The sequence below is a fragment of the Homalodisca vitripennis genome, chromosome 8, assembly GCF_021130785.1.
Source record: "Homalodisca vitripennis isolate AUS2020 chromosome 8, UT_GWSS_2.1, whole genome shotgun sequence".
NCBI classification, from domain to species: Eukaryota; Metazoa; Arthropoda; class Insecta; order Hemiptera; family Cicadellidae; genus Homalodisca; species Homalodisca vitripennis.
The window spans coordinates 116,224,041-116,368,219 of record NC_060214.1 but is presented as its reverse complement, the minus strand read 5'-3'; the positions used below and the strand labels follow the sequence as shown (position 1 = coordinate 116,368,219).

The 144,179-nt window shown below is 34.8% G+C and overlaps 2 protein-coding genes across 2 annotated transcripts; one reads left to right on the top strand and one right to left on the bottom strand.

Moving 5' to 3' along the window:
• Positions 1–19,622: 19,622 nt before the first annotated feature.
• Positions 19,623–31,406, bottom strand: LOC124367965. The gene is made up of 3 exons (XM_046825200.1): positions 31,340–31,406; positions 22,581–26,426; positions 19,623–19,926 (listed from the first exon to the last, which is right to left on the bottom strand). Exon 2 carries the CDS (start codon positions 26,419–26,421, stop codon positions 22,723–22,725), a length of 3,699 nt encoding a protein of 1,232 aa, XP_046681156.1. The 5' UTR covers positions 26,422–26,426; positions 31,340–31,406; the 3' UTR covers positions 19,623–19,926; positions 22,581–22,722.
• Positions 31,407–63,991: 32,585 nt separating this feature from the next.
• On the top strand, positions 63,992–125,873 carry LOC124368339 (tectonin beta-propeller repeat-containing protein-like). Its single transcript, XM_046825615.1, has 24 exons — positions 63,992–64,221; positions 72,031–72,213; positions 73,749–73,901; positions 78,713–78,805; positions 79,925–80,105; positions 82,460–82,689; positions 84,288–84,455; positions 85,270–85,443; positions 87,443–87,693; positions 88,685–88,813; positions 91,050–91,206; positions 92,349–92,517; positions 93,953–94,056; positions 96,686–96,819; positions 98,824–99,025; positions 103,708–103,827; positions 106,633–106,783; positions 114,095–114,294; positions 115,699–115,908; positions 116,292–116,384; positions 117,394–117,529; positions 119,396–119,584; positions 123,228–123,358; positions 125,700–125,873. The coding sequence occupies exons 1-24, from the start codon at positions 63,997–63,999 to the stop codon at positions 125,736–125,738; spliced, it is 3,822 nt and encodes a 1,273-aa protein (XP_046681571.1). The 5' UTR covers positions 63,992–63,996; the 3' UTR covers positions 125,739–125,873.
• Positions 125,874–144,179: the final 18,306 nt, after the last annotated feature.

The window sequence follows — 144,179 nt, the reverse complement described above, 5'->3', positions numbered from 1 at the left end:
CAATCACTTTTCGTGCATTTCTAAACATATTGCTCATACTAGATTATGAATAATGTACTTCTGAATAAAATAACATTATTTATTTAATTTCTAATTGCAATATATTGTTGAAATTTGACTATATATTTTCTTTAATTGGAACAATTTATGCCTGTATGGTATTATTAATCATATAGTTTCCGTCATTTTTCTTGTTTAATTTGGCATATTGCACTATTTTAATTGATTGGTACTTCTAATGTTTAAAACTATTGTTATATAATTGTAACATTGTTTAGTGTTATTAGTTGTATTGATATATTCAAAGTTATGAATTTATTTCATAATCTTAACTTACATGCATTAAAAAAGTATTTAACACACAAACAGAAAATAGGCGGCCACCTTGTAACAGTCACCATTAAGTACGGAATTTAATTAAATAATAATTATACAGCTAAAGGGGCACTACACAAGGTGTGATCAAATATATGGAGAATAATACTTTATATAAAAAAAACAGTAGCAGTCGTGGGACTGCCGATAGAAGTGAAAACGGAACTATTAAGTTGAGAGTAATTAAAACTATATTCAAAAATTATATGAAATTTTTTTATGTTTTATTTATTAATTACATATGATGGGTTAAACAAATCATGAACAAAATATAAATACAAAGTGGTTGAAAAAATAATTAATATACAATTATCTTAACAATATCTTAATAAAAAGTTCAATGCAATCATTATACTTGTTGTAATTGCTCAATATTAATAGTTAGTTAAACATAGAATACAAGTGAGTAAACACCGAGTGAACAACAGTGAGTTGAACACCGTTGTAAATAATACAGTTATTGCTACGGATAAAGTATATAATTGCAATAACAATTAAACCCACAATATTTTTAAAACTAATAAATTAGTTAAATTAACTTGGTTCTTTCGTAAAGGTATTTTTATTGCACAATAAACTAATTTATTGAGTTAATACGGTATCAGTGAGCCAATGCGCCAACTACAGTTCCGGCAGAAACGTTCACTCATCACTTCGTACGCTACTACAGGATAAACTAAACTTCCAATAAAAAAATGATAAATTACAAAAAAAATATTCATCTATTTTCACACAACTTTCTCGCTGACAAATTTTGTCTGACCAAAAAATAAAAAAAAATCCTCGCTTACTACTTTTTTCTTGTCATTGTAAACGCTATGTAAAATGTAAACAATAATCAAAATTATTTCGAAATTTTTTTAATATTTAAAAATATAACCAATAGATTGCCAATATTAAGAGCTTTAATTTGACGCATCTTACAGAATTGTAACACATTGGCTTCACTTTTAAATCGCGAGAGGAAGCCGTAAAGGTCACTGATTTTCGCAGTCTGTTTTCATACTCCGCCGGGACAGTTTTAACACAGCGAGACTGACTTTTTCATGCAGGTTAGTAGTCCGCGGCCAAGTCTACGGTTAAAAAACACAGCGAGACTGACGTTTTCATGCAGGTTAGTATCATTAGCATGTCGGTGACGCGAACCGAGGATTTTACCCTCTACCAAAACGCTCAACGCGCGAGAAGTTTTCACTTCAATAATAAACTTACATCGAATTCGATTTAATTTCATTCCAAGTACTGTCCTTGGCTGGTAATGCAATTATTCCAACGTTGAATCCATAACTGGAATCATTTGTGGAAGGCTTCTTTCGGAAGGGCTTTTAGCTGCTCGGTCGTGGCCCTCTCAATGTCAGGAATAGTGTCAAAACGTTTTCGTTAATGCCCTCTTTTCTTGAACGCTGTGATACGGTGCGTTGTAAAAAATAATTTGGAGAGTATGTTTGGGACAAGTTTCCCCATTACCCATTTTTCAAAAGTGTTACTACACATCCGGCAATGATAACCACCAGTAGTAGGTTCAGCCTTGTTGACAAGAAGAACGTTATCAACAAATCGGGAAGTACCAACGGCATGAACAACGTTGATCCTGTTAGACGAATTTGTGTTTGTTAATATACCAATTACATCATTACTTTACGAGCATTTAAAAAATTTTAAATTTTTATCAACCCAAGTCTCGTCCAAGTATATAATATTGTGGTTTTGATTTCTGTAGCGTTTTATTGTTTGCAAATGTTTACAACGCCAGTTGTACAATATCTGGTCGCTCTATAAGAAGTTTTCTGTATGATGCTTCTCCATTTCTCCTTTTAATTCCCATAATTTTTAGTGTACTTAAGACGTTGAGTATGCACACCTCAAGGCAAATATTTGTTTTTTTTTAATCACAGCGAGTAATTTTGGGCCAGTGGGGCCGTGTGGACCCGTTTCTGAACATTTTGTACCGCATCTCTTATAATGCGTTGCTCAATTATAGCCTATAATCTAATTGTGCATTTCTTGCGCCCAGACGCTTTCTTTTATTACCAGGTGTCGGTAATCTCTCTTCTGCTTTTTTTATTCTTTTCTGATGGACGAACTCGTTTTTATGGACTGCCCCGACACGTAATTATGATTTAAATCCAGAAAAAACTCAATTTCTCCACCATGTCCATATTAACTACCGAAATTCTTCCGATAGTGATGATTCCTCCTTTTTCCCAATAGATTTCAACTTAGTACAAGCAAAAACATTTCTAGGAATCATAATATACTCATGTTTAACTTGCCACCACCACATTAATGAGTTACTGACAAAACTTAGTAAAGCGTTCTTTGCCCTTCTCACTTTTTCACGTGTTGTTGACAAACCCTCTCAAACAGGTTTGCTTTGCCTGTGCTCATTCTCATCTTCCGTATGGAACGATCTTCTGGGGAAATTCCCCTGCCTATGAAAAATTGTTTTTTATCCAAAAGAAAATGGTAAGACTGATCAACTCGGCTTCTTTTCGTGACCCATGCAGGAAGCACTTTAGAGATGTGTAAATACTTCCTCTACCTTCTCTTGTCATTCTTCAGAGGCTTCTTTACGTCACAGCGGACCCAGCAAAGTCTTTTAATAACAATCACCACCACTCTCATTCCACAAGAAACTCTCAATTTCTCCAGTTTCCTATTCGCAATACAAGCTGTCTGGAATGGTCACCGCTTTATACATGTATACAAATTTACAACCGTATGCCACTTTCAATAAAGAAAGAAAAGTCGCTTCCAAGATTCAACATACTTTCAAAAGACTATCTACTTTCTCACTGTCTCTACAGTGTAGCTGAGTACTTGGATTCTCCGTCAAGACTTTGAGGCATCCGACTTGCTGTAAGAAAAAATTGAACAATTTGTATTGGTAAATTAGAAATTTATTTTAATTAGTTTAGTATACAATTTGTAATAATTGATGAGTCTTTACCAAAGCATTGTGCTTGTAAGGCGTCTGTGACAATTATAATACATAATAAATTGTTTCAACTGATGCGTTAACTTACCTTTTCTGGCTTCTTCATTACACTTCTAAATTACTCGCGAAGGTATCTCTCGTTTGTCACCTGGATAGTCTTATTACTGCTCCTTCCCATTGCCATTACAACTATTCCACAAAAACTGCACAACCTCTGTTTCCTAAATTCTGAGTACTGATTAAATAATGCATTACGTTAACTAACTACAAAGGTAAAAACCGATAAATGACACTATAAAGTTGAATAAGACAGAAGAACACAGTTTGGACACTGGGGTAGGTTGGCCCTACAGTAAATAGATAGCGGCATGGTTTTGAAATGGCTAGTTCGAAGAATTCCCTCGAATCTACCCCGCGCGCCCCTTCACCACGCTACTTCAAACAATTGGTTCGCACAATATATATTCATACTGGGGGGTATATATTTCATGGTGTTTTTGCCCATAACTTTTGCTAGGAACGTCGTAGAGATGTTTTGTTCATGCCATTGTGTTTCTATGGAATAGACCTTTAAAATGGCATGTCACAAGATAGGGGTTGCAATTTGAAATTAAAAAATTACCTCCTTCTACCTTCCTTTGAAAAGGGGGGGGGGGGGTGAAATTTTTGTTATCCTCAAAAAAATCAAAAAAAGTAATTTAATAAGTGTGGTGAAGGTTGTTCATTGATATCTCAATCCGTTTGGAATATATCCGAGCATATCAGGACTTACCTTACACCCATAAATGTAAGGAATTGTTTGCCCATAACTTTTGCTAGGAATGTTGTAGAGAGGTTTTGTTCGTGTAATTGTGTTTCTTTTGAATTTACCTTTCAAATAAAATGCCACAAGATAGGGGTTGCAATTTGAAAATTTAAAGTGACCCTCCTTTTAAAGTTTACAATCCCTTTCATAATTTATTTTAGTTTAAATAATTATACAAGTTGGCTATTTTATAAACTATAGCTTATAAATCTAACATTGTAAAATTAAGAACAACCCACATTAATTTTATTAGAATAATGCTTAGTTTTCGGAAAAGAGTAAGTTCTTTTCCTTTGCTCTGTGCGTTGAAAAATCATCCCCAAAAACATTTATGTGTTTTTTTAAATCTTAAAACCATTCTTCATTCGGAGTGGAAACACAAGTGATCCTTATTATAAAACAAGAAATGTTGATCATAAGATTTTCAGATTACCGAAAGAAAACAAAGTACTGTTCAAACAATCTTATCAAAATATCGGGCCTAATTATTTTAATCGACTACCCCATAATGTAAAATGAGCAAAAACATAATTTTATTTTTTGACTAAATTTCGGACATGGTTATTTACATTTCCTTTCCAAATAAATTCCTTCAGAAAATCGGTCACTCCTCCTTACCTAAAAATGTTCCCAACTTTTATTGTTATAATTATATTGTGGTTTTGACTTAAGGATAAAAGTGTTACAATAGTCTTGCAGGGTTTAAAATTACGTACGGTGGTTTCCTGTAATTAAACTGCATATAACTTTGTGTCATGTTTTGTAGCTTTGAGTTTTATATACACTGCAAATGTATTTCGTATTTAGTTGTCAGACCCCACAGAGTGAAGTTTGTATTGACTCTGTTGGACTCTACAGGTCATGTTCATTTTTTATTTTCTGTATTTTTGACAGTTGGCAGCACTTACTACTAAAAGCGTTTAACTTATATTCCAATTTCATTGAAAATTGTGTAAATATGTTACACATTTGTAATAACACTTCATTCATATACGGACCCTTAAATTGGTGTCTTTCAGTTTTAGTGGTCTAATGAAGATGTAACAATCATTTATGTGTTTGATGTTTGACGGACGGTTTTAAGGTTATGTATGACACTAGGAAAAATGTTATGTTTAACCTTTTTAACATCTTCCCTTTTCAACTTCCCCTAATACTAGATGGTTGACAGTTTGATTTCTACTTTAGGGAAACTACTCTATCGATTTAATTATCTACACAAGCCATTACATTTAGCGCAGATAACAAAAAGATTATTCTTACAAAAAAATCGACAAGTAGCACAAAACCGACAAGTACGTGGCTATCAAGAAAATCCAGGTTGCATTCCAGGAAACGCTAATCTAATCGGTACGTGCTGTAAGCGCTGACTAAAGGTTGGGACACACATAACCGCACCGCGCCCGACACGTGAGTCGGCCGATTGTTGGCCGTCACACGGTGAAACAATTGCTGCGCAGTATTTAACCTGCAAGTTCAGACACGTACCGCACCGACACCAGACCGTCGTGGCCGCACCGTGGCCGCACCGTCAACCGATAGTTCAGGTTTGAATTTTGACGGGCACGGTGCGGTCTGAGAGATCTCTTTTGAGCGGCATCAGCCATGGATGTGGAGAAACTTATTGAAGAAATAAGGAAGTTTCCTGTAGTTTATGACCAGTCGAATGACAAATATCGGAATACAGAATACAAGGAGAAAGTGTGGAAGAAAATTGCTGACAATTTGGAGCTTGGAGAGGGTAATTATAAATTTAAAAAGAGTTGGTCCACATTTGCGTTCTTCTTTGTAAAAATATTTCAGCAAACGTTTTTATTTAATTGAATTATTTAGTATACTAACCCTACATCGGTGCGCTGACATTTTGTACGTTTTTATTATTTTAACTGCAATATACTTAAAATTAAAATAATTAATTTACAATATAGTTTTTCAAGTACGGGAAAATAAACATGTACTCTAGTACTGCTATACAATTGTACTCTTTGTCTCCGCAATAAATACTTGACTATTGACTATATTATATATTTTACTAATATTTACTATGTTTTAACCCATTATTATAAAAACTATCTGCAACATGGCAAACTATGGCCTCACACTAAACGTTCTTGTGTTAAGTAATACAAAATATACTGTTTGTAGTGTATTTTATTGAAATTCAAAATCAAATTTATTGATAAAAGTATTGGAAATATTTTTTAGAGTAAACTGGTCATATTTTCTTATTGTGCTAATAAAATACATCAGTTGGTATTTTATATTGTTCTAATAATAAGTAATTATAAAACTATGTTGTATATTAAGTAATTTTAAATAACTAAATTAGAATTATGTAATGTATTGGATTTATTTGGTAAAATTTATCCCGGTATTTCGCATGGGCAAATTTACAATGTTTCTATGAAATTTTGTACGTTTTATTATTTTAACAGCATTAAAGGTCAAATAAAAATAATTTATTTACAATAAAGTTTCTTAGTACGAAAATAGTAGCGAGTATACATTTTAATTCGCCGCTTTTCATTAACACCGTTGGATTATACAGTTAGAGTTGGGATAAAAACTTGAAATTTCACAATTTTGTAGTCAATAACTATGGCAATGACGATGTAGTAGATAAATATTTTTAAAAGTTTATTACAAGTGCTATAAAAATAAATATTAATTAATTAAAACCAAATTGAGCTTTGGCGATGAACATGAAATAATGAGTCGGCTGCTACTTTTTTTATTTATTGGTCAGGCGAGTTTCGTCTGCGAGAAAGTTTGAGATAATAAACCAAATTTTTACCGTAGTATTTTTTATAAATTTTTGGAGTAAACAGTTTGTCGAGAAACGAGGTATAAAGCAGATACAAATTTCATGCGGCGCAAACCACGTGCCCGCTGCTTCGCCTCCATACGCTGCAATAGGTTAAATGTTTAAATGCTCAACCTCTTTTATACTCAAATCTATAAACATTAGTAACTTATTATGGGAATATATCTAAATTTGATTAAATCAACTAATCGTTGTAGTGGGTTTCAAAAACAAGAAGTACATAATAAAATGAAATATGATATGTATTTAAAGCAATAGCCTCTAAATTAAACCTTTTACAATACGGAATAACTTGAATGTCTAACTTAAATAGTAAGTTAACTTTTTATGTAATGTTACAGTTTACAATGTTACTGTTTATTTGGTGTTACAGTATATATCAATGAATGAATTTCTAACATTCTATACAGGTTACAGTATAGTTTTTACAGTATCTTTATGGTATTTAGTTTATATTCCTTACTTACAAGGAAATAAAATGTACACCCATTCCATCGAAGTATATTTTAGTTGATCATTCCTTAAAAAAACTTCCAATAATACACATTATATAATCCACCACGTATATATATATATATATATATATATATATATACTATATATATATATATATATATATATGAGTTATTACTTGTATGATATCTTTTTTTATTTGTGAAAATAAAACTGAAGAACAAGACTGACAGAATATGAAGTCCTACTACCCAAGGAATATCACAGCTTTCGTTAAATGATTACGAACTCTCTGTTTATGTAATTTTTCGTTTATACAATTTCGAAAAAATGGTGAGCCTGACTTTAAAATATTTTTTTAAAATTCATAAATTGCACAAATATTATCCGTCACTCTCCGAAATACAAAAGACATACGCTCTATTTACAAGCAGTGAGATCGTTACGCTCGGACAGCGTACGGACAAGTGTGGCCTCGCGGTAACCGAGCCGAGCCCGCACCGAAACTCGGCCGACTCACGTGTCGGGCGCGGTGCGGTTATGTGTGTCCCAACCTTAAGAGAGGTATCGGGCTACGCCTGTTTCTACGCCAGCAATAAAACACAACCTCGGTCACTGAACGAACCCTACAACCAGTTTCATTGTTTTGTCTGAGTTGCGGTGGAAATAAACCTAACCTAATCATAGTTCCGACCATTTAGCGCAGATTTTATACACCCAGTTAATAAGTTCTTTGCTAGAACTAACTCTATAAGTTTCACCGTAATATAAAGAGTGTTCACAAAAGGATGTCACAAACTTCTGTGGGAGTAGTATTAATCATTTCAAGCAAAAACCGTCCTTAAATATAAGCCGAGAAATGTGTCGTTTAGCCGGTAACCGCCATTTTGTATTTTTTATAAAAAAATTAATATCTATAGAACTATTTAAACTAAGGAAAGCAAATTTGGCAAATAGGTTTGAATTGATAGGAGAAAAATTGTATTGTTTTCTTTAATATTAACAGAATGGCGTCTGCTTAAAATATTTAAAGTAAGATAAAAAAAAAACACATATATTCAACAACGGTACTTCGAAATCCGTCAATGCATAAGCGAGCACGACTACTTTAAAAGTATGCTTGCACATCCGAGAGCAACAAACATTTTGTCTTTTCATACGTTTCTACTGTTTTACATAATAAATAAACGAAAAATTTTCAAGATACCAACTATATTTTAACTATATTACAAATCCAACGGGTTTTTTCTAACAAAATCCGTCAAGGCATAAGCGAGCACGACCACTTTAAAGATACGCTTACACAAGCCAGGAGTGCCAATTATGTTACAGTTGAAAGGTATCAGTTGTTATCTAATAAATCTTGTTTAAATATACAGTTCTTTCTTATTTGACTTTAATATTTTTAAAGATTTTTAAATATAATAGACGCCATTTTGTTAATATTAAAGAAAATAACATAATTATGTTTTTTTTTTTTTTTCCACTTATCAATTTAGACTATGTGCCAAATTTGGTTTCCTTAGCTTAAATAGTTCTTGAGGTATTAATTTCTTTATAAAAAAATACAAAAATGGCAGCGAGCGGCTAAATGACAAAATTCTTGACCCACATTTATAGGACTTTTTCGCTTGAAATGATTATTAATATCACCCACAGAAGTTTGTAAAATACTTTTGTGAACACCCTGTATATAAATAATATTGACAAACTAAATTTAACATTTTCGACTTGCAGATGACTCGGTAATTATATTGAGAGTTAATAACTGGAAAGAAGTTCTTCAAGTTGAATCAAGACATTTAACATTAATTCATAAATGGTTTAATGGTAATTAGCTAACCATGAACTTAGGTAAAACCATGTAAATGTTAAACAATTGCCCTGCGTGCCATGGGTAGACCACCCGGTGATCTGATTGGTGCTCCTCCACTCTTGTTATGACGCAGTCAATGAGTCATGCATGCATCGTGACTCAGTGATAACTACTGAGGTTACATACCAACATCTCACCAGACCTGCACAATACGTTTACATGCAGGCCCCCATAGTTGTAACATCTGCTAATCACACGGATTCTTTCTGTGTCGCACATTTTTGTCGTAGAAAAAAAAATATAAGAGGTCTGCAGGTTTCACTTACTTTATTAAAAAATAATAATAAAAAAGCTGATCACCGCCTGGCTGGAGGAGGTAGGAGCTGCTAATCTGCCCTGAGTAGCGTACGTTTGGATGTGTCAAATTGATGACACTACCCACACAAGCAATGTGTTAGAGCTGGTCCTCCCTAGTTTATACGAGTATTGAAATATGTTCACAGCTAAACCTTCACTCCATAAACTATTGTAAGAAATTTAAGTTCAATATATAGTATTTTGAATTAATATTTTTAAGCTTTTTAAAATTAATTTAAATCCAGAGTTATATATATATATATATATTTTATATATGTAATATATAAAATTTCAATAAATATTGAATCACATAAAGTAGAGACCTACTTGCTCCGCCGGGACTCGAACCCGGATCTCTCACTTGCCGGGTGAATGTGCTACCATTACACCACAGAGCGCTCACTTTTTCCTAGTCAATTATTTTGTATTTGGCCGTATCTGTCACAAATGCGTTTAGATAAGCAAACTAACATATGATCGGAAGACCAAATACCTGTCAAATGACTTATTTACGTTCATTAAATTTGTATAAGTGGCAATAGCCTAATTTAATTTCAATAAACATTGAATCACAAAAAGTACTTGCTCCGCCGGGACTAAAAAAGTGAGGGCTTTCACATATATATGAAATTATGTGAATATGTTATATTTTCATATATATATATATATATATATATATATATATATATGTATAGTGTTTCTGTTGTACTTGTCAATTACGGCAGCTGATGTAATTAAGAGTTTTTTGGTTTAAATTTGTTTTTTTCGATGAGAGGATCGTGAAGGAAACAGGATTTTTCGGACATTTGCCATCGTTCGGTTATACAAAAAATCAGTAACACTGCGTTTCGAGATCTGCAATCTGATCTCTTCTTCAGGTGAACAACTAATTTAACACGCAATTACAAACTAGGTTAAATACAAAAATTATACCAGACGTTGTGACACGCGAAGTCAGGAATCACAATCGCCATGTTGTGTGTCAACTTCAGTAACTCTAAAACATGCACTTAATAAAAACAAAACACAACGCTAATAATTAAAACCGAACTACAGAAGTTTGGTGTGGTAACAACTATACCGTAGCAGTCTTAGCATAAACTTATTTATGTTAACAAATATTTTACATGTATTTATAAGTTTATTTTAATTTTCGGTGCTTTGACGTTTATATTTTCTACCTCTTTATGTAGTATGTAGTAAGGCATTTTTGTGTTATTTGCTTTTTTCAACACCAAATCTAATTATATGTCGGACTTTTCTTACTGACTGACTCCCAATTCACGCATCTCATCATATTTCTTCCTCTCTTTGTCTAATTGTTTGATGAGAACCTATATGTTTTGTGCCTGCCTGTCTTTTTCACTTTCAGATAAGCATTTCTCAAGGATATCCGCTTAACGCTCATGTCATTTAAATTTCCTAGACGTTCTGTTACCAAGGGTACTACATCTTCAATTACATTAGAACCAAAATTTGTAATCATTTGGTAAGTGATATGGACAAAATGTAATACTATAGTTTTAACATTCATATGCATAACTATAAAGATGAATTAGTGAATCAAAGTCCCTGGTTACATCATTTGGTTTTTATAATAGTTTTACCATGGCAATAACAAGGAGCCGGCTAGTTAATAATAAATATTTTAGTACAAATAATCACACTAATAATAAATATGACTAATAAAAATGTGTATAGAGTCGTTAATACGACCAAAAAGTTAAATAATTTATCAGGAATTAAAATTCAAAACAAGGATTCATGTAAAATTACAATACATTGAGTGTAAAATAATAAATAATAAAATTTATACTCTACGGTAGATAAATAACAACAATTAAAATATGGGTTTAAAACGATAAAACAAATACTAAAACTACCAAACTTAAATTTAAAATTATATATACAACAAAAATAAAAATGTAATTAAATAAGCAATAAAATAGAAGACATCATTAAAATCCTTGTGGTCCATTCATACTAAGAACCGATCAGAACTGCAACATTCTGTAAAGCGCCCTGAAAATGCAGGTGGCAATGTGTACAACAATTGTGGCTAGAAATTGCTGACTTAAAATTGCAGGCGTCTTTGAATTAGCCGGTTGAGCTGTACGTTGCTGGAGAGAATAAGCCGCTGGACAGTTTTTTTAGTCACAGAAACCGCACACCCACAGTGCACTTACAGTCAGCTATTAAAATCGAATTAAAGCAATAAATTAAAAACTCTAGTATAGTCTACTGAACAAGTAAAATACAATATTCATACAATAAGTTAAAATTTAAGAGGACAGTAGTTTCGTGCAGTTGCGTAGCCAAACAGGCTACCTCAAGTGATGATAGTCACTTTTACAGGGCTTGCCACTAATATCATTATACTTAGTAGCAAAACCGATTAACTCAAATGGTTGGGAAACACTACACATAAACATGAATAAAGAAAAACTCATAAACAATGAAGAAGGTTCTATTGAAAATTCCAGTTTTCTTTTTTTTCTCAATTTATTCAAAAGTAGTCATATCTAATTTTTTACACTGCATGAAATATTTCCAAATTTTGTATTTGAATATTTACACCATATGGAATTATAACATTAATTGTAATAAAAATAAAGTAAATATTTATTTATGGAGTCGCCAAATGATAAAACCTTTGGTTTTGAAAGGCCTCGTCCAAAAAATAAACTACTCGTATATTGGGAAATTATTGTTTTAATAACATTTAAGACTATTTTATATCGATACCTTGTTCGTTTCTCTCTGCTGATCAAGGAGGAGGTTCCGCATAACTTAAGGAAAATTACCTTTTCGACTTATCTTCTGCAAAAAATTATTTTCTAATCCTTTTTCTCTCATCATTAGTTCTGTTCAATTCACTTAAAGAGGAGAAGCGAGAAACCCCCTCATTGCTCTTAGACCCTCTCAAAAGGAGCTTACCGCTGCTTCCAGATTGATCGGATACTCAGGATGGGCGACATTAGTGTTGAGGTCGCCTCCTGGTGAGGTCCTATGAAGGAGGATAGTGAGCACTATTCCATGTTAACTTGGAAGGAAATGCTTCTTAGCTCTATTAACCCCTCCTTCGGTTAAAGCGGAAAGGGGACAGTACTTCCTCATGTTAAGGTTTGCAAAAACAGCAGATCAAAGACAATCTTTCAAAGGAGTTTTGAACCAACCAACTAGGCTACATTTCACAAGCAGCGTCTCCAGGATTCTGAGGTTGGGCAGCGGATTTGCAACCCACGTAAACTTCTTTGGGATAGCGACAGCAGCGTACAAAAGTGCCTAAGGAGAGTAAATTTATAAGCCTGCAGATATTTAAAATTATTCTTAATGCCACCCGTCCTGTTTTCTTTCTTTTGCGCTGTTTACTCCTGGTCTTATTATATCTTTTCGTTACGCCTCCTTTATTGCCATATTCATTATTGTCTTTGTTAACTTTTAATTTGTATGTTCCTCTAAACTGCTCTGAATTTTATTCTTCTTCTTCAATAATATTTGTTGCATAAATGGTGATGCTAATTCTTTTCGAAAGTGGTAGAGCAACGTTGGTAATAAATAAATAAAACCTTCAACGCAATTGAAGCCACTTCACCTTCAACAATCATCCTTCCCAGTAAACTATCGACCGATCCTTTTACCCTAAAATCTCCCACTGGGTTGTTTGTGCTATGTTCAGTGATAACGACTGGGTTCTTTTTCTCCTGTCTGGAGTTCAAGTTGTTGTAGGGTATATTACCAAGTATTTTACACCTGAGGAAGAGGGTGGATTTCAATTTTCGAAACGTTAAGGCATGCATTTTGTAACATGTAACTATCGTAAATGTCCGAAATACTGTTGTCCTTTCAAACCTTCCATAGTCAATAATAAGCTTTAAATAAAGAGTAAACTAATCCTTGGAAGATTTTACAAAAACAATCAACCACATTGGGAATGTAAACATTATTATAAAGGTAATAAAACATTCTTATTATAAACGTAAAAAGCTTTATTTCTTAAAAACAAAATCGAAGTCTTATCAGGTGGGTCAAGTATGAACTGTGTAGGCTGTGGAAAATGCACTGTGTGGAGTCTGAACTTTATGGAGTTCCGTGTATGAACTGTATGGGATGTGAACAGAGTGGAACAAAGAAAAGATTATGGTATAGAGTATAGGTTATATGGATATGTAATTTGGCAAATTAATTAGGTATTTTTACCTACGTTAAAACCAAAATCAACGAAGAGGGGTTTTTCACTCGTTACGTGTTTTGGAGGTACACTCCATTCCATCATCAGAGTAGAGTATAAAATTGAATTCGGCGAATGACTTCGTTATTTTAGTAAAAACTGAACACAAATAATGACGACTCTCAGACACAGACTCATAAAATTTTTTAAATGTTATAAAAAATCAATGCCGCGGTTTTATGTTTTATTGTATAGTTGGAAAAAGTTTTATATTTTAAGTTTTGTGATTTTTTAGTGGTTTTGGTGAGCAATACGAAAATAACGAAGCCATTCGGTGAGTTTAAGTTTATACCGTAGTCTGAAGAATGAGTGTATGTCCGAAACATGTAGTGAACAATAAAACTTCTTTAGTTTATTTTGGATTTGACGGGATTAAGCATACATAACTAGTTTGCCAATTGAATCCAAAAGTCCATTATGAAGTAATAATTGGTTGAAAACTAAACAGCACAAGTATATCACAACACGTACAACACTCAGATGACAAACTCCTAATTGACAAACTCATTATACAACATCTATACAACCGTAATCATATGAATTACATTATGGTGTGGTATAATAATTATTTAATACAGGGTTTGCTTTGAATGCATTGGTTGGACCCTGTCTGTCTTCCTAGTGAGTTTTATTTTATCACAAAGTAACGTCTTCTTACAACTTAGAACAGTTTAAAGCATATTAAATGAAATTTTCGTTTCTCCAAAATAATATTTGTTTTAATAAATTTTGAAAATTTAGATAATTCTAAATTGTACCATGCTGCTTTGTTACAAAAATAATACGTTAGGTAGCGAAGTAGAAAACATCGATTGTCATAAAAGAATCGGAATAAAAATCCGATTGTTCTGTTTCGGACCGATAGTTGGTAATCGATTGTTTCAAATATCGTAGTTGCAATATTACTCCACAGATAGCGTTCTTTTCCATGTCAGATAGCACTTGAGTAGACAATAATTTTGTCTAGTCAATAATTTTCAATAATTGTGCTAGTTGAAACTAGCGAATATTCATTGCTATCTATAGTTTGTGGTAATCGTCTATGTAAAATCAAAATACAGTGGAACTTTCATCATTCTAAGTGCAATTATAAAAAATTCAAACTATCCAAAATGTTGAACTAAAGTGATTAAACTATTCAAGTTCGGCTGTAATAATAATAGTACCGATTATAGCCTCTGCAACACGTGAGATCAAAACTCTGTATATTTGGGCATGCGTGTGCACGCAAGAAACTTACCAGCCGGAATTTTCCAAATTTTTATCAAATTTGGAAAAAAACAAAATAATCTACATTGTTTTGGAAGAACAGATTTGTTTAATGAAATATTTCTTTGTGCAACGTTTCTTTAATGGCATATTGTTCTAGAAAAATATAAGACATTAAAAAAATTTTAAACCCTTAAGCGTATTGTAGCTGAAACAATTTTCGATACAATTTAATACAAAAAAAAATGAGTCGGTACGTAATAGTATACGTCTCCTAAATCAAGTACACAAACTGATGCTGTAGTAATAAAAAAGTTGTATTCAACTATAACAATTTACACTTCAACAAAACTTAGGAGCAAGTATTACCCGTTGAGCCACAAAGGAAACCACTCCTACCTAGTCAGAGATACTGACTCTTAAGTTGAATCACTATAGTTTTCTATTCAATAGTTTATTAATTAAGTCCTTATTATTAATTAAATTAGTGACTCTGGCACACTACACTAGTAGAGAGCCTGTAAATGCTGGTATTTACAAAAACGGTATAAAGGAACATGGTAAATCTCTATATTGCGGCATTACGCGTTTTGACCATGTAATACGAGTTACACTCTTAAGTTGCACCTTTATGATAAACAATAGTTTGAAACTAGTGACAATCAAACAGTCACAGTTATGTACAGATAGTATCTCACCTAGTGGAACTGTAATCCTTAGAACAGTCGTAAAAATTATTACCAGCATATTAAATAATTTGTTTTAAATTTTAATTCACCAGAAATTCTAGTAAAAGCAGATGGTGCTTTTCAAAATCTACCTTTTTGTTAAGATTGTGGATGCTTTCTTGACCACATGGAAACGTATCAAGTACACTTGGTGACTCAACCTTAGAAACTAAAATCCAGTTCAAAACATTCTTAAAATAAATCTTAATCTAATATTGTGTATAATCATCTCACTATTTTAAATTCCATATAGCACATGGTTTAAAAGTCCAATATTAATATATTTCATAGAAAAAAACAGCTAACGTTTTCTGATTAAATATTACTATTTTACTTTTAACGTTACTAATTTTATTTAGAGCTAATACAAAATAACTAAATAATTAATTTAAAAATAATCAGCCTTGAGTCACATAAGAGAAATGTATTGGTCTTGAATTTCTATTTCATGATGCTGTCGTACAAGAACATATTTTGAGCAAAATGAATATATCATAAATTTGCAATATACAACAAAACGTAATTCATACTTTTCTATGTTCCAAGAACGACACAACAATTTCTGAATACACAGATACATATATTACCAACCATAGGCGTATCCAGGAAGGGGTTTTGGGGGTTATAATCCTCCCCCCACACCGTTGATAAAAATATTCAAGGTATATTTTAACTTGCGCGAAATCTTAAAGTATACTCGTAGCCAAACCATGTATAATAGTTCAGTTTTGTGTTTGTTTATTTTTTGTATTTTAACTACAAACAGCTGACATCTAGTAAAAAAAATTAAACTCGCGCTTAGTAATTTTTAGAAATTACGAGTTCCTCTGCAACCGATTGGGTTTGACAAATATAATACGCCACTATAATTGTGTCCACACTTCTCACGGTTCGAGCGAGAGAGAGAGCGAGCAAAGGCTGGGAACAGAGAACTGACCATCTCACTGCACGGCAAATGAGTAATAGTCATCGCTTTCGTTGTTGGCGCTAATCGTGTATTAGTGACTTGTATTAATAAGAATACCAATGGCGGTAGTAGTAAAATAAAAGTAAAAGTTCAAACTTTAGATTACTGATTTTACTATTTTAAAATATTTAATTTCTTAAAACTCTTAACGGTACATATTACTTGCCGTTACTGTTACACTTCTTCGTATTATTTCAATCAATTGTCTAAGACATATACATAATTAGATGTTCATCAAAACGTGTTTTTAGGCCTATACTTGACCCACCTATACAAAGTTATGTAATAATCAGTTTAATTTATTTTATAGTAAATTTCAATCCTAACGTTCACAAAACCTGCAAGTCCACAATTTGGAAATTTGTAAATTGTAAAAGTAAATTGGTCTTTTAAATGATATCTGACTTGAATTCGCATTTTTGTAACGTTTTATTTTACACACTTATAACGCGTTTTGTTTACATCTATTACACGAATACAATATAAATAAAAAAAAAGAGTAAATAATATGACTAGAAAGTAGTCTTACTGTTAGGCTCAAATAAACTTGAGAAATTCATGCAAACAGTCAAATCCTTTCCGACCGAATAACGTCCTAATTTAGAAAAGTTACATAATTTAGGACCAACGTCAAGAATTGAAATTTTACAAATGTGTAACTTTGCCTTCTTTATTTTGAACTAATTTGAGTCTCTATTACTGGAGGTTTATTCTGGAATTTTAATCAAACTGTTGTTATTTAAAACAAAATAAACGCAAAGATAATTAATGAAGAGGGGTGTGTTAAGATGCTATCTGGCGGGAACTATTCTCAGAAACTCTTGCGGTCCCAGAAACTAAGACCCCAGACGACCAACTAGTCCATGGGGCAAAAACTATATTAAAATTCTAAAGAAAACAAAATCTTCAGAACCTCGACCTCCTAGACACAAATATTCCACCTTAAGCCACCCTCAGAGTCTCGTGGGTGACAACCTCAAAAACCCTAATTAAACAAGGAATTGATAAAAAACATATTGTTTAATTAGTGAAAGAAGACAAAAAATCAGTCGAAATACATTTCTTTAAAGACCCGTATGTTGGGTGCCAGAGATTCAATAACTGGATTTTGTGGAAGCAAAATTGGAATTAACGAATTAAATATATTATAATAACGGGAATTTAAAGATTTTGATTGAACAGTGGTAAGACTGGCCTACAATTTTACTGGAATAAAACTATTTATATTTTAATGCAGCAGAGTTACCGTTAAAGCTTTTATTGCAAACTAAAGGAGTTTCTTGGAGATCATGTGTGATAATCCCGTTGAGTTTTAATTCACCCATCTCACGTTTATATGACGAAGGATATAAATTAAAATTCGTGATAGCGTTCCAGGTTGCCCTCAAAGGGTTACCACCGGCAACAATATACCATTTGGCATGATCGAATTTTACTCTAGCAATGTGTTTCATGTTCAAAATTCTTTAATTTATAATAAATATTTAATATGGTGGGCCATTGGTGTGTAAAATATAAGCAAATTGAAGTTCATGTCTATTATTTCTAATGTTATGAATAAACAACTGTGGCTTCTTATAAACTAATATTGTTTCGTAAATTAAAATAAATGCACTGTTTCAATTGTCTCTAACAATTAATGAATTATCATTCAATATATCTTTTATTGAGAACTTTATTCAAATATTCATGCTAAAATATTTTGCTATAGCTTCCTAAATAAAAACTAGCAGTTTTATTTTTTTCAGGTTCAGCGTACTTGCTTCTGAAAAAATTACTTAATAAAATGCTAGTTTGGTATGTGAAAAATAAACATTTTATCTACATCGTGCCTCTCCTGTCAGGTTGATGTCTGTAATAGCTTTTCCTGAATTGTAACTAAAAAGAAAAAAAAAAATATAGCATTAGAGTCTTTGTTCTAACTAGTGGAGTACCATTAAAATCGCCAACAAACAAAATACATTTATGTTTCGTCGAATTACTCGTATATTCGTGTACGTACATTAATCATTACGATAGTAATTTACCGATAATTACAACGTATTTCAGTCATACTTTGTATAAGAAAAAAATATAGATAACTAAAGTAACGAAATATCTTGCTTTGGAAATAATATTTAACTTGAAGTTCATATTTTCTTTGTCTATGTTTGTTCATCGCCGAGCGTCTGCCGCGTCTACGCGAAATGCATGTAAAGGATGTTAACTACAGTTCAGCGGCGGTAAACTAGACAAATTAATAATTTCATGTCTCAAATCTGTGTTGTTGTATATACAGTAAATATATTCTCTATAAAAATATATGTAAATTTATATCCCAATATTTTTATCAAGTATGGCGTGGTTTGAAATTAAAAAAAAACATTAAATTTAACATACATATTATATAAGAAATACATATAGACGCTTATATTTTTAAGTAAAATGTATGTATTCTATGAATCCCATTTTAGATTGTATAAATTCTAAGTAAAATATGGAGGATTTGTCCATTTTTTACGGGCCTCTGTTATTTTCTTTAATACAGCATCGTTTTCCTGAACATATTTTGTGTTATTGGGCGGTCTCCAAAAGGTAAAATGTGTGCTTAAGTTATATTTGTAGAGCATAAAATAAGTATATCAATAATACTCTAAGACGACTGTCAAACTTACAGCTTAATAATTTTTAATATTATTAGCAATTAACATATTCCGGGGGAGTGCTCGCGTACCCCAGGAAAACTGGGAGGTACGGAAAATTTGTAGTTATAAACCCCCCCCCCCCCATAAATCATCCTAGATACGCCTATGTTACCAACACATTTACATTAAAGAATACACATATACACATATTAACAACAACACATATACATCAAATATGCACCACGATCGTTTCAAACAACATTATAAGTGATTGTAACAAACTAAAAAAAACTGCAACAATAAAAAAAGTTGTTAATACACATATCACATCAAATTTACAACATTTTAAAGATCGGATCAGTTGTTTGGGAAAACATAACCCCATACAACACAACTCTCTAAAATGATTTTAACTACCACATTAAACGTTGACACGATGATCACAATAACTCCAATTCTCCTACATACTAACAACGACTTAAACCTAATTGAAATTAAAACCAGAGAGCAAATTAAAGTTAAAACCAGATAGATCCAACAATGTGAAAAGAATTGCTAACGACTGCCTGTCTTCATCTGGAAAACTCAAAGGTGTAAATCTGGAACAAATAAATGCCATTGATTAACACCCAACTTATCCCTGGAGATGTAACCAACAAAATTAGTCTCTAGGTAGAGAAATCTTTGAAACCGTAATCAATGTCATTAAAACAAGAGAGACAGTTAGTTACTTTAATTGATTTTAAAAGTAACTACTATCTTAAGTAAGTTTAAATATTTCTAATAGTTACTACTTCCTTTCTTAAATGTATTAACGAAGTCAGCAGACAGACATGTAAAGTTGATGTTTTGGCTGTGAGGTGAGTGAGAAAACTAAAGATTGACATTACATATACATATCGATTAGAATACGTCAAGGAGCTAAAGATGGTTTAAGCTAAGAATGGCTTATATAGCCCATTCACTGAGCGATGGATTGACGAAGAAACTTGTTAACTTGTGAAGAAATTTAATTTGGAATTGAAATGAATTTGTGTAAAGAACTTGCGTGTGACTGGAGATCGCCGGCTTGCGCTTTCCCACCCTTGGATTGGCCATTGAATCAAATGTTTGATCGTTAATTAAAGCTTGTATTAATTACGAAATTGTAACGTAAAAAATTTAGTTTTTTTAATATATTTATAATCATATTTGTTTCTTTATTTGTTCATTACTGGATTCTGTATTGTTTTTTTGGGGAATCCCCCGACCAAAAATATATTCTATTCGCTTGTTATTTGTTAATATATTGATTGGCATGTAAAAGTTTTTACTTTTTTAAAAAGCTCCGCTACTAACTCGACTTTGTCTGTTGGGGCGGCTGGAAATAATACGTGAATATAAAACGTTCTCATTTAATTTGAAAATATAATGAATCTAAGTTTTGTGAACACGTGATGCGTGTATGTCAGCAAATCGACTTAAGATTTTTGAAGCGCTGTTTTAAACCAATAAATCAGTGGCTTAAGTGCTTATAAAAGAAGAAAGTGGGTGATTTATTTTCCCAGCAAGTGAAGTCAGTAATTAGAATTGTAACTGGGTATAATGAAATCAATTTAATTTATAAAACAGTAATATTGCAAAAGTTAAAGAAGGACGGGTGAGTCATAAATACATAGTATAAAATAGTGTATCACACTACTTAAATATTGAACATAATCATATGGCTCAAACTAGGTGGGACTAAATACTGTTGAAATTTTATCAACACACACATAGTCTTCATCAACATGACATTCAACTTCTGAGCATCATCATAATGACAAACAACGTGGGCTATAATAGTTTATATAAATTGAACATCTTTCATCATGTGATGCAACAACGTGGGACCTCAATAATTGACTAAAAGTTATCTACTTTTAAAACACAAAATCCACATATGATCAACATTTCGCGCACCAACTTACGGGATACGACAACACTACGGTTGAGAGATAACTTATGGACTACCTTATATCACAACTGACTTTTAAAAGCAGAATAACCCAATATTGTACTGTTGATTTTTATGTGTGCGTTTGTTTACAGTTACTTGTTTGTTGCTATTGGTAGGTAAGTAATATTTTAGTATAAGCTAATATTTACGGATCTAAGTCGTGAATATAGATATATCTTGAATTCTTAATAATTTGGACTGGGTTAGTGGAATGGCGTTAAAAAGCTGCTGAACAGATATAACAGATTCTTGTTAAATGGGACAAATCAAAGACCTAAATTAAAATAGCTAAAAATAGGCTATTGAATTAAAAATAAATAGGCTACAACATTTATTTACATTTATTGAATTAAAGTTGGGTAAAAATTAAGAATTTCTCTTAATATAAAATTAAAATGGGAAATCAGGAGAATGAAATGGATCAGTTTTTTGTACCACCAGAGCTCGACTTGCATAGCATTTTTAGGGTGGTCGTCCCCCATAACTAGTAAAACACAGAATGAGGAATAAGAAGTATCTTTGACAGATGCTATAGGGGTTGTCAGAGAGGGATAGTGAAATAATTGATAGAAGTGAGATAAAAGTGTCAATTAGTCCTCGTATTAATGAAAGAAATAGGGATGAAGATCTCGTGCAATTGATGAGAGTTATGATGAAAAGCCTAAATAAAGACTAAATAGTGAGGAATTAAAGAAGGAATAAATTATATTTTAAAATGTAAAACATAATGAGGAAATAAAAGAGATGAAGAAACAAATAGAGTGAAGAATAAAAACTATTGTTATAATAAAATGGGTAGATAAAAGTTGACCTAAAAAGGAAATGCAAAAAGGCAATGAGCAATTGGAGCAAAAGCTGGCTCAAATAAGACAGGAGTGTTATACTAAGATAACAGAGGTTGAAAAGGAAATAAGAGAGGACTTGATTAAAGGTTTAGATAATTTAAATGATGACTTAAAAAAGTTGGAGGAGGGGGTCAAAGCTGAGGTAGCTGAAAATATAATAGGGGTAAGATCACAACAGAGATCAGGAAAATATATTCTTGTGAAGAGATCAAAAAGAATTCGACGGCGCAGAAGCTCAAAGCGAACAATTTGCATAGTTTCCTCATCAGAGACACCTAGACTACAAAATATAAAATCTATTCTAACCCAGGCAAATTGGCATTCTCATTGTCTCATCAGGTGCACAATTTATATTAAATCAACCCTTCCCACCATGGCTCCATTGAGTAAGATGTGAAATCACAAAACATACTCTGAATATTGTACTTACCTTTGTTGACACAGAAAATGGCCTCTTCTTTCCCAACTGTACTGAGTTAATCATTGCAACTCATACGTAAGTCAGTCTTGCATTTCAAAAAAACATCAGGTACGAACAGCACCAAAAACAAATGTTACCATCCCAAAATTAATTACTTTTTTATCCGATTAAGTGGACCATACTTCTCAACCATGAGGTTGTAGTTAAACTGATGTGTGTAACGTGAAGGCATGAAAGCGTTATGGTTGTTTATGGTGGCTGATCTTGTAATATCCTTTGAAGATTTAAGTGGTACTTCAAATTCGGGTGGAGTTTCAACACTGTTTAGTCGACCATCAATATTGTATTTCGGTAACTTTGGTCTTTGTTCACTACAATGTTCCTTGAGTGCTGATGGTGCTGAGTGCGAAGTAGCAAAGGGAAATGCTCCAGGTGCTCGTTTTTTCAAAATGTTCTCCCTACGGGCATGAAGGAGAGGACCAGTTAAACTATTAGAGTTCACGTTTTGTTCGAGAATTCGAGGAGGCTGTGGGTTTGGTGCGTTATAAACAGCTGGATTAACATTCCGGTAACGCTGCTGATAGTATGGCCATCTCTCGGGTGGTACAAATCTGTCCTGACGAGTTCCTGGATAAGGAGGAGGGTCGCCCCTAGGGGCCATGTTAGGGCCCATATAACTTCCTCTATTGGTATTTACTAGTGTTGGGTACCGTGGCGGGTTACGCTGCTGTATTCGATTAGGTACAAATGGATACTGATTTGGATTCTGAGGATTACTTATTGAATGGGCAACCTCCTCACTACCTGAATTGAGCATATGTCTTAAAATAGACTGCTTAGCTTGGTAATACAACATATCTTCGTATTGGCAAGGCTGAGTCGATGTTCCAACTACGGCTCGTTTCTCAGAAAGCGTGCAGCTGTCACCCATGCGTTGCTTTGTAGACATTCCATTTCCGGTATGTGGATATCCACTCATTTGGAACACAGATGATTGTTGATTTTGCTGTCCTTGATTATAGTGCATCGTCGCATGCTCAGTTCTTTGGGTTTTCCGTATATTATTCTCAAAACCAGGATGTCGCTTTCTCCCTGCGTATGCGCTGAACCTCGCATTTTCCTCTTGTACGGTGAGCCGCTCGTTTACAGTACTTCTGTTGGAGGGGTAAGACATTGCATAACTATTAGATGGATCAACAATAACACTCTGTTGAGGTATCTTCGTGGGTGAATAAGAACTTGTTGATATACCAGTAGCGTTGGAGGATTGAACAGGGTGAGTTTGTGGTATATAACGGTCTTCAAGTCTCGCACAGAAATTCTTATCTGGGAACTTGTTGGTAGATGGATTTTGTATGGTGGAGTAGTATTCGGGTCCATTGAAACCGCTTTGCACTGGGTCACTTGGAGGTAATACTGAGTCCCTCTGTGTATTATCAACAGAGGTCTTGTGGGGTGACAAAATACTACTTGTATCCCCGAAAATATCTAAAGTCGATGCATCGGGCTGTGGTAATGTATTTGCTTCTTCCAAATTGTTTTTGGTGGATGAATCGTGTATAACGGACTGATATTGGGATCTGTTTAAACCGCTGTTTACAGGATTATTTGTATGAATTGCTGTGGTCACATTGTTGGTTGAGGTTTTATTGGGTGATTCGGCACTGCTATGCTCTATTAATTGATTTGAAGGAGATACAGGTTTTTCCAAATTGCCACTGTTCAAATTGATTTTGTCTGCTGGAACAGTGTCTTTATTCTTGTGACTTATTGATTTATCACTATTCTGTCCACTGTCAGGTTCGAAGCACCCTTGCATGAAGTCTAATACCAACCAACAGTCGCTTTCAAATTCAGTTTCATTCCTGACGAACACGCTTCCCACGAAATGCGCTTTCAGAGCTTCTACTGACAACAATGAAATCACATTGAGCTTAGCATCATGAAGATAGTCGAAAAATTCAGGAGACAGCGATGACACTCTGAGAAAAAGCTTCAGAAACCAGGCAATCAATAATGCTCTATGCTGAACAGGAGAAGATTCTGTCTCACCACGCAAAACTCTCAAAAATTTGTTGAATGGATCTGCAAAGCCATCTCTGTACTGGATTAGACTCTTTCGGTAACATGTCATTGCAATACTAACTTCCTCCTCTTTCAGGCGATCACACGTGAATTTGTTGGCCTTCATCAAACGGTCTTTACAATTAGATGATTCTGTCATAGCTAATAAAAGTAAGTCACCCATGGTCATACATAAGTATTCAACCTCGTCATTAAACACGATGTGGTAAAGCTTGACAAAATCTTTCTTCATCTTATCTTTATGATAACAATCGGTGTTGGACAAGGTATTAGGGTAACATTCTTGAATGCCATCAGCAATATTATTTTCTGCAAGATCTACTGTTCTTTCTTTCTCTACACTCAAGAATATTTCTTTATTACCCACTTCTGTTGATTTATCAGACACTTCTTGACACCCTTCGTTCAAATCACTTTTGCTCTGTACTATGGATGATGTATTACGCATGATTGGAGTGTCAACCGTTTTATTGTTGATTTCTTTGTCAACACTGACTTCTATATTGTTACCCACTGACTGTGTTACTTTATCTAAACATACTTTCTCGATACATTCCCTTTGCTTTCCCAAATTTGTATTATTACCAAGCATCTCATTTAGGGTGGATTTAACAATGCTTTGAATGTAATCAGTCATGTCACTGTTTATAAAATATCGGTCTAAGACGTTATAAGATATAGCTTTTGCGGCTATAGCTTTACAAGAATCACTTTCAGAAGTGGTTTTATTTACTGATGACTTCATATTCTGTTTCTTCTGAGGCCTGCCATTGTTTGGAACATTAGCGACAACACCGTTCTCTGTATGAATAGGTTTGATCTTAGTCGTTTTCGGACGGACACGTTTTCGTCCCAGTATCTTCTTCTTAGAATCCGTTTCTGTATCATTCGCTATGGACTGTTTTTTAATGTTAGTTAAACGGCTTTGACATGGTTCATTCCTCGTGTCTTGGTTATTCTCGGATTCATTGTTTTGGTTCACACCATCAGATCCTCCAATATCGTATTTTGTAAACGAATTACGCTCAACATTAGGCGGTTGTTTGTGATCTGTTAAAGGTTGTTTCATGCCAAGTTTTTTTGTTTTATTGGAGGTAACATTTTTGTCACAAGCCTTCTTCGAACTGACCTTCTCTAATCGGGACCCAGATTTCCATCCGCTATTTTTGTGTTTTCTATTTTGGTTGCCAATTTCGCTATTTGGCAACGGTATTGATTTTTCAGTTAAAGAGACATTACTACTGTTTTTAAGTGTTTTGTGCTTAGAGGCAGTTGCATTTTCAGTATCCCGCAATAGAGCAGATAATGTTTCGGCAATAAATTTCAATTTCTTTCTTTTCGCATCTTCTCCTACTTCTTTGACACGGTCACATGACGAAACATTGTTGCAGATTACAACGTTTACGTCAATCTGTGTCAAAGCATCAGGACACTTTTCGTGACAATGTGTTTCTTTTGAGGAACAGTCATTATTGCCTTGCAGACGTTTAGTTGAAGACCCCTCTGCATTTCCATGTGCTAACTCAGATTCAAAGGGGTCGAAATCAACTTTATCATCTGGTCCATAGTAAATAATAGTGTTAGCGATTTGATCGCTAAAGGCTTCTATATCATCAACGTCTGCTTGTTCAGGAACTCTCTCGAAGTCATCAGGGTTGCACTCAGGGACAAATACTTGATGAAGGGCTGCAGGAGTCTCTCCCTCTTCCTTTTCTATGATGAAACAATCGTCTTCATCTTCACTCGACAAAACGATCACTGACATCTCTCCTGAAACAAAAAAAGGTGTATTGTAGTATTACTGCAAACTACGATGTTCAATTATTTCAATTAAAGTCTCAAAATATATATTTCAGTACGTATATATTCTTGAAGCCTTGTCTTATTGGAAATGATATATTAATTTAAACAAACTCTCCAATAACATAAAGTTTTTTTTATTTTTGTGAGGCCTTTCGTACTCAATGAGTACATCTTCGGACTCACACAACTGAATGAAAGTAATAAAAACAATAGTAACATAAACAATTTTGCACTAAATAAAAACATATGTCATTAAAAATACAAAGAGGTAATATTCTATGACAGCACAGTATGTTATATGTATATATAAAAATAAAGTTTATATTTAGTTAAATCAAATAAAGTAACGGTGAATTTTGGACCCACTTTCTCCATTAAAGATAGGTATGATTTTATAAACTCCACACGAGATTTAAAGATCGAAGAAGATGAATATCTTGTATCGTTTGATATTGAATCATTATATCCAAACGTACCAATTAAAGATACTATCAAAATCATAGAGGACTGGCTGATTTCCTTACATTTAGAAACAACTATTGTTAACGAATACATTAATTTAGTAAATCTTAGTATGTCCCAAAATGTGTTTCAATTTCAAGAAAAATATTACAAACAGTTTGATGGTACTGCCATGGGAAATCCACTTTCGTGTTTTATTGCAAACATATTTTTAAGTAAATTTAAAACTCATGCAAAGGAAACAATGGATTATTTTCCTAGAATCTGGAAGCGATATGTTGACGATATTTTTGCTGTTTTCGACAAGAAACAAAATCTTCAAAATTGTATCGATTCTCTCAACTCCTTTTATCCTTCTATCAAATTCACTTGTGAAATAGAAAATGAAAATGAACTCCCATTTCTCGATTTATTAATTATGAAAAATACGAATGGCCATTTCGAATTCGATATATACAGAAAACCAACACAACATGACAGATTCATTCCAGTTGATTCATTTCATCCCCCTTCACAAAAAAGAGCAGCTTTTCACAATTTAATCCATCGGCTTTTACATACTCCGTTATCAACAGAAAATTATAAAAAAGAAGTTAGGAAAATAAAGGAAATGGCTACAAAACTAACATGATTGACAATATGATAAAAAAGAAAAAGAAAATTATTGAAAGAAATTCTAGAACAACCTTATATCAAATGAAAAGTAAAGAACCTGAAAAATGGATATCTGTTTCCTACAACAATCTATCTACAGATATTACTAAAAGTTTTAAGAAACATGCCAATATTAATGTATCTACAAATTCCAAAATTAAATTAAAGAATATATTAGGAATTCCCAAGAATAAAATTAATGAAGAAGAAAAGTCTGGAATTTATCAAATTAATTGTGACAATTGCGATTTAAAATACATTGGCCAAACAAATAGAAAGTTAAAACAGAGAGCTAAGGAACTTAGGGCATGTTTAAAATACCAACAGGAAGAAAGATCAGCCTTGGCAAAACATGCACTTCAAACTGGATACTCTTTTTCAAATGCAAAATTATTAAAAGAAGTACAAAATAAAAAATTCCTTGATGCATATGAAAAAATTTTTATAAAAAAGAACCAAAATAATCTGGTAAACAACGAACCTGGACCTTTTCAAAATTCACCGTTACTTTATTTGATTTAACTAAATATAAACTTTATTTTTATATATACATATAACATACTGTGCTGTCATAGAATATTACCTCTTTGTATTTTTAATGACATACGTTTTTATTTAGTACAAAATTGTTTATGTTACTATTGTTATTATTACTTTCATTCAGTTGTGTGAGTCCAAAGATGTACTCATTGAGTACGAAAGGCCTCACAAAAATAAAAAAACTTTATGTTATTGGAGAGTTTGTTTAAATTAATGTATTCAGTACGTATGTTTCTGTTACCGTAAGTACATGTTGGAGACCACCTTCACTTAAGAAGCAGTCTTGGCCTGACCCTGAATACGGTTAATGTATGGTAATGGTTGTCTCTCTATTAACGCATCGCAACATAGCTGGTTCCGCTACCAACATTACCAAGTCAAATTACTCACTGTTTCCGACACCCAGTATTCAGCGCCTTCTGTTATTTAGCCGCAACCAACAATCGCTTCTGCGTTGCTGTCATAGATAACGCTATGCAGGCGTCGCCAACATGTTTAAACTTGGCTACTACTTTAATAAATCTACTATTAGTGTACCACTTTCGCCTGTACTGGTATGACGTGTGATTGTGCTCTTGACTTCTCGTGCTCTTGACATACATTCTGTGTAGTAAGAAAGCGTGGGTTCATTTTTTCCTGTCTGGACTCCCAGCAGCTTCCATTTGTATTTCATCCCTTCTTCTTTTCTACCTTCTTATGCTACATATTAATTTCCTTCCCACCTGATGAAGAGGGTAGATTTCAGCCCTCGAAACGTTGTGTTATACATTTTGTAACACATACCGATGGCAAATGTCCGAAATCTAATTATCATTTCAAAAACCTCTATCGTCAATAACAAACTTTAGCAAGATACCAATAGCAGATTCAATAGCAGATACCAACTGAAAAAACCAATTGTGAGTTAAATTACATTGAACTAGCTATAAGTATGGATATATAAAGGCTCTCCGCTGAACAAGGAAAACTATATAAAAAAAGTTAGCAGAAGCAATGAATACTACACTAGCAACGAATACACTTTTTACTAGCAGAAGCAAAGCTTCCTGCAGAGAGAAGAAATTAGCAAAACATCAATAATTCGTACGGAATACTGGACATAAAGAAGCAATAAAACTGGAATGCCTACAGATCAGTATGGAGAAAATTAAATAGATTGATGTGGAAAGCAAAGAAACCCCCTTGAAACCTACCCTCGGCAGAGAATTTCAAAGAGTATCGGTCTTGCGTATACAAGAGAAAGTTTACCTGAATGATAAAATGATGTATAAGAAGTACTCAAGTTCATAATCAATGATGTTAAACACTTTGAGGAAATAATGGAATGTAAAAAGTAAAACCGTGATGTTTGTTAAACACTTTTGTAATTTATAACAAGTCTAAAAAACGAAAGTGTGTTTGAATGGATTTAGTTCAGAGAATCTTATTAAAATAAAATGAATATGTTTTTTTTTAATTTGTGAGATTTGATTACATATTTAACAACCAAGACTCTGTTAACTTGTTACCAGTTCTTTGTTTGAAGGTTAGTTTTGACGATGAAAGGATTGTGAAGGAAACAGAATTTTTCCGGACATTTGCCATCGTTCAGTGAACCAATAAATCAGTAACACTACGTTTCGAGATCTGCAATCTGATCTCTTCTTCAGGTAAAGAACTAACCTAATACATAATATTACAAACTAGGTTAAAATCGAAACGTAGTGTTACTGATTTATTGTTTCACTGAACGATGGCAAATGTCCAGAAAATCCTGTTTCCTTCATTGTTACCAGTAGTAAATATGTACAGGGTACTTTCGAGTGGCATGATCAACAGAATTTTTTCCCTCAAGACAACTGAAATGTTTATTTCAGTAAGATTTAGGCAATCCACGGAATTTCTAAATAATATATCTTTTTTTACCAATAGTCGGTCTAAGCCAGAACGTAACCAGGAAAAAGATTTGGGGGGGTCCAGTTAACTAATATTTTACCCTTAGTGGATTGATTTAAGGCTTCATTTTGTTCCTTAAAAATATCTTAACCCGTTTCTTTGTTGAGAATGATCTTTCAGCAGTACATGTCAGTAATACTGAATTATTAAAAAATAATAATCGTTTACAAAAAAGTAATTGAAAAAAAAAACTTTAATTTGGGGGGTCTGGGCCCCCTTGAACCCCCTTGCTGGATACGTCCTTAGATCTAAGTAATCTGTAATTTTTATACGAATCTGATACGCATATCATATTCAAGGTGGTAACGATACAACAATCTGTTTCGGAATTAAAAAAAAAAACTACAAAGACTGGAAACAAAATCATTTCTTGTGTTGAATACAATGCACATAAACATAAGTAATGTGCATTAAATTAAAATTAGCTACGGATCCTCCTAAAATCGTTACTAAAACTAAGAGTGCGCTAATTCTAAGGGAGAAAAATTATTATATTAATAAGCATTAAGGGTACGTTACCTAAAATAACTAATGTGCATTAAACTAAACTTAACTACGGACCATCCTAAAATAGTTACTAAAACTGGGAGTGCGTTAATTCTAAGGGAGAAAAATTATTATATTAATAAGCATTAAGGGAACGTTACCTAAAATAACTAATGTGCATTAAACTAAAATTAACTACGGACCTTCCTAAAATAATTACTAAAACTAGGAGTGCGTTAATTCTAAGGGAGAAAAATTATTATATTAATAAGCATTAAGGGTACGTTACCTAAAATAACTAATGTGCATTAAACTAAACTTAACTACGGACCTTCATAAAATAGTTACTAAAAATAGGAGTGCGTTAATTCTAAGGGAGAAAAATTATTATATTAATAAGCATTAAGGGTACGTTACCCAAAATAACTAATGTGCATTAAACTAAAATTAACTACGGACCTTCCTAAAATAATTACTAAAACTAGGAGTGCGTTAATTCTAAGGGAGAAAAAAATTATTATATTAATAAGCATTAAGGGTACGTTACCCAAAATAACTAATGTGCATTAAACTAAAATTAACTACGGACCTTCCTAAAATAATTACTAAAACTAGGAGTGCGTTAATTCTAAGGGAGAAAAATTATTATATTAATAAACATTAAGGGTACGTTACCCAAAATAACTAATGTGCATTAAACTAAACTTAACTACGGACCTTCCTAAAATAGTTACTAAAACTAGGAGTGTGTTAATTCTAAGGGAGAAAAATTATTATATTAATAAACATTAAGGGTACGTTACCTTCCCTATATCTCTTTGGTGTTCAGGAAATGATGTTTTTCTCTGTTCTGAAAAAAAACCATACACTGAGTTAACAACAGTTATACTAAGTACTGTTAGCACATGATTTCAAGAATTAATACTTTTTCCGGACTCACCATTCACAAATTATTATAATAAGAGGTGTTCAAAATTTAGGGATATGTTTCGATAGGCAAAATTGAAAAAAATCTTACGCTATAGTATAATTCGCTACTATAGTATAAGTCGCTTAACATCTGTCTGTAATTTATCGCGTTTGTTCCGTCGTTTGTCATCCGTTCTTCACAAATAAGGTGTATTTTTTCCTTTCGCTACTTATATTGGATGTGTCTTCACAATTTTTCATTTATCATCGGGTTTATTAACTTTTATCATTTTCAAAAGGGTATAATTTTAAAACTATTAATAACAGATTTAGTTTCTTTCAGCAGAAAGTAACTTTATATTAGAAATTTACAACGCTGTAACGTTAACAGTTTCTAAAAAGTCAACTTTTTTTGTTTAATTTCATCTACTGAACCAAATCCCAAACTTTTTAAACACCCTGTAGAAGTTTTATAAAATTAACTTTCTTTTTGCTTTTAAAATAGTACTTTCGTAAGTGTCTCATTAACTAGCTCAGAAGGTACAAGCAACTACAATTTGAGACTGTATCAGGGCGTCAGAACAATAGAGTATACCTCTAGTCACTAGTTGTAAAAACTCTTTTGTACTGAATACATAAACCACACAATCGAATCACGAGTTGATTAATATTAGTTTACGTTCCGGAAAATCGTCAGTGTCACCGCGGTGATCTATCGACCGCGGTGGATGCCATGGCAACATTAACTTTGCCACAGCCTGTTTCCTACTTTGTGACAAGATAACTGCATCATAGATCGGCGGTAGCTTGGCAACGCGGCTGTCACTTCTAAGAAGGCCTATTTATCTCCTTACCTGTTCTTTCCATATTTATGATCTCCTGTTACTTTGCGATTAGTTGAGTTCCAGTTGCTAAGTCGACGTAATGGAATAAAAGTGGTTCATCAGTGTATATAAATACATTCAACAATGATTTATGAAGTACGTCACTCCAAATTGGGAGTAATTTTATACTGAACTGCGAAACCTCTTAATACCTCTTTTGGGGGGAAATTCCTTATTCGGGGTAAATTCGTGAGAAATGAAATTTATACATAACTAGTTGTTTCTCGCGGCTTCGTAAGTTTTGCCGGTGCATAAGCACTTCTGGTTCAAGTGAATCATATTTCCAACGTCGATGTAGAGTTTACCTTGTTTCCACGATCAAGAAAATCTCAAACGTGTACACATAACCATTGTACACGAAAAATTAATTTATTATAAAGTGGGCTAACTTTAAGTTCATCTATACATTTATTTTAAAGGCAGATATATATTAAACCTAGTGCCTTCAAATAGTGTTTGGCAATTTAATTTACGTTCCTGTCTCGTAATTGCAGTTTTTATGTGCAGGCGCTTTAATAACTTCTATAATTAGTAGCGCCGCCTGGTGGCGAGTTAAAGCAAAACACACACGCACACGCGCACGCGCACACGCGCGCGCACACGCACGCACGCGCGCGCGCACACGCACGCACACACACACACACACACACACACACACACACACACACACACACACACTAGTATTGATATATTATGTATTATGTACATGTATTAATACATATATATTAAATTGTATAAATGGCAATAGCCTTATTTAATTTCAATAAACATTGAATCACAAAAAGTACTTGCTGTACTTTTTTAAAAAGTACTATAATTTATATATATATATATATATATATAGATATATATATATATATATATATATATATATATATATATATATATATATATAAATGATATATATATAATTTATATATATATATAAATGATATATATATAATTTATATATATATATATATTATATATATATATATATATATATATATATATATATATATATATATATATATATATACTAGCGGGCCCGGCGCGCTTTGCTGCGCATTTCAATAATTTTTTGCAAAAGTTGCCCGCGGCTTCGCACGCAATTTCCCGTTGAAAACAGTACACTATATTCACTTATTCTTTTTCTATCACATTCTAAACATTGCTGAGATAATTGATAGTCGTTCCATCGTGAGCCTCTTGGGCGTATTATGAAGGTATGTACCATATTCCTGCCTCTATCTAGCTGTTACCCACGGCTTCGCACGCAAATCTTAAGAACCGAAGTCCTTATATTACTTAGTAAATTTTTTTTTTACTATAATAAATTTTAGATTAAATTAGTTATATCTCCGATGCCACGATTGAGCTTGCTTTGTTGTCTCGATCGAGAGAATATGTACACACGGAGTTTTGAGAACCATACTTCTGTCAAAAAAAACAACTAAGGTTGATTTTATAACATTCTTTATATTTGTAGCCAACGTAAGATAGTAATTATGATATCTGCATTACTCTTCTGATCAAGCATGAGCATGGTTTATATTAAATAAATATTGCAGTTAAAGGTGAATTTTTACGTCAAATTTGAATTGTATTATCTGGATAGTAAAGTCTATGTTTAACAGTGATTGCAAAAACAGTTTAAACAAAATTTGTCGTTTCTCTTAAGCTTACTCTATGCTTTAAAACTATAAGTGTAATATATGTTTACAAAGAACAGCTGATTAAAAATTTGAAAAGACGTTAACATATGTTTGCTGCAATGCATTTCTTATGGGTATTTCTGTAACCAGTGGGGCGGAATCCTGAATCGGGAAAGGGATGGGCATAGCTTATAAACCTTCTCCGTGGAAAAATACATATACGTACAAATTTTCATCATGATCGGTCCAATAGTTCACGATTCCATAAAGGACAAACATACAAACATTCATTTTTATATATATAGATATATATATATATATAAATTAATATATATATTTTATATTATATTTTATATATATATATAAATTAATATATATATTTTATATATATATATATATATATATAAATTAATGTTAAAGGGAGAGGGGGAAAGGGACAGGGAGGGAGAGAAAGATGGAGGAGATGGGATGAGAGGGGGAGAGGGAGAGAGACAGATCACAATTTTTAACATTACGATATACGGAAGTAATGTAAGGTACAGAATTGAGAAAGGAAGATAGCCGCCTTTGTAATCAGATTTGATTTTTATTGCGTAAAAATACTTATTTCGGTATTAGAATAATGGAAGATGACTTATTTCAAATTCCCGTAAATTGTACAATTTGTGAGTGTTTAAACGATAAAGTTAAAAGTTTGAGATTTTTTTAATAAGCAATCAATACAAATATCCTAAAATCTCACAGACATTGCGATATATTAATTAATCATAAATTTAAAATTTCATACCTCATACAATTCTGCGAAAAAAACCGTAAAGTTAGTTCAAGTCTAACATTGTTCTTATGCTAAAAATGACGATGGTCACCAGTAGAGGTCTTAATTTTAGTGCTAGGACTAATGGATATATTTTCCCCTGTCCGTTATGACCGTAAGAGTTCTGGCAGAGGTAGTCTCTCTTTTCTCAAGGTGATATTGCAGATATAATATCCACTCCTCCTCAGCTGATCAATGGTTGCCTCCACTTCTCCATTTGTTTAACGGACTATGCAGTCGAGAACCATCCACGATTAAATCAGCCGTGCAGTTCTGTAAAGGGCAGTAAACAAATTGCAATCTATTGGTCCCAAATAAATGCTTTGTGGTATACCCGTGTCATGGAAATGTTGAGTTTAGCTCCAGTTAACCCTAGTCTTAGGAGGGTCTGAAATTTGACGGTGCCACAGACTTTGACTCCTGGAATTTGGAGTCATTTCCGTCTGAAGATATCCAAAAAAAGTCGGTGGCTCACTTCATTATCGTATCGACATCAGAGACACCCAGACTACAAAGTATAGTGTAATCTAGGTGAAGTGGTATTCTTGTTGTCTCATCAGGTGCTCAGTTGGGTTTAGACACGATCTGTAACCGCGGTGGAGCAACCGTTTTCTACCCATAACGTAGCTATGGTGAGTAGGTGCTCGCTGTACATTAGTGGAGGGTGAACTGAAGCTAAACTTAACATTGCCATTCATGTTTCCGAGTGTAGTAACCTGTATCCTATCACTCAAGTGGGTGGTAACTGTTATCTAATGACGCATATTATGGCGGTGGGCTTCATTATAATATGTAAATTGCCGGCTGGGGTAACGTGGTCCAGTGACGGGAACGTTACATAGAAGTTGTCCAGCCGGTTTGTGAACGACATGATTCCAGTTGGTTTTAACGCAGCTATTAAATCCCGTCAAAGCCAGATTCCAGTTGAAGTGACCCGGTTTTTATAACAAAATCAAGGCGAGATTTGGAATCTCTGTACTTTGAAAAATAAACTATACAATATTTAAAAAAAATTTCTCTAGAAGATCCTTTAGCGTAAATTTCACAATCCTTTAATTTTTAATCTTGGTACTTCCAGGTAGGTACCGATAATTATTGTAGAGGATAAAATAATTATTAAATCATTCAAGAATATTCCCTAAAAAGATTATTTTATTTGAGCATTTCACCTAACCTACTGTTTCTAGCCCTTTAATTCATTTCTTTATCTATTAACAAGCCCGCACCACTCTACATTTTACTACGTTTAATATGTATCAAGCATACATACGTGTTTTGTGTTATATCACATAGGCTAACTTACTTTTGTAGTGTTGTTTGGATCGTTGCTTAATTCATATATTATATCGACCTTTATATATATTCTCCCCATGCCTTTTGTGGTGTGGTGTCACGGAAGCTCGAAGGAAGACGATTTACATAACCATTGAAAAATAAACATTGAATCGCAAAAAGTACTTGCTCCGCTGGGACAAGTATATATATATATATATATATATATATATATATATATATATATATATGTATATTTGAAATATATATATATATATATTTGAGAGCTACAGATTTGACATTTGAAGTAGACTCCCTATTGTAATAGCCCTCATAGGGGTACTTTATATTTTTTTTTTATCAAAATAATGCCCTATATAAAGCGGCTTATGGAAACGCCAACTGTCCAAATAAACACCAAACAAGTAGAAACCACACAAAATTTGATTCTATAATTATCTCGGCTAAGTTTGTTGGGCACTTTGGTACGTTATTTTGTTTCAACATGGCGGTCGTTATATTTAAAAAAAAATTAACAACTCCGTTATTTATGAACCTAGATAAAAAAAGTGTTCTAGAATGCTTATATCATTTTGAACCGACATCGTTTTTGAATCTTGAGCAGTTTTAGAGGCATCGGTTACATAATTATGTATTCCACAGGAATATTTCTAAAAACCGACGATAGGAATGCCACAACAAGTTTAACATTGGTACAAAACTGATGTTATAAACATCTTGAATGTTTGTTTGCAAGGCTTGGTACTTCATGTCGTCTTATTAACGAAGCTGTTCAAACTTTACAATCTACAATCCCGTTATTTGTGAAGGCCCGAGAAAAATAGTGTTTTGGAATCTTATAACATTTCCAAAACTCTTTGTTATGTACAGTTATGTTGTATTTTAAAAGGGTTTTTAATATATTAAGCAGACGCAAGTTCCATGAGAATAAATTAGTAATATTTAAGTAGTCACAGGATCTACCTACTTCTGGTAATCAAATCAAATTTTATATCGTTAGATGCGACAAAGTATTCCAACTCCACCACCACTGCCAGGAGGTAAAACAGCGGCTGTCGCAAAAATGTTTATATATATATATATGAATGTTTGTGTGTTTTTCCTTTATGGAATCGTAAACTATTTGACCGATCATTACGAAAATTTGTATGTATACGTATTTTTCCACGAAGAAGGTTTCTATGCTATGTCTATTGATGTAACTCGCCTCCAGGTTGCGTTGCCAAGGATAATAGTTTTCAAAGCGCCTGTACATTATAAACTGCAATTACGAGACAGTTACGAATACTTAATAGTAGACCTAGCGCAGAATGAGCGCTAACATGGGCTCTTATGGAGTTATTTTAACATGGGCTCTTATGGCGATATTTTAACATTGTCTCTTATGGGAGATACATTTCGGTGTTTCCTAACCACAGGCTTCCTGTTTTCCGACGACTTATCTCAACCTAGACTTCCTGTTTGTCACACACCTATTTATCTCTGACTTTCTGTACTGCTTAACCACCCGTCCACAGGTTCCGTGTCGACGTCTATTGACACTCACCTTTTTGAGTACCTGAGAGTCTTAACACTCGCACCCGCGTATCTGATGGCTCCTACCGGAGTCCGACACTGTCCTACTACCTCCCATACTCCGAGCCAGACGTAACGCCCATACCCGGTTTTTGACCGCCTAACCTTTACCGGCCATGCACGACATATTCCGTCACCCATCTTTTCGAGTACCGGAGCGCATGAAAAAACACACCCACATTTCTAACGGCCCCTGCCCAAACATTTCGATTGCCTCCAATACTTAGGGCTCTTAACCACATATATTGCCCACACTGTTATTTATAACACTCCACTCCAGGACCTAGCCGCCCATCTATACCCCCGTCTCTTGCAGACCTACACCTGAACAGTCCCTCACAGGGTTCCAACTTATACCCAAATCGGTACTCTGACCGCCTACCTTTTATCGGATGAATGATGAACTTTTAAACGTGTGCTTTCACCCTGCCGAGACCCTACACTTTTCGATTGCCTCCAGTACTCCTAGCCGAGCGTATCGCTCTTACCCGAATTTTGACCAATTTACAGTCCAATGTACCACATAGGCCTGCAATAGCCCGTCTCCCGGACTTGCTAAGACCTGCACCTGTATTTTTAATGGTCGCTACAGAAACCTCACACTATCCTATTACCTCTCATACCTCGGCTCTTAACCACGGATATTGCACATACTACGATTTCTAACTCCCCGACCTTTACGTGTGTATACGCCTACAGCCTCCAACCTCTCTCTTGTGTACCCAAGCGTCTTCAGGCCCTCACCCTCACACTGACAGGACAACAACACTTTCCAACTGCCTCCCGTAGTACCCAGGGGTATCATCCATACCCAATTGTAGACCACCTACACATTACCGACTAGTATCCACAAAGTCCAACAGGCATCCATATATGTCGTTCACCACGTCTCTTAGCCCTTACACATACTCCACGACTCCACACTCTAAAGTGTTTACTACGCGTAGCGTCACATTCGAAAATTGTCTTCCCACCATTAATACCCTGTACTGGTTCCCACGCATTTAGTTAACACCTTTACCGTATTAATCTCCATATACGAGTATTTACCGAGCACATCGCACAATATTAGTTAGCCTTACCTTTGTGGGGAGGTTCAACATATTCCTCCCGAGATCCCCATTAAAAAAAACAGGGCCTAACACGGCACTCTCATTTTACTGACAAATATTCATACATTACCTGAACGTGTAATGCTAATATTTACCGAGTACTTTCCCAACAGGATGTTCTCATCCCGAGGTCCTAGTCTCAAGCTAACAGCTTATAACACGAGGCGTACATTCTGAGCGATTACTATTTGCCGATCAGTGCCGGTGCATATGTTTCAATACCTGGACATCTAATGTCTACGAAGTACTTCATATACTCTTATTCCACGCAGCCCATCACGGAACCCTAATTTCTGTTACCTTTCACTTGGATGTCTATCACTTCACCTCGGGACCCCACTCTCAAGCAGACGTAACCGGCAATTAAAAGAACCGTATTTCGTTATTAACAAAGCACCATACATTTATTTCAACTACTGCTTGGACATTTAGTTTCCATATTAATCAAGTATTTTGTTTTCACTTAACCCACGCCTCCCTTTACGGCACCCCAACTTTTTATCCACATTAAATCCACCATCACTTTCTAACGGCCAGGCTCTCATTTTCATAATATCAAGCGAACGTAGCTTAATACGGAGTACCATCCCATACAATTTAAGCTTTACCGTGTGTACGTATATCTGTCGCTTATACTTGAACATCTAAAGGCCCATCATACCTCACTATGGTTTCCTAGCTGTTCCCTTACTTTCATTTATTTATAAAGAGACGCATACAGAGGTATTAGTCCAATCGTCTCGAGACCCCGAGTTTACATAAAATCAATATTATACAGCGATATACTAATGTTTATATTATAATCTATGCTAGCACTTTATGAAATCTCGACCACAGTGACTTACGGTACTCATTGCACCGGCTCAAGACACTGATCGCGACCGACAGTTTGCGGTTGGCGGTTACCTGTATCCTCGGACTCTGATCATTCATTTTCTACAACAATATTAAAACTAATAACTATTATAATACCTTCAGTACAGCACGGGATATCTGCCATCCTGAATACAGCCGGAATAATACATAGGTACTGCATTCGGTGAGTAATAAGTTTTAATTTTTCTCCCGAGTGTAATGTAAAGAGCTTTAACTTATTTATAGTCTATTTTTCAAAAACGTATCACGCTTCGTATACTTTGAATGTAGTTAATCATACCGGATGCGATGATTGAGGTTTGCGGTTACCTGTAAAAACCCAGACGAGTAACGGTACAGCTGCAACCGCAATTTTAAGAGACCTCATTGGTCGGAATAAGCGCGTCCCTGATTGGTCTAAATTAGTGTCCCAGAGCTCCCATTGGTCGGCTCCCTATAAAAGCGGCAACATTCTTCTCTCTCGTCAGTTTTTCAGTGGACGTCAAAGAGGCAGGACGTGTGTTGAGTGCTCTGCTCAGTGTTATTTTAGTGTTATCGAGTGGTTGTATTTTTAAAGCTATAGTGACGCTTTCTTAGAGTGAGTCAGCGGTGTTAGTGTGTTTTATATTTATTAAGTGCTTTTTTACTATCATAGTAATTTTATAAAAGTAAATTAGCTTATAGGAGTTTTATTACATTTTCAGTTTATTAAGTGCTTGTGCTTTATTTAGCGATCACAGACATTAAACTCCTTTACACTGTGTGTGTTCTTAAAGTGTTTATACTATTGTTCCTTTGTTATTAAATCTAATACAGTGTTATTGTGTTTTTCTGAAAGTGAACAAGTTAATTCGTTGTGTTACTGTGTTTGTATCGTAGTGACAAACCCAACATTGATTTCGTTCATTTATTTATGTGTCGTATTTATAATCAAGTTTTGTGTAATTTATTTCGGTTATTACATCATACCATAGTGCACTGTAAAAAAGTTTACTGCGCATGCGCAGCTCCTACACTTACTTAAGCGCGTAACGTGGTCTTCTTGTCATTCTTAGACGTGACGTTGAACAGTCAACACCCATTCCAAAAGCTTGTATCAAAGCTGCTTGCTGTATTATTTTAGAGCTAATTACATACAATATGGATCCCGTAAAAGTTTTGCATACCAATGAAACCTACTGTAGAAGGTTTAGAACATATGGGTCAGAAACAGTTTTCAAGTTTAACCCAGTACCCCAAGGAGTGTCCGAACTTGATTGGATTAAAAAGGGTTTCGGGAGTATTGTCGAAAAGGCGAAAGCCGGTACTACCGAAAATGACTACCTAGGCTTCACTTTAGATTCTCTGAATTTCAGAACGAAAGATTCCGGATATATCGCTTATAGACCTGCAAATCAAGTTCACGGGGATATAATTTGGGATATATTTGGAAAACTTATCCAAAGTAATACGGATTCGATAAAGTCCATGGACACATTTAGAGTTAAGTGCATCCGCACCAATATTCCAGTAGGCAGTGGTAGCCTCAGAAGACCTGGTTTGTATAATAACTTTGAAGAAGAATGTAAAGCACGTAGAGGTATCGTAGTCATTAAGAATAGCGATAGTCTGTGTCTGCCCCGAGCTATAGTCGTAGCAAAAGCCTATGCCAAAAAAGATCCTCAATTCAAGGCTATACGTGAAGACAAGGGTAAGCGACAAACTCTTAGAGCCCAAAAATTGATGACCAAAGCCGGGGTCCAAATTTCAGAACGGGGAGCTGGGACCCCCGAACTTTCAAAATTTCAAGACCACCTCAAAAAATATAATATTACAGTTTATAATTACGATAATAAGGGTCGAGATGTGTATTTTTCAGGTAGTAACGATGATGCTTTGTACAAAATTAACTTGTTGTATCACGAAGGCCATTATAATGTAATCACATCCCTCACTGCAGCCTTTTCATGCCATTTTTTCTGCGAAGCATGCCATGTCCCTTACGACCACAAAGGTTTACACAGGTGTTCAAATATCTGTCCTGCGTGTCAGACCCTATCTCCACCGTGTAAAGAGGAGCATGGGGGAATTTTGTGCCCTGATTGTAACATGACCATGAAAAATCAGAACTGTTTTGCGGCTCATAAGAGTGAACGTTGTAAGTCGGTAAAAAAATGCTTACGGTGCCAAAGACTTGTGTTTTTGAACAGTCGTAAAACTAAACATGTATGCGGTGAAGTCTTTTGCAAAATCTGTAACGAATTCATGCCCCCAAACCATCAATGTTACATGCGGGTCGACACAAACAAACCAAAAACCAAAGACTTTCTTTTCATTTTCTTTGATTTAGAAACTCGCCAAGACGAAATTTTAGCCGAAAACTCAAAAATTCATAAAGTTAACCTTTGTGTTTCTCAACAATTTTGTTGGAAATGTATTAATGGTAAATCTTGTGAAATGTGCAAAGACCGAACAAAGATCTTTGATAGTGATCCTGTGAATCAATTTATGAATTACGTAATGGAGGAGAGAAAAAAATTCAAAAACGTATGTGTAATGGCTCATAACGGTCAGGGTTTTGATTTTCAATTTCTGTTAAAGTATGTTCTCGAACAAACAAAATTCACTCCAGAGCTAATCATGCGTGGCACTAAAGTCATTCTCATGGAACTGGATAACGTCAGATTTATCGATTCGCTAAATTATTTCCCCATGGCCCTCTCTGCATTACCCAAAGCCTTTGACCTCCCCCCGGAGAAGAAGAAGGGTTACTTCCCTCATCTTTTCAACACTTTGGCAAACCAAAATTATGTAGGCCCTATACCAGCCAAGGAGTACTATTGCCCTGAATCCATGTTTGAGAAGTCTTACAAAGATTTTGAAAATTGGCACAACGACCAACTTAACCAAAATGTAGTTTTTTACTTTCAAAAAGAGTTGGTCGAGTACTGTATCTCCGATGTGGAGATACTGGCGCAAGCGTGTATTAAGTTTAGAAACATGTTTTTGAAAGAATGTAATGTAGATCCGTTCATGGAAGCCGTCACCATTGCCAGCGCCTGTAATCTGGTGTTTAGACGGAATTTCTTAAAACCCAACACTATTGGCCTGGTTCCTAAAAACGGATACCGTATGGTTGATAACCAATCGCCTATTGCTTTACAATGGCTGAGCTGGGAGGAAGAACAGCGTAGTGTCCGCATTCAGCATGCGGGGAGGGACAGAGAAGTTAAAATCGAGGGATTAAAAGTAGACGGTTTTGACGGAGAACGAATCTATGAATTTCAGGGCTGTTATTTCCATGGGTGCCCAAAATGTTTTCCATTTAATAGAGAAGAACCACTCAAAGAGGACCCTTCCGACTCCCTGCACTTAAGGTTCGAGAGAACCAAAGCTAAAATGGCTCGTCTCCGAGCATCTGACTATGAAGTAATTGAAATGTGGGAGTGTAAATTCAATCATTTAAAGAAAGAACAACAATTGGATTATCTAAATTTTCTCCCCATTCTAAGCACAATCCCACTCAATCCCAGAGATGCCTTCTTCGGGGGAAGGACAGGCAATGCAAAATCTTATCACAAGTGCGAGGACGGGGAAACAATTCAGTATGTAGACGTTTGCTCCTTGTACCCGTTTGTCAATAAGTTTTCTCCTTATGTTTTATCCCATCCAAAAATATATGTAGGGGACAAGGAGTGTAGAGAAAGAGGCATGGAGGCCGAAGGTCTCATGAAATGTAAAGTATTGCCTCCACTAAATTTGTACCATCCCGTCCTTCCAGCACGCATGAACAATAAATTAATGTTTGTTTTATGCCGTACATGTGGTCTAGAAATGCTAAACACAGACTGTAACCATAACATCGAAGAAAGAGCATTGACAGGGACATGGACAATGCAGGAAATACGAAAGGCTGTAGAAAAAGGATACAAAATTTTAAAAATGTACGAGCTTTGGGATTATAAAATGATTACTTACGAAGACGGTGGTCTTTTTACGGATTTTATTAACAAATTTCTCAAGATTAAACAGGAGGCATCGGGCTACCCCTCTTGGTGCCTCACTGAAGAGGACAAGGCTAAGTACGTTCAAAATTATTATGAACACGAAGGTGTCAGACTTGACCCTTTCAAAATTGAAAAGAACGGAGGTCTTCGCTCCCTTGCTAAATTGATGTTAAATTCTTTCTGGGGTAAATTTGGTCAAAGGGAAAATCAGACAAAAACATCAATCATAAGAGACCCTTTTGAATACTTTCAGTTGCTGTCCAACCCTGAAATAGATGTAAATACTACTCAAATTATTAACGATACTGTACTAATTGTCAACTGGCAGCATATTGAAGAAGCCGCAGAGGCCCTAAGGACAGTGAATGTTGTGGTTGCAGCATTTACAACGTCACATGCTCGATTAAAATTGTATGAACACTTAGAAAAGTTAGGGAGGCAAGTTCTTTACTATGATACAGACAGTGTCCTTTACGTACACAGGGAGAGTATGCACAAGGTCCCCACAGGGGACTACTTGGGCGAAATGACCGACGAGTTGGCTGACTATGGTCCAGGGTCATACATAGTAGAATTTGTTTCCGGAGGCCCCAAGACCTACGCCTATCTTGTCTGGTCAACAAATAAAAACGCACTAGTTGAAGTTTGTAAAATAAAAGGCCTTACTCTAAATTTAAAAACTAGTGAAAAATTAAATTTCGAAACATTGAAAGCATTAGTTCTGAGTAATTCATTTGACTCAGTGGACATCGAAGAGAACAGAATAAGACGAACCAAGGACAAAGACATTGTTACAGTCAAAGAAACGAAGTCTTTTAAAATTACAGGACCCAAAAGGAGACTCGAAGGGCCCTACGATACTGTACCGTTTGGATTTAAGAAACAAAAATTAATACTCTAACATGTTTAAAAAACTACATTTTCACCAATCACAACGTTAAAAATTCCATTACAAATCCTGAGACATACATAGAGAGAAAATAAATGTAATTATAACCCACCACATCCGTGGGTTGTGGCCGAACGTTCGTTGTAACGCTTCCTTCAGATGTGTACTACTATTGAATTATGTTATGAGAGCTGACCACGAGTAAAAATTTGAGATTATTTTATTATACAGGTATTTCAATTACGTACAAAAGAACTTTTTAAATACTAGATAATTGTACTGTATTATTACAGCCATTACATATAATTTTGCACTCCAGACCCTTCTTTGGGTGGTTGGCCGAAAGTGCAAAATACAAGTGTTTTGAGTGTATATCTGCCCCCATCATCTTTACCTTCAAATGTCACGTAAGTGTGAATGTTTGATCACCCTCGCGTCAAGGGAACGTCTGCTTCTAAGGCCGGCGTAAAACCCGTAAGTCCTGGAGCAGTTCGACCTCTTTCACGGCCGGCTTAAAACCCGTAAGCCCGGGAGAGGTTGACCCTTGGACAGTGTAGAGGGTGAGACTGATTCGAAGGAGCGAATGTGGGAACTCAGTAGGATGCGTGGACTTGGGCATGGAGATGAACAAGTCTATGCTCCGAACGGCTCAGTATGAATGAGGTCTCTAAGGCAAGCCTAAACCCTGTAAGTCCTGGGACCGTGATTGTGTAATATAGTGACCACATTGAATGTGTACTGATGAAGGAGCCGATAAACGCTGATTTCCCTCTTCTTAAGCCCTCTGATGCAGCAAACTGTTAGATACGTCATTACATAGTTATTTGCTCGAATGTTAGCATTTTATATTTGTTTATTGTTTTTAATAACATAAATACCTTCCAGTGTATGGATAAAGTCAATTATCACAAACATTTTACTATACCGATTTTTCTACGTCACTTAAATATGCTCTTATGTGTGATCTCAGGTCCACTTCAATACATACACGCTGACATATCCATCAAACACTATTCACTCTGTAATTTCACCGCAAAATCAGAATGTCTATGAGCTTTAAATAATTATGCCCCTCAAACACTCACATGCACTACACAGGCTTACAGGTGGATACCAACAGTTTTATTTATAAATTTGTAGTTGACTCGTCTCATGTTCATTCGCAAATGAGCACTCAGAGCGTTAACATGGCAACCTTCCTTAAGCTTGAATCTAGAAATACGGTTAACAGAAGTGAGAGGTTTCGTACCACACGTGAAGAACTAACGTTTATACTGACCTCTCCCATTGACTCAATAGATTGGCCCCTAGCATTTTCAGAGTACATTGTCGATCATATAAAAGATGGAGCCTCACCTACTGATCACTTTGTAATTACAATAGGGATTATACCTTTCATGGCAGCATCTAAATTAACCTCTTACGTGTTTGATGATGCGCTTGAGAAGACATTCGTTAATGTGGAAACATTGATAGGGCCTTTAATTGTGACAGCAACTATAGTAAAAGTACCTGAGCAGTTTCTTCAGTAATAGGCATTTAGTATATCTCCTTGTATTATTAGTAAAGAGACAGAGAGAGAGGTTCTGCATTGAGTTGAGGATCACACTGTGTTTGCTTTGAATAGGTACACGGAGGAGGAATCAAAATAAGTACAAAGACCCTTTTTACGTTTTTTAGTAGAGTGAATTGAAAGACTTCTCCGAGTATAGTGACCTGATGAACTTGCAATGGATTTAAAAAAGACAATAAAAAATTACTCTCACTGAGAGAGGGCTTTGGCATTGATTGAGTTGAGAAGTCCTCTCGTCGGGGGGTACAAAAAAAATATGTTGGGAGGTAGCAGATTTGTCATGGAATGGCTACCACCGTAAAGAGCGATGGTTGGGGCTCTTTACACACGTGGATAGGCCTACTGGGGAAGGAGCCACGTAAAAAATCTCCTAACGCGCCATGGTCCTACGCCCTGGTCACGCGGCAAGCACGTGTGTACCTAGCGTGGTGGGGAAATGTGACCACTCGCCACAACACGGCTGTTAAAACATATAGACCTCACCGAAACATACGAGTATTTCTAGGACGTCAGATGAACATATATAACGACACCATTTAATCTACATGCCAACAGCATGTCTTGACTGGTTCATCAGAACCCTCATCTACACCCTACGCCTAACACTGTTGCCAGTTTTACTTGTAGTGAAAATTATTGGTTTCTCTCAAAATATGTTGCAATAAACAAACATTATCAGCTGTTACCGTAAACAAATAAATCTACATTTGATTTCACTCATCTAGTTTACATTCATATACATCAAGCAGAGCCAGTATGTGACCATATCCAGGCCATAACGGGATCAGCTGGTGATCAGCGTCGATATGGCAACAACACTGCCTCAAATGTCATTGGACTAGTATCCTGATAGCCCTAACATTCCTACTCCCTTCTATCCTAGGTAGTCCTTAATCCACCTTAAACCCTATGCTCCAACTTAACCTAAACCAACCGGAGTAAAATTTCCTTTTTATAAAGTTGTTTTCATTGATTTTAAGTTAAAAATACACATTTAACATTACAGCAAATCCGACTGTCTATGAACACGTTCAAGCCTGTGGAGAGTACACTCCAGGAACTGCACATGAACAACTGCACCGTCTCGCTGGATGCCTTCTACCGCCTCACTAACCTGCGGGTAAAGGACCTCTTAATAAGGAAATTTTAATGTAAAATGAGAGTGCCGTGTTAGGCCCCGTTTTTTTTAATGGGGATCTCGGGAGGAATATGTTGAACCTCCCCACAAAGGTAAGGCTAACTAATATTGTGCGATGTGCTCGGTAAATACTCGTATATGGAGATTAATACGGTAAAGGTGTTAACTAAATGTGTGGGAACCAGTACAGGGTATTAATGGTGGGAAGACAATTTTCGAATGTGACGCTACGCGTAGTAAACACTTTAGAGTGTGGAGTCGTGGAGTATGTGTAAGGGCTAAGAGACGTGGTGAACGACATATATGGATGCCTGTTGGACTTTGTGGATACTAGTCGGTAATGTGTAGGTGGTCTAAAATTGGGTATGGGTGATACCCCTGGGTACTACGGGAGGCAGTTGGAAAGTGTTGTTGTCCTGTCAGTGTGAGGGTGAGGGCCTGAAGACGCTTGGGTACACAAGAGAGAGGTTGGAGGCTGTAGGCGTATACACACGTAAAGGTCGGGGAGTTAGAAATCATAGTATGTGCAATATCCGTGGTTAAGAGCCGAGGTATGAGAGGTAATAGGATAGTGTGAGGTTTCTGTAGCGACCATTAGAAATACAGGTGCAGGTCTTAGCAAGTCCGGGAGACGGGCTATTGCAGGCCTATGTGGTACATTGGACTGTAAATTGGTCAAAATTCGGGTAAGAGCGATACGCTCAGCTAGGAGTACTGGAGGCAATCGAAAAGTGTAGGGTCTCGGCAGGGTGAAAGCACACGTTTAAAAGTTCATCATTCATCCGATAAAAGGTAGGCGGTCAGAGTACCGATTTGGGTATAAGTTGGAACCCTGTGAGGGACTGTTCAGGTGTAGGTCTGCAAGAGACGGGGGTATAGATGGGCGGCTAGGTCCTGGAGTGGAGTGTTATAAATAACAGTGTGGGTAATACATGTGGTTAAGAGCCCTAAGTATTGGAGGAAATCGAAATGTTTGGGCAGGGGCCGTTAGAAATGTGGGTGTGTTTTTTCATGCGCTCCGGTACTCGAAAAGATGGGTGACGGAATATGTCGTGCATGGCCGGTAAAGGTTAGGCGGTCAAAAACCGGGTAGGGGCGTTACGTCTGGCTCGGAGTATGGGAGGTAGTAGGACAGTGTCGGACTCCGGTAGGAGCCATCAGATACGCGGGTGCGAGTGTTAAGACTCTCAGGTACTCAAAAAGGTGAGTGTCAATAGACGTCGACACGGAACCTGTGGACGGGTGGTTAAGCAGTACAGAAAGTCAGAGAGAGATAAATAGGTGTGTGACAAACGGGAAGTCTAGGTTGAGATAAGTCGTCGGAAAACAGGAAGTCTGTGGTTAGGAAACACCGAAATGTATCTCCCATAAGAGACAATGTTAAAATATCGCCATAAGAGCCCATGTTAAAATAACTCCATAAGAGCCCATGTTAGCGCTCATTCTGCGCTAGGTCTACTCTTAATAGCCAAACACTATTTGAAGGCGCTAAGTTATGATGTATATTTGTCTTGAAGATAAATTTCTTGTTGAACTTAAAGCTTGAGTGTTAGACCACTTTATAATAAAACACATGTACGTGTACAATGGCTATAAACATATACAGATTTTCTTGATCGTGGCAACAAAGCAAACTCTACATCGGCGTTGGAAATATAATTTACTTGAGCCAGAAGTGCACATACACGGGTAACGCTTACGAAAAGCGTGCGAAGCCGCGGGAAACAGCTAGTTAAATATAAATACTATCAGCGTATAAATAAGCTCCTAAAAACAAACAATTATAGTCAGGAAATAACTTTTACAGTGAAACCCTTTGAGTCCCATAGCATATTTTCCCAAGTTATACGCATAAATTGCCGGAGCATTTCCTTCTGTTTTGCAAGCGTGTGGGAAAAAAACTATATTAAAAAACGATATGAATAATTTTTTTTAGTTTGTGTGTTATAAAACAAGGTATTTTTTCCATATAATATTATAATTTTATTTTTATTTACACAAAAAGAATATAGATTATAACAAAAAAACTAAAAAATGAAAAAATAAATTTCAAGTTTGAACTAAAATTTTATATATACAATATTTTTTAATTTTTTTTAGCTATACCATATGAAAGAGCATGAAAAATTGAACAAAAATCATGCATAATATGGTGTGTTACAGTAATATTTAACCAGATACTGCAATATATACAAAATACAACAACAAGCAATATACATCACTAAACAAATAAACACGAAAAAAGAAGTTTATAAATGCATTGTAAGTTTTACTGAACACAATTGCAGAATAGTAATAACAACAACAGTTTTCAGCATAAACACACGAAACTAGCGCAATGTAAACACCCAACGAACCAAACTGTGTAGTTAATGGCAACAAGTAGCAGCTGACCAACTATTGCGTCATCTGTTTTTTTTCTGATGGCAAATAACTACAAGGGGGCGGTGAACAATAAAAATCAATCACAATCGATGGTTCAAAACTTGTAGATTACCGTGAAATAAGTTATTTGTGAAAACAAAAATGAATTATATGTCATATTAATTAAATACAAATCGTCTACTGGGTAGATGCCGGCAATTTATGCACATTTCACAACATCTACTATGTAGACGCTGCGGCACTCAAAGGGTTTTAAATGACATGTTTACAATAAATGTGCTATTTTCTGTTAATTTTCAGTCCAAGAATAGATATGTTATGACGGCGACATGTTAAATCACGAATAATGTTGCTTTGAACGTGTGGTGATCATTCCAATAACGTGTGGAAACAGAGCAGACTGCAATGTAAACTAATATAATAAAACGGTCAGTTTCCTATAACGCTCATTTAAACGAAGCCACGTACATTGATTTTACAGACGGTAGTATTTAGTTAAGCTTTTAATTGGAATATTCCATTTAATAGCGATATTCCCAAATCAAATTTCAATTGTTAAGGTATTTGCAATATGCTGCTTGTTAATATGCTGCATATCATTAAATAAGGCTAATTCTAAAGGTAGGAAAATGAACAGGTTAATTTTATAATTTTGACCAATTAGTGTAATTATAATCAAATTAGTGTTAGATACATTTTTTTTAGGAATAGGGTGACGCGTGATGAAAAGTAAACTCTCGATTATCCGTGGATGCCTTATCCGGTTTGGGGATTATCCGTAGTGTCCACAATAAAAAATTAGGTTCAATAACAACATAAAAATACACAATTTCCAAATCAGATTTGAATTTGAGAATATATTTGCAATATATGTACTGCATGTTAATATTTAATATTAATTAAATAAGGCTAATAGGAAATTAATAGGTTTATTTTATAATTTTAGTCCTGTTAGTGTTACATAACATTTTTGAGGAATAGGGTGACGCGTGATGAACAGTAAACTCTCGATTATCCGTTGGTGCCTTATCCGGTTTGGGGATTATCCGTAGTGTCCACAATAAAAAATTAGGTTCAATAACAAAATAAAAATACACAATTTCCAAATCAGATTTGAATTTGAGAAAATATTTGCAATTTACTACATGTTAATATTTAATATTAATTAAATACTGCTAATACTAAACCTAAGGAAATTAATAGGTTTATTTTATAATTTTAGTCCATTAGTGCTACATAACATTTTTGAGAAATAGGGTGACGCGTGATGAACTCTCGATTATCCGTTGGTGCCTTATCCGGTTTGGGCATTATCCGTAGTATCCGTCATAAAACTTCTAGGTTAAATTCAAACATTATAAAAACTGAAAAGAATTAGAGGATAATGAACTACAATACTACCGTATAAGGTAGGTAACTACACTGTTACCTTGTGTCTCATAATAGGCTTCGCTGGGGTTTCATACAAGATTTTAAGTCTGTAAGGCATTTCATTCTCGAAATGTCTTTCAAACAAATAGTCAGACGGGCGATATAAAAAGAGAAATTCTGCCCTTTTCCAGCATACAGAAGAGAAATTTTACCAATCTACTGGGTGATAGATTTCAATGAATCTGAGCCACACAGTCTCTCCATGGTTGGAGATACACGATTAAAAAACTCATTCTTGTTTATGTAGAAATGGTCTCATGCAAAACTCAAAATATCCTTTATCTTTCTCGAGACATCTTGTCACATAGTACATTCATATTTTTTCGGTAACAGTGCTTTATATAAGTATTCAAATAATAAGGTCCTGTAAGTTAGGGAGGGTACTGCAGTGCAAGAGTACGCTGAAATTTGTCACCAAATTATAAATATGACTGTTCACTCTTTTGTTTTTATTCTTACTCTATGAGTAAAAATGGCACATTTAAAATCTCCAATTGTCTAAAAATGTATTTACTTTGCTATATTTCATGTATCCATCATGATTACCAATATTGTAAATATACTTGCCAATGCTCAGCCAAATTCCATGGGGAAACATGTACCATCATCAAACCCAGTGCCGCCTATTTCGAAATACAGTTTCATACAAACTTTCAATTCTATAGTTCATTTTCTAGATATCGTTTGGACAGAGAGTGAAATTACATTTTCAAGCCCGCCCGATAGGCTTTGCTGACGCTCATCCATTATGGCTATGCATTTGCTGTTTGAGAAAACTTTATGACAACCGACAGCAGCTGTGCTTTAAAAAATTTATCGCCATTTTAGCCATTAGCGCCTATTTTAATCATCATAGAATTCCTTGTTCAATCTATCCTTTGATAAAACCAGTTGTACGCAGTTAGAATGATCTTAGCCGAATATGGATTTATTATTACTCAATCTTCAAATGAAAATAGCCACATCCCTGACGATGTGGCCTGCTTGCCGGAATCATTAGAATTTCTAGGGTACCGAATTCTCAATTTTTCGAACCAGTTGGTTTCTGCTGACTCAACTATGTTACTGAAAGTTACTTTAAACGGCCGGAAATTGACGATTTTTGGCCCAAGTGGGTTTCCGATACTTTTATGTGTATATATTGAATAAATGAATTTATTCAAACAAATTTTTAAAAAATTTTAAAAATTGTTAGCTTCGGAACTACGCGACCCCTTTTACAAGTAGAGTGACCAGGATTACAAACGAAAGTAAAAAACAGTCGTTATCCTGTGAAAGTCGTCAAACAGGTTTCTCATCAGCTGAGCTGCTCTCTGTGGCATCCGCGTCAAACAGAGCTGCTAGGTTTATCCTTAAATTGAAGTGCGCTGAAATAACTTGTCAAGGTCCATCCTCGGGAATTTGGAAATCGAAAGAATGTATAAATGTGATGCTACTATTTTGAACATTTGAGCATTCGCTAAAAAGCCGGACATATACATAACTTCCAAAAGCCGGGAGGACAGGACAAACATTAAAAAAGAGAACATGTCTTTCTAAAGCCGGATTACCATTTGTACCATATCATTTATAATTTCTAAATAAGTAAGAAACACCATGGAAAGTGTAGTCATAAATTTGCTTAGTTTAATTACATATGTCTGTTTTAATAGAATAAACATAATAGCTGTGATTCGAATAAAGGAAACCATTTGAAATCTAGCAAACTTATTCAGTATAATTTTTTAAAAGACCTGTTTTTAAAGAAGTTTCAGAAATATATCCAAGGTTAAATTGGTAGCCATACAAAATGTTCAAACTGTAATAAGTTAAACACGGAAAATTGTATGAAACGTGTATACGAGTTGTACAATATGCGTTACTTTTTTTTAGATAAAAATTTGAATACAATGTTTGTTTGCTAGGAACAAAAATGATAATGAAGTAATAAATATGTATTAATATTTAGCGCCATCCCCACAAATACACTGATCGAATAATTAATGTTGTTTTACTGCTGTTTAACAATAAGCTTGTCATTAAATTACTCCTAAAGATGATCCATATTTTACTATCGTATTACATTTTTCAGAAAATCTCCCTTTATTTAGGTATTACTTTGAAACCTGAAATGAAAGTTTTCTGACACATAGAACAGTTTTATAAGGACTAATTGCTACAATAATTTTGGAACCAACGGTGACTGCCAAGCCACCAGGATTTCTTAAGAACAGGATCGCTCAACGGTCACTCATCCAAGCAACAGCCACGCTCGACGATGCTTGACTATACGAGGGTCTTATATAACGAGGTTGTATAAGACTGGAGACCCTTGTTTATCGAGGCGGGTCAAAGCTTGTTAGATATGTTATTGTGGGTATGATCACCGTTAAACAATGAATATTGATTCTCATTATTTTTTCCATCTGTCCTAAAGACCCTGACTCAATCATTCTTGCCTAAGCGTGTCTCTATATGCACCTCGTACTTACTGGAGAGTGGTAGTTGCCCATTTGATGGAAAGTTGAACCTGATCGTAGCGTTGTTTTCCTTTGTGATTGGAGGTAGCGCAAATTGGCGAACAATTTTAGAACACTGATTCTTAAATCATGTTCTATTGCGATGGATACAGGAAATACTGAAGACATTAAGAATAGCTGACCTCCTGGGGAACCTAAACACCTTGAAAGGTCTGCAGAATTGAACGTACCATTGTCAATAGATGCGTATATACAGTAAATCTGGGTGTAGATTTAGAAAAGGCTTCTCCAGATTCGAGCCCTCTGTATGAATAAGTGACGAGTAAGGTCTAGCTACATATTCTGGACATACCGAACACTGTAAACAAGTGAACATGTTGTATATCAGTCACAACAATATGTTATGTCGTCTGTATAACCAAGACTACAACTATAATTGTTTAGCGTTACAAACAGGCGCTATTTGAAGGAAGTATATCACGCTAAATTGATAGCGTTATTCTTCAGATTGAGGAACACTGGAGGAAGTACATAAAACTAGACTAACAACTTTATTCTTCAGCGTGATAAACTCTGGAGGAAGTAATCTTTCTAGACTAAAAGTGTTCTTCAGCTTGAGGAACACTGGAAGAAGTAAGCATGCTAGATTGACAACGTTATTCTTCGGCGTGAAAAAACACTGGAAGAAGTAGATCATCATAGATTAATTGCGTTATTCTTAAACTTGAGGAATAATGGACGAAGTAGATCATGCTAGACTGATAGCGTTAGTCTTTAGCTTAAGAACACTGGAAGATCTATATCGTGCTATTCTTCAGCTTGAGGAACAATTGAGGAAGTAGATTATTCTAGACTGAAAGGGTTGTGCTTTTGCTTGAAGAAGAAAAGAACAATTCCTTTTGTCCTATCCTGAGGTGGCACAAATAACTCTGGTTGATGTGCTAACGTCTAGTTGAACTTTGACCTCTCTCACACAGCAGCTGACGTACTGTCCAATGCAATAAACGAGTGAAGGATGCAGAGCAAGCTCTTGCTGATGTTGCTGTTAATAACACTCCTCAAGCGGAAGCACTCTTACGCTGCCAGTACAAGTGCGAGAATATTCACTTCTTGCTAGAAAAAGACATTTCTAACATTTGTTTCTTGTAAGCCGTCTCAAATTAATCACAGAAAATGTGTAAATGAACTTATTCTATTTCTAACTAGCACCACGAACACATTGCATGTTTAACATCACAGTTTAAGTTTTCCAGTTGTTACCGCATAGAAAAATTGCTGACACGGTAAAACCTTGAAATATGTTGGCCTTAGTGGGGAAAGGCATCTCCAGTCAAGAAGTTGACACGAAAATGACGCACCACAGAACTCATCCTTGGACAAGTGAACTTTAAAACAAAATTTAAAGTCTATATATGACATCTTGTTCGATATATCTTACCACATAATACATGACTTTTGTTACCAATGTGGGTTTCATTTCAGCGTTTAAATAATACAATTCTACTAACAGAGTCACTATAAAAAGACGTTGAATGTGTTGGGCTAGTTAGGCCACATATATCACATGTTAAAAAAAAGAATGTCTTATTTTACCAGGCGAAGTTAAGAGTGTATTGAGTTTCTTAACAAATACATTTATTCTTCTACTTTCTCGTTGCTCATGTTTCAATACGTACTGTATTAATTTTAACCCTCCGAGCGTCATTATATTTGTGCAATGCACACCTGTTTTGTGAGGTTTTACAAGTTCTCCTTATTCCATCCGAATTAAAACTGGTAATTCGTCTAAAAAGTAACTTATATATGCACATTTTTGCAAAGGACTGTGCTTCCAGACTGTGTAACTATGAAGTTTGATATACAAATTTCTTAATATTTATAAAACATTAACAAAACATAAGCACTTCTTAGATTAAAAAAACCTTTTTATATTACAATAACACTCAAATTCTATTATGCATAAGGTTGTGGTGCGATTTGCGGTATTAGCGTCGAGAGAATGAATTTAAAGAGATGAATGTTTATCGTCAAAGTTTTTGATTTGATGGTGTTTTAATAAACACAAGAGCAATATAAAAATATTTGCTAACGCTCAGCCAAATCTCATGCACTGATATGCACCATCATCGAACTCGGTGTTCCTCATATAGAAATGAATCTTCGTGCGCAATTTCAAGTCTACAGGTCAATTCGTCTTCGAGATATTTTGCTGAAGACAGACAGACAGAAAATATATTTTTCCAGTCCGACGAGTAATAGGCATTTTATGGCAATGTATACAAGACAACTCAACCCTAGCTGTACTGCCAATGTACATTTACTTCGTAGATCATCTGATTCTTAAGTTTTTCCTGTGTAGGTTTAACCGTAATATTCGGCACGTCAAAGCGCGAGCACGGGATTTGAAATGGAAAAACTAATTGGTTAAGCTTTAATTTAATTCAATAACAATAACATTTTAATTCAATATCAATAAGAAAGTATTTAATCAGTTATATTGCTAAGTAGCTTAATAAGGTACTGTATATTGCTAGCTATAATTCTTTATCCGGCAATATGTATCCGGTTTCAGACCACCCATCTCCAAAACGTCTAACGGCCAAACGGCTTCCTGCAGAGATTTAGTTTATACTGACTCCCCACTATATTAATACTACAGAACTTTTGAAGTGACTACTTCTTTTGCGGGCTATGGATGTATGTTTTGTGTGAAGAAAAAACTTTCGTTTCGCGTCACGGTACGTCACTCATGTTGTTCGCTCTGCAGCCACTAGGGGCGTGGCTATCACGGCCATTTTGGTGTCAAGGCGTTTCTCCTTTCAGTGGCTATCCAGACGTGCTGGTGAGAGGTTACTGTCAGTCCTTGTTGAAGTGACTACTTCTCTTCGCAGGCTATGGACGTATGTTTGCACGGGAAAATCTTTCGTTTCGCTTCACGTATGTTTACGTTTCCACATGCTTTCAAAATAAAATGGCAGCTTTACCGGAACGTAGACAAACCGTTATATAAACATCTGATCTGAACTAACAAAAGGTTACCAAAGAAAAATCTGTTAGAGAGATTCAAAGGGCAATATAAACCACAATAACAAACAACATTATATATGCAAAGGAAAATATCGAAACGCTAGTAGTGTTTAACAATGATTTGATGCTGTCCGAAATATCGCATCGTCTGGATTTATCCTTGCTTCTACAGACTTTCCTTGGTTGTGGAATTTTTCAGGTTAGGTTACTAGCTCCAAATTAAACGTTGTCATGATTTACAAAATAAATTCATACTCTGTTATTAGTAGCTATGTTGACTTTAAAACACTAAAAAACTTCTAAGGCCAAACAAACGTTTGAAACAGACAAAATGTATGGTAAAATATTGGTTTAAATAAATCTAAGAACTACTAATTTATTTATTATTGATTAACTTTCTGTATCATTTAATAGCAGTATTTAAAGCTCATCGGATTCAAAATTAAATTTCAGCACTAAAGTAGTTTCATCCTGATGGGTTTAAAAATAGGATTAAAAATAAATGTACTATACCCAACAAAGCCGTAGTGTAATTTATTCTTGGAAGGCAATTAGTCTTTATGTTGTTTATAATTATAATCTCTACTCAATTACATTGGACCTTACCTTACATACACTTAATTAAATAAAAACAGATTGTAACACAAATATTACTAAAGGAACGTCAAAACCATTAACAAACATTATATAAATAAAATTTAACAATGTCAAACGATAAAACACGAATACAACAGATATGTAATAATAGATGCTGTGTTTACAAGATATTTAGCAAAATTTTATTCCAGAATTTTTATTTCTTATTCTAGGTATCATAAAGCCGTAATTTCATTTTTATATTATAATGACAATGAAAATGAAGTAATTATTTCGGAAATGCAAAATTATTGTGAAAATGATACTAACCAAATTATAGAATTAACATAAACTATAGTTGTATACGGAGCTTATATTGGTACTGATAACTTACTTACATTAAAACACAAAACCAATATTTAATACTTTTATTATTTTGTGAGGCCTTTCGATATCAAGGATATCTTCTTCAGACACATCACAAAAACGATAGTAATGAAAATGTATAAATATTCATTACGGTCTACCTGCAGAGATTTAGTTTACACGGATTCCCAACTAAATAAACCCTAAAGAATATTATTTTTAATAATTTCAACTTGTAAAAATACAAGGTGTCCTAAAAACAGATTGCCCCACGTTCGAATATCAAAACTTTAGAAGTGCAAACACACGTTATGTTGTACATTTGTAAATGTCTTTGCATCCTAAACATTTTGGCGAAGAAAACTTTATGTCTTCCAAACCAGATAACGGAGAAAACCACGCATTTCGCTCTGGCACGAAGAGGAGGTTAGCACGGCACAGTAGCCAGCATGTCGAAAAATCCATCCGCGGCGGTAAGAACCTCAGTACACTTACCTTCTTGTTATGCCTTAAGCTATATTTTCTATGCTCACAAAAGTATACATAATTTAATAGGCATCAATACATTTTCTATTAAACAGTGCCTCACTCCGAAACTAAATGCCTTGCTGAAAATTAAAGCCAGTAATTCGGTAGTCAACACGCATGTGTAATTCTAGACAGTCTTTCCGGCTCAGTCGGAAGAAGTATCTGGATTTTGTGACAACTGAAAGATTCACATGGATTGTAGATGCCTAGGTTTATAACCATTGTGCAAAAGAATTTCACAAGGTCGGTTGTAAACTCTTTTAAATACTTAAAATTCTTTTGGTGTACCAGACTTATACGAGATGTGTACAAGACGAGCTTTTGTACTGGTTCCAACATGTTTGGGCTTCTTGGAAAACGATTATCGGTTTGTGTTTATCTGATACACCTGCAGAGTATGAATGTTGAACCACAATCACCAATACAATTATATCCCTGACTATTTTTGTGGCAGCGATAAGCTATAGACAAAAGTACATTAAAGTGGACATCGTTCCCAAAGGTTATCTAGTAGGTTATCATAATAACCGTTCACCGAAGGGTCACTATCACTAACAGGGTCAAAAGGTCAAAATCGTCCTCACAACAGAAGTTGATTATTGCCACAAGACTAAAAGGTAGGAGTATGCCCAGTGTGGTGACGTCACATTTTGGTCACGTGGCATGTTTCGCTGTGGTTGCATGCAAAATGTCAAGTTTATTGTTCCCTTTAATCTTGAAATGTCCTACGAATAGACAGACAGACAGGTAATACGAACAAATATTTACACCCATCGGGATACAAAAGGGAAATTGAGTAAGCTTTAGTATAGATAGACAATCTATACAGTAGTTTGATCTCGAGATATCGTGCGGACATATAGACAGACAGACAGGTAATACGAACAAATATTTACACCCATCGGGATACAAAAGGGAAATTGAGTAAGCTTTAGTATAGATAGACAATCTATACAGTAGTTTGATCTCGAGATATCGTGCGGACATATAGACAGACAGACAGGTAATACGAACAAATATTTACACCCATCGGGATACAAAAGGGAAATTGAGTAAGCTTTAGTATAGATAGACAATCTATACAGTAGTTTGATCTCGAGATATCGTGCGGACATATAGACAGACAGACAGGTAATACGAACAAATATTTACACCCATCGGGATACAAAAGGGAAATTGAGTAAGCTTTAGTATAGATAGACAATCTATACAGTAGTTTTGATCTCGAGATATCGTGCGGACATATAGACAGACAGACATTATTTTTGTCACAGCCTCAAGCAGGGTAACCAAACGCAAATCCCCAAAAGGAGGACCTTTTTGGTTAAAAATAAGTACATTAAAGCAAAAAGGAGGACAGTATTACATATTCTAATAAACTTAGCGAAAATATTTATCTATACATTATTTTTAAAAACGCACATTTAAATGAGTACCGTACTGTATTAGAGCATATTATAACGTAAAAAAACTCAAACTGTTTTGACATATAATCACAAAAATTAAATATTATTAAAGAATACATAGCTGGATAAAAGTATCACATGAAGTTATTATTTTGTATGTGGCATAAGATTGAATTATTTATTGTTAGAAGCTTTCTTTAACGTATCATAAAAAATTGACCTATCATTCATAATACATAAATATAAAATCAAGAGGTAGTAGCGCCAGTGCAGCTGAGTGGATAGAAACAACAGTGAGTCAGTGACACTATAGACAACACTCAACATACACTGAATCTAACAGCAGTTCACATGCCATGGCATTACGTGTGCGCTGCAATAACCTTTCATGGTCCATCCTCGGGACTTCGGAAATCGAAAGAATGTTTTACTGTGATGCTACTATTTTTGAACATTTTAGAATCCGCCAAAAAGCCGGACATTTACATAATTTTCAAAAGCCTGAAGGACAGGAGGACAAACATTAAAACATAGGACATGTCCTCCTAAAGCCGGACGTCTGGTCATCCTGTCCTTAAGTGACAGCTTTAGCTAACGATCAGCCAACTAACTGAATTACGTTGAGTACTTTGTAACATCTGAACATTTGAACTGGTCACGGCTTACAACAGTGTAGATTAGACCTTTATTACAATTACTTACAAATACCGTATTTATTATAATTTCGAAAAAGCTGTGACGACTGTTACAAGGGATCGAGGGAGGGGGAGGGTTGGCGGGACATGACGTGGCCTGACCGAATATGTTTTTCCGATTGTAGGACTGTAGGTCCACGCCTAATTTTGACGGGGGTAGCTGACGTCCTAATATTTTTACAAGGTGGGACAGTGAGTCCACGTCGACACCCGTGGACTGCAGATCCTACTTTCCAAAACTGACCTGGCCGTACATTAGTGTTTCTACCTGGACCCTCTTCTCTCTAGTGATGCATCCATTGCACTTGTACATCGTATTGCTAAGGTAGCAAATATTATCAACCGTTTACTCAAACTGCAATTAAAGATAATTAAACCAATGTTCGTCTGTGTCAACGATTTAGAAAATATAAAATCCGAAAATGTATGGATGTAGTTATAAGTTTGGAACATTAAGAGCAGCAAATTGATACCAAAATATGTTTTACAGCAAAATTGTGTCATGGCTATTTAGAATTCCATGAAGTAAACATTAGAAACAATTGCTTAATAATAGTATTTCTGTAAACAAGAACTCGCATTGTATTGAAACTGTTGTTATTAACAACAAATATTGGCACAATAAGTCATAAATTGTAGCACGAAATTGTTTAATTAACGCAGTTGCAATATTTACTCACTTGAAACATATTCGTTTGCTTAACAGGATTGTTGATAAATGATTGTACTTAGATTGTACTGTATTCACATCAAAGGGTCAAGCGCGTAGTTCAGTGGAAATAATTAAATCTACAATTCGGTGTAATCACGAGCTATAAAATATATTATATTACGCAGATATTGAATCAGCAGTGAGGATTTTATTAACACAAACACTATGAATACAAAGATCGTTGTATGAATAAAAGTTACAAAATTCAGTTATGTTTAACCAAACTATTTTTAATTGGATTCAAATTGCAATCAGAGAATTATATATTGCACTAAAATTAATTTCTATAAATGTATTGCGTCACATACTCTAGATCCTCCAGTTCACGTTAAAGCGCCAAGATTAGTTCGTGTCAAAGATCATAGTAACGGTAAACACAAAATGTTCCCCTGCTAGGAAGAAAGGTAGGAAGCAATAAAATATAATAATGATAAAAGCTCTTATTTTAACTAATATAATTGATTGTATCAAGATAAAATAGTTTTGTACTAATTTGTTTATTTTTAATTGGTTTATCGGATGATATGATCGAGCAGACGGAGTGAGTGACGTCAGCGATCTGAATGATATGAAAATCCGGCTCATGAACCGGTTCATTTCGGTGATCTGATCCGAATAAGCCGGATCATTCCAAAGAACCGTTCTTCCCATCACTAGTTAGTGGTGGAAGGACGACTAAAAGACGGACGTCTCTCCACTGCCTTCTGAGATAAGCAAGCAGCGTCTAGACAGGCTGGCAGTGGCAGTACAGTAAGGAAGAACGCGGCCTTGACCTTGGACCTTGACCCTGTCGCGCCCAGTTTATTTACCCACTGTGAATAAACCTTTTAACTTAAAATAGTCCTTATGGATCCACATATAATAAGGACTACATGAAAGTTATATTTTAATAGTCAAAACAGGTTTTACTACGATTCCTTGTTTATTTATTATGTCTAGATTATTTCTCTAAAACGAATCCAATAATCCAGTATTTGATCATTTGACCGTGCCGGATTAACGAAAGTTTACTGTACAACCATATGATATTTAAACGTGTTGCATTTTTCCTACCTATCCGCAATATATCTTCTAGAAATATTTCAAAAAAATAAATAAATAAAAATTTCCTTTTAAATTTTCTTTTTTATTAAAAGTAATTAAATACAAACAAAAATATTAAGTAGATTAAATATTATTAATTTCAAATGGACGCGTTTTTATATTCTTAGTAGTTTTTGTATGATGAACTAACTGTATTATCTTTGAGCTCTGTTTAGATCAATATTGCTTAATAACAACAAGACTATAATCGACTGATACTGATTAATTAATTTACACAATATTAACTGATTTAAATCATCTGGATTGGTGTGAACACATTGTCATGTTGTATAATAAAAATTTAATTTTTAAATGATTTGATATAACCTAAATAGAGGCTGTAGTATAATAAGCAGCCACCACCACAATCAGATAATCGATATTCATGATTGTCTAAATTACTGAATACACAAATTGAATTACGTTTTATATATTATATTTCAAATTAAAGTAACGTTCAGCTGTTTATATCTAAACATTATTAATTTAATGATGAATAAAAAACCTATCTTAGAAGCTTTGGGTATTTATTAAATTTAACAGGTAGAGTTCGATATGCGGATCCGGTTTATATATCGACCAGTATAATTAACGATATGAGTCTATCAACCATATCAACATATCTATAGTCATAATAACAATCATATTTGAAATTAATATAATACACATAGTGAAAATCTCATAAATAATAAAGGAGCTATAGTGATCGAACAAAGAATTAGAACTGGAAATAGGAAAAACTCATAAGTAATAACAAAATTACAAAAACATAATAAACATTTATAGCAATAAATATGAAAGATGCATTACCATTTTATGTTTCCCCCTGGGTAGCAATGATAAACCGCTTTCAAGAAGTGGTTGGAAAGCATCCTCTTTAGAAAACATTACTTCTCTTCTGTACACATTCTCACATAGAGGTCCTGCAAGCAGGTCGGCTGAAACGCTACATTTTAAACTTCGTTTCACAGTCCTCCCCAAATTTTACTGTGTTATTGTCTATACAAAAATTTGCTTATATGAAAGTGTTTAAAATTGATACAATTTAGTTATTGTTTAAAAAATTCATTATTGGTTCATTATATTGATAGTTTTAATTAAAAGTAAGATCATTTTACAATATCGATGTGGAAAACCGGGTCCTCTTATCGTACTCTACCCAATGTAACGAACAAAACAGTGTTACATTTAGTTAGTTTTAACTACTTTGAAGGATGAACATGGCTGACAGCTTGTTGTGACATAAATAACACATTTACATCAACATTGTATTTGTGGCTAATTACTCAGTTAGCATACAATGTTTGTTTTTTTTACCTTCGAAAGGAACTGTTCATCATGTTTCATTTTCTCATAAAAGCCTAAACACAACGTGTTTGAATTTATTTACATTTAACAGTTCTCTGACTACGGAAATTGAAAGCCTTCCTCAGTCCATCAACCATTTAGGATATTCCCCATAATGGAGAAAACAAGCTCTGCTGGTGCAGATGATTCTGAAAGGAACATTGCAAATTCTACAATTTTCGAAAGATTATTTGTGAATGTTCCATTGCTTTTCCTTAATGTACGTAGCCTAATTGTTCAATTTACAGACTCCACAGTATTTTTTTTTTTTTTTTTAAGGAAAATGCTTAAAAATTAAATTAAAAAACAACCAATTTTATTAAAGTTGGGAAAGACTGAAACTTTTTTAAATCTCATAAAAGGCTCTGGTGGTTGAACGGTCTAACAGTAATGGTCCTTGGGCATTATCTGGAGGCCACTATTTTGGAAGAGTTTCTTACTGGGGACCTAAAAAAACTGTTACTTATCTTATTTTCATTTTTAAAAAATGCTTAATTTTAATAATCATAATATATAATCAGTAATACTCATCAATGTATTTCTTTTCGCCATATATTTTTATATCAAATCTGAACCAGGTGAAATTTGTTGAATATAACTTGTACAGCATGCTAAACTAACTTTCATTAGATTGTTTTATTTTATGTAGAATATCTAACATTGACGCCATTCTTTGTATATGAAAATGCAACATATGAATAAAGATTATTTTCATTTCATTTCCCAGTTTGTGTAATATTTTTAATTACACTAGTATACGGATGTTTCCATTTAATTTCCAGAATGCCGAGTTCCATGCTGTTTGCGGTCAACAATGAGGGGAAGATATTTGGTCTGTCGACAAACGGAACTAAGTGGAGGGAGTTCCAGTACTTGGGCCTGGAGTTCAAGCAGGTGTCGGCGGTCCCGAACTTCCTGTGGGCGGTGGGCAGTGATCGACAGATCTATGTCCATGCCCACGGACTGGATATCCCCATCCGGATCAAAGAAGAGACGTATGAGAACCAGGTGACATCCATTTTTGAGATTAGGCCTTCATGATGATGTTCAGATCAACGATGAGTAAATACTATTTCTTGTTGAAGATTCTTGGAGTATTTGAAATATTTTAATTTAATACCACTACTGAATTACAACACATATTCTAATAATGAATTTACTTTTGCAAGGCCTTTCAGAATCAAGGATTTTATCGTCAGGCAACTTCACAAATGAATAAATATTTACATTTTTCTAAACAATGAGTTCAAAAATAACCTATGGTAAGGATTTGGAAAAATGGTTAGCCAGTATAAATTTATTTTCTAACTTTTGTTGTTTCTTTTTATATTTTAAACTCAATACTTTCAAGAATATTAAGATAAGTTTCTTGAAAAAATTCATGATTGATACATTTTTTTTATCAATAAGTTGGCAAATTTTTAGTTATTTCCAAGTGTAATTATAAAGCTTGCAATGATAAGTTTTCTTGCTTAGAGTAAACGTTTTATTTATTTTAAGATTGAACCAATTTAGTATTTAATGTAGAATTCTCTAGGTCTTTATCTATAGTTTTATATCTGATTGGTATGTTAACTTAAATAAATTTTGGAAAAGTGTTGTTTTTCTTGTATTTTCTTAAAAACTAAATGTCTAATTCTAATAACATTACTTTCTGTTTATATTTGTGAAGTCTGTTTATATCACTGGGCTTGAGGGTCATGTTAAAGAAGAAAAAACATTAATTATTGGAATGTGTGTTAAAATTCACTAGTGGTATTGAATTGCTAATAGTTTAAAGTTTCAAATTTTTTTGGCACTGACTTATTTTTAGTAATATTTTGACAACAAACAAAAGAACAAAACCTCTAAGGCATATTCTTTAGAACATTCATTTCTAACTATTCACACATCAACTGTACGATAAGAGTAAAAATAATAGTTTACTGATAGGTAGAAAAAAATAAAAATAATATCATCAAGTTTTAAAACAGCAGATTGAATTTACCGTTAAAAAAATATAAAAGTAGTTAACAACATTAAAATTTTAAATTGATAAGAAGAGTTATAAGTTTAATAATTAAGGTGAGAGTATCCCATACCTCGTCTTTTGTATGTGACTATTGAAGTGTTTTGTAGGAAGAGCTCTTCTCAATTCAATTTCAATTTCGACTTTAGGTTGAAAGTTACGTGTTTATCAGTAATAACTTTATAGCTACTAGTTTATACTACTAGCTTGATTATACTAACTTAGGTGTATGGTAGAATGACATTCAAAACAAAAAAAAACAGAGTTTGCCACTCCAACCTTTCAAGTTTTTGTGCATACAAACTCATCTTTAAGAATTCTTTGCAAAATGCAAGCATTAAAATTCACATAAATTTTAATTCTGGGTCTTTCTGTGAAAGCAGCGTAGTAGCAGTTCTGCTGTGTCATTTAAATCTTTGTACACAGACTTAGGTGCTAGGAGAACTGGCTCGGTAATTATTTTTATACCTGTGTATCCGGACATCTCTTTACAAAATTGTTTAGTGAAGACTGTAATCACATTTGGTGTTTGGTTCTATAAGGAAAGTTTCATGTAAAACTTTTTAAGGTAGGATGACAAAGTCGGTTACACCAATTCACTTAAGTGAATCATTTATTGTTAAAAAACAAATAAAAAACTTGATTATAACAGAGATGACCATGAGAATGTAAATAAATTAATAGACCTATCAATGATATGGCCTTACTATTAAGTAAGACTCAACATACTGTGTGAGGCCTAACTTAAACTAGCTGTCTACTGAAACAATGACTTCTATTGAAGACTTGGACAAGAACCTGAACAAGAATAAGAACTTAAGAACTCTGTTGAGGAGGCGGAGTCTCCCGTACCATGTCACACCCCGGGTGATTCTAGGTCTCTCATTGGCTAGACGTCTCAGCCCATAGGTCTCTCATTGGCTAGACGTCTCAGCCCATGTGAGGTCCCCTCTGACCAATATTTGGTTTTCTGGTAATAATTTTGGTTCACCACTCAGGGTGGAACTGGTTTCCCATGGGATTATTGGCTACTTCGTCAACAACTTTTTTTGGATCCCTTCAGACGAACACGACACCAGATTCTACGGGTCGTCTGTAACAGTGTTAGATCCCAGATGCTGTACTAAAAGGAAAGTAAACTGGATAAAAAATTTTAAAATCTTTTTGCAAAATCAAGAACAGACAAAAACTAAGTAAAATAGAACTACGCTCAATTTTCAATATATAAGGTATTTTTAATACAACTTAGTATGTACAACCTTTATCAAGTCCTTCCAAAAATTTCGTTTATAGAGTTGCAATATTATTGTCATATAAAAGTGAACTTATGATCCATAACACGAACAAAAGTATTCTTGGCAATAAAAAGATTATTGTTTGCTGTGAAATTGGCATTGAATAAACTATTCATTTTTCCAAAATCTTTGCTCAATTTCAGACAACAACAATACACTTAACATTGTTTTAAGCTTCTCATTAATAGTAATAACAAGGACAGTTTGTGTTTCCATGGATTGCGTTGGAAATAATTGCATTATCAACAGCACTGCTGCTGATAAATACTTCTTATCAATGATAGTGCTGTACTACTGAGTAATACAAGTAACTAATTCCACTTGTGATTTTTTTTGTATTGACAGACAACTGTTTGACTTTCACTGATTCTATTTTAACCCTTTCCAATTGAATTTTCTGGACCCTGTTGTCCCTTTGTACTTGTATTTATTTTCAGAGACTTAATACTAATAGCCAACAAAAACGTGACATGGCATTCATGATTCATAAAACTTAATACAAATAACCAACAAAACATGACATGGCATTTATAATTTCATAAAAACTAATAATTATCACCAAAAAAACATGACATGACATTCACAATTCATAAAAACTAATACTAATTACCAACAAAAACGTCACATGGCATTCACAATTTGTAAAAAACTAATACTTATCACCAAAAAAACATGACATGACATTCACAATTCATAAAAACTAATACTAATTACTATAAAAAATGTAACATGGCATGCACGTTTCATAAAATAAAAAACTATGTTAATAGCATCAGCTACTCATAGAAAATATTTATTCTATCCTTTTTTTTAAATACAAAAAAGGGTTAAAATTCATTGGATCTTTTACCATTGCATTTCTATGAATAATAAAGCCTCATTGAGGCTCCTGTGCTAGTACCTCATTTGAGGCAAATTTTTAGTTTTGCGTAAAGCTGTCATTTACTACCGAAAGTTCAATCAAAATCCAACTTATAAATAACTACTGATTTCTATATTTTCAAAGTATTCTCTGTGCCCCCTGTAACTGGGTACGGCAGTAGCAAATGCAGAATTGTTGAAAGTTTTGAGTATTAAAGCTAAAAGACTATTAATATGCTTACTTAAATGATTGTTTTTTTTTTTTTTTTTTTTTTATTATCTCAGGACAAGTAGCTTAGAAAATTGCACCTAGTCCTAAAAGGACCTTAGCGCTGCCTTCCCTTCTTATCGAGATCCATTCTGAAGAACTTAGGGCATTAATCTCAGTCATGTCCCTTCGGAAGAAGGGGTAGCCAGCTCTGAACCAGCCTCTCCAGTCAAAGCATGCAGGGGGTAGCCTGCCCTTATGTTTAGGCTGGCAAGAACCTTTGACTCTTAGGGAACCCCATCAATTCCAACAGTCATTTCCCACAGTAGACTGGACCTATCGATCTACCCTTGCATCCCAGAATCTCAACATTTGCGGTTAACGATGTGCCGCTCATGGACATCCATAAGGTTGCCCAGATTTAAGTGACACCTCAGTTTTGCTGTACCCAGTGTGGGTTCAACTGGAAGGTTTAAACCAACCAGAAGTGAACCGTCCTGGGGAGAATGATTATCTTTACAACCAATGTTCTGTGTGGAGTAGACCTATGCCACTGGAGCTATGGTGCTATCAAAGAAAACAGTAGAATCACATGCTCTTTAATAATGGTTAAAGATGTACAATCTTTCTCTTCCTCATTTTTAATGTTCTAAATTCTAATCTGCCAAACTGAAATTTCTGTTGTAATTATGTATTATAATTAGTATATTCTATTCATTTAAATTAAAAAGTGTCAAGGTATTACATACATCCACAGAGAATTATTATAAATCAATAATTTTGTGTAAAATCAAATAATACCAGAAAGAGCCAATCTTACATGCAAAATTTTTAAATTTTACTAGTAAATTTTGTACTTCAATTACATGATTGACAGGATTCTGGAAATTTACCGCTGTAATGTGTTAACATTATGTTTGAGGATTGGAAATTATCTTCTTATTCAGGTGTCAACAAACTGAATAAGGTTAAGCAAGCACAAATCAATATGGCAATAACCCCACCAAAGTAAAAAATAAAACTGAAAAAATTTTACTTCAAAAAGTCCATCATATATTACAGGCAGTCAGAAGAACCAAAAACCATAATATGGCACAACATACAGGTGCATACCTGAGGTTGATGGCAATCAGAAGAACACAAACTATAACATGGCACAACATACAGGTGCATATCTGAGGTTGAGAGCAGTCAGAAGAACACAAACTATAGCAATGCACAATATACAGGTGCATACCTGAGGTTGAGAGCAGTCAGAAGAACCACAAACTATAGCAATGCACAACATACAGGTGCATACCTGAGGTTGAGAGCAGTCAGAAGAACACAAACTATAGCAATGCACAACATACAGGTGCATACCTGAGGTTGAGAGCAGTCAGAAGAACACAAACTATAGCAATGCACAACATACAGGTGCATACCTGAGGTTGAGAGCAGTCAGAAGAACACAAACTACGAGGGGGTACCCAAAAGTAACCGGAATTGTATTGCTGGCAGCCGGCAGCGTGTAGTACACATTCCTGCCGCTAGGCGTGTGTCGCGCAACCCATTGCGAGCTCAGTGACCCCAGTTCCGTTGTCCTAGTGCATTCTGTTCGTTCGTAGAGACTGTTTTCGCTAACCCTGTTTTGTTCTTGTTTCGTTTTTTGTCATGGCAAGTTTAAGTGAACAACGTGCAGCTGTGAAATTTTGTTTTTTTACTTGGTAAAAATGCTGCAGAAACTATTTTAATGTTGAATACAGCTTACAAACATGATGCTATGGGGAAAACTCAGGTCTACGAGTGGTTCGCTCGATTTAAAAATGGCGACATGTCGATTGAAGACAAACCTCGTTCTGGACGTCCATCAACCTCTCGAACGGACGAAAATGTTGAGAAAATTCGTGAACTTGTGCTCACCGACCGTCGACAGACAATTGAGGAACTATCAGAGAGTAGTGGGTTAACTTGGAGCTCGGTTCAGCGAATTTGAACAGGAGATTTAGGACTGAAAAGGGCTGCTGCCAAATTTGTTCCTCGACTTCTGACTGACCATCAAAAGGCACATCGAGTTGAAACTTGCCGCCTTCTGAAAGAACATCTCGAAAATGATCCCGATTTTCTGGAAAAGGTAATTACTGGTGATGAGTCATGGTGCTATGGTTATGACCCAGAAACGAAGCAACAGTCAAGCCGATGGAAGTCGCCATCTTCACCTCGTCCAAAAAAATGTCGGCAAGTCAAATCAAACATCAAAACCATGTTGATTTGCTTTTTTGATGCGAAAGGCATTGTTCATTCTGAGTTTGTTCCTCCAGGTCAGACTGTCAACCAAACATTTTATTTGGAGATTTTAAGAAGATTGCGCAACAGTGTTCGCCAGAAAAGACCCGATTTGTGGCAGACTGGAGACTGGTTCTTCCACCACGACAACGCACCGGCACACACAGCCATCTCAGTTAGGCAGTTTTTAGCCAAAAACGGCATGGTTCCGCTGCCCCACGCACCTTACTCGCCTGACCTCGCTCCATGCGACTTTTTTTTATTTCCACACATGAAAAGAGGCTTGAAAGGTCAACGATTTGACAGCGTTGAAGAGGTTAAGAAAAAAACGAAGCTCGAGCTTGCAGCCATTTTTAAAGATGACTACAAAAAATGTTTTGATCAATGGAAATACCGTTGGGACAAGTGTATTAGTTGTAATGGAGATTATTTTGAAGGAGATAAGGTCGTATTGTAAAAAATTTGATAATATATAATTTTTATAAAATAATTCCGGTTTTTTTTTGGTACCCCCTCGTATAGCAATGCACAATATACAGGTGCATACCTGAGGTTGATGGCAGTCAGAAGAACCACAAACCATAACATGGCACAACATACAGGTGCATACCTGAGGTTGATGGCAGTCAGAAGAACACAAACTATAACATGGCACAACATACAGGTGCATATCTGAGGTTGAGAGCAGTCAGAAGAACACAAACTATAACATGGCACAACATACAGGTGTATATCTGAGGTTGAGAGCAGTCAGAAGAACACAAACTATAGCAATGCACAATATACAGGTGCATATCTGAGGTTGATGGCAGTCAGAAGAACCACAAACTATAGCAATGCACAATATACAGGTGCATACCTGAGGTTGATTGGTAGCACTCAGAAGAACTACAAACCATAACATGGCACAACATACAGGTGCATATCTGAGGTTGATGGCAGTCAGAAGAACCACAAACTATAGCAATGCACAATATACAGGTGCATATCTGAGGTTGATTGGTAGCACTCAGAAGAACTACAATCCATAACATGGCACAACATACAGGTGCATATCTGAGGTTGATGGCAGTCAGAAGAACCACAAACTATAGCAATGCACAATATACAGGTGCATATCTGAGGTTGATTGGTAGCACTCAGAAGAACCACAAACCATAACATGGCACAACATTCATGTATATACCTGAACAAAATACACTGTAAAAACAGAAAATACCAGTTTCTCTCACTTGTCAACAATTCAAATATTCAAGATTTGTCAGATTGTGGTAGCACTGGGGTGCTATCTTAACTTCAGAATCATGGAGTCAAATCGCCTAAAATATTCATGTACTGCGTAGTTTGAACTAAATTAAAACATTTCACAATACAGCACAGCTATAAAACAGTTACACTACTCTTGTATGAGTAGTTGACATTTTCAAACAACCAAACATACAATACAATAAAACACAAAACAGCAATAAAACACATACAATAAAATAAGGCATTAATTTACTTAACATACAAAAGCAACAATTATGTTAACTTACAGACCTACTTAAAAATACAAAAATCCACATTAATAAACAGTAATACAGTGCATACAATTTTAAAAACTTCATTTAAAACTCACTTGTATTATAATATGGTTTTTTTAAATAACATTTCCTAAATGCTATCTCTTAAATGCACCTGAATACAATAATTCCTTAAACGTTAAAGGTAGTTTGTTGAAAAGTGTTTTCTCCATGTATGATGGTGTCTTCTCCACCACTTTCAGATGATGCCTGGGATATTGAAAATTAGTTTTGTAACTAGTATTATGATTGTGTTTATGGTTTTCATTACAAAGATTGTCATAATTAAACTGCACTGTTAATAGGGTTTTGAAAGTTATTAGGCTTAGTACATTCAAATCTTTTTATTCATTAAAGATAGCCTTACAAGTAGCCTTCCAAGATAAAAATGTCATTATTCTTAAAAATTTCTTCTGAAATTAAAAAATGTTATCACTTTTTTTTTAACCCCCAGAACTCAATCCCATACTAAAGAGTTGAATAAAAATAAGCATAAATATGATTAAACGTGTTTTGAAATCTATGGTATGTCTCAAAATAAGCATTTGAAAGCATGCTGAGTTTAATTTTTCTTAACCTATCATTAAGATTAAGATGGAGTGTGTTTTTTGTGGTCAGAGATGGTCACCAATCCATGGATTCGGGAAGCACATGCTGCCGACGGATCGGTTCCGCTGGTCCACCAAGGATGGGCTGACGGAGCGACGCCTGGACCAGATCCGGTTGCCATCCATGGCATGGCAGTGGGAGGGTGACTGGCACATAGAGACTACTCTGGATGGACAACAGTTGGATGATGATGTACGTATTGACTTTGCCTGTAAAGTGGTTACAGTGACATTACTATCAATGTAAGGTATAGGATTTTCACTTATTGCTTATGTAAGCCAAGCAGCATTGAAAACGTTGGGTTGCTATCAAGTCGTTTCTTCCCTTGCCAGAATCAACAATGTGGCTGTTGGGTTCCTGGTCATGAGGGGATCTCAGGGAATGTAAGAGCTGATGTACTGACTAACTTTACTCAGTGTCCAATATGATGGGACCTCAGCCGTTTTGTAGCATTTTTAGGTGTGAATCCTTTGGGGCTGTCTCGGAATGGGCTCACACTGAACATGAGAGAAGGTGGAGGCTGCATTCGGGTCTGAGAATGAACAGAATGGTTCTACGGTTGCCTTCCTCCAGGGTGGCGTCTGACCTTCTCTCACTAAGTAGATCGGTGTCTTTTCAGGATGTGGGTCAGATTACGGGACATGGTCACCTAAGGAAGTATCTTCACAGAGTCGGTATCCTTCGGGAGGATCCGCTCTGTAGAATGTGTGACAAGCAGGAGGAAACTGCTGAACACTTGCATTTTGACTGCTCTGTAATAGAAAGGGATTTTGGTAGTTTGGACAAGGGTAATGAATTTCCCCAGGAGGACTTGATCGATTGTTTTTGGCATAGATTGTCTTCGGGGTGCACAAAAGGCCCTTGAGGCTTAAGTGCATAGCAATAGGCCACCCCTAGAAGAAGAATGTAAGATTTTTATCTTCCGACTATTCAAACCTTTTTAAGGAGAGGCCAATCCCATTTTAAGCCTTTTTCTGCCCATACTTATGGGCCACTGGTCTGTGTTAGGATTTTATGAAACATAATAAGCGTGAGAGTCGATACAGTATAAAGTCAATGGTACTGATAAAGTGTTGTGATCGCAGACGAGATTTGAACCTCTGCTGTCTCTATAACTCAGGTCCAAAGTTTGACGTCTTGGACCTCTCGAAGGTTACCATGTTAGAAGGTTTTACATGTCAGAAAATATATTTTTAAATTAGTATTAATATTTTCAAAATGGCGGCCATTTAATTTTTGTTTGATAAAATATCTAATAAAGCACTAATTTTATCAAAACTTTATAAGACACAACACAGTTTTTAAATAACTTTTTTCTTTTCAGGGATACCGCTCTTGTAAATTTTTTTAAGAAATAACTATTTAGTGGAAGGTTTTGTATTATACATGCACAATAAATGGCTCATAATGTCACAGTATTTGAGCAGCTGTTATTGTAATTAAAATCCAACACTGAAACTGACTATTAAACCTTTAACATCTAATGTAAAAATAACCAAATGATCTTAAAAACACGTTTTTAAGATCAATTACAAATTATTGATAAATAAACTTATTTGAACTGTGAACTAAGGGTCAAAAGACCAAAGGGCAGTTTTCAGCTATGGCAGAAATGAAGCTATACTCAACATTTGTAACAATGGGCAGTCCGCCCGTCTGTGCAGTACCTCTTAGTTATATTCTGTTGGGTCCTCGTTTATCGTTGTTTTGGTTTGTTTTGTTGTTAGGGTTGGACGTATGCAGTAGACTTCCCCGCAACATACCACAGCCAGAAACAGTGGTCGTCGTGTGTGCGCCGCCGCAAGTGGGTACGTTACCGCCGATATGCTGCTATCAACTCTTGGTGTGCCATCGCGCCTCTTCACAAGGATCCCACACAGGTTCGCCACATATACATGTTAATCCTTTGTCAATTTGTATATGTTGTTGCTTTTATTGTTCTTTGTTTTAATGTTATTTTGAATATTAAAGATGACGTAAAACAAGGTTGAGATTATTTCTTTTAACACTTCACACGTCACTAATAAATTCATTGATTTCCCTATAACGCCAAGACATCTATAAAATATATTTTTCTTAAAGTTCAAAGATAATTTTGATTATAAATATGCTATAAGAGGTAAACGCAAAAAAATATTAAACAAGGAATTTTAGTTAAAATTAGCGTATCTATTGTTCAAAATCTAAAAATAACAGTTTACCATACTATAAATTTTATCTAAACTCAGATTCTTGGTGCAAGTTATAAAACTGATAAATTATATAAACTACTAGTTATTAGAGCATTTCCTTTTCTAAGGTTTCACAGATAAGGTCTGTCATCTTATCTTATCATTTGGGCAAACAAGGGATGTATTTGGTTATGGCTCTGTAGGACACATAAAACAGATGAGCAGGTGGATGGCACTAGACAAAGGGCACCCCCTTCCCCCTGCCACGGAGTTAATGTCATCTATAAATACTTCCTTATCAATTGCGATAGGCATGGAGCGTGCACCGGGCATTTCAAAGGTCTTTGGTGAACTAAAAAGCTCACTAAGAGACACAATGTGTAATATCAGATATACTCGTGTTTGGCGTTTTGGCCAAAGTGTACCATTCTGATATATCCGTCTACGGCGTGTGGGAATTGTTAATATACATCATCAGTACGGGCCTATAATAGTCATGAATTGAGGTCACACAATAGCATTATTACTATTTGGAAATGGTTAATTTCCCAATCTTCCAATTTCAGATAAAGAAAATAATTTGTTTTCAACATTGTGTTTTCAAATTACAAAATAAAGCAATTCCCATTATCGCTAGTTTTTAACTTCAGAGAGTCGTGCATGACAGCGTTTAATAATTTGCATCTGTTGATTGTCATGTCTCTACATCTTGGAAACAACTGTATATTGTTTGTCAAAATGTGCTTTAACCTGAGTACGAGACATACATGAATATGAGGAAAGAAGCACAAAGAGATAACTTTCGTTCGGGAATGCACAGAACGGTAGTTTATGAACATTTATCTTCACAGGCAGGCTGTTCATTTTATAAACAGATTGCCAAACTCAATTAAAAAGGCCTTAACGCCCAAGGTGTTAAAAACCCATATCAAACTCTGCCTGGCTTTAAATGCTTTTTACAGTGTTGATGAGTTTCTGGCATTCGACTGGGAGACCACGCGATGATGAAGAGAAGGAGAAACAAACATCTTCGGATAGGCTCTCTAGTGTCAGTGATGTCAATCAAACCAACCCTTTAAACCTAAATGTTTGGCCCCCTTTAAAACAAAAATGAGGAGTAGCGATAGTAATAAAATTATTTTAAATAGTATTACAGAGTTGAAGTTGGTTTTAGACTAAATGTACAATGTAGATGATTATGAGAATTATATTGATAACTTAGACATATTAGAAAATACTTTTGTTAATAGAAATAACTGGTTACTTCATTACAATGTTCAAGGTCTTCTGTCCTTTACAAAGTTAACAGAATTACAAATGTTTGTAAATAAATTTCCCATTAAAGTCATTAGTCTCAATGAGCACTGGTTGAACAGCTCTCAGCTATCAAATTTGAATACTTTTGAATGTTTTGTATTGGCTTCTCACTATATTAGGGTAAGTAGTACTAGAGGAGGTTCCTGTATTTTAGTTAAAAAAGGTACACGGTTTATTGAAAGAAATGATTTGATTGTTTCTCTCAAAGAAGATTTCGTTTTTGAGAGTTGTTGTATAGCAATCCCTAATGAGAGCCAACTTGTTATTTCAATTTATCATAACACAAATAAGTCCAATGTAGATGGCTTTTTGATTAAACTTGAAAAACTATTTAAGGCACTAAAAAGAGAATCTAAGAGAAACCAGGTTTATATAACATCAGACTTTAATATTGATATTTTGGAGTCATGCAGAGATTACAATTTACAAAATAAGTTTTTAAATTTACTGATTTCATATGGGTATACTTACAATTTTAAAATGCCAACTAGAGTAACTAAAGAAACTATGTCATGTATAGACAACATTATTACCAATAATAGAGTTAAGCAAAGTAAACTATTAAATATTGAGCTAGGTTTATCTGACCATAGAGCCTTATTAATATCAGTTGATTGTAAGAATGATTTTACAGCACAAAAAGGTTCCACTAGAAAAAGGATATTTACAGCTCAGAATATTGCTGGTATGGTTGACTGTATTAGCAATACATCATGGAATGTTTGTCAATTAAGCACTGTGCAGGAGAATTTCAATAGTTTTCTTAGCAGTTTTAAGACATGTTTTGAATCTTCTTTCCTTTATAAATCTGTCAAAGCTAAATGTGGATCTAAAAATATTTTAAAAAACAAGAGATGGATTACAAATGGTATAATCGAGTCAAGTAAGAAAAAAAGGGAACTACATAAAATAGCAAAATCTAGCAATGATGTAAATTTTATTCAGTATGTAAAAGATTACAAACACATTTTTAAAAAAGTTTGTACTGCTGCTAAAAGAATGTATAACTGTAAATATATCAGTGATTCCAAAAACAAAAGTAAAGCTGTGTGGCATGTAGTGAAGTCAGAGTTAGGTGTTAGTACGACTAAAAAACAAGACTGTACAAGTCTCAAAATAAAAGATGAAATTTGTGTAGACACTAAGCACATTGCTCATCACCTCAATATTATGTTTGTAAATACTACTTATAAAATTAGTGCAAACCCACAGATCAACTCTGCGATTCAACTTTTAAGTAACTTTAATTGTAATAAGCAAGCCTCATTTGTCTTTAAAAATGTTAGTGCACAAGAAGTCCATAGAGTAATAATGAGTCTGAGGAACACAAAATCCGTTGCGTGGGATGAGATCCCAGTGCAAGTGCTGAAGGCTTCTGCGTTTTACATCTCACAACCTCTGGCTTTAATTATTAACCACTCTTTCATGTGCGGTCAATTTCCCTCGCAACTTAAATATGCAGATGTAATACCAGTTTTTAAAAAAGGGGAAAGGCAAGACCCTAACAACTACAGGCCAGTGTCAATATTACCTAGCATATCGAAGGTCTTTGAAAAGATAGCCCACAAGCAATTATGTACATATTTAGAAAACAATGGTTTCCTCTGTAAAAATCAGTATGGCTTTCGCTCTGGCCACAGCACTATTGAGGCAGCATCTGAAATGATTGAGCAAATTCTAGAGGCCTTGGATGGGTCGCAGGATACTGCTGGTATTTTCTGTGACCTATCCAAGGCCTTTGACTTTGTAAATCACTCATTACTTGTAAGTAAACTTAAATTTTATGGAATCTTAGGTAAGCCTTTGGAATGGTTCCAATCATTCCTTACTGATAGGAAGCAAAGAATATTACTCAACAATAATGGCATAAAACATACATCATCATGGGCAAACATATGTAGTGGTGTACCACAAGGATCTATTTTGGGTCCTTTATTGTTTATTGTTTTTATAAAATGATCTGCCTTATAATGTTAAAAATAATTTGATATTGTAATGCAGACGATACTACATCCCTAGTAAAATGTAACCGAGGACAACATATTAAATCAGAAATTGTTAATTCGCTCATAGATTTAGAAAAATGGTTTACATATAATGGGCTTGTACTAAATAGTGATAAAACTCAAATTGTAAAATTCCAAACATTGCAAAGCAAGACCCTGTCAAATTTTCAGATAAATTTCAAGAATACAACTCTGACTGCTGTAGATTTTAGTAAATTTTTGGGGCTCCTTATTGATAAAAATTTGTCCTGGAGACCATACATAGATGTCTTAAACAAAAAACTGAGTTCAGCTTGCTACCAAATGTTTACATTAAGGGAGTTGGTAGACATTAAGACTAGGCTTATAGTTTATTATTCTTGCTTTTATTCACTAGCACAGTATGGAATACAAATATGGGGCAGCTGCTCTGGCATTATCTCTGTTCTCAAAATTCAAAAGAGATACATAAGAACCATGCTATTTTTGGATATAAGAACCTCATGTAAAAAAATATTTACAGATTTAGAAATATTGACAATTCCATCATTGTATATTTATAGTTGTTTAATTTTTATTCATAATCGTCTAAATTCAGGAAATATAAAGCAACATGAGCACCAGTATAACACCCGTTTTAAAGATAGACTGCAATTTCCTGTACACAAATTAACATTATTTGAAAGTTCACCAAGTTATATGGGAACTAAATTTTATAATAAGCTTCCTCCTCATTCAAAACAGCTTAAAATGTCTTGTTTTAAGAACTCAGTTAAAAGTCTACTAATTAGTAAAGCTTACTATAGCATAACTGAGTTTTTACATGACAGTCTTTACGATCACATGTTTTAATGTTTGTAATATTTTAATGTAATGTAAGTTTTATTCTGATGTAATTGTATTACAGATTTAGTATTTATTATTGACAAGCAACCTGTTCACACAACATCTGAAGTTGTAAAATCTGTGAATGTTTTGTTGCAATAAACTTCTTGATTCTTGATGAGGAAACTGACTCCAGCGCCGGAAGTGAGCTTAATTGGCATGGAATGAATGGGGTGTGGATGTTTGAGTGTTGTAAGTTTGAATGTCGCCTTAATGTGGGATAAATAAAAAAAAAATGTTAGACATGAAAATTGACGTTTGCTATGGAATGTATATTGTGAACTGCGATTAAACTATTTGATTTTTGAACCGAGATGCTTGTTTGCTTGACAGGAACCCTTCATTGATGTGAGTATAGGAGGAACCAACGTGCCCGGCAGTGCGGCGGGATCTATGCAGGTGTGGGCTGTCACGGCGTACGGCAGAGTGAGTCAGTTACGTTTATCCTCCTATTAGTTACCATAAATGTGTAGAGAGTTGCGTATTTGTGATGAGAAACAATTGCAACCCTGTATTATCTGTTTACTGTATCTATCGTCTCTCTATCATCCATTGTCAATAATAAACTTATATCACTTAACTACTTTTACTATGTTAATTTATCAGTAGCTTTTGGCAATAAAAGGGCCACTGATGAGTTAATCCGTCATGCAGCAATGACCCATTTTATTTTTACCTTTGACTGGTGGTGTTTTGACTAGTGGGAATGCAGTGGAATAAATATCAGTACCTAGTTTACTGTTTTGCTGCTGGATGATGTGGCATGCTGGTCGGTTTACATTGAGATTTGTAGTTTGCTCGATGCGTAACGTAAGCAGAGATTCACGTTACTGTTACATTATTGCGGCTCCTTGCTTCAAGGTTACTCATATCGTAAAACAGGTATTCACAAACTAGTATGAGTTACTATGTGTAAATAATGTATAGAATGAATTTAAAAGAGGGGTATCTAGATTTTCATTAATTTAAAAGACATTTTTGAAAACCAACAAAAAAACAGTCAAATATGTTTTGTATTTTTGTGATTAAAACTAACCAATAAATTAAAATATGCAATAAAAAAATACACACTTTTCTTAATATTTGTTCATTTTTAATAAACCGGGGGTAAAAAAATTAGATTTTTTAGTTTGAAATTATTGTTTGTTTTGTATTCCTATTTTTTCTTTGTCAGGTGTGTATCAGTATTAGCACTGTTGTAATAAAACAGCGAAATTTTTAAAAGTAAGCATGATATTAGTTTTCAGCCATATTATTCCACTTTCCTACTGATGTATAAAGCATTTTGTTACGTATTAATAGAACAGATGACGGTCTTAAGTATACTTTTATAGCAACTAATTTGTACTTTATTCAGGACAATCATCAGACTGTAGGCTAACGTTCGTAGGTTGTCTTTGTACACTTTTGCTACAATTCAAGCACTGAAGTAAGTCAGACAGAATAATAGTGACAGAAATCTAAATAAACAAGCGTAAAGTTAATCGGATTTCTTGTGTTGTGAAATACAGACTGCACGTCCTGACATGCGTGACATTTGAACAGGTGATGTGGCGGTCAGGAGTGAGTAGAGTGTCGCCGGAAGGTGTGAGATGGAATTGCGTCACGATGCCACCCGGTTGTGATGTGATAAACATCAGTTGCGGCTCCACAGGACTGGTGTGGGCCATCATGTTCAACGGCCGAGCCCTGGTGCGTGGTGGCGTCACTGGCGTCTCGCCCACTGGTCAGTATCTCGGCTCGAGAATCGCTAGGTTATTAACTTGGAGAGGATTGAAATTTTGGGTACTTTCTGATTACACGGAGGCCACCGATAATTAACTGGATTTAGCAATTTCGGGTGGGCAGTTACATAATAAATACTAACGGTTAGGTTAGTAAACCTAAATCGCCTAACCACATCAGCCGCAGCGTGCTTTTTGAATAGGTGGCCTCCGTTTAATCCGAAAGTACCAAATGTTGCACAATAAATCAATCTGATTAATCATTAAAATTAAAATCTTTTGAACAAGGCACTATTATACAATGGGGAAACTGGTGCTTTATCACTTGCTGAGAAAAAATACTTGTGGAAAGCAGGAGGAACAAATCACACATCATCCTAATATCCATTTTAGCAACACATCTTAGGGAAAGACCTACTGTGATTGGAAAGTGAAATAATACTAAACGTTTTATTGCAAATTCGAATTTGTTATAATAATGGTCATATTTTCAAAAAGTACCCCATTTAGGAAGGAATAAATACTTTGTCAAATGTACATTCTTAAATAGGTTTTAAATTGTTTTTAACTAGTGATGGCCCGATACAAACGAAATTGATTTCAATACCAATACCGAAATTGTGGTTTTGATTTTTGATTCTGAATATGGTACTGGTTCCTATGTTGTTTATAACTAAGAATATATTATGCTGAATGGTTTTTTGTTATCGTTAAAATATCTATCTAATAGGAGTATACATGCATACTTATTACAGATAAAATTTAAATATGTATATATTCCTATAAAGGATATAACTACACAAAATATTATACAAATTATGTGATGAATAAAATTAGTGACCATTTGTATTTTTTTACTGCCGCAAATACTCATTTGAAGTGTAATTGAATTCAAGATTCAGCTCTAACTCATAACTAAACTGCTACTGTAATGGTATTGTGAAATTGTGACTTTTCAAGTTTTTGTTTAATATTTTTTAATTTTTCTAATAAAATACTTTGAAAATATTGGTCTTGAAATCGACTAAAAAGAGCTGCTGTATTGAGAGTCGGCACTAGGATAATTCACTTTTGGCTGGTCTATACCTTCCAGTTGAATCTACACTGAATACAGCAAAAACGATTATATCTGCGCAACCCTATGGATGTCCAGAAGTGGCACATCATTAACTGCAAATGTCAAGACAAAAAGGGTAGATCGAAAAGTTTAGTCTACTATAGGGGATGACTGTTGGAGTTGGTGGGCTCCCTAAGTGTTAAGGGCTGTTGCTAGCCTAGACATACAAAGTCATGCCACTCCAGCCCACGTTGACTAGAGAGGCTTTTAAAGAGCTGGCCTCGCCTTCTTCCAAGGTGACATGAATAATTAATGCCCAAAATCCTTCCTCATGGGTCTCAACAGGGGCACCCCTATCCGCAACCTTAAACATCTAGAATATCCTGTCACTCCGGAAGCACCGCAAAGGTCTTTTTACGACAAAGTGCAACTTCTCAGCTTCAAATTCAAAGTATTCTTTGCACATTGATTGACATTTGAATAATTAGATAAGTAATACAAACAGGTGCATGGTCAAGTGTTTTAAAAGTGTGACTATAAGCGTTCAGGTTTGTACTGCATGCATTGTCTATAATGTATTATTTCTATAAAGAATAACAAATCATCTTTATTTTTCAGAGACTGAAGGAACAATATGGTGTAATAATGAATAATTGCATGGGTTGGGATTTTTAAATTTATTAGTTATTGTTATTTTTATTGTTTGGAAAATCTTTCAGCATTTCATTTACACTGTAATAAGCTTTTTATATGAGGAGATTTTTAATACAATTTTTAAAATTATTATTTTTAAGCTCTTGTAGTGATAAAGGTTCTCTTAAGGTTGTAGTTCAGTAAATTCCCATACACTGTATAGTGGACTTTTTTCAAATAAAGAAGTTTTATTAATTGGAAAGGCAAGAAGATTTTTGTGTCCAGTATTTTGATTATGCTGATTTTTGTATCGGTCAAAGGAGTTTGGATTTTTATGGACTAAGTTCAACAGTTCAAAAATATGTAAACCTGGTAGTGTGAGTATTTTAGATTTTTTAAATAGCGGTCAGCAGCTCTCTTTAAAGTTTGCACCAACTATTGCTCTCAGAACAGCTTTGTGGGCTATGAATACTTTTTCAAAATCAGGAGAACTTCTTGTCCTAAGAGAATATAAAAATTGAGTGTGTGTTAGAATCAACCTATCCCAATTCTAAACATTTAAGTACATCTTAATGGAGCATGTAATTTGAGTAGTTACACGATTACACAGATCACACATCCGATCTTCTGTTACAATGGTATGACATGTAGAATATGACTTGGTAGGTTCGCACTGGCTGGAAGTGGCTGCTCCCGAGGAGGGGTTGAAACTGACGAGGGTGAGCGTGGGCACACACAGCGTGTGGGCGATCAGCAACGATCACCGTGTGTGGTGGCGGAAAGGCGTGAGGGGCGGGATGGCCGAGGGCGGGGCCAGCGATGAGCTCGCCCGTGGTTCAGGTTGGGTCGAGATGGTGGGAGGGATGGCGATGGTGTCCGTTGCCACCAACGATCAGGTCTGTCTATTTTTTTATAAGTAATAAATTTGAAGTGTGGTCCATCCTTTGTTTTCAGCGTTCAAAGATTGTTCAAGATTGGCGTGTCAAGGTAGGAGCATCTCAAACATACGATTCTTTAACCTAAAGATGTGGGACATGCATTCCGTATCTCAGAAGCGTTACAAGTCAGCTGTGGCAAAACGACCTTGAATTTTATTCTATAAGATCCATGTTAAACCTCAAAAATAGAATTATGCGTATGTCTCAATTTACAGACATGATCAACACATGTCCAAATGCTGTTTGGTTTTTCTTGGAAGTGTGTTAGTTTTTGAACGTTTAAATGATGAAGTATAAAAAAAGTTAGATTTGTTCTAAATTACAAGTAAAAATTTTCTAAAACCTGAAAATCATTGGTTAGTCATATCTTTAAAATGAGACAGTTCCCATAATTCACAACTAAAAATTAAGGGTTTAAAGGTGTTTTTAACATTTTTTATGGGACTTAATCAAAACGGCCATCAGTACAGCAGGTTCTTTTACAACCTCAATTTATCTTTAGTATTTATTTTTTCAGCATCACAAAAATAACTATAGAACTGGCAATGTTATCACTTTGTACTGGTGGCTCTATTTCAACAGCAATGCAAATGTTTTTTATAATGTATCCGCTTTCATAACTGTTGGTCCAAATGTAAACAGTCATATTCCAATTTACTCAAAATATGTGTAGAACATTACAATAACAATAAATTAAACAAAAAAAAACAAATTTAAAAAAATTTTAACCAAATTAAAAAAATATTTTTTGGAATTATTTTTATAAATATCTGTTGTGCTTAACAATAAGTTTTACATCACAACTGTAAACATATAACTTATTGCTTAATTTATGAACAAACACTCTAATAAATGACAAATTTTTATTTTTGTGAGGCCTTTCGTGCTCAATGAACACATCGTCAGACCCACATAACTGAAATAAAAGTAAAGTAATAATACAAACAATTTAGACTTAAATAAAAACACATGTTTTAAAAAATACAAATAGATAAAATTTTAAAGGCCAGGAAGTATGTCTACTGTATATGTAAAAATTAATATTTAATTTAAAGTTGACCCAACTTTTACCTCAAAACTTGTTTGTTGCATAGCTTTGTAGGAAAAAATGCTCGCAGTTACTGTTTTCTTGTTTTTTTTTTATAGATTGATCGCTAAAGAAATAATATCTTTCATGGGTAAACATAATCTTATGATTTATGACAGTTAAAATAAAAATAAAATGAATCCTACCTTATTTACATACGTACAATATATACAAAGTTTCACTTTTCACTCAGAGTCAGTGGATTCCACTCTGCATTTTCGGCCTCCGTGTCGAACTGGTCAGGCATAGTCATTTTGCAACTAATTTAATGTCAAATGCCCGGTTTTATACTTTTTTTTGCTTTTATCTTCTATAATTTAGCTATAATAAAAATAAGCTTTGAACTTAATGAAACAACATTGTTTTACTTGTCTTGGTGTTATAGGAAAGTTAATGGATCTATTAATAGCTTGCGAAGAGTTAAATGTTATGCTTAGATGGATATAACAAGCAAGCGGTGTGTTGCCAGGTGTTTGGCGTGGGCAGTGAGGATCGCACTGTGTATTACCGTGCTGGCGTTACAGCTGCGGAGATGACAGGTCGACGATGGCGTCCTCTGTACGCGGCTACGCAGTATAGCCGCGCAAGCAGCTGTGCTAGCCTGCCCTCCGGCAAGCACAACAGCACAAGTTCTCTGGTCAGCAATATAATAGTTATGGATGAACCAGTACCAAAAAAGATTCATTTCTAAAATTGTGGTCTCAGTTCTGAATTAAAATATCCGTATTGGCTGTGTATAGCCAGCACATAATAGCATGGGTGTATATAAGGGGGGGGGCTAAGGGGGCCCAAACTCCCCTCCCTGAAATTTTGAAAGAGAACATTAAATTACACACAGTAGTTTGTTTAAAGCTAAAACACATATATTAGGTCTTGCAGCTCAACAATTTCTCTTAAATGGTTTCCGAGCCCCCCCAGAGGCCTCAGTCTCTCCGAAATAATTTTTCATGTACATTAGAAACAAAAAATGTTGCATACAAATAAATCAAGATTAAAAAATTACAACTTTTTATTCCAAATTTAAAAAAATATGTAAATATTTAATTTTTGTTTATATTATTTTATTACAAATTTTTTAACATTTTTTATCATTCAAATATTACAAGTTGCTGCCTAGTTTTCTTGCTACGTAATAAAAGAAATAACATTTCATTATGTTTATTATTTTTTAAGTTATGAATTATTTAGCTGAACGTAAACACTGAAATAGTGCTTGGTAAATGAAATGAAATGAAAAATGACTTTATTAGAGGCGAAGTTAGGACTATAAAGTCCTCTCTATACCACTTAACCTCAAAACCTCAGTACTTGGTACTGAGAGAGGTGGCCTATCAAAGGGTTAATTAAATTTGTTATGTAAGTTATCCAGCATTTCTTGGCTGTGATCAGGATTATTTTCATGTTTGGTTGGTAAGTGCCAGTCAGGTCTGAACTGGTCGTGTTGTTATCAGAATCGGAACAGCCTGGCCGACCTGACAGGAGGGGAGGAGACGTCTCACTCTGCTCCTGTCTCGCTGCGGTTTACAGAGCAAGGCGTGGCGACGCTCCACCGACAGTGCGGCCTTGCGTCACTATCGGCAGGCTTCGGAGAGCGGGGCTGTCGAACAACCCATCCTCGAGAACAGGTCGAGCTCTGAATATAATATCAAAATTGAAATATTAACTGGTAATGGCTGATGATTGGAGACTTTGTTATGCATATTGTTGGAATCAATTTGAATTAAACCCTGGACGTCACATGTGAAATGTTTGTTCTTTGCTCAGAGGATTTACTTTTTAATATCTCCATCCAACAAAATAGAATATATATGTCAGTTTGGAAGCCACTAATAAAAAAGGGAATTTTTTCAAACATTTTCTCCTGTGTTCATATCAGAAATCTGCACCAAGACACGACAATTTGACATGCAAGTATGGTAATATTCCAAGTATATTGTTATTATTTATTTTGTATTTTTTCAAATATATTTAACCAATAACTAATATCAGTTTTCATTAAGAGAAACAGATTAACAGATTTGAGTGTCATAAGAAAACAAAATATTTTCCCAAAAAATGCCAAAATTTTAAGTGTACAACGCAAGAAGTAAAACTCTAAGGGTCTATGAGAAAAATTGTTTAAAAATGTTCAGACATTTTAAAACCAATTTGTTTTTAATATTGTTTTCAAATAATCTGTATATATAAATGCGAATGTTTGTTTGTATGTTCCGTTATAACTCTGGAACCAATGCACGAAACATCGTGAAATTTTGTACAGTGATTCTACACGTTCCTGGAAGTAACATAGGCATACTTTTAGAGAGGTATTTGGTCCAATTTTAATAGTTTATTTCATTAATTTTTTAATTATAAATTGTTGTTGATGTTGGTGTGTTTTATATTGGATCCGACAGACTGCGCTACGACACGTAATACAAAGCGAACTGATACTTAACAGCTGATAATACTTTCAGCTGAAGTTCATCAAAGAGGCAGAAACATTTGTTTACATTTAAAATTTAAAACATTTTTATTGTAAAGTGCTTGATCTACTAGTAGTGTTTTTAAATTCAGATTGCATCAATGATCAATAAACTATTTAATTCAAAGAAAATACTATTAAACGCTATTATGAAAACAACCTCATTATACAAATCCGTGAATATTTGCACATAAGGTAATCGAATTTGGTTACATCGAAGGTAAATGAAAAGAGCCAAAAGAAGACACTTTATGATCGAAACTTGGTTTCCTTGATACATTTTCTTGAAGGCACACTCCTAAAATAATACTGGAAATATCTTAGACAGAAAATTAATTTTAACAGACCGAATGTGATTCTTTATAACCTAATTAGTTTACCGAGATTCATCCGTATACAGTAACTGTTCTGAATAACTTATCAACACCTAGCAAAAACCACGAAAGATAGAGACAGGAATATGATACATACCTTCATAATGCGCCCAAGAGGCTCACGAAGGAACGACTGTCAATTATCTCAGCAATGTTTAGAATGTGATAGAAAAAGAATAAGTGAATATAGTGTACTGTTTTCAACGGGAATTGCGTGCGAAGCCGCGGGAAACTGCTAGTATCTAGTAAGCTATGATAATATGGTGGAAAACTACTTAAGATGCTTAGATTTTAAGCAAATCTTTTACATAGTGTTTTATTTTGGATCCATAGTAAATATTTTTTATTTTTTTAGTATATTTTTTTATTAAAGAGCGTTTTAAACCAGTATAAGTCGTTTGAAAAATATTTAACAAAAACATTTAAGAGAGAAAAATAAACATTTTTAGGTAAAAATTAATTTTTATATTAATTTAAAAATTAGTTTTTTACCTCCCTTCAAATTTTGTACCTGTGATACTATATGCAGAATTTCTACAATTTCAGTTTCAGAATGATAAAACTACTATCAGGAATGCAAGTAATAGAAATTTAAATAACATCAGGTAGCCAGTGGTGTCGTCAACTGATTTAATAAAACTATACAAAAGACAGTTCGCAAACAAATTTACACAAACACGGATATTTGAAATTCAACAAAGTCAAACAAATTTTACAGGCTCATGAAAAAAGTGCTCTTAACCTGATCCACCTTAACATAACCTAACTTTGTCCTGTTCCAGTCAGAGCGAGGTGGACCTGTCGCGCCGTAGTGTCCGAGCGTGGAGTCCTGTACGATCTGTGGGCTCGGTGCTGGGTGTGGAGGCAGTACCCACAACTGATGCTGACCGAGTGCTGGACCCAGAATGTGAGAGAGAGGCTTTCCGAGAGCGGGATAGTCCAGACCCAGAGGAGCCGTCGTGGTCACAGGCCACCACCGTGTGGTTGTGTGTTGAGGCAGGAGCTGTCACTGTAGATCCACAAGTTTTGCCTAACTGGTTCGTACGTAACTACGCAAAAGAATATTTACTATTATTACTGACAGGTATTGAATTAAAATTATATTTTCGAAAAATTTGACAACCTTACATACTAAACTAAACTTACTAAAAGTTTCTTTAAAAACTCACATTAAAGCAGATGAGGATCTGTCTGAGTTTTTTTCTTATTTAGACCTAATTAAACACAGTCTCTGAAGTTCTGGTAATCGTTTTATTCAATCTATTTTTTACACAGCCCCTGCACCTCTAGTATTTTTTATCCACCTAATAAAGTTCAGATAGTTCGTGGATGTATAGCATTCATTTTATTCCACTTACTAAAGTACACACAGCCCCTGCGCCTCTGGTATTCATTTTATTCCATCTAGTAAAGTTCAGATAGTTCCTGGACTTATAAATTGATTTTATTCCGCATACTTAAGTTCACACAGCCGTTCATACTTAGTTTTTTGACAATAGAAGCATTGTGAAGGAAACAGGATTCTTCCGGGTATCAGTGATACAAGAAATCAGTAACGCTATTTTTCTAGATCTGCAGTGTGATCTCTTTTTCAGGATAATAACTAACCTAACACATAACTACAATCTAGTTTAAAATAAACCAGCCATACTAGAGCGTTGTGATATGCATAAGTCATGTATCACTCCATGCACACTAACTCTGAAACATGCACTTAATATAAACAAAACACCAATAATCGAATTCGAATTAAAGAATACAGGTCGCAATAGGTCTGCACTGAATGGCCAATCACTGAAAACAGACCAAGGGCTAAATGACAATCATCACAGTAGAAACAAGATGGCAGAATGTCTGGTAATGGGATTACTGAACAATGGCAAATGTGTGGAAATCCTGTCTCCTAAGCAGTCGGGATATTAGGTTCATGACACTGAGCACCAAGTTCTTGAAACTTGCATGCAGTTTGCATCAATACTGTGAAATTTGTTGTTCCTGTCCATGTAAGTTTCCATCACGTTTGTCCAGGTTCCACGAAGGCGTACCCAGTGGTCAGTTCGAAAGTGCACCATGGCGCTCCAAGATCCTGGCAGACCTGAAGATTCGCCACAGCCTGGAGACAAGCACGTTCGAGAAATACGAACTCGCTGTTGAAATGTCAGTATCACACCAGTATACAAGTAACAAACTGATCTTCCCAACACTGGGATTTTAAGCAGTCCATTTTGAGATTTGGCACATTTGAATTTCTGGGGCAACTAATTCTTTCATTTGGTGTCAGTGAAATTGCCGAGTTTCTTAGCTAGCTGTTTAGCGGGTTTAATTTTAACAATTCCTTTTAAAACTATAATAGTTAATGATTTTTAATCATGCATACAAAGACAGTAATTGTTAACTGTTTACTGTGGTAACAAAAAATGTGTTTTAAACTTTCTCCGCCCCCAAATATAGTAGAAAGTACTGTTTCGGTTCAAAAATGTAATTTGAGTTGTCTGCGGAAATATTCATTTTGAAACCTTGAAAATATAACAACAATGGTTTGTTTTTTTGTTATTACAGACTTTTTTCATACCTTTGAAAGACGTTTTTAATAACAGTAAAATCGGATTTAAGCATAGGCGATATAGGCGTGTGTCTCGGGACAAGCACCACAACTAAAATTACAAAATAATTCATTTATCATTATATTATTATCATTCATAGTACATTGTTTGTATATAATTGATACAAGACCATTATTGTGAATGTACAAGTCTAGTGTATATATTTGTAATATTTTGAGTCAAGTACAGTAAACAAAACTAGTGAATCTTGATAAAACCCAAGAATTGAAGTGAACACAGCCGCATCATTGTTGAAATCTTTGAGAAGCCTAATTCAAGGTAAATAGGAAAGTTTAGAGGTGAATAAGCTGAAAGCTATCAAATTAACTAACTGTCTAGAGTGTGAAGTTGAATCAAAATGTAAACGGAAAACAAATGTACATTTAGCTCTTTTTGACTGAGTACGAGGTTAGAGTTCCTTAACACTTTGAGTCCCGGGTTCTTAGTAATATTTATATGTGGTGTCCCAGCCATTTCAAGGGTTTTTTAGTTAAATTGTAAAAAAATTGTAAGTTATAGTTTCTTAGCAACCAATATATCAAATTAAAAAGCAGAAAAATATAAATAAAAATATTTAAAATGTTACTTATCTTTTTGAAGTCAATACAAATCTTGAGTCCATAAAAAGTGTGTAAAATACTGAAGAAAAAAAAATTGGAACATAACGCATAAATTTATTTTCACATTTTTCTTCTTGACTATTTTCTGCTAACCATAACATATTACACATCAAAATAAAGCCAAGAAGTTGTAGTTCAAATATATGTATATATATCCAAGGTAAATATATCAACTTTTTTGAAATCTATGAAAATGTTGAGTCCATAAAAAGTGTGTAAAATACTGAAGAATAAAAATTGGAACATAAAGCATAAGTTTGTTTATACATTTTTCTTCATGATTCTTTTCAGCTAACCATAACATTTTACACATCAAAATAAAGCCAAGAAGTTGTAGTTCAAATATATTTATTTATAATCAAGGTAAATAACCAAGATGAAAAGTTGAATAGAGAGAATGTAGTCCTCTTTACAAGTAGTTAGCTTTAGTGTGAAATAATTTGAAACATTCAGGAAGGCAGAGGGCAGTGTCACGCTCTGGGCAAAACAACACAGTTTCTTTTCTTCCAGATTTGCCTGTGGTTTGTTTATTTTTCTATGAACAAACACTGAGCAACAAAAAATCCTAATTGTATAAATAACTATAACTAAAACAACTTTTATTTCACTGTAAAACACAAAGCGAGTAGACGTACAAAGAGTACAGACGCAACGCCACGGCACTAGCAGACAAATACGTAGTTCTTGACTAATGTAAGATAAATAAAATAATAAAAACTATAACTGAGCACTCCAAATACTAATTTTATAAACAACTGTAGCTAAAATAACGTATAATTCACTGTAAAACACAGAGCTAGTGTAAACAGTGCAGACGTCACGGCACCAGCTGACAACTGCGTAGTTGGTGACTCGGCGTCGTATCAGCTGTTTGTTACACAATTTCTGTTATAATATTTTTTTGCTTGTAACCGTTTATAAATAACCAAAGACTAATAAAATTAGTCTAATATGACTTGCTAAACATAACACAACCTCTAAAAACGTCAGTAATGCGAATTACCAGTCTCCACGAACTAAAAATGGACTGCCCGGCCTGAGCTCGGGCTTGGGATTCAAAGTGTTAACAAATTGGACATGACCGGAAGAGACGCACACAAAAAAACTTTTGTTCAACTGTGTAAATAAAGATTCAATTCAATTCCTATATAGATAATTTCCATGTTCCAGGGCTTCTTGGGTTAAGACTGGAGAGTGCCGGTGCTGTCTGCCTGGCACTGCCGTGTATGACGACTGTATACTGGAGCTGGAGTGGGTGGGCAGTCAGGCAGGTTGTCTGGATTCCGGCACCCTGTCCGTACTGACCATAGACAAGGCCCATACCAGAGTAATGTGATGCTTTATACATCATAAATGGAATGTGCAAAAATCTGATTCTGTACTGTAAAAAAAGTATTGTATGTTTATAATTTACAAGTGTTTTACATATCTATTTGTATGCAAAAGACATTAGATGTATGGAAGGAATATAAACCATATAAATCTACACACAACATAGCTAAGGTGCGTGGTTGGAAGGGTTGATTTGATGTGAATGTTGAGTTTTATATTTTAGACGCTGTTTAAGCGGATATATATAATTTCAATAAACATTGAATCACAAAAAGTACTTGCTCCACCGGGACTCAAACCCGAATCTCTCACTTGCCGGGTGTGTGTGTTACTACCACACCACAGAGCCATTACTTTTACGATTCAATTATTTTGTATTTGACAGTTTCTTTCACATATGTGTTTAAATAACCAAACTAACATATGATCGGAAGACCGAATACCTATCAAATGACTTTTATTTACATCACTAAATTTGTATGAAAGGTAATCTCTCAAACTAGTTAAGCTAAAGAAACCAAATTTGGCCCATACATTTGAATAGATAAGAGGAAAATTTAAAAACTTATTGTGTTATTTTCTTTAATATTAAAAAAAATGGCATCTGTTGAAAATTTTTTAAGTCAAGTAACAAAGTTATAAAGGACGTAGACACCAACTGTTTGAACAATTTCATTACAATTCCAATGGTACTAGTTTCAACAAAATCCGTCAACGCATAAGTGAGCACAACCACTTTAAAGATACGCTTGCACAAGCCGGGAAGGTCCTTCAGAACAAAGAAGGCAATTTTTAACACATTCCTTTTGAGACAAACAAACTTTAAAATTGTAGAAAATCATAGCTCAAAAATGCTTTCGTAATAACTCCATAACTTAACGAAATTGATTTTTCCAAAAGATGACACAAGTACACTGATGAGCCCAAGTCGCTGTCAGGTCCTGACTGGTACTCGGACATTCTGATAAGAATGGTAAGATTGGTTGCAGTATGCATTATCTGCTGGTATCTCTTTCAGAAAATAAACTCTCAGGATGACTCATTTTTCTGGACTCCTAAAAGTGTTTCATCATGAATTGTTACAAATAGCTATAGAACAAATACACTGCTCTTAGGATAGCCTTAATTGCTTTTCAGGCTCAGCTGTCTCTGGGTGAAGTGGTGTGTGTGAGCAGCTGTAGCGAGCCTGGCAACCCGCGTCTCGCTGTGCACACGTTGCGCAGTGCTGCCACCCGCACGGCACCTCTGCGTCTGCAGTTCTGTGGAGACGTTGATCACGACGATTGGCTCGCCAACCTCACATCAGGTCAGTCAGGACTGCCAAGTGAATAATCAATGAATACAACAAAAAAGCAGGTATTACAAATTCATGAATTTGACTGTTGATTCCCAAAACACGACATGTCCATAAACGATTTCCATGACATAATATTGTCACACATTATGTACATAATATGCCACAGTCATACACAATGAAATTAATTGGTTCTCACAATTACAAGGGTCTGTTCAATAAGTATCAGGACTTGTTCACTATATCTTCAACAGAGTCTTGGTAGAGGAGTCGCCCACCACTCACGCACACTTTAATTCAGTCGCCTGCAGGCATATGTTGAGACAGGAGGTAGATTTTTGTGACGTGTGATTTTTTTATGTTGTCATCGCGCCAGCATGAAGGGGACCATCGAGCAATGCTATGCTGTGAAGTTTTGCTTTAAACTCGAGAAATCCGCGTGTCAACTATCTGCCGGATAACTGATACATTATGAAAGATTTTGGCATAGACAAATACATAACTTTTCTTCTCTTTTACTGTGATGAGTACAAAAGCCCTCGAGGCTGACATACCTAGGATATTTGTCTGCTCCACTACTTCAGAGTACCTGAAGATGAATTCTTTGAATTTGAAATGTACATAGTACAAATAAAAAACCTATAAAAGTATGATAAAGGTGATTTATTCTTCTGACTTGTAATAAACACTTATTAAAAACTAATTGAATACCAATGTGTCACTGAAATCTGAGCTACCCAGTTGATGTCTAGGAGCAGCACATCACAAACCACAAATGTTAATATATTGAGATGCAAGGGTAGATCAGTAGGTCTAGTCGACTGCAAGTGATGACTATTGGAGTTGGTGGGTCTCCTCATGTGTTAAAAGCAGATGCTAATCTGGAAATATGGGCGTGCCAACCCTGCCTGTTTTGACTGGAGAGGTCGCCACATAGACCTTCCTTTCTTCCAAGATGACATAACTGAGATTAATGCCCATAATCCTTCCTCATGGATTTTCACATGAGGTGGCCCCTACCTACAATATTACCAATCCTTAATATCCTATCATTCTGGAAACAATCTGTAAGATTCTCTGAGGACAAAGTGCACTGAGATGTTCTCAGCTTCTTAACCTAAGAGAAGAACAAGAATGAGACGATTCTTTTTTTGGAGTTTGTTTTTGACGATGGAAGGATTGTGAATGAAACAGGATTTTTCCGGATATTTGCCATTGTTCAGCGATACAAAAAATCAGTAACACCACATTTCGAGATCTGCAATTTGATCTCTTCTTTACCTGAAGAAGAGATCACATTGCAGATCTAGATACTGATTTTTTTATCACTCAGTGATGGCAAATGTCCGGAAAAATCCTGTTTTCTTTCAAGAACGAAACCTTCAATAAATTGCAGTGTTTCCCAATTTCCAAAATGTGTATATTGAACTGTCTATTATTTGTCCAGTGTGCTGTCAGATGATGGGGTTGGAGGGGTCACCTAAGAAAGGTTCCATATGGATCACATCTCGCCTCGGAGAGGTTTTCTCTTTCGACCCCTCTACTTTCCAGGTATTAAGAGATCAGTTTTATTTATCTACATCGAATCTTTGTAAATATAAACTGTGTATATTGTATAGTTCCTAAAAATTCTTGATTAACCCTTTAGGATCAACATTAAATTATTTATATGATTGTCCTCTCAAATAGCCTGGCCACAACAGTGTTCTCTGTGTCAGGTAATTTATTTATAACCACGTTCTGTCCTTCAACCTCGCTAGTGATGATTTATTTATGTATTTTGCTGTTCAGCACATCAGGCCACTACGTGTGGCCCAATGCATTGCGCAGTTATAAAATTCAATACTAATCCAGTTGTGGGTGGAAAGTGCTGCAATCTCGGCCAAATAAGTAACTAAATTAAACATCGTTCAGAATTGTTTTTTTTATCTGAGTGCCAGTGTCACTGTAGCTGTTATAGTGTATCCTATCAGTTTATTAAAATACTTGTGCATTTGGTGGAGACTGAGCTCAAAATATGGAAATGGTTTATACTCTGTTGATACTAGAGGTTTACTGGAGACTGATTGTATTTTTATTCTGCAAATACTCTTAAAAGAAGATAAACCTGTAACTTGAATTACATATTACTTTATTCATTAAAAGAAAAACAAATAATAAATAACTAATTGATAAAGTTTCAACCTTGCAGCTATTAAACTTTGTAAATTATTTGAGAATTTCATTTAAATCTGTCATTTAAAGAGCCAAAAGTCGAATACTACCATTTAATTCCGGTAAAAGTGACGTTCATAGTTACCCAAGCACCGAGTGGTGACGCAGAACACAGCCGGCCACTACGTGTGAGGATAACCACCTGAGACTCCATCTGAGATGGGCAAGAGACAAGTTTTGGTCACATTAGTAGCCTCCCGATTACAGAGAGTTAACTGAATTTTTACATTAAAAAATTAATGATTTATCAAAAATATTTTGGTTTTAGGTAGTTTTTACTTTTACTTAATGAACAAAATATTGTGGTTGATAGAGGAATATAATTGTATATTTTGTAGTCTTACATTTTGTATTTTCCTATTTTATGTTTCTTACCAAAATTTGTCACATGTCAGTTTGTGACACGCAGCTATGGTAAATATGCATATAATCGAAGGAGGAACGAGGTCAGCTGAAATAGATAGCTTCAGTTTTAGTCTCGGACCAAAACTACTACGCTTGAATTTAATTTTTTTTTATTCTGCGTATAAAACATGAATTTCTTTAATAATTGTTACAATTAAGTCATTTGAATTTATTCTAATATAACGTTTGAATTGCGTAACTGATCTGTTCCACATACATCTGGCATCATCGTAGTAAAGATTGCTGTGCCATTCTAATTGTTCTAAACTAGTGATTAAAATGGCCACTGCAGTCAATTCTTCCATCAACTGTGAAGTACATCATATCATTAAATTTCTTGTGGTAAAAGATAAAAAAAATGCAACCAGTAGAAATTCATTGTGAATTGTGTTCTGTATAAAGAGGAGACTATGCTGCAGTTAAACATTGTACAAAGTTTTTGTGATGGATGATCTAACGTTCACAACCTAAAGCAAAGTGGCAGACCGCCTGTGTTTAGTTGTCGAACAAACGAACTATGAAGTTAGGGAAAATGGAAGGTTCACAGACATTGATCTTTCAAAGCATTTTCCACATATACAGGGTGTCCAGCAACCATTCGAACAAACTTTGCCACATTGTTCAGCAGGCCAAAACTAACAAATAATGCAATATAACAGGTGCCCTATTGCTTTATATGGCTACGTCAAACAACCTAACATATAAAAACATCCACCAATATAACACAAGGGGTGCAAACAATATTGTAACCAAAAAACTGATTTCCAAACAATATTCATTAGCAACATTATCTCTTGGACCAAAATTATGGAACACACTGCCAAATGGGTTAAGATCACTGCCATTTGGTATTTTCAAAAGACAAATTGGATTTTTCCTTTTGGAACACCCACTTTATGAAGTGGATGAGTTTTTTGGGATTAGTTATAAATTAGATAATTGTTGTTGATTTTGGGAAATTCTTTTATCTGTATAGTAATTAGTTTTAATTAATTAATTGATTTGTTTTAATTGATATATTTATTTAATATATCACTTCTTTTAAAGATCTGGACGAATGGATTACATTGCTTTTAAAACTGAAATGTACAATATTGTGTTTTTCAATGTGACAATGTATGTAATCTTTACCGGTAATAAATGAGTATCATTGAAACATTTCTTAACCTAGTAGTCACTGATAATGAAAATGGGTTTCGTGTGAATGTTGAACAAAAATGTCAATCAAGTGACTTGGGGAAACCGCTATTGGTTGACATCATAAGTCGCAGAATTTTATTCTACAGTTATTTTAAAGTTTTTACCGACATATGATAAGTGCTTGAATGCAAGTATGAACCATATTGTAAATAGCTTTTCGAGTTGTTCTTTCAAATGTATATAATAAAAGAGCTGTTAAAGTTAATTTAATACTTTATTCTTTAAAGCAACGTACTTTCCCAACTATCCTCGTGGAACAAGTCAGCGTCTTTGTCCTGTAACACAGGTAGTAAATTATTGTGTCTTCAATTGATGTAAAAATTCAAATCAAACTGGTCTAAGTGGATGTACTGTTAAACAGACGGCCCAGCAGAGAGATGGTCTGTACTGCCATCCCTTGGATGTGCGGCAAGGCACCAGTTGGCTTCTGTCCAACGGCTTCCCCCCTGGCTCTCGGCTTGTCGTTAACGGTTCAATCAACGACAGAGCTGACAGGTACTTCTCAATCTCTCACCGTACTTATTCTACCCTAGGGGTTACTCATACCTCCAAGTCAAAATCTCACCACTCCAGCAAGCCTTCTCTTTCCTGTTCTCTCATTTTTAACCCCTTAACTTCCAACACATTCTAAACAGCTGCTTCTCTACATGACATTGGTAGTGTTTACTTGAACTACTACTTTGATGGTCAAATAAGGGACTATTACAGATGCACATGGTGAAGTTAACGTGGACATTAGAAAACAGATCGTTATTTTTTTCTAATTTTTCAGTTGAGTTTTGAAGTTGTTACTACAAGTTTGTTTTGTTTTATATTTCACTTGTGGCTCAGTTGTTATGGCAGAAATTAGTTGTAATAACGATGATTTATTTTATATTTTTCTTGTGGCTCAGTCGTTATTACAGGAATTAGTTGTATTAACAATAAGGACGTTTTATCAATTTTGTGAGTTAGACATTCATCAGTGTAACTTTTCTGAGAACGATGGTGATCAGGATGCAGACTCAATTGATCAACCACAATCTGATGTGACAATTCAAGAGAATTTTATTTCAGTCTGGCAAATGAAGTTATGGCTAAAGTTGATCATGGTGGGCGAGAAACACGCTACATTTGCACTGACTGTGCAGCTCTGAGTATGGCAAATAAACCCGGCTGTAGCTTGTAACAACACCGTTGTAAACTCAGGACTTAAAAGGTTAACTTGTAAAACTCGAACTTTATTCATGTTTGGTTTTGTTATGGTGGGCAATAATTTCCATAACCCGTAATTTACTACACAGTAGTAATTATTCTACTTTTGTGGACTGCAGACTCTCTTCCCGAGCCGTGCAATAAAATAAGCGTACAAGGCTCAATTGTCTGATGAAACGCAATGCTCACCTTCAACTACTTTGTTCAGTAATGAAACTGCAGGTCTTGATGGTACTCTGGAAAATAGTTGTGTGAACAGAACTCTGTTCGTCATTTTACAGATCATCCAGTTACTGAAACTCTTGGAAAGTAAAATTTCCAAAGAATCTTGGACTCCAACATTTTCTCTAACTTAAATTTCTGGATTAGCCACAGCACATAAAAAACTTTCCATTATTTGTGTCAAAGCTTCTTCTCATGTATTATCAATTACAGGCAGAAACTTAGTAGTTAAAAATTAACACATTCTTCCTCAACTGTTAATATTTGTTTACCGGTAACATGCAAAAGCTCACAATACAACTTACGCTCATGAATGTGCATGAGCATAGCCCTGATGCTTACTGTCACAATCTTCTTATGACATTTGTCCTTTTCTATTTTATTGTGAGTTATTTTTGCTTGTGTTGTGTTATTCGTGCTATTTTTTATTAAATGTTGATAACACTATATGGAACATTTTAAAATAATTTTTTTAACCATCTGATGATGGAATAATTGTTCTAAAACTTGTAGTGGACATCTACAATATTTTGGAACTGTTTGACAATATAGAACCATATTTTTAGTTAGTTTTAGCAATTCTAGAAAACCCTAGAAAATCATCCGATCAGGTCCTCATGGGAAAATTCACCACCCTTGTCCTGACCACCAAAGATGGCGCAGCGCTCTCTTGCTGTTATAGGTGTTCAGCAGTTTCGTCCTGCCTGTCACACAATCTAAAGAGTAGACCCTTCTGGAAAATGCTGACTCTGTGAACATGTTCCGTAATTAGACCCACAACGTGAGAAGACACTGATCTCCCTAAGGAGAGAAGACAGATACCACCCTATTAGAAGGTGACTCTAGGATTAGGCATCCTCAGATCCAGATGCAGTCTCCATCCTCTCTCATGTTCAGTGTGAACCCACTTCGAGATAACCCCAAAGGATTCACACCTAGAAATACCACAGAACGGGTGAGGTCCCTTCTTGTTGGACGCTAAGTTAGCTAGGATATCAGCTCTTTAGTTCCCAGAGACTTAGATGTTAGTTATGAAACTGGCCGTGTAAGAACTAAAATTTAACTGTGAGATGGTGTGCACAGATTCAATCTGGACCTGGTGTGTGAGAGCGTGTCCGAGCGCACCGTGGCCTTCCACTTCAACCCCAGGTTCCTTGACCGCGTTGTGGTGCGCAACTCCATGACGGCTGGCCAATGGGATTCCGAGGAGAGGGAGGGCGCCCTCACACTCTCACCCAGCTGCGACTTCTGCATCGAATTCCTCTGTCAGGAAGATGGCTATAAGGTACAGTGTCTGCCTATGGCTCATTTTATTTTTTACTTTTGGTGTTATGTATGTTTTAATAAAAATTATTTTTAATTTGTTTTTTTTTTTTACCCTTCCGGATATATTAGAATGGTAAACTTTGACCAAAACGCCAAATATTTTATATCCAATATTATAGATATGTCTCTTGGAGAGGTTTTTAGTTCACAAAAGGCCTTTGAAATACCTGGTACATGCTCCATGCTTATTGCGGTTGCCAAAGAAGTATTTATAAATGACCTTCACTCTATGGCGTGGGAGTGGGGTGCCCTTTGTCTAACTCTGACCATCTGCTCGTCAGTTCTGCAGAGCCATAACCAAACATATCCGTGGCGTGTATTACTGCTTTCTCGGTTGCTATGAGTGTGCATCTATTACATATCTCGTTATTATTCTTCATCGTGTGTTAGTGTTGTGATTAGAAAATATATTAGTATATTGTAGTTTATAAAACTTTTCAGTTTAATTACATTTTACAATGAAATTTTAATTTATTTGAAATGAACAGTTTTGTAAATACAGTCGACTTTCGATAACCCGAATTTCAAGGGAACGGCTGTTTTATTCGAGTTACGTTTAGTTCAACTTAAGAATAGTTCGAGTTATAGAGGTAATATTTCACTAAATTCGACCTACAGAGGTAATTCGACTTACAGAGGTAAACAAAATAAAATTCGAGTTATAGAGGTACAAATAAACTATGTTTTTTATTCCCTACATCCTTTACAAAACTAATGTATGTACTGTAACTATGTACAGCATTTGTACTTAATGTCACACTGCAATGTATGCCTACAATTCATACGTACTTACAATTCAAATTTGAAAATAATCCGTAATCTTCGTCTGCCTAAGGCTTTTTTCAAAATTTAAGTCTATAATGTTCTCAATAACAACAACAGCAGAGAACACGTCTGGTACATCACTTGATTGTTCTAAGTAGCTACGTAAAGTGTTCACTGCGGCCTTGGCTTCCTTGGTTGTGATGTCCGGTGGCTGCTCCATGCCGTCGTCATTGTCATCATCAGAGAGGACATCTTCACTTGTTACAGTTGCGATGATGTCTTGGCCCGATAATGATCCGTAGACTGAAACACCCTCGTCGACATTTGCAAAATCATCAAAGTCTAAATTCGGGAGCTCGTTATTTATCACGGTCCACTCAGCTTCAGCGTTAGGAAGTCTTGGTTCTAGTTCATGGGTTAGTTCTAGTTTAGCTTCGAGTTACCGAGGGTTGATCTGAAAATTTCGAGTTGTAGAGGTAATGTATTTTTAAAGTCTTCGACTTATCTACTGAACTTCGAGTTATAAAGGTAATTTTTCTATCACTTCGAGTTATCAAAGAATTCGACTTATTGAGGTTCGAGTTTTTGAGAGTCGACTTTAGTTATTTTTTTATTTTTATAAAATATACTAATTTTAAGTTAATTGCCCTGTTTTATACTTTTTTTTCTTTTTCCTTTTATAATTTAGTTATAATAAAAATTAGCTTTGAACTTAAAGAAAAAACCATTTTTACTTGTCTTCGAGTTATAGGAAAGTTAATGGATTTATTAGTAGTGGCATGTGAAGGGTTAAATGCTTTTTTCTTAATGGATTGTTAGATTTTTTCATTCCCTTTTATTACCTAAAACTAACAATTTTTTGAACTATTAGCAAAAGTTTGCAAAAGATTTTGTAGAAACATGCATTAAGGTAGAGTGCCTTATTATTTTCAGCAATGTGCATAAGATTGCTAGAAAAAAATCTTATTTTGATATTTGTTGCAGATCTTGTTAAATTTGAAGAAAACTTTTTTGCGTTGTTTAAACAGGTTTATTCTTAAATTTTCCATGCCCAAAAGTAGCGTTTAAAGTAAGAATAACAAATTTTTTAATAAAATTCTTTGGAACAATATACAGGGTGGCAATTAAGTCTGGAACCTCTTTTTTAATTTTTGAACCACAATAGAAAGAAATACCAAAGTTCATACGTGCTTACTGGTGATAGTAACGCACACATCAGCCCAATCACCAACCGGATAATCCCTTTGGGGGACGGTCAACAAGGAGTCAGACAAAATTCTTAAATAGCAGCATAGGTCAAATTTGGTATCAAATTAAAGGTCTTACTTAGCAGAGTACAATGCTGCAAATCGGACTTCAAAAGGTGGATCCATTCAGTAGTTATAGCTATTTGATTTTTTTTTTAAATTGAACAATGTAAACTATTATGTATTACAAGTAAACACCAATTTTTAAGTACCTGTGATCAAAGTAAGTGTTCAAAATGTTCCCCTCCCATCATCTGACAATGTAGTAATCGAAGCCAGGAATCAATAATTATTACCAATAACACAACTACTGTTAGAATGTGAAAGTGGCAGATAGAGTCATACACAGCATCCACAGAAACTTAACGTTTGGGCAGGTATTACAGGAAATCAAATTATGGGCCCATTATTTATCAATGGTAATTTAAATGGTGACTCGTATCTAGCAATGCTCCAAAATGAAATAGTTCCTGTACTAAAAGCTGCTCTTGGTCGACAATTTCAAAGAATTTATTTCCAACAAGATGGCGCGCCACCACACTTTGCTCTCCTTGTTAGAGAATACTTGGATACAATATTCCTTCACAGATGGACTGGAAGACATGGTGCAGTAGAGTGGCCTGCTCGTTCCCCTAATTTATCTCCGCTGGATTTTTTTTCTTTGGGGATACCTCAAAGATAAAGTTTATCGTACTAAGCCTCGAGATTTGGCGCACCTAAGAAATCTCATAGTCCAAGAAGCTCAAGATATTCCTCGTGACTACCTTTAAAATGCAGTGGATGGCTTTTACAACCGCCTAGGACATTGCCAGACGATGGGAGGAGAACATTTTGAACACTTACTTTGATCACAGGTACTTAAAAATTGGTGTTTACTTGTAATACTTAATAATTTACATTGTTCAATTGTTTTAAAATTCAAATAGCTATAACTACTGAATGGATCCACCTTTTGAAGTCCGATTTGCAGCATTGTACTCTGCTAAGTAAGACCTTTAATTTGATACCAAATTTGACCTATGCTGCTATTTAAGAATTTTGTCTGACTCCTTGTGGACCGTCCCCCAAAGGGATTATCCGATCGGTAATTGGGCAGATGTATGCGTTACTATCACCAGTAAGCATGTGTGAACTTTGGTATTTTTTGATATTGTGGTTTAAAAATTAAAAAAGAGGTTCCAGACTTAATTGACACCCTGTATAAGGAATCACTCAAAGAGCCACATATAATTTATTTCTTAAGAATACTAAAAATAACATTGTGTTTTAACAATTCTATTTATTTTTGTTTAATTATCTCCAAAAATATTTTGCTCCTTTTAACTAGTAAAAAATCACTTTTACTTGTTTTACATAATTGAAAACATGTAATTTAATTCTTAATCTTTATTAGAGCTTGATTAACTGTTTTAAAATTTTTTATAACATGTTTAACAGACAGAACGTTTAGTTTTCATTGAAACAATAAAATTTTTTTACAAAAGTTCAAAATTTTGTATGTTGGTATTTTATACTTGCTATTCAAACAAAAGATGCCTTGGATGTTCCCATATGGCAAGAAGCATAATAAAAATAACTGAAACACAAAATTATAAAAATTGGTAACTGTATCGGTTCTAAAAATGACACAACATAAAACACAAGTTTAAACAATAGTTCAGCCTGGTAACACGGCTGTTACTGTAGGAAGCTGAAAGCTGTTACAGTTTCTTAACTCCCACTTTTCTTCTTCTCAAATACTAAATATAGATGTATAAATAACTCCTGGAACATTAAAATTTACAATGTTCCGTACAGATCTGTTTCATTTATAAACATTAATTCCACTGATGACATTTCTATGTATTGTATTTTAACAAACCAAAGTTTTTTATGGCCTGTGGAGGCACTCTTTAGCCAAACCTTTTTCTATGTTTGAAGTTTATTTGGACACTGGAAGGATTAGGATTTTACCGGACATTTGTCATCGTTCATTGATATGAAAAAAACAGTAACACTACGTTTCGACACTACAGTAACCACCTGAGTCGTAAGTGGTTGTTCGACAACTGCAGACATATTGTGACCTGTATGCTGTTGTTCAGTTTTAATCATTAGTGTTGTGTATAGTTTTTTATTAAGTGCATGTTTTTATAGTTAGTGAAGTTGACACACAACATAGCGGTTGTGATTCCTGACTTACGTGTGTCACAACGCTCTGGTATGATTTGTTGATTTTAACCTACTTTGTAATTATGTGTTAGGTTAGTTTTTACCCGAAGAAGAGATCAGATTGCAGATCTTGAAACGTAGTGTTTACTGATGTTTTGTACCACTGAACAATGGCAAATGTCCGGAAAAATCCTGTTTCTTTAACTATTTTCTACAGCACACTATTTATTAAGGACTCAACAGGGCGTTCTTGAAATTGTGTCATTGTTCATCTGTTTGTGCAATAACTCTTGACAAGGTCATAGAGACTTGAAACTTGGTACATAGGTTCCTCTTGACCCAAGGAAGAGCTCTATTAATTGATTATTTGGTCAGAAAGTAAACAGGCAATTGAGCTACCTCACATTCTGTCCGATCCTTCAATACTACGGTGAGCTGTAGTCATCCACACATATTTGTGATGTACGTGACATTGCAGGTGATTGTGAATGGAATGGTGTTCACGTACTTTGAGCATCGCCACAAGCCGCAAAGCGTTACACACTTGGAAGTGAACGGTGACTGCCATCTGCACGAGGCTCTCTACTACACAAAAAAGGTCAGTCTCCGAGTACAATATCAATAATAGTGCTGTGATCCGACCAGTGGCTTATCAGTGGTTTAACCTGTAGGCCTCAGCAGGCCTATAAGTGTGGCCCTTTCCAATTTCTCGCAGAGCTCAGGTAAAGTTACAGATACTTGTCCTCCTCTCACTTCAGCAGTCCACGCGTAATGGTCAGATGGGCTGTCTGTACAGCGATTGTATACGTCACTCTGACTCGAATTTAAATGGCAGTATTTGGACCCTTATTTCACTGGGGTTTAACCCACTGAGGAAGCAATTAATCTAGCCTCTCTAGGACTGAATGTTTGAATTGATTTTGGTAAAAATGCATGCGTGTACAAACATATTAATAAAATGAGTTTGGATCAGATAAATTAGTCAATTTTCAGGACATTTTAGCCTATGTGGTTGCTCTACAATAGTGTTTGTTGCTTTCTCCAAATAATGTTTTATTAAATTTTTTAGTATATATTTACACATTTTTTTAATAAGAAGAACAAAAAATCAAAAGCATCTGTCAATATTTTATTACTTTTTTTGTTTGTCTGTTTCAATAATTTTTTATTCAAAACAGTACAATGTTTTTTACGTGGAAAACCAGGTTTTATTGAATTACTTAATTACAAAACATTTAAAATTCACTAACATTTTTTTAATTTTTTATGATTTTATGACAAGCTCCTAAATTAGTTTTCTGAGAGATGAGATAAAACTGTTACATTCAATTGTCATTATTAAAATAATAATTCAAATAAATTAATAACATTACATACATAACCATTAATTTACTTTTTATAATTCACTTTTGTGTCAGTTATGAGTATCTTTGACTAATATATCACTGTCAAGTATCTGTCACGCAAATTCTGAAGTACGCAAATTGTCTTGTTCCATGAGGTGATCTCATGGTTAAATTTAAACTCCAATAATCACAAGCAATTGAAGCATTATTTTCATAATTTGCAGACTCTTATAATATCTCAATTTATGTTTTTATTTTAAATACATGTTTTCATTAATTGGTGCATACTAGTCATTAATTTCAGTTGTGCTTAATATAAAAATTAATTAGTTGTTAATTATTTAACTGTGTTACGCTATTATTGAATTTAATTTTTTTCAAAGAATCAAGAAATCTTTATTGTCTTTAAGCACTTGACAATGCAAGTAAATTAAATAGTAAATAAAAACAATAAATATATAACAATAAGACAAATAAAAAGTAACAATAAATAGATAACAATGCAACAAATTTACAATAAAATATGTTTAACAACAATAAATGAATAGCAGGAGATATAACTATTAACAAAATCATAACTATTAAAAAATTAAAGTACTAATATCACAGGTTAAGTAGTCATTTAAAGAATAAAATGTGTTATCAACAAGCCAATAACTCACATTTTTAAATCTACTAATAGACCATGCTTTTTTAAGAAATTTATTACAAAAGTTTAATCTTCATATAGGTAAAAGTGCCTGTGGTTTTCTCCAATCGAACATTTATCTGTTCCTGCATATATTTTTTTTCTTGTAAAGTAGGAGTGTATTTATTATCTACTAATAAAACTGTCTAAATTATTGTTCTTTGATACTAAGTAAAATACAATAAATAGCAATTAGTCAGTCCACTGCACACTGTAATTAACTCAGTAAGTATGTAGTGGTCTGAAATGTTGCAAGATAATTGATTGTTAGTAGGAAAATATTTAACCCTTTGAGTTGCCGCAGCATCGCTGTTAGCGACTTCTGCAGTAATGCTTATATTTTATAGAGTATTTATCTAAATTGGCTCTATGACTATGCATACGCATTCCAAAGGCTCCAACGTAACTTTTGATGTAGGTTTTGTTGCATTCTGGTTAGATTCTGATTTTTACGGCGGTTGTAAAGTAAGCGCGTCAGTCGAGTTTAGAATCGACGAGCCGTCACGTGTTTTGTTTGCGCTGCTGTTTATTTCACAAATGATATTGAAAGTTTTTAAAGGTAAATGGGTTTGTAGTGTTAGTATCTTCAAATTATTTTGTTTGTGTATGTTGTTCTAGTCTATGTGTAAGTAGAACAATGACTTGGCCGGGAGTTACGGCGATCGTAAACATCGAGTACTTTACTAAATACGTTTGTATAGTTTTTTGTGTTTGTTCAGTGATATTTATAAACAATGAGTCGTAAAAACATTGCTGACAATGAAAACCTAGTATTGCAGGCATTATATTTAAGCATTATCAGTGTAGACAATACACAGAGTGTTAGGTTAGGTTAGAAAATTTCTAGGTTTGTAGTAGTTCATATTTTCATATTTATTTTCCAAATTTTATTTATAAGTATAAACAAAATGTTTGTATGTCTTTTTGTAAAGAATTAAATGGAGTATAAGATAGAATAACTAAAAGTGAAAAAATAAAATATTTCAATAACACTAAGTTGTGTCAAAATAAAAATTAAATTTTTTGCTCATAAAGTTTTTGTTAATGATTTTTTTTAATTGTATAAAAACGTTAAATAAGTGATCAATGTAATATATGTATAAAGAAAATATATTTATCGAAGTAAAAAACAAAAACCCAAGACATTATACCAATAAATAAATTTGTTATGAATTTTTAACTAGACCCTTTCAGAATCAGGCATTTTCATTCGGCATTTTATGCATACCATATAGCAAAACGCTGCGGCACTCAAAGGGTTAAAATTGAAGAACCAAAGAAATTCCAACTCCGCCGTAGCTTGTGTAGATTTATTTTTTTACTTTTTAATTATCAACACTGTTTTATTTACTATGTTATTCCTAACCAGGTGATAATTCCGATGACAGAGATGTTCTGGCGGCCGATGGGCGGACACCTGCAGAGGGTGGAGACGTGTGAGAACGGGGTCACATGGGGTGTGGGGTCAGACAACACTCCTTGGGCCTACTCTGGGGGTTGGGGCGGTTCCGTTCTGGGGGGTAAGTGCTGCAAGTGTACACAATGTTCTTTCCTCCTCCAGAATTACTCATCCTGTTCTCTACTTGTTTTTCTTAAACTGTAAAGTAGAATCTTTCAGTTTGTGTTCTAAATCTTCTATTGTAACTTGAAGCTTCCATTAGTTCCATGATCCTTCTAATTTTGCTCTCACTATTCTATAAATGTTCTACTATTTTTCTGCTAATCCTATATTCAGGTGTTCTTAAAAAATGTCCCAAGAATTATACTCATTATTTTATTGTTATTGGTTCTTTATCTTTTTATATGTTTTATTTGAAGATAGTCTCTAAACTCTGTCTATTAACTACATGATGGTTTTTGTTTGTACATGTACTAACTATTCATCTTCCAATCTTATGTGTTGCAATGGTGTTTGTGGTCTTAAATGTAGTTTCACGTGCATATGTATTTTCTGGCAGGGCAACTATTTTATAGTGTTTTAATTTATTATTTATTGAAAGAGATTTTTTGTTATATGTATTTTAATTAACTTGTCCATCTCAATTGGCCAAGTTGGTTTTCCATTCAGTTTATTCGTAATTACTCCTCACAAATATTTGAATTCGTTTACAATTTTTATGCCATAGCTATCCAGTATTTTGTTTCAAGCAGAGGCTGAATTAGTATAATTTCTATTTTTTCTAACGATATTTTCAACACAATTCGCAGAGCTATATCTGGTAAAGATTTGTTTTTTTTTTTTTGTTCCTTCAATGTTGTTGGCCAGGAGGGATATGTTATTCGTTAACAACAATCCTAAGGCAGTTCATATTTATGTTGTCCTTTTGATATCAAATTTGTATGTAATTTAGTTATTTCTGTCACGTTCCCTTAGAATGTAGTCCAGTGCACAGTTAAAAAGAATCCGTTACTTTGTCTTTGCCAATTTTGATAAAAAATGGTATCCTCTAAATTTTATATTAGAATTTGTGTTAGTTAAAACATTGATATTATTAAAATGTAATTAGTATAATGTATATAAAAAAATATTTCAGCTGTTTGTCTTGTTTGGAACGATACAAAGTGTGGCTAGAATTTAACCGGACTGAGGCTGAAAACAAATTTTACTTACAGTTTAATGTTATCCCATTCAATTTACTCGCCTCCTCGATCTCCACTCAATTCAAGTTTTTCACTATTCGTAACAATGCTGCAGATTATTTTCTGTAACCCTGTGTCATGACTTCCGTCGCTTTTTACTGCTTCAACAGTCTCAAATCTTGTTTCTTTCAAAGCTGATTTGACTTTATGACAAAAACAAGTCACAACGGGCCAAGTCGGGTGAGTAGGATAGATGATCGAAGACAGAAATCATCCAAAAATGTCTTTATTGACAAAGCTTTGTGAGCTGGAGCATTGTCCTGGTGGAGGATCCATGACTTGTTTTTTCTCCAAACAGCTATTTGTAGTGAGAAAGAAATTTTCCCTTTTTATAACTTTCTTGAAAATGAAATTCCAAAAAACCAAAGCTTAAAGCCTGACTTCCAAAAGGCACTAGATGAAGCAAGAAAATCACTATTGACAGATACAAAATTGGAGTTACACTCCCATGATTCAAAAACAAATTATGAATGCAGTGAACAAGAGTTAAAGGAAAAAATTTTAAACCTAACTATAAACGAAAACCAGGACTTGGAAACCTCCCTAACTCTTGCTGCAGAAGCAGGAACTTTGTTACTTGGCGAGAATAATAGCTTAAAACAACAAATTTCTGACCTTAAAGAGAAATATTTCATTCTTCAATCAGAATTAGAAGATAAACTAAAAGCCTCAGAGGAGCAAATAGAAAACTTCAATCAACTACTTAATAACCTGAAAAAGGATTTCAGCATAGAAAAATCCCATCTTCTCAAAAAAATTAAAGACAAAGAACAAATGCTAGAAGATTTTGAGGAACAAACACAAAAGGATCAAAGTGCGTATGAAAGTAAGATAAAAAGCTTAGAAGATGTCGCTAACAAGAATAAGCTATACTATGAAGAACACTTGAACCTTGCCTGCTCCTCCTTTAAAACCACCAAAGAGGAATACCAACAGGCATCAGAAATCAATGACAAAATGTCAAAAATGCAGACAGATACCATAGAAAAACTAAAGAGAGAAATTAAATCCTTGAGGGAAACAATAAATCTGTACAGAGAAGAAGAAGATACTAATGTTAAAAAACTGCAGTTAGAAAAAGAAAATCTGGAAAGGTGCAATATTGAACTGATGGAAAGGATTGAATTTTTAGAGCTCACCTTGGCTCTTAACTCTGAGCCACACTTAAATAAAGGTAAAGGTGATGAAAATCTTTCTGAAGAAGTTTCATTTCTAAACGAAGAACTTACAGAAAAAGAAAGTGGGGAGAAACTTAACCAAATCCCACAAATATCAGATAACCAAACTAAAACCCTATCCACACAATCAACTGCTAATTCAGAACTCATCAGTGTAACACTCAATGAGATCGATGAACCAAACGGCTCTCAGACCCCTGTAGCAAAGGAAGCCACTACAAAATATGTCCCTGAAATCAAACACGGTCAGCCACTTAGCTCGTTGCTATCTAAGGCCCAATCTAACAATGAGTCGACCTCATTGACTTGCACACACTCTGAGATTATTGTAGTCAAACCCATAATACACCAGTACTCTGATGGATCCTACCCAGTGCTCAAAAAGAGAAAAACAGAACTTCTCAGGGGATAAACCTAAATCAACAAACAGAACGGATATTTCTGGATTTGAAATTGCAGAAATCCAAACTGAAGAAGTAATCAAATCCTCAGAAGTAAAAACTCACCGTACACAAACCGTTGATGTTGAAAAAATCCCCAAGCGACAAAGACATAGACTAAAACTGCATAAATCAAGAATCTTCATCAACTCTGCATACAACACACGAAACAAACAAACACCACTGGGGTCAGACCATATACAGCCTTGCACACCCCCAACAGACGAAAAATGCTAATAAATCATTGTCCAAAGACTCCAGGAGAAAACCGCAACCCCAACCTTCTTGCACCGCCTATAAACTGACCAAAGATGAAACTTTCAGCGAGTTTTTTGACAAAATGGAAAAGCACCTAAAAAATTTAGGTAAGGCTTCTTCTCCACCTTTTCATCACGAAAATGACATAGGGAGAGCCAGTCAAACTCCCTTGAACAACAAACTGAACTGCAACATCTTACCCCAAGATGGACAAATGCCTGATCAAGATATAGGGAGAGCCAGCCAAACTCCCTCAAACAAAAAACTGAATCGTAACATCCTACCTCAGGACGGACAAACACTTAAAAATGACACAGGGAGAGCCAGCCAAACTCCCTCAAATAAAAAACTGAATTGCAACATCTTACCTGGGGATGGACAAACACCTGAACAAGACATAGGGAGAGCCAGACAAAACTCCCTTCAACAAAAAACTGAATCCTATAATGCAATCACAGGACATATCAATAGATCAAAGGAATAAGGGACATCAAGAAATACAAAACCACACAAAACACCCAAAACAATAATTTTTTAGAGCCATCTCAATGGAGGAAGAGCCGCAGAAAAAAGACCGACAGACTAAAGATCTATTTCAAGTCAGGCACAAAAAATAAATATACAAAACATATAAAAATAGTTCACCAAAATATAGATAGAATATCGAATAAAATTGAACAAATAAGCCATTTCTTGCATGAAAATAAACCAGATCTTGTCATCTTAACAGAACACGGACTCACACAAGCAAATCTGAAAAATACCAGATTGGCTGACTACTCACTGGTGGGAGGTTTTGCCAGGAAAAGGCATCTTAAAGGTGGAGTAGCTGCTTATGTGAAAAAAGAACTAGCTGACCAAGTCAAACTCATGGACACCAGTGGCGATGATTCAGAACTAATATGTGAAGCAGCGCTTTTCCAGATAAAAAATGGAAAAAAAGATTTACTCGTTTTAGGTGTCTACAGACCACCAGGCTCAAATATAAATGACACAACTGATATTCTTGGTAACATTCTGGATAAAGCATTAGAGAAAGAAAAAAAGTTGCTAATCATGGGAGACATTAATGTCAACAACATTACAGAAAGTAATGAAAAATCCAAGCTTAATGACCTCCTAGCATGCTACAATATTAAGCGACTTGACCTTCCCCCAACAAGAATCACACCAACATCTGCAACCTCCATAGACTGGGTCTGCGCTAATTTTGAGGAGAACCACCTTGAAACACAGGTGATACAAACCGGCCTTTCAGACCATAAGGCACAAACAGCTACTGTATACCTTTCTAGACCCTCTATTAAAACTCCAAAAGAAAAAACCCGAATCTTTAGTAACCGCAACATTGGAAACTTAAAATCACTCTTGAAACAGCAGAATTGGAGTACAGTCCTAAGAATGCAAAATACTAACGAGGTTTACAACACTTTCAATGAAATTATGCAAACAAATTTAAATTCCGCCTGTCCTCTTGTGCTTAAAAGAGCTAAAAGAAAACAGAACCATTTTCTATGGGACCAAGAAACAGAACATCTAAGACAAAATTACATCAAAGCACTAGAAAGGGAATTGTGCACAGGATTGGAAAATGACAAGAAGGAAACAGCTGAGAGAAAGAAAGAATATGATATGAAATTAAAATCTTTAAGAAAACAGCAAGTAAGTCAGCATATAGAAGAATCTGGCAACAAATCAAAAGCACTTTGGGAAGTAATTAACAAAGAAAGAGCAGCTAAAACGATATCTAGCAACAAACTTCCTCTCAATATAGATGGGAAATTCACAGAAAATCCCAGTAAAGTTGCCAACCATCTCAATTACTTCTTTGCCAATATTGCTGATGAAACACTTAAACAGAACACCTCAAAACTTGCAAAACAATCACAGCACAACTTCTCAACAAAAACCCAGCTCCTTTTCACACCATCAACACAGAAAGAAGTACTTGCCATTATAGATAGTATGAAGCAAAAAACATCAGCAGGTCTGGATGATATATCCTCAAAACTCATAAAAAGCTGTAAAGAGGAAATCATTGTCCCCTTCACACACATCATTAATAAGTCACTACAAGAAGGCATCTTCCCAGACAAACTGAAAACTTCAAAAATTTATCCTAAGTATAAAAATGGCCCAACCACAGAAGCAACCAGCTATCGTCCCATATCACTTATTCCAACATTTTCTAAAATAATTGAAAAGGTTATCCTAACAAGACTTCTTAATTACTTAAGCAATAACAATCTGTTGACTGAAAACCAACATGGATTCCTGAAGGGCCGATCTACCACAACAGCCATCGTACAGTTAGTTGAGTATATCATTGACCAAATTGAAAGTGGAAAAAACTGTTACAAGCTTGTTCCTAGATTTTAGTAAAGCATTCGACTGCATAGACCACTCATTGCTCCTAGAAAAACTACACCAACTGGGAATCAAAGGAACATCAGCTAACTGGTTCAGGACCTTCCTCAGTGGAAGACAGCAGTTAATGGAACTAAAACACAACCTGAACGGAACAACTACCAAGGTTCACTCAACCCCACTTCAGGTGAATAGAGGAGTACCACAAGGGACAGTGCTTGGACCTGTCCTTTTCCTCTTGCTTACAAACGACCTACCTCAGTACCTGACGAACCTCTGCCAAACAATAATGTATGCAGATGATACTGTTCTAACATTAGCTAACAAAAATAAAAATCAACTTGAAATAGATACACGAACCATCCTCAACTCAGCAAAACAGTACTGTAGGACAAACGACCTAGCTTTGAATGAGAGTAAAACTGTACAGATGACGTATAGCGCAAGAGGAAACACACAGAATGGGATACCTGACTTAAAAGTACAAGATAATTTAAAATATTTAGGTATTAATCTTGACATGAACCTCAATTGGAAGGCTCATGTTGATGTGCTGTGCAAGAGACTTGCATCGGGCACCTATGTCATAAGAAGGATAAAAGAAATATGCGGAACATCTGCAGCAAGAATTGCCTACTTTGCTCTTTTTGAGGCACATGTTAGATATGGCATAGCAGCATGGGGTGGAACTACTAGCTCCAACATGGAAAGAGTTTTCTTGCAGCAGAAGAAAACAATAAGATGCTTAACAGGCCTTGGATTTCAAAGCAGCTGTCGAAGAGCATTCCAGGAGCACAAAATACTTACAGTACCTGCACTTTACATAAGCGAGGTAATTCTACTAGTAATCTCATCAAACAAGCCAAAACTTGGAGATTATCACCAATATAACACCAGAAATGCCTCAGATTTCTCACTTCCAGCACATCACCTGAGCTTTTCTGAAAGGAAGCCAACCTTCAGGGGAGCACGGTATTTCAACAACCTGCCAGACCACATCAAACAAGACACGGGAAAGACCTTCAAGGGAAAACTCCTTCGATGGCTTGAAGATCATCCCTTCTATAGCGAAAAGGAATTCATGGAGTGGAAGACTTAAAGATAACACTCGCAAGATAGAACTTCATTTTTATGTAACATTGTTTTGACGCCAATACCGATCTCTATGATTGTGTAAATAAAGAAAGATTGTCTATTGTCTATTGTCTATTGTCAAATCATTCCGTATTTTTCATTCATGCTTAAGTAGAGTAGTCAGGATGCTAATGTAGTAATTCTGATCAGCTGTGCACGATCCCTGTGATATCTAAAAACGCAATCATCATAGTCTTGATATTCGCGCTTCTTTGGCATGGAGAAGCAGGTGATTGACGTTATCACTGTATACGTTTTGTAACATTTGCGTTTCACGTGTTAGTTGTTTTATTTTCCAAGTTTAAAAAGAAATGTGATTTTCAAACCCTGTTTTTTCTGGATACTCAGCATTTTTTTTATATGGGGACAACTGGTTAACTGCTTATAACTGGTCTGGGCGGAATTAGTACACAAGCCAGACGAAACCCGAAGAGGGGTGGGAGGGGGAGTTACATGACTGGCCATATTGATATTCAGCCTTATTGTGTTTGTTTTGTGGCTCTACCAATACTAATCCAATTATTTCTTAGCCACTTTTCATTTATTTATTTGTTAAAAAATACCTTGAGTAGTAAACAAAAGTGCAAAGGTAATATAAGATCTAAAGGTTTTGAAAAGCCCTACTTTTTATGTCACAGACAAAATTTTACTTGCTCACATACTAGTATTTCATGTTCAATGAATTATATTTGCTAAATATGTTTGTCAATATATTTATTGTTCTTGGAATATTGTATGAAAATCTTAAAAATTGCTGAAGGAGCTGAAGCAACCGGTTTGAGGGTCAAATTTTATTTGAACTGTTTCCATAAAGGTCTGGAACGGACGATGGCTGGTGTACATCCGATGACGGACACTTACAGCTTCTACCTGTACGAGAACCAGAGGTGGAACCCCTTGAGTGGGTTCACGACGCGAGGTCTCCCCACGGACCGTCCTATGTGGAGCGACTCCACCGGCCGGATCAAGCGCTCCAAGGAGACCACACGCCTCCTGTCCATGCACTGGCAATGGGTGGGTCTCCTCACCTTGTATTAACTCACAGAGGTGCCTCTAAATGTATGCATCATCTGGTTCACAATTGTGTTTTTTATCTCATTTTTGGTGTGACGGCTTTAGAATACAGGCCATCACAAATAAATTTGTAATATTCGTTATTTGTTTTTTATTGTTTATATTTGACAAAGTTGCATTGAAGAAATCAGCCAATTATGAATCATTATAAAATGCAAACAATTATTTAACATTAAAAAATCACTTATAAAATTCTAAAGTTCAAAATTATAATGTATAAGTATACTCAATAATTATTTTTCATTTATACTTACAAATTATTTTTAAGATTAGTTCATTATTTTCCAAGTTTCTAAAAAACAAACACTAAAACATATAATAAAATTGTTGACTCTATTTTGAAACCATAATTTACAGTTAATTATTATTGATATCAAACCAAGAAATGTCATAAAGAAATTATTATAACACACTAAATAACTACTTAGAAGAACTTAGTCATTTAAGTTTGTTAAACTGAGTTTAAAAGAAATTGGAAAATAAAGGCAAACATTACAAATTTTTAATCTGGTAAAGTATGGACATGTGCAGCAAAATCTATTTGTAAATTACCCCTTCTTCTCTCTATTTCCATTTTGAACGTTTTTATAAATAAGAAGGAATGTTTTTCTCAATCAATATGTTTTCTTGTTAATTTTCTATCAGTTTTGTTTTCATTCCTGTACTCAAATTCAGCACCCATTGGATCAAAATATTTATGATGTAAGATATTATTTATTTTCTTGAACACAAAACTGATGACTGTAAAAATTTGATTATATTTCCAACATTCTGGTTTCGTATGCCTCTCATTCCAACCATAACTACAAAAAGGTTACAATATAAGTTTAAATAATAACATCATCAAAGGTAGAAAATTATTTTAAATTCTTATTTTCCTTCATTATTAAATAGATGTATAAAGGGAATTTTATAATAAATAATCCCAGTCAATTTTTATAACTATATCTAAAAATCAGTATTATAAAATAAATATGTACAAAGGGAAGCAAACAGTAAATCAACAAATAAATACGTATGATTTTTGCTCCACCAAATTAATACTATTTGTAATGTAATTTTTGAATCGTTGAATCTGCATAATGCCTTATGTAACAGACTGTAAGATATGTAAAGAAACTAAAGGTGCAGTACACAGAAGAGGATATGGGTGGAGAGTTTTATTCTTCCCTCGTGATGATCTGCTATCTAACAATTAACTGCAACAATATGACAAAGTTGAACATGAGAGCCACCAACTTCAATGTTCGTTTTAAGTAAATTCCCTTCTTCAGATACTTTATCCATCTGGCGACTTAACAACAAGCATTTTGTAGAATACAGAAACATTTATGTATGTGACAGGTAGGTGACTGGGCTGTAGATTATCACACACCAGGAGGTGTCGACAAGGATGGGTGGCAGTACGCCGTGGACTTCCCACGAAACTATCACGCCAACAAACAGCTAACGGACTATGTGCGGAGACGACGATGGGTGCGCCGGTGTCGCCTGACAACTTCTGGGCCTTGGCTGGAAGTCGGCAACACCAAGATAGCAGATCTGTCTCTGCAGGTAATGGTTTCCTTAAAACAGTTGTTATCTTTGTACAATTCTTTTGCTTGTCAATCAGGTTGTGAATGCTGCAAAATGGTTCTGGTTTATAAAAACTTATTCTGTTGATCGATAACTGGTTTTTAACTATGAAAACCGGTTCCAACTCTTGGAAACCGGTTGTTCTCATTGGTGGAAACCGGTTGTTCTCATCAGTGGAAACTGGTTCTCATGGGTGGAAACCGGTTCTTATTGGTAGTAACCAGCTCTGAGGTATTGGGAGACCTAATTTGACTGTTGGAAAACTGTTTTTTACTCTTTAAAAACATCCTAAACCAGCTGTGACGACTGAAAATCACTTATTTTTATTGAACATTATAATAGAAACTAACATTTGTTTGCAGAGTTTACCAAACAGTCATGCTGTGTCAGTGTGGGCGGTAGGAGCAAACGGAGACGCTCTGTATAGGAAAAACGTCACTGTGGAAAATCCCATGGTAAGTGTTTCAACTTGTTTGGAACTTTATTTTGGATTCATTCCATTCCACCTGTCAGTTTTCAGTCTAGTATTTTTATGATTAAAACAAGTTTTCTTAAACTTAGGACACAAAATTATAAAACATAACATACATTACATAACAAACATCAACAATCATAACCTCACTGGGCACAGCAAAAACCGATGTGTCACTTAAATCTGGGCAACCTTATGGATGTCCAGGAGAGGCACACCACTAACCGCAAATGTCGAGATTCTGGGGTGCAAGGGTGATTCGATAGGTCTAGTCTACTGCGGGAGATGACTGTTGGAGTTGGTGGGATTCGTTCCTTAAGTATCAGAGGTTCTTGCTAGCCTCAACAAAGGTGTGCCACCCCATGCCTGCTGAGCGGCTGATTGAGAGCTGGCCTCCTCTTCTTCCGGGGGAACATGACTTTGAGATTAGTGCCCTAATTTTCCTCATGGATCTCGATAGGAGGTGGCCTCTACCCTCTAACCTACCCATCTTGAATATCCTGTCACTCCGGAAGCAGCGCTAAGGTTCTTATAGGACTAAGTGCAATTTATAATCTTCTTGTCCTAAAAGAACAAAGAAAAACAAAAAAAGTAACCTTATTTACATGACTGACGGGTGGTTTTAGGTGCATCGACCAGGTATTAGGTGCGTCGACCAAAGTACAATCTGAGAAAAAATTATCAATTCAAGAAAAACCCACCACTCTTATGGTGCCAAGTATAACAAACATAACACAAAACACAATTGTGCATTGTAATGCATGTAGGCCTTTACAAATTGGACAAAATAGGCCTGCCAACACAGAAATAATGATGGCCAGATCAACAGCTGTATAGTCAGTCTGTCACATCCATGTCATTGGATAATTTCACTACTTTTAGTGCCATATGAGTTTTCAAGAGACTTTTATGTATTGTTTGATTTGGTGAAACAGTTTGAGAATTACTGCAGTGTTGATTTATAGAGTGTTCTGTTTCTGTGACTGTTGTAGGGCGACTCATGGGAACACGTGGCCTGTGACCAGGCGCTGTGCAGTGTCAGCTGTGGGCCGCACAACCAGGTCTGGGCCATTGGCAGGAACGGCTCCACCTACTGGCGCTTTGGCATTACCACCTCCAACCCCATGGGTAAGTAGCGCCATAATCGGGATACAGAGTGTCCCCCACCGCAAAGTTAGCCGTAATTCTTTTTGTCTAAGAAACGACAACCACTCTGACAATTGCCTGAGAAAAGATTTGATTGTCAGCCATGTTAGTTTTTGGTTGTGGTCAAAATGAGACGGTATCAAAAGGGTTAAAAATATTAAACAGTAATATTTTTCTCAGGTAACATTCTTATTAGCTTGACACACGTAAAATCGATAATGAGACATAAATAACACTTATATCACTGGCACACTGTTTAGGGAGATTGAAAGTCATTGACTTCAGTTGGTCTGTATATAGTTAGGTAAAGATGATTTAACATTTATTAACATGTTTGATGGGTGATCTTAAGTTTATCTAAATAAAATATGATGTGAGGAAAAACGTTATTGCTTCATATTTGTAACCCCTTTTATATCCTCCCATTTTTAACCTTTTTCAAAAATAGCTTAGCTGACAATGGATACTCTTCTATTGATTTCAAGGAAAGTTCAGTTGTGCGCTTGTACTAGAGAAATTGGCTCTTGGCTCTTGGTCTGTTATTAAAGGTTCCTGGGGTCTGTGTTTTTCCCAGTAGGGTTCACTTCTGGTTGGTTTATACCTTCCAATTGAACCCACAGTGGGTACTGCAAAAGCCGATGTGTTACTTAAATCTGGGCAACCTTATGGACATCCAGGAATGGTACATCACTAACCACAAATGTCGAGATTCTGGGCGCAAGTGTAATTCGATACATCTAGTCTACTGTTCCCTAAGGGTCAAAGGTTCTTGCCAGCGTAGACATAAGGGTTTTGCCATCCCCTGCCTGCTTTGACTGGAAAGGCTGGTTCAGAGCTGGCTTCTCCTTCTTCATACGGGACATGACTTGAGATTAGTGCCCTAAACTTTTCCTCATGAATCTCAACAAGAGGCAGCCCCTACGCCAGACCTTACCCATCAAAAATATCCTGCAACTCCGGAAGCAGTGCAAAGGTCCTTATATGGCTAGGTGCAATTTTCTAAGCTTCTTGTCCTAAGAAAACAAAAGAAAAGAAAAGAAAAAATGTAGCTGTTGGATTTGAAAGGAACAGTGGGTGATCTACATGGTCAGAACAAGATATGCTAATTAATTTAGTACTTTGGAGAAGAATAAAACTGTTATTTCTACAACTATTCTTCTTTTATCCTCATCTGTGCGATATCAGCTGGAATCATTGTTGCTTATGCTGTTCACTCTTTACACAAGTCATTTCACTGGTTTTGATAATTAAAGTAATTTTGACTTTCCTATAGTGGTCCATTTACGATTTTTAGCTTTTTTAATCATAGTACAGATCAAAAATATCTAAAAGGATTCTTTTTGAGTGTTATAAAATTCACCTGTTGAAGTAAATGTTTGAATATGCCAGATGTTTAGGAGTTTTTCAACAGGCACAAATAACACAAGTTTTGTTCCTGTGCTTTTTTCTAAAAGTAGATCTGCTAGTTGTAATATTATTTGTAGTGAATTTGTCTTTTATTTTCTATATTCAGGATATTTATTTGAGTTAGTTTTAAAGTGCTGTGCTGTACTAAATCTGGAAAAAGTAAACAGTAAATTTTTTACTAAAATCGTTAATACATTTTCAATATGTAGTGGTAAGTAATTGTAACTAATAACTTACTATCCTGTAGTTTTTGCTGATGTATAATATGTTACACTTTGTAATTATTATGTTCTGATTATTTACTTTCAACATAAATATGCCTTATTAAACTCGTAAAAATCATGTAGCGCTACAGGTGAATATAGTCAGCACTTGGAGGGTTAAAACAGCTTGACTGAGTCGACGACGTGTCATGTCATAATACCTGACGTCGGTTTGCAGGTGAAGTGTGGGAGAGTGTGGAGCCGCCCAGTGGTCCGACTCTCCGGCAGGTGTCGGTGGGGCTGTGGTCTGTGTGGGCGGTCAACCAGGACAACCGATTGTTTGTCCGCAAGGAAATAACCTCTGTGTTCCCAGAAGGCACCCATTGGCAGGCCGTCACCGATGCTAATTGCGGGAATAAGGATTCAGGTCTGTAGTTTTCCTTCTTATTGTTTTTTTAACAATACAAAATTCACATAACATAGCTATAGTGGAAGGATTGATTCAATGTTAACATTGTGATTAGCTTTAGTTCACCTTATATTTTTATCACAGGAAAAGAAACAAGATTTTCTGTATGTAGTCCTGAAAGGACATTTACACCTCCCTTACTTAAGTTTTTGGCCCTCTGAAGCTTTTACAGAAGTGTCTGATATTTGAGGGCTACTGATCTCTGATATCTTCAGTGCTGAAAAGATACGCCCCTAGAATTTTTTTTTATTTTGCATACGGTAGGACAGTTTAGCAATATATGTCCTGCTGATTCTTCTGCTACTTTGCAGTCTGCATTCATCAGTCTGGCTTAGACCCACCTTCATCAGATGTTTCCTGAGATGCAGACCATGTCTTGTCTCCATCTCTAATACCAGTTGTATATCCTCCTTACTGTGTTCAAGGAGTACTGACCATCCTTTAGCATATGGAGAGATAAACATTTTTGATTGCCTAAGTCTGGAAGCCTTTCTCTAGGTTTCAGATCTAATCCTCTTTTCCAAATCATTTAATAGAGCTTTGCTGTAGAAGAAGGCTACTCCACAGCCTGGCTCTGGCCCTATCAGAAGGCTTTCAGTGCTCATCTTGACAAGGGTGTCTGCTGTGTTGTTTTTCTGAGTGCCTTTGTGGCCCGACACCCACCCAAGGGTTACTTTGTTCCTCTTTGCCAATTCCACTAGTTTTTATTTGAGCATCACTAGCTTACATCATACTAAATCGTACCCTTGCTAGATCTAATGCTCGAACAAACATTTGTTGCTGTCCTCATTTCATTCTTTATGTTCTTAAATTCATTGAACTTGCATTTTTTTAGATTGAAATAAAATCAAACAAACATATCATTATTTATAGTTTAATAGTAGTATGTGCAACCATATACGAGGTCCAATCAAAAAGTATCCTACCTTTTGGTGCAACGTAAAACTGAAGTTACCTAAAAAAAGCTGGCGTTTATTTTCTTCAAAATAAGCACCCTGAGAAGCAACACAACGATTCCAGCAACGTTTCCACTTCTGGAAGCAGTCTTGAAAATCACTTTTTTGGCATCGCCATGAGATCAGCCGTAGTTTTTTTCATAATTGCTTCTCGACTTTCAAATCTGGTGCCTTTCATTGGTTTTTTGAGGTGGGGGAAGAGCCAAAAATCGCATGGAGCCATATCTGGAGAGTACGGAGGCTGAGGAACTTGCTGAGTGCCGTGTTTCGCCAAAAAAGTTTGAATGAGCTGGCGCATTGTCGTGGTGTAGCCGCCAATTTTGAGACGCCCACAAGTCAGGTCTTTTGCGGCGAATCGCATCTCGGAGACGACGTTGGACACTTAAATAGTACTGTGCATTCACAGTTTGACCCTCAGGGGCATATTCATGGTGCACAACTCCACGGTGGTCGAAAAAAACAGTAAGCATCACTTTGACATTGCTTCGAACTTGCCTTGCTTTTTTTGGCCGAGTATCCTGGGGAGACTGCCATTGTGATGACTGAAATTTGGTCTCAGGGTCATATCCATAGACCCAACTTTCGTCTCCAGTTATTATCGATGTCAAAAAGTCCACATCATCCTCACAACATTGCAGCATGTCCTCGGCAACATCCAATCGTCGTTGCTTCTGCTCGTCTGTCAGCAATTTTGGCACAAATTTTGCGGCTACCCGGCGCAATCCCAAGTCATCCGTTAAAATTACTTCAGCTGATCCGAAACTGACATCTAACTCAGTACTTACTTCCTCCACAGTCATTCGACGATTTTTCACAGATCAAAACTTTTGCTTTCTCGATGATTTCCGGAGTTCGACTTGTTTTTGGTCGGCCCGAACGCGCGTCACTTTCTGCCGAGGTTCGACCACTTTTGAAACGGTTATACCACTCTTCAATCTGCGTAACACTCATTGCCTCATTTTCGAATGCTAGCTGAATTTTCCGAACGGTCTCACTTTGTTTTTCTCTCCGAGTTTCACGCAAAATTTAATGCAATAACGTTGTTCCACTTTTTCCGTCATCTTCACAGTTAGAGAAAACCGATACGCGCACTTCACTTATCAGTACATACTGACCCGTCTCCGGCGAACCAGTCGGGGGATCAAGATAAGACTTTGTACCTTTCCTTATCATAGTAGGAACTATTGTCGCAACAAATCTTATCTCATTATTGGCAGCAGAAGCCGCAATACACGACGAGGTCGGATACTTTTTGATTGGACCTCATACATACACGTAGTAGTAGTAGCAGCACGTATGGAAGCAGCTATAAAAATTAACCCTTTCAGTGCTAGTCATTTATTTGGATTGTTAATCAGTAATGCCAAAGGTATTTTTACAGGTGTACCAAAAAAATGTCGTGCCATGTTTAGCAATTTGCATATGTTATGTAAACATAACATTCTAACAGGGCTTTCGCCGAAACAGCTAACTGATAACTTGACCGGCCAACTTGATCATAACTTTTGTCATTGTTACTGCTTGATCAGCTGTGTTTAAGCACTATATAACATGTTTAACAAAAAGTATGTTTGTTTTTAATGAAAATTGATATAAAATACGCGTAAAAATATAATGTATCATATTTTTAATATATTTTTTTTAAAGTCGGTAATTTATGCATGTTTTTAAAATGTTCTTTGCCTGGATATTGACCTTGAAAGGGTTAATGAACTTACTGCAATAAGTGAAATATCCATACATTTAGGAATAATTAGAGTATATCAATATTTTCTACCACATAACAATTTTCAAACAAGTTAGGCGGTTAGTTAGTCTGAAATGATGGCTCATACATCCAATAATCAAAACTACAATTATAGCTGGAGTTAATTGGCAGAAATGATTGTAGAGTTAGTTAATATATAGTACCCTTGATAGGAAACTTCAAACAATCCATTGAATTCTACAGTTACTGTACTTACTCGATTTTAGATTACTGCTCACCACACTTACTACAAAATTATGAAACAAACCATTCCTTAAACACATAACTTGTGAATGTTGAGTTTTAGCCCAGTTCACATTCCTCCTAGTGCAGCGTTTGGAATTTTACACACCAGATGAGAAAGTGAGAATACCTCTTCACCTGGATTACGCTGTAATTTATAATCTAGGTGTCTGTGGTGTCAAAATGATATAAAAAGTTCATTTTGAGCTTCTTTGTCACTGACTTTTTTTGGATCTCTTCAGATGGACATGACTTCAGATTCCAGATGCTGCATAGAGGAAGGTGAGCTGGGGCTAATCTCAATATAATTGTCTCAAAGATAAATTTAAAATAATTAGAAGTCTGACATATGGAAGAAAATATTGGTGTCAGAATCGAGAAAAAAAGAAACGCAATATAGAGATTGATGATACACTAAGAATCGAGGTATCAAGTATCAGAATCAGCCCACCCCTTTTTAGAGCAGTTTTTTTATTATTAATAATTATGCCCACACATAGACTTCTTTATTATATTTCTATTACAGACGTTACTTAAATTGTGTTTATTATTTTGTATCTAAGATAATTATACATGCACACCATTTTCCATTTTCTTTACACTAGATTATTTTTTTTAAGTCTACAAAGAATCAGCTGTAGTGGTTCTGTTACAGAGCTGGTGATGCGGCAGATCAGCATGGGTGGTCCGGAAGTGTGGGGGGTGACCACAACTGGTGTTGTCTGTCGTAGATTAGGAGTGACAGCGGACAACCCAGCCGGTACCTCCTGGCTCCTGGGATTGCAGGTCAGTTGGACTACTACTTCACAATTCTCGTTGAAATTCCCATGGAATCTTCAAAATCTGAGGATTCTACTATTTACATGGCATCTCAATACCCAGCAGGAATCACTTCTGGCTGGTTTATACCTTCCAATCGAACCTATCACTGGGCACAGCAAAAACTGATATATCACTTAAATCTGGGCAACCTTATGGATGTCCAAGAGCGGCACATCACTAACCGCAAATGCAAGGGTAATTCGATAGGTCTAGTCTACTGGGGACTGATGGAGTTGGTGGGGTTCGTTCCCTAAGTATCAGAGATTCTTGCCAGCCTCAACAAGGGAGTGCCACCCCCTGCCTGCTTTGACTGAAGAGGCTGGTTCAGTGCCGTAATTCTTCCTCATGGATCTCGACAGGAGGCGGCCCCTACCCCGTAACCTTACTCATCCTGAATATCCTGTCACTCGGGAAGCACCACTAAGGTTCTTATAGGACTAAGTGCAATTTATAAGCTTCTTGTCCTAAGAAAACCAAAAATAAATAGCGTCTAAAATTTAACTAAATTTTATTTAAAATTAATTTAATCTGTTTTATTAACCCCTTAAAAATGTGGTCAAAAATCGAGTAAGTGCTGACAACATTATATACTCCTTGTGTTTTCCCAGTAAAACCGAAGATCGTATCGTTGTGATTGTGGTATGAGGTGATTCTGAAATCTTTGTTGGCTTCACATGAACTCTCCCTTTGTTATTGGGTCAGGGTGGGGGTGAGGAGAGGGAAGAGACTGTTCCGCCATTCCCATCATGCGCTGTCAGCTACCATCCTCTTTATTGTGTGTCACTCGTTTTGTAGTGCATTGTAAACAATCGTGTCACTGGACACTATAATTTATTATCTGCTCTTTTCATAGTGTAGGTGTTTGTGTGTAATATTACTTTCATCATAATATTATAAAAATGTATATTGTGTTACTGGTTAGTTACTGTTAGTAAAACTCGCCCCCCTCCCTCCAAAAACAAACCCTTGCAAATATAGAATTGTATAATTATATAATGCCTTTATCATAAATTATATGATTTATGAATTATCTATTGCATAAGAATATTTGGGAATAAAAAAACCCCAGTCAGGGTATAGTACAAGTCTGATATAATCCAGCACTTAAGGGGTTAAATTAAATTAGGGTTTGAAAACAGCCGCTTTTTTCATAAAGTAACTATCTAAATTTAATTCTTTTTTATATTATCATTTTTGTCATAGAATTTCAGATATTTGCTAACGTTATATGTCACAAAATCGAGAATGGGCGAAAATGTTACAAAATGTCCGAAATCCTATTCTTTCAAATCATACATAGTCAATAACAAACTTTAATTAAAGAATCATTCTTCTTTTGTTAAAATCATTTACACAATTCACAGCTAGGTTCATGAAATATTTTTACATCATACTTTAAAATGTTTTTCACTGACTGACTTCTCAAATATCAACTGTCTGAGACATAGAAGAATCACTGTTGGTATAAAAAGTTGGCTCTTTGGTCATAAATTAAGTGCTGAATTTAAATGTATAAGTGACACCAAATAAAAGTCGCTAAATAGCTAAAACTGTTTGTACCAGCCCTTTAATCTAACATTGATTGTAGTTGGTTAACCTTATCCCGGAAAATTTCCATGACTCACTGTTGGCGCTATCGGACTGAATTGATTGCCCGCTCGGTTGCCGGAGAAAATACTTGTGTTTTAATTATTTTAACAACTCTATTCTAATAAAACTGTTACACAATATACATTACTGAAAGTATTAATAAATTCTCTCTAATATGAGAGTATTTTAAAATTTATCACACCTATAAGTTAAACTAAATCTAAATGAATACTCTTTCACACAAGAAATGTTTGTATTGTTATATTAAAATAAGACTACATGTCTTGTACAGGGAACTGTACAAACAACACAACAATATGTCAGTAAAACAGTAGCTGCAGGAATTTCCGAATAGGTCTAATAATCCATAAGATAGCAATAGAGGTTGGAAGGAATTTTGATGAAAAACGGTTAAATCATTGTTAATGAAGAGATTGATCAAATATTTTGTATATAACTCCTAGATAGCATCACTAACCTTGAAAGCGTGCAATGAACAAGAACAACAGTACTGTCAAATAGATGTTTCCATTAGCAGTTCTAAAAGTAAACGTATGATGACAGCACAGAGCAGAGTGCAATGATATAGCACTTGTTGGCGATTGGGATTCACCACCAGACTCCCCGTTAAGGCGATTGATTGGTGGCGAATGTCTGAAAGAGGTTTAAAACAAAATAATATTTTCGACTAATTCTTTTGTACTTATTGTTCCAGGGAAATTGGCGTCATGTCAGTCCTAGGGGCTTCTCGTAGTCTCCTACCCGTTAACATTTTCCTCATCGTACCTTCGGTGATATATTTTACAGGTTTTAAACCGAACTATGAGTATTGGCTAGTCATGGTAGTGTCCCGACATTCCGACTGACACGTAATATTGCTGCTGTGCAGTGTTTTTATTTGGTCATTATATGGCAATTATATGAACATTAGCGTGCCGATAGTCCTTATAACATATTCAGTGTCTTGTCATTTTTATGCAATCCACATAGTGGCTGATTAGAATCATGCAAGTATCAAAAATACTAACAATATTTTTTATTGGACATCAGTATAGTACGTAATGCATTTTAAGCCTAGTTTAATGTCAGAAGGAGCGTTGTAGAATGTTTTAAAATATACTTTTTAAGTATTCTTGTGAATTCCATTAAATGCTGTGAGGTATCCATTAAGTTTTAACTGAAGATATACACTATCCAAACAAATTATTTACTTCCATGCCATATTTAGTAGTATTTTAATTTAGTTTACTAAAACATGGCTGGCATTATGCAGTGGTGTATTTTGTTGTGGGATATTAGTATGAGTTCCCCCTCCCATAATCCTTTTGTCCCTAAGATATCCCCCATTGCAATTTCTGGATACATCACTGCATTAGTGGACAACACGAAATAGATATTTTCATTGGTGCTTTTGTACAAAGCTGTTATTTTTAGTTTAATTCTTAGATACGCTTCATGTATTGAACGTAAATTAAAAAATCCAGCATTCAAACCCGCAGATCAAAATAGAAATCAAACATATAGTGTGTGATCAAAATGTGGGCTTTTATTTTGCCAAATAAGATTGTTATTTCAATGTTATATAAGGTGCTGTATTTTGTTTATGGTGATAAATTTTATGCCGTTCATTTTATTTTAATTGTGTGGATATTTTTGTGATATTATTATATTATATTATAATTAATTTTTTATTCTATTTCTATATGTTTTTTCCAAAATTTTAATTAATTATAAAAGTGAAAGTAACAATATATTTTGGTACATTTAGAATTTTTAAGTTATATATTATTTTTAATTACTGCACAGTGCACTCATCTAATAAATAGGTAAATATATTATGGATTATACAGTTGTGTATAATTGAAGAATTTAATTCAAATTTACTATAGCTATCTCATAGTTAGCATTTCTACTTATTTTATGAAACTTTACATCGAACCTAAATAATATAAAAAAGTGAATTTATAATTTCTGATATGAAAAATGTGTTTTATGGTTTAGGATGATTATTGTTACCTAACGTTGATACCCGGGTTATATGCTCAAGCTTGCGAGTGAACTAGGTACTAGGCGTTGAATATGTAGAAACAGCTAGAAAACTAGCGGTTCCCCCGTTACTGATCGTTTGTATGCCTATTTTAATCTCAGAAGGAGCGTTGTAGAATGTTTTAAAATATCATACTTTTTAAGTATTTTCCAACTCCTAAGAGCTTCCAACTCCTCATACCCATACTTTCCTATTAGCTTGTATCATTTTTATCATGAAAAATAAAAGCTTCATTACATATTGATGTGCTGATCAGTTTTCAGCATTAAAAACATTTTAGCCTACAAATATAAATTCGATTCGGAAAATATACATGTATACATCTACATTTAACAAAATAACATTCCGGTTTCTCTCTCTGAAAAAAATAAGCACTTTTAGTACCTAAGAAGTACATAAGAACTGTTTTGAGATCTCGTATTTTCAAAATTTTCTAGAGAAGAGCCCCTTTCCTTTGTAGGCAAACATTTTAGGGGCATTCTCCACATGTAGTTCTAGAAATTGAGCACTATCTATATAATACTCTCCTCTAAAAAGTAAAGTGAATTGAAATAACTATATTGATTAATATGGTATAATAATAATAACCAAAGTCTGTTTCAATAGTTTGCTCATTATATATATTGGGTTAGACGTATTTCTTAGTAGCCTTCATGTTACTCTGTGTTTATAATGTTTTAGCGAGTATAAAGGAGGAATTTAAAAAATCATATATACTTTATATAATTCTGATTCTTTTAATTCCAAATGAAAATTATTTGGGTTTGTGATAATAATAACAGGTAGAAGTACGCCTCACCACATGTCTTGACAGGCTTTGTTGAGGTTGCGTGCAAAATTTTAAATCCATTGCTAATTTCATTCACGAGATTTCCAGCGGATAGATAGACAGAAAGACAATCATACGGAAAAGAAATTGACACGAAATTATGCACCATAGATTTAATCCTTGTAGAATTTAAGTTTCATGCAAAATTTAAACCCTGCGTATGAAACCTTTCTCAACATATCATGCCACATGATACATTCACATATTGTTTCATTAAATTTAGTGTCTCCTTAGTGTTTCAATAGTAAAAGTCTACTCAACAAGTTACTATAAAATGATATTGTATGTGAAGGAAACAGGATTTTTTTTTCCGGACATTTGTCATCGTTCAGTGAAACAAGAAATCAGTAACACTACGTTTCGAGATCTGAAATTTGATCTCTTCTTCAGTTAAAGAACTAACCTAATACATAATTACAAACTAGGTTAAAATAAACAAATCTTACCAAAGCGTTGTGACACGCCTAAGTCAGGAATCACAACCACCATGTTGTGTGTCAACTTCACTAACTCTATAAACATGTACTTAATAAGAATCTATACACAACACTAATCATTTTAACTGAACTAGGGAATATAGGTCTCAATACGTCTTCATTCATCTACTAACCACCTACGACTGACCAGAGGGCACTAGCCAATGGTAATCGTACGGCAGACAAAAACAAGATGGCGGAAATAAAAAGGAATGGGAACAGGAATGGGCCCTTTTGTTATTATTGGTTCATGCGAGATGAACTTCTTAAAACCATATTGTGACTCCGCATTGATTTATCACAAATATGTGATCCATTTGATACTTTTGGTTTTCTCTTTAGTTCATTTTTTAGAATTTGCAAGCAAAGCGGCCTAATCTCGACTGATGGTTGACTGATTGGTTGGTCTGCCAATTTAATGTATGTTGCCTCAATTAATTTCCTTTTGAAGAAATGTGGTTCCCGATGTATTATGTTGGCTTCATCCCAATTCATATGATGGTCTTCAGACCAACAATGGTGTCTATGGTTTCTAAGATGTAATTGGATGTTATTGTCAATATTTTCCAGTTTTTGAAAATGTTTCTGCAGCTCTCTCTAGGTCCTATTCCAGACTTTAACATTATTGCTCTTTTCTCCATTACCAGAACTCTGTGGAGATTGCCACCTGAAGAAGCATCCCAGACTGCTGATATTCCATGCTTTCGAAAATGCGTGATACGCTATTCTCATGGCTTCATGAGTACTAGTTGGTTCTCTTTAATGCAAACAATGCTGAGTTAAGCTTCAGGCAGAGACTATCTATATGGTTTTCCACCACATTTTCTCATCAAGTATTATGCCAAGATATTTAACTTCACCAGCTGCTTGGATATTGGGTAGTTCGGTTTTCAAGCCTCTTTTTACTGCCTAGAGTCATTTGTTTTGTTTTATTTTCGTTGAGAACGAGGTTGTTTTTCATTGTATATTCTTGAGCCATGTTGAAAGCTGTGTATGTGTTAATTTCCAGTTGTCCAGTATTTCTATTTGCTGCAAGCAGAACTGTTTCATCTGCATACATGATCATTTGACAATATTCTCTCAAGTGTTCTGGAAAGTCATTTAAAAATAAAATAAACTAAAATGGTTCAAGGACTGAGCCTTGTGGAAGTCCTCTTCTCACTGGTAGGGGGTGGTATTGTACTGATTGTGTGAGTCGTGAGTCCCTTGGTTGTTTCCCTCAGTTCCACTATTTGCTTTCGTCCTTTGAGATAGCTTTCAAACCAAATGAGTGCTGTTTGTCGGATGCACTCTCTAAGTTTTTTATGGATAAAGATGAAGGAATGGAACTCGGAACACCATTATAGCAAAATAGAAATTAACGTTTTAGTCACTGTTACAACTTTGCTCATTTCTCCAAAATATGATTTTGGGGGGTGGATCGAAATTTTTAAATGTAAAGACCCATTAAGTGACACCTCATTTCAAAGGTCTTGATAAAAGAAAAAGAACAGTGGAAACTAGAGTTTTCAATCTCAAATCCAGTACAACATAGCAGCTCATTGAAATTAATTAAGTTAAAAGCATGGATGGATCCTGCTCAACCTTCAATGGACAAAGATAAAAAAATGAAACTCAGGACACCCCTCTAGGAAACTAAAGTGAACCATTTCCCCAAAATGGGCTTATTGGGGGCAGTTTAACATTTTTTTAATGTAGTGTTATAGTAGCACTAGTAATTACAATTACGTTAAGCAATTAAACGGCTTAAACTTACTAACCTGTGTTTTTTATATCAGATGTTCAAACTGCTGTCCCAGGAAAGTTTGACAATGTCCAAGCATGTTGTAGAAACTTGAAACGCCACACTGTATGAATTCATGCAGGATTCTTTTAAATTTCCACTACTTTTCTGTCCCTAAGGTCATCATTAATGCACTGGGGTTTTGTTTTATAGACATTGCTTTTAATGTGATCCTACACAAAGTAGTCAAGTGAAGATAGATCTGGCGATCTTGGTAGCCAAACAATATTTCCTCTTGTGCCTATTCAGCGATTTGGAAAAATATTGTTTAAATACTCGCAGATATGCAGGCTATTCAGCGATTTGGAAAAATATTGTTTAAATACTCGCAGATATGCAGGCCATAGTGTGGAGGTGCTCCATCCTGCTGGAACCAAACCTTATTACAGTTGTTGGTTACTACTTGGATAGCTTGATAAACCTGATTTTGTAACATTTCCTGGTGTTAAGGTTCAGTCAGTAAAAAAAGGGCCCAAAAACCTGATCACTCACAATGCCAGGCCAAACGTTTAATTTTTCGGGGTGCTGGGTATGTTGCTTTCTCATCCAATGAAGCTTAACATCAGCCTAATAATGAGCATTGTGTCTGTTAACATTATCGTTTAACATGAAAGTTGCTTCATCTGAGAAGGCAATGTTGTTTAATTTAATTGTATTATTATCAATGTTCCACATCATTAGTTCACAAATTCTAATAGATGATCACAATCGTCCTCACGTAGTTCATGAACTAACGAATTTTGTACGCTTTACATCCACTGCCATTTAAAACTTTACAAACTGATGTTTGAGATATACCTAATATTTGAGAAACTTTTCTTGTTGAGGCATGAGGATCTTCTACAAAAGACAGTAAAACGTCAAGTGACAATGCTTTGTTTGTAGCCAATTTTGGTTGTCCTAGTTTGGAGTTTGGGGTAACGCTGCCTGTTTCTTGGAAACGTTGGATTGTTTTTTGAATTCCTGATTTAGATACAGGGTTTCGATTGGGATTTGTCCTGATACAGGTTACATGAAGTCCTGATACACCTGGATATATTCCAAACATATTGAGATATCAATATACAGTCTTTACCATACCTATTCAAATTTTTTTTGGAGGATAAAAGTATTTTCCCCCCTTTTTCAAAGAGGGTTAGAGGGGAGTAACTCCAAAAATGTTAAAGGTCTATTCAGTAGAAACACAATAACACAAAGAAAACATCTATATGCCGTTTCTAGCAAAAGTTATGGTCAAATAACGCCCAAAAAAAAATAATCTGTAGGGACAATGCCAATGTCTAGTGGATATCAACACAATGATATCTTTTCCAGATAGATATCCGTGATATCTTTTATTAAGACTTTGAGGGGCCCAGCTTATCACTTTACATAGTATCTAATGTTTCTGGTGTGCATAGTTTTGGTAAGAGGTGTCTTTTTCTAGGTAGCATTACAATGTAAAGGGTTATTTGCTTATAATTTTAGTTAGGATCGTTTTAGTGATGTTTTGTTCATGTCATTGTGTTTCCATTGAAAAAAAAAATATATATATATATATTATATTGATTATATCATCTACATTTCATAGTTTTACAAAAATTTTTGAACAATATCATAGTAACAACTTATTAATTTAAGTATTTGTTCAGTTCTGTATTTATTATGGCGTTGTAATTTTGTTAATAATAAAAATAGCTCTTCAAATCATAGTGCAAAAATAAATCAAATTAAAAAATTGTTTATAGTTTATAATTGTCATAATAATCACAACAGCCTTGCTGTCATTTATTTATCGTTATAATCATATATCACAGTGCTGCCAATTTGTAAAACCTGTATGAAGTATTTAATTTTTTTAGCTTGTAATGTCTTAACGTATTTAATACCAAACGTTTGGCTGTGTTTTTAATTTTAAGCTTTAATGTCCAAATAAAATAATTGTATGTAATCGTATTGTAAAATAGTTGTGATTTATAATGTTGTAAATAATATTGCGTTTTTATAATGTATGAAATCATCAAGCATGAAATGTAAGATAACTCGTAAAATGTAAAATTACGTATTAAGTTGCCTAGATGTTTGTCACATATTCCTAAGTAATAAATTACATAATTGAATGTAACATAATATTCATTAAACTACCACATGTAATGATTTGTTTTATTAATTACCCATCCAATTATGCTTTAAATATTTAGATTTCAACAATTTAAAGGTGACAGAAAATCAGCAACTAGTAATCTACATATATAAAAATGAATGTTTGTGTGTTTGTCCTTTATGGAATCGTACTCTATTTGACCGATCATTATGAAAATTTGAATGTATATGTACCTTTCAACGGAGAAGGTTTATATGCTATACTCATTTATAAAACTCACCACGAGGTGGCACTGCAAAATATAAAAGTTTAAAAAGGGACTGCACATTATTAACTGCAATTACGAGACAGTTACGTATATTAATTTGCCAAAGACTATTTGAAGGCACTAAGTTAGAATATATGTTTGTCTTTATGATAAATATATGGTTGAACTTAAAGCTTGACTGTTAGACTGCTTTATAATAAAATACATGTACGTGTATAATGGCTATATAATAAGCATACACAGATTTTCTTGATCGTGACAACAAGGCAAACTCTACATCGGTGTTAGAAATATAATGCACTTGAACCAGAAGTGCAAATACATGGCCAAGGCTTACGTAAAGCGTGCGAAGCCGCGGGAAACGGCTAGTTTCCTTTTAAAAGCAGGAAACTATCATTTTGATGACTAGATTTTTTTGTAGTATTTCGGACATTCGGACATTGTTATATGTTACAAAAAAGTAGCCAGTATGTTTCAAGGATTGAAATCTACCCTTTTCTTCAGGTTTGAAAAACCCCTAATACATTAATAAACTAATGAGTGCAGCAATAGGTTACTACCACTCAAAGGTGGTACCTTTGAACTCCAGACTGGAGAGAATAAACTGAGAATAAAGAGATGTCAAGCACAGGAGTCAGGAGCACAAAAAAATACATCACACCCTAAGTAATGAAAGCTAGACACTGTTATAACATGAAGGGTCAGGGGGGGAAAGGGGGAATGTCAATTTTTCACATTTTTCAGGAATTGAGATTTACTGTCTAAATCTAATGCTACGCCCACAGATACGTTCATATTTTCTTAGTTTTTTAGTATGATTTGCTCTAATGTTTGCTACTACTATTAATATATCTCCCTAGTCATAAAAATATCTTTTATATCTAGATAGAATAAAAATAGTAGGTTAACTCTTGTTTCTAGGAGGAAAAAAGGAGGAATGTCAAATAAATTATTCAAACAAAGAGAACAGTTTATTGTTAAAAAAAAAACTAAAATAACTTTCAAAATAGTCTCAAGTAGCAAAATGGAACCTTATATTATTGTTACAGTTATTATATAACTGGATTGCAGATGTTCCGTATTTTACTGCCGGTTTTTCTTTTTTTTTTCCTTTTTTCCCCTGGTTCCATTTTCGGTAGGCGACCAAAGAACTCGACTTTTTACTCTTGATTCCTGTTTAAGGAAACCTTTCCCTCTGACCCTTCACATACAACAATGTAAAATGTTTGAAATCATAATATCCCTTAAAATCATTCCTCGTCAATACCAAACTTTAAAGAAAATTCTTCTAGATGTGTAACTCCAAACTATGCCAGGATACTCTACAGACAGGATATTTTTTACCTGAACTAAAGGTTTTCTGCATTGTCTTTATATAGACTACACTCATAGAAACTAAGTTCACATGTATTTTTGTTGTAGTATTCATGTTTATTCTTACTAGTTTGATGTTCTTTCAGATGTGGGGAAATTTTTTTGTTCTTTACGAGTGTCACACTCTGGGATGTGGTAGGGACTTCCATTGAAACTTTAATCGTTGCTCATGTTTTGTCATGTTCTCTATATAAATCAAGGTGGCTGTATCTAGGTCACTGGTACAGTTAAACTTTTATAATTTTAAGCTTAAGGAACTGATAGAAAATTTTAATTATTCAAAATTTTGAACAATGCAGACTATTATTTCTACTTATACTCTCGACCATGTTGGTCACTAGACACATATCAAAGAGTGCCTAATTAAAAAATGTCAAATGTAGAAACAGTTAAATTTATCCTTTGTTTAAAGGTTATTTTTGACGATGGAAGGATTGTGAAGGAAACAGGATTTTTCCGGACATTTGCCATCGTTCAGTGAAACAAGAAAACAGTAACACTACGTTTCGAGATCTGCAATCTGATCTCTTCTTCAGGTAAAGAACTAACCTAATACATAATTACAAACTAAGTTAAAATAAACAAATCTTACTAAAGCGTTGTGGCACGCCTAAGTCAGGAATCACAACCTACATGTTGTTGTCAACTTCACTAACACTAAAGACATGCACTTAATACAAAACTATACAAAACACTAATCATTAAAAGTAAACTACGGAATACAGGTCACAATGCGTCTTCACTCGTCTACTGACCACCTACGACTGACCAGAGGGACTAGCCAATGGCAATCGTGACGGCTGGCTAAAACAAGATGGCGGAAATACAAGGGAAGGGGAACAGGAATGGGCCCTTTCGTTATTATTGGTTCATGTGAGATGAACTTTTTAAAACCATATTGTGACTCCGCATTGGTTTATTACAAATATCCGATCCGTTTGATACTTTTGGTTTTCTCTTTAGTTCATTTTTTAGAATTGGCAACCAAAGCGGCCTAATCTCGACTGATGGTTTACTGATTGGTTGGTCTGCCAATTTAATGTATGTTGCCTCAATTAATTTCCTTTTGAAGAAATGTGGTTCCCGATGTATTATGTGGGCTTCATCCCAATTCATATGATGGTCTTCGGACCAACAATGGTGTGCAATTTTTGACTTTTCTGTGGAACCCTTTCTCGTGTTTTCTTTGTGTTCTTTTATCCTTACGTTTAGTGGTCTTTTTGTCTCGCCTATGTATTCCCTATTGCAGCTACATTTTATACTGTAAACACAGTTTTTGGAATCCTGTGTGCCATTTTTTGGTTTTGTTTTTACGAGACTTTGTCTAAGAGTGTTGTGTGTTTTAAACGCGGTTCTAATGTTGTACTTTCTACCTACTCTTCTAATTTTCTCCGATAATCCCGGCACATAAGGGATTGACATAAACGCAAATTTATCACAAATCTGTTTTTTTCTGACTCAGGAATGATTCTTCTGGTTCGTTTGCACTTATTAATTACTAATTGAGGGTATCCATTGCTTCTGAGATCCGATTCAATTTTCTTAAATTCTTCTTTTAGTCCATCTTTATCTGAGCACAAGCTCTTTGCTCTATCAAACAACGAGTAGGCTACTCCTTCTTTGACAGATTTTTGATGGTTGGATTGATAATTTAAATATTTTCCTGTGTGTGTTATCTTTCGAAAAACAGTTGTCTTAAGGACATCCCTATCTCTTAATACACACACATCCAAAAAAGGAAGCTTGTTTTGGACTTCCACTTCCATTGTGAGGCGGATGGAAGGAGAAATACTATTAATGTGATTCAAAAAATTATTTAATTCAATGTCTCCATGAGAAAAAATAACAAAGGTATCATCCACATACCTCCACCAAATCTTCGGTTTGAACTGAGCTGAAGCCAAAGCTTTTCGCTCGAATTCCTCCATAAAGATATTGGCGAAAATAGGAGACAGTGGAGAACCCATTGCCATCCCCTCATCTTGACGGTAAATTTTACCCTCTAACTCAAAATAATTGCATTGAGTGCATAGTTCTAACAGTTCCATAATTACTGGCACGGGAAGTTTAGTTCTATCCTTTAATGTTTGGTCTTCTTTGAGACGTGATTTAATAATTCCGAGAGTTTCTGGAACTGGTACATTTGTAAATAGACTTTCGACATCAAAACTTACCAGTTTGTCAGTTTCAGTCAACTTTAGGGATTTTGACTTCTCTACGAAATCCCTGGAATTTTTGATGAAAGAGTCAGTTTTTCCTACCAATGGCGTTAAGATGTCCAAGAGGACTTTAGACAATTCCCTGCAAGGTGAATCACGAGAACTAATGATGGGCCTAAGAGGGATGGTAGGTTTGTGGATTTTGGGAAGGCCATACATATGGGGGATTTTTGAGTGGTGAGGAGTTAATTTAGATCTAAATTTATCTGAAAAAAATTCTTTATGTTTTCTTAAGGTGTTTGCTACTTTGCGTTCAAATGAATCAGTCGGGTCTTTATTTAAAACTGTATATTTGCCAGTATTTAAAGTTTCCCCGCAATCTTTTCTTTATACGCTACTGAGTCAAGTACCACAGTAGCGTTGCCTTTGTCGACAGGTAAGATTTTGACCGTGTCGTCTTTCCTAAGGATCTGACTTAGGCGTGCCACAACGCTTTAGTAAGATTTGTTTATTTTAACTTAGTTTGTAATTATGTATTAGGTTAGTTCTTTACCTGAAGAAGAGATCAGATTGCAGATCTCGAAACGTAGTGTTACTGTTTTCTTGTTTCACTGAACGATGGCAAATGTCCGGAAAAATCCTGTTTCCTTCACAGTTAAATTTATGTTTAATAAAGAAGAAAATGTATTGTGTTAAAGGGCAGTATGATCAATTAGAGGTAACACCCTGCTTTCAAATAATTAAAAAGCACGTAGTCATGAATGCAATACAAATGAGTGCCTAATCATTTATACACAATTTGCAAAGCATAACTGTGCTATAATCATGAATAATGCTATGCGGCCTGGCATAACCAAGGGGGATAGAGTCCCTCTCAAGAGCTTTAAAAATTAAATAATAATCATAAAACAGCAACCTGTTTTTTATACAGCAGTTAAATATTTTACTTTAAACTAGGTTTATCTGATATATTCTAAATTATATTAATTCCATACAACCATTGGTGTGGTGTTCTCTTCAAACACAGTCATTCCCCTCCCTCCAAAGCCAATTCCTAGTTACACCACAAGCAATAGCTTCCCACTCTACACAGTTTAGACACAACTGGCAGCTAAGTGAGTCGGGGCATACTGAAGAGTCTAACTATGCATGAAGTACTAGTTACTTAATCTGGCCTAAATTTACTCAGATTGTGTTGAAGAAATATTTCAACACAGTATAAATGATCGGTTAGTATATTTTTTCACACCACCGAAACATTACTGACACAAATTATAGGCCTAATCTTAAACATTTTGGCCTCACTTTTGAGAGCCACCTTCTGTCTATTGGTTAATTGTTTAAACCAAATGCACATCTGTCATCAAAGGTTATCTTGTGATTGGCTAAACAACCAATTAGTGTTTAATATGACAATGAAGGCTTCCAACTTTTTGATAATGTAATGCTGTCTTCTTTTTGGGGTTATTTTCTTTCTTATTATTCCTAATGTTCCCTTTATTAATATTTGATAACAGGCAATCCATCCATTTCTCCACAGTGAAAGAGTTGGATGAAATAAGTGCCCATATCTTGAATGAAGGTGGTTCTTCACAGAAAATAAGAGAAATGAAGGTTATAATCATGATTGGGATGTTTTGATGCAATAGGTTTTGATTGCAATCACAATTAGAACTTTGATCTCTCTCATTTGCTGTGGAGAGCCATCTTCAGGTAAGGGAAGGACACTTACTTAATCCAACTTAGTAGGTGATTGAGGTGTATCTAAAACATATTTTGTCAAATAATTTAAACATTAATTTAACCCATGCATGATTTTATTCGTTGTCTGTACCCGTATAGTGAATGGATCTTTGTAACGCTCCTGTTACATCTTATCCATTATTAGAAGTACATGCATTTTCTAAATCATGGCCTGCAAACATTTCCCCTCTTATTCACCATTCTTGATTCGGGGCATCCACATGATCCTGCCATGGACAAAGCAAGTTTCATCGAAACGTCATTGGCAAAGTTTATTACTCGTGCGGCTGAAAAATTGTAATTACTGTCTATTCATCTGTCCGCACGATTTCTCGAGAACGAACTGGTTAAAGTCTTGAAATTATGCACGAAACTTCATTTCTATATGAGGAATACTGTTCAAATGATTGTGAACGTCACTCCTTGGGATTTAGCAGAGCGTTAGTGAATATTTTTATATTGGTCTTGTGTGTAACCATAATGGCAATGACAACATAGCAGTATATATAAATTTGTAAATAAACAATCCAATCATTTGAGATGTCGACATGTAACTTATTCAGGGAGTAAAAAGATAGATTGGAAAGTAAATGTTAAAACTCGGTGACAAGATTTGATTTTAGCGCACTATTGTGTTTTTGTAGTAACTTCCTTAGCATTATTTGAACAATGCTATGAAACTTATTTTAATGAACAAAAATTGAAATGGAAGTAAATGTATTTTGTAGCAAGATATCTCAAGAAACAACTCATATGTAGACTTACATTTTGTTTCAAACTTTATTTTTATATACACAAGAATGTGTTCTATGATGATGCATGTCCTACAATGTAATTAAGCGCCATTTAAGGCTTGGACTCAGTAGGCTGACACTGTTTCTCTTTTGCCTTCCAGAGGGGATGGAAACATTCATTTGCGGTTGTCCGTCCTTCTATCTACCCGCAGGTCATCTAAAAAACAAAATGAGCTATAGATTTGAAAGTTTGCAAGAAAACTCAACTAAGCCTATTACTTGACATGTGGTGTGTCGTACTCTTACCTTGTATTATAGCTCCAAATAGAAATTCTTCAAATAATGGCGAGTCTCTTCTACTAAAAACTTGAATTATGTCCTATGCTTTATTTATTAGCAACAGTTCATTATAGTAAAAACTATTGGTACTATGATTGGTTTAGCGGGGAGGGGACAAAATTCTGTTTGCTTAGGCCTACACTAGAAACTTTATATTCTACCAAAGTAAATCCACTTCTTAAAGGCACATCTGTCAAAGATCATGAAGAAACCTTTACAGCTGATCTCACCAGGAACTGAATGCGAAAATATGCAATAAGGCTGTTAATGACCTTCACTATTTAAAGACTCGTAAATTCGTCATAATTCACGTTGATCACTTTAGTTTTGTCTAGTCACCTTATCAACATTACCTGATAGAAGATATGGAGAAGATACAGAGACCTTTTTGAGACTGGCTGATGTTCGTCTTGTAAGGTCTAACACAAGATGTTTCTGCTCTTCTGAATACACCTTTATTCAGTGCAAGACGTTGAATTCAAGAGCTACCGTTTCTTCACCGTCTAAGCAATACCGAACTTGACTGCCCTGCCCTAACAGAGAAAGTAAATTTCAATGCATCGGTCGTTACCAGCTGATCCCTGTCTAATTTTAAGGTTGTAACTTCCTCTTTTTATGCGGCAAACAGTTCCATGCTTAGAGTTCAGCACATTCAGTACATTCCCGTAACTCTGGACATGTTCAGTTTATCTGGAGCTGCTTTCAAGAGTATACTCACATTATGTAGACTTCATTTCCATTCTCTTGGCTCATCTTTTCTGCTGTTCCATGTTTCACGTAGGTATTGCTTTTTTTGACGCTTAATTAGGCTTTTTCTTTATTTTTGGGTTTTCTCTCTTTCAGTGCAATGACTCTATCGTTACATTTTTTTTTCTCACCGTATTATTTATTGTTTTATCACTTTCTTTATTACATTACAATATCCCATTTAAATTCATATATTTATTATTGTTTCCTTCTCAACAGTGTATTGCTATTTTTTACGTAAAATAGTTTATTGTGTTAAACTTTCAGTTGTTAAAAGTTCTAAGCATATTATTCTTCTTTGACATCGTTATTCCTTTTAAGCAACTAAATTTTCACTGTTTCTGCATTTAAAAAACAATTTTATTTGAAGAAAACTGAAACGGTATATTTATTTAGTATGAAAATTATATTTAATAATTAAGACTTGATAATCTATGTGCTTGATTTGAAAACTATGCATATTTTGTAGGCACTTGTTATAGCATGTTATGAAGGAACATGGATTAGTTGTTGAGAATCAAGATAGCAGTGGTCACTATAATTTTGTAAAATTTCTGTGAAGGAGGTGCCATTTTGTATTCCTAGGCGTCGCCTTTAACGCGACGGAAGCTGATTTCGTCTTTTCGTAATATCGTCGTTTTCGACGACAAGGGAGAGCTTACGCTCTCTAAATTTTTCGTGTCTTAAGTGTTTAAAGCTTTTCTATCTATTTGAAGTGTTAATTTATACCGTTTGTGGTTTTTATTGTTTGTATTGGTAATCATGGCCTGCTGAAAAATGTCGGGTCTGAAATTGAACGTCACATCTCCATGCGGAGAGATTTTCTCCACTAGAGTTTTCGTAGATGTTAGAGGAGTTAACAATGGACAAGAAACCTTCCAATCGTTCAGTCCAAGTCCCAAGCAAGGGTACTGGAACTGAAAACAAAAAAGGTAAGAAATTTTGGGGGTACTAATTGTGCAACAATTTTGTTATGATGGCTGTCCTTCAGAATCAGCAGTGTGCTGAATCATCTAGCCTAGGTACCATGAAACTGAAACGCAAATTCATCAGAGTGATAAACTTCCTTGAAATTAGATTTCAGTAAAACTTTTGTTATAAAATAAAACTCAATTTATTGGATCTAGGCCTAGATAAAAGAGTAAAGTGTGGATAAATATAACCTAGGTTCATTTTTGTTAAATCTTTTTATTCAATAATATCAATGGCCTAGTTGATTTTGCCTCAGTTTAGTCCTGGTAGCCCACCAAGGCTGCTCTTAATAACCAACAAGTTTCACACCTAAAATTAAAACTCTCTAAAGGTCAACATTCAAAATGTATTATTTTATTGCTTAATTTTAAATGAAATTATCCTTCTGTTCTATTTTATAAAAAATGGCCATCAACATAATCAAGTCATGTTATTCATGACCATCTAAAAAAACTGAAAAACAAAATGTCGGACCAAGTAATAGGTATGTCAAATAACAATATAGGCCTAGTTATGCTGATGAGTTTAAATCTCATCATTAAATAAAAAAAAAACTATATTTATAAACAGTTAACATGTGATTGATACAATGATTTATTAACCTATTAGGTATAAAAATACAATAGGCTGCATCATAATTTAGTCTGCCTAGTTTAAACAAACCATGCAGGTTTCAGTCAGTCCATGCACATATAAATAGAAAGCCTACCTTAAGACAGGTGGACCGGCTTTAAAAATTAAAGTAATCTAATAACACTGTTATCTGCTTAACAAAATTCAGGAATACTGTAAAAAGGGTTTTCTAGGAGCCAGACTTTTACAACTTTCAAACATCTATTTTTTAGGTAAAATTCTTGTTATCTGTGGCAGCATGTTAAAATATTTCATTCCTGAAAGAGGGAAGTTGTCAGCAGTTTTACTAAGCCTATACCTAGGCACAAAAAAATTAGTTACTTTTGTTACAGGTTCATGCACATTACTAACTGTCAAAAATCTTGTTCATTTCCCTTAACTGCAATTAACCCTCTCCCGCTCGCAAGGCATGAATCAGCACGGCCACCACATAGCCACTGCAGTCTTAACCCTTTGAACCCCAGGCGACGAAATATCGTCGCCGAGAGATATGCGAAGATCCCCACAGCGACGATGTATCGTCGCCAATGAAGTTTGCGAGAATCCCCGGGCGACGTAATATCGTCGCCATAGTATATGCGTTTAATACATATTTTATTTGAAATCGTAAAATACTTATTTTATGAGTATTAATACATATTTATATGTATTTTATTAAAATACTAATTTTTTTATTTATTTATTTACTAATTTATTTATTTAGGTAATATCAGTGATTTTTTGTGTTGTACGCCTAGAGGTTTTTACAAGTCGCATACTTTTATATAAAAATTCAAAAAAAGTTTATTTTTAGAGATATCAATATAATTTTTTTTTGTACATACACAAAACTAAATTTAGAAAAATAAAATGTGGGTGTCCATAGTAAAAATATTTCTTATTTTTTAATTAAAAAATCTTAACCCTAGAACTGGCGGTCATTTCATCCTGTAGTGTCGGGCTGTTTTGGAGCTTCGCGCAAGGTTTTTTTAAAAAAATTATTAAAAATATAAAATAAAAGCAATATAAATAAGAGTATATATTTTTGTGTTCAGAATTAAACGTAGAATTGCACTATATTGTAAAATTAACCATAAAAAATTTTCTAATAAACACTTTTTTTGATCAAATATAAAATTTACGAAAAATATTTCTTAAATTTGGGGGGGACCATACCTAGCAAATGAAGTTATAGTGAGAAATATTTATAAGTGAGATATAGCCATTCTGTGTCAAATTTTATCTAGTTTCAGAAAAACATAAACATTATACACATTTATGAAAGCATCATAAAGCTATAGAACAAAAAGCAGCGATGCGTATAAATTCTGAAAATCGGGTGTACACGTAATACTTTGGTAAAACAAGTTTTTCTAATACATTTATCTATGAATACATGTTATTTTGCATATTTTATTACTTAGAATAAAATAGAATATACAGTAGTAATGAAATAATTACCATAAATTATTTTTTGAAAAGTAAAAAAAGTTAAATTTTGCCATTATTCAAAAATTTTGCGAAAAATTTTCATTCAGCAAAATATAAAATAGTTTCTAAAGCTTGTACTATATCAAAATTTATAAATTTATGGTTTATAAGTAATAGGAAATATTATGTAGTTAGAAAACTATAAATATAACTAAAGATATTGAAAAAATATAGAATAACTTAAACAGTTATTATATATAACCAAAAAAGTTACAGGAAATATATATTTTATTGTGAAAACTATCTATTTACCAAAAATAAATAGTTACTTCAGAGCTAAAAGAGTGCTATAAATAACGTTTAGTAAGTGAAAACAATAACAAACTATGTGAAATGAATTTTAGCCAAGTCATTTTGCCATAGCCTACACAAAGCCGGTAATTTCTCAAACATATTTCAGTAAATAGAAATTGATTTATTCTAAAATATATATGTTTACACTACTACGACATCAAACAACACACTACACATTAAATACGACACTAAAACACGCGTTAAAACTATTAAAACTTACAAATATCCACAGCTCGGCACGAAAGTGATACAGAACGGCAGCGGCAATATGGCGGTCACAACAAACGGCGTTGCGTTTTCTTTTACGTTCAAAATAACAAGCTTGCTACGTCATAACCATAATACAAAGAGGAATAAAACTCATCTGTTCCTTAGCATTTTTCTTCCCGAATCCAATGGTGCATGAATTATATCGATACGTTACCGGAGTATATTATAAAAAGTAATTATACGAGGGAATGTTTGATCGACAAAATTTTGACGGTTAACACCACAAAAGCGGCATTAACCGACATAATTATGTCGATTAACAGTTCTAGGGTTAAAATCAATTTTTTTGCCTAAAAATCTATATACATATATTGTAAAATTATTTTAATGCTGTTAAACATTTTTTTATACTTCAGACTAATCTTTTTCTGTGTATACAATTTCATTCTGGACATTTTGGTGTGTAATACAAGACAATAGCATAAAAAATAGCAAAAGTATTAATTTTTTACAAACAGTATGCAAAACAGCTGTTTCTGCTCCGGGGATTCTCGGTAGTTCTTAGGTCAAACGATTTTGGTACATTTTTTCCACCATCAATATTTTGGTCTGGGGTTCAAAGGGTTAACGGCACAGATCGGCACGCACCGCTTTACCCACTAGAGCCGATAAGTGCTGCTCTCGAGTAGCAATATTTTGAATTACTACGGGTTGTTTGCTATCAGGAGACCATTCGCTTTACTTTTACAGTAGATTTATTCCATTATTTTTCTATTTATATTAGTTGTGCGGAAACAATGGCGGGTTGTAGTCGTACACTTCGTGACAGTGAAATCGATCTCGGTATTAGTAGTAATTGCGACGATTCAAGTAAATGTAGTGATGTAACAGAGCCTTGTGAAGTGGTTGGTGGCATTGAGGATGTAGTTCGGAGTGATCACAGTGGCAGTGACGGTGAGCCAGACAATGACCTTCACCAAGTAACTGTGCAACAAACAACCACCCCGGCGCCCAGCTGTCCGTGTGCCCCCTCC

Excerpts from the sequence above, each read along its gene's own strand:
- LOC124367965 (XM_046825200.1), bottom strand. The coding sequence starts at position 26,421 with ATGTCAGTGATCGTTTTGTCGAGTGAAGATGAAGACGATTGTTTCATC.
- LOC124368339 (XM_046825615.1), top strand. The coding sequence starts at position 63,997 with ATGCCGAGTTCCATGCTGTTTGCGGTCAACAATGAGGGGAAGATATTT. Across the intron at positions 73,902-78,712 it reads TTCACAAGGATCCCACACAG|GAACCCTTCATTGATGTGAG; the intron begins GTTCGCCACATA and ends TTTGCTTGACAG. Across the intron at positions 103,828-106,632 it reads CTCTCTACTACACAAAAAAG|GTGATAATTCCGATGACAGA; the intron begins GTCAGTCTCCGA and ends ATTCCTAACCAG.